A 104,229-nucleotide genomic window follows, 5' to 3' on the forward strand; every position below is an offset into this window, starting at 1 on the left:
CTGACAGTGACCCCACAAAGCCCAGGCACCTGCAGCATCCCCTGAATTACCTGTATTTTTCTAGGGAGTACTGAGGGAAGGAGGCGGTGGGAGCCATCTGACCTGACTTACTTCCCTGTGTCCTGCCATCCTGGTGATGGCACCCAAGACAACCAGTCCTGCTCCCCTCACCTCAGCCCTGCACAGAGACCCAAATGGGCCCTGAGACCCAAGGGCCCGCCTCCCGCACAATGCCTGCATGGGATCAGGAGGCAGGAAGCAGCTCATGGAGCTTTTTTCTGGTTGTTTTATTTGAAAACCCTCAGGTGTGTCCCCTCCCTCACCACACCCATCCCCCAACCCCCACCCCAGGACATGACGATGCCACACGCACACACAAAGCAGTGAGCTGCACATGGAACACGGGCCGTGCTCACGACAACATGAAAAAATATACATTATATATAAGACATCGGGGCCCCCACTCCCACTCCCACCCCCACCACCTAGCCATGACCAGGTCATGTAGAAAGGGGTAGGGGCTGTAGGACCTCAGGCAACGACAGGAGGGGAAAGAGGACAACGAAGGAACGAAAGTGGGTGGTAAAGAAGCAGGGGTCCCCAGAGTGCAATGGACAGAGAGGCGGGGGATCATAAGAGAAGCAGGAAGGCCCCGTGGAGGGAGCTGGGGGGAGGAAGGCCTCATGGACAGGAGGGTAGGGAAGGGCAGAGTAGAGGGTTCCTTCAGTCCCACCCCTGGCCCCTGCCACTGCTAACAGCCCCCACCCAATATAGAGCATGGCTAGTGGGGGGAGAGACAGAGACCCGGTGAGCTAGGGGAAGGCTGCTCTGGGGGGCAGAAAAGGCAGCCAGAGTCCCCCACACCAGGGGAGTTAGAGCCCAGAGGCATGGGAGCGAGGCGGCCTGGGGGGACCGGAGAGTCGACTCCAGTGGGAACCACGGGGGTTTAGAGATTGAAGGATGACTCGAGCTCTCTTCCTCTTGGTCTCTCTTCTCTTATAATGTCCTTCTCTTTCCCGGCAGTGCCTCTGTCTCACCTGGGCAGAATTTTCTCTCTCTCTCTGTTTGGGGAGGGGTGTAGGCCTTAGTAGCGGTGGGGGGGTGTCTCAATGATGCGTCTCTCGTCACTGCTGGGTGAGTCAGCGGCCTCCGAGTCACTGCTGTCCTCGTCTTCCTGCTGGCCACCGGCAGCCCCCGTCACACAGGCTTGTCGATTCTGGTAGGACTGGAGAAGGCAGCGGTGAAGGGGAGAGGGGCTCAGCGGCCTGACACACCCCAGAGCCTCTCTCCTTTGGGGCCACACTCCCTCAGTCTCCTCACCCCCACTCCATCCCACCTCCTCCCCTATCCAAAGCTTTCTCCTTTCTGCTCACAGGCTCTGCCCAAAGCTTTTTTCCCAGGGCCTGGCCGTTCCTTAGGGGTCTTCGCTGGGTATGCTGCAGCTGAATCTAGACCCTTTAGACCCCCCCACTCCTCAGGGACACTCACCTCCATGGGGTTCACGATAATGGTGAGTGCAGAGTCATCCCAGAAGAGGTCAGGGTCCTTGGGGTCAGTGGAGGCCCCTGGGGGCCCACCAGCCCCCGAGACACGGCGGTGAAGGGAGTGGATTCTCACCAGGCCCAGGATGACCATGAGCACCAGGAAGCCCACACACAACACAATGATGAGAGTCGCCGCACTGGGGACCACTGCAAGGAAAGGGTATGGTGAACAGACCCTGGTCAGGCCCACCTGAGGGGACTCAGCACAGGGAGCAGGAAAGGCAGCCCTGGGAAGGGGGTATCTCTGAATAAGAGAAGATAGGATCCATGATGCCCTAGAACAGGGGACTACCCTGTAGAAGTTGAAAGAAAAAAGAGCTGGAAAGAACCAGAGACCAGGAGAGAAGTGGTCGGCAGAGTGGCTGCTGCTAGGGCCAAAGGGACAGAGAGACAGAGGAAAGGAGGTGTGTAAAGGAGAGGCAAGGGCAGGGGGGGAAAAGGGGCTCCTGGCCCAATGCTGTCAAGAACAGCCTTATTCTCAGGAGGCAGAGGACAAGGTTTGGAAACTGCCCAGGTCATCCTCTCAGGACCACTTGGCCTGGGAATGAGCTGTGCAGTGCCCAATGGGAGAAGGAGAGGGGTAGCCACATGGGCTTAATGGTATGGGAGGAAAGAATGTCCAAGGCTGGGGACAGGTCTAAGGGGCAAGGAGCAGCCCCTTTACTTACCCACCTGAACTGGGCTCACTCCTACTTGGTGCCACCAGCCTTCTCGTTATGGGCTTAGAGCTCCTGGACATCCAGGGCTTCTGCTCCTCCCTAACCTCCCCCTGAGGTCTACCCCCCTTCCCTTTGGCCCTGTCATGCCTCTGGTCCTGCAGCCTCACTTTGAGGCCCAGGCGCAGGGGGGCATGGATGATGAAGGGCAGTGATACACTGAAGGGCATGTGGACTCTCACATGGACCCTAGAGCTGATGGCGGAAAAGCAGATGTGCATGCACAGGTACATGCCCAGGAAGACCGTGTGGGCACACAGCCGGACCAAGGTCACCACACTCTGCACCCGAGCCAGGCCTCTGATGACCCACACAGCCACCTGCACTAGCCACCTGGCAGCCTGCTCACATAGCAGGATCAATGGGATATTGCTGAGGGTCTCCAGTGAGGCAGAGAAGAGCCATAGGTGCAGTGTTACCCAGCTCCCTGCCAGCTGGGCACACCAGGCAACCCCCTGAAGGAAGATGTAGACAGCACAGAGGTGGACTATGAGGGCCACAGAGCGAGCCGCTGTGAGCACAGCCCTGCCCAACTTCTGCATGCACACAAACAGCCCTCGGAGAAGCAGGAGGAAGCAAAGCAGGAGAGCCCACAGCACCAGGGACAGCAGTTGGAGGCAGAGACCCCACACACGCACGCCCAGACCCAGGGCCCTCACAGGCAGCTGGGTGACCACACCCCACATGGCGCACACCCAGCCCGCTGTTTTTGCTCACAGCAACTCGCCCGACCATCGAGGCTCCATGAGGCCCAGACCCTGAGCAGTCCCGTTGCTGAGGGACTATTACATGCATGTGTCACACACACACATTATGTTCCAGGTAAGAGATATACCTCCCGGTCCAGAATTGACCCACAGCCTCTGAGACTCACATGTCAAGAGACAGAGCAGGGCGCAGAAAAGCACACAGCACGAAAGCCCACACACCCTGCTGCAGTCCCCTCCTCCCGACGGCCAGCACACGTATGCTGCCACCACACACACGCTGCCACATGCTCCAGGGCCAACCAGGTGTGTGCAGAATGCCCTGCCTAAGCAGGCACACTGGCCTCACACCTCCCTGAGGCCGCCCTGATGGCTCTCTGCCAAGTTGGCCCCTGTCCTGACCCGACCCACAGCCCACTTGGAGCCACTCTCCAGCTAGAGCTCACTCTGCCCAGCAGGGCAGGCAGTGTCCCTGGGCACTGGTTCCAGAGCAGAGACAGGCCTGGGTGGATCAGCATTTCGCAACTGCCTGAGGACAGGGGAGGGGGGGAAGAGGAATATAGAGATGACCTTTCTGCCCATCTGCAGGAAATAGTCCCTCCCAAGTCTCCACGTCAATGAGCAAGATGGGGGGATGACCCCATCAGCAGAATGCCCCTATAGCTAAGCCCAGGCTCTGGAAGGAGTGGATACCTCCCCTCAGAGTGGAGGCCACAGCAGGCAAACTTGCTCTAGGGCACAATGATAACAAGTCAAACCTTTTGGTTTGTGCCTTAATCAAATGCATTTGTTCCTCTGAGCCCCTGGCCTGGCAAAGGGAATCACAAGTTGATTGCCAGGACTAAGAAATGACCACAAGAAAGACAAAATGCAGACACTCTATCTGTAGGCCAATGAGCATGGTTCATTAGTTTAAAATGAGCCAGGAGCACGGCCCAGCATGGCTCAGTGGTTGAGTATCAACCTATGATCCAGGAGATCGCTGTTCGATTCCTGGTCAGGGCACACGTTTGGGCTGTGGGCTCAATCCCCAGCAAGAGGCGTGCAGGAGGCGCCAATCAGTGACTCTCTCATCATTGATGTTTCTCTCTCCCTCTCCCTCTCCCTGAAATCAATAAAAATATATTTAAAAATAAAAACAAAAATAAAATGAGCCAGGAGGCCAGGGAGATAGGAAGATTTTTAAATTAGCTACAAACAAAAATTCAAGAGTTTAAAAACTATAAGCAACCTTTCTTGCTGCATTACTTCTGGTCTTGAACAACCTCCATAGTCAGCGTGAAGAGGTGTTTTAAAAAACAGCCCATGTGAACTGGCTTCAATTGATGGTGAGGACACTGTGGAGAGACCTGTCCACAGCCCTGTATGGCCCCCTTTGTGAAGACCCTCAGGAGAAACTTCTTTCTGCCCTTGGTCTCAGGGCTTCTCCTGATATTCTGCTTGGCTCCTATACCGGGACTTTCACAGCTGCTCAGGTTCCCCTTTGCTTCAGCTCCAAGGAAGCTCAGAGTCCAAATTCTGACGCACTCTAGCAACCACAGTCCCTCGGAGTGGGTATCCTATGAACCGGCCTTATCTTACTCTCTTTCATCTTGGTCCTTTCCTCCACACTTCCTCTTTCTTTCTCTACCTTTATCCTATTACACTGTAGGTCTTTCTGCAAAGCCTTGTAGGAAACGAAGTAGAGAAATGGTTCCCAAACTTTGCTGCACATTGGAATCACCTAAAGACCTCTGAAAACCCTGATGTCCAGCTCCCACCCCCAGACATTGTGATTTAACTGGTATGGGGTGAAACCTAGGCACCAAATGTTTCTACAGCTCCCCAGGTGATTCTGATGTGCATTAACATTTTGGATGACTAGATAAATACTGTCTTCATCATTTTGTCTCCCCCTTCCCAGACAACCTTGTCCTCCCTAACCATAATAACCCTAAACCAACCACCCCCCCAATTTTCAAATCCTCATTCTCTCTCATGACCACACAAAATTCCTTCTATCCTTCAAGGTCCAAGTTCAAAATCTACGTGCACCACAAAACATTCCCTGACTGCCCCACTTCACACTGATTTGTGTTTTCTGATCACTTAGGAGCTTCAGAGAAATGAATCTCCTGTCCTTTTGGAGGAAATGGTGTCTCTTACTGCTTCTGCATGGCTAGAAGAATTTAAAATTGCAAAGCCATAGTTCTGTAACACCACTCTTGGGGCTGGGAGGGGTGGGGGAAGGACTGCCTTGAGGAGGTATATGAACCACATTTTATTAAGTGGATGTCTGAGTAAACTCAGGAGACATCAATCACAAATGACCCCAGTAAACTATGAACTCTGCACAATACTCAGGCCAAAATAAGGGGAAAAGCAAAAGCAGGTTGTCCTTCTTGGGTAGGATCTCAGAGCAAGTGTGGCTGGCCTGGGCATCAGCTCAGAACAGTGGATGGGGAGGTAAAGTGATGGCAACACTTACCCACCCTGGACCACCCCCAGGCAGCTGGGGGAATGAGTGAGGGGAGGAAGCTCTGGGGTAGTTAGAATGGGAATTCCCTCCCTTGGGACCTCATACCAGAGAAAACAAAGACAGAAAATTTCAACAGGCCCAGCAACAACGCCTACTGGGATCTACCTTGAGCCTAACCTGTGTAGCAAGACCCAGTATCCAATCCAGACAAGGTTGAGTAGGCTGATTCCCAGGGAAAGAACCTGAGAAAGAGCTAGGGAATCATGAAGATGTTGGCCCCAAGGGTCCACTGAACAAAAACAGGTTTAGTTCGCTCACATGTCTCTACCAACTAAAGACCAAGTGAGGCTTCTTGGAACCTTTGCAACTTGCTTATGCCTTATACTCCCCCTCACCTCTACTTCCATCTGCTCTGCCATAATGAGTCACAAGAAAACACTTAAAAAGGCTTCTGCAGAAGAAAGAACGGAGCCAGTCCCAGGGGAAAAGAAAGATAAAGGATAGTGTGGTAGTGGCCACTGCCAAGGGGAAAAAGGCAGACTGAGTAAGAAGCCCTGGGAAGCCCTTAGAAGTTTCCCCAATTGGGTGCAACTATAAAGTATTGAGGCTAATAATAGTTTTTTTTCAGCATCAAACAAAAATAGAGAGAGTATGAGGGGTTGGTTAGTGCACAGGCTCTGGAATTGCTGTCTGGATTTGAATCCTGGCTGTATCACTTTCTAGCTGAGTGACCTTAGATAAGGTACTCAACCTCTCTGGGCTTCCACTTCCCTACCTTTAAAGGGGATAATTCTAGTCCTATTTCATTTTTTGTTTGTAATGACTAACTGAGTTAATATGTGTAAAAACCCACAAGCGTGGGTCCTGGCACGCACTGATGTGTTTGCTATTCTTATTATTACCTGTATTGAAGTGAGGACTTTCAGGGTAGTGTTCAGTGACCACGTACTTCTTCCAAGAAAGTATTCTTGGAACTCCTTAAGAGCCTGTGATACACCTTTTGACTTTTTTTTCAAAAGTGACAAATCTGTATCCTTTCAGCATGGGTTTAATGTTTAAAAATGACATCCAGCGCCAACTCTGACAAAAGTGGATGCTGAAGTTGTGTAATATTGAACTGGGCCAAAAGCATGGTGTGTCCAAATAAAATAAATGCATCTCATAAATTGGCTTTGAAAGCAATCTAAAGAGGGATTCCAAAAGTCATTTTTAGCAACATCAGAATCATTTTGCAGTTTTTAGTAATGTGGGAAAAGACTCATTTTATAATATTTGGTATAAATCTCAGGTTACAAAATAATTGGATCCCAACTTTGTAAAAAGAAAAAAAAAAAATAGGTATAGAAAAAAAACTGGCACATAATATACCATATTAAAAATGGTTTCTTCTCTGTGATAGAATTATGGCTGAGTTTTCTTCTTTACACTTGGTAGTTTCTAGTTTTTCTACAATTAAGCAACTCAAACTGGGAATTAAAAAATTGCATCACTGGTGAAGTACCACAGTGGCCAGGGAACAAGATTGCTTTGAAGGGAAGCACTCCATCTGGATATTTTCATATTTGCATATTTTGTCTTAGAAATAGTCTTATGACTTTATAAATAGCACACAATTACATGTGTAATAGCACCAACTTTCCCCTGAGGGATAGGAACTGTATCCTATAATTCTTTTATATTCCTAATAATACTTTAGGACCATGCTAATACATAATAGGTACTTAATAATGCTTGATAACTTCACTACCAAGGATCCCTAAGTCCAGGGCTAATTTGATATTGCTGTGGGAAGGGCAGCAGGGACAACAAAGGCTTTGCCTAAACCCCACACTGACTTCATAATTCCAAGCATGAGTGTCCCTGCAGTGACACAAGGCTCATGTTCTTCTCATGGGAAAGTTAACGATCCAGGGGGATAAAGGGACTGGATACAGCCTTCAGGTACCACAAGGGAACAGAACCCACTGCTCCACCCTGTCCTCCCCTCCCCAGGGGTGGAGAGGGAGGACGTCTGTGCCCAGCCCAGGCCCCTTCCACCCGCCCACCCTGCACAGCCTTACGTACTGGAGTTTCGGTGGGAGCTGGCCAAGCTGTGCCCAGCCATCTCAGGAGGTGGCTGGTGACCACGGTGCAGGAACTGTTGGGAGCTGAGCACGTGGCTGGGGTGGGCAACCCGGTTCATGCTGTGCAGGACGTTGACCTGGGGAGGGAAGGCTTGGTGGGTACTCACTCTTCCCCAGGTGCAACTCCACCTCTCTAAAGCCTCTTAACCACTGCCCCACAGCTGATAGCTGCTGCTTCCCCACCCTCCACAGGGTCCAGGAGTCCTCCCTGCTGTAATTTCCATTCCCACCACCTGTTGGTTTCAGTCCACTGGTCCTGGCTCCTCAACAGCAGGATTGCGGGGGGAGGGGGGCGGTGCTGAGAAGAGATGGGGTAGTGAGCTGTGGAAGGAAGGAGACTCTCTGGGTACCTCCACGATGAATTCATTGCTGGAGTAACGACCATTCATTTCCGAGCAGGAAAGCCGGAATTTCCTGGCGTAGAGGGCAGCTCCGTGTCGCAGCCTATAACGAGCCTGCCTCAGGATCTCCTCATACACAGTGATGCTCTCCACCCCTGGAAGATGAGGAAGCGGCTCAGTGCAGGAGCCAGCGAAGAGGCCCAGGGTGGACTCTCTCCTACTCCCTCCAGCCTAGAGTGAGTTAGGCCAGCCCTTCAACAAGGGTGGCACCCGAGCTCTCAGAGGAAGAGATGCCCCCCTCGCCCCCCTCCTGGCTCTAATGGACTGTGATAGGCTGCATTTACTGATCTGCATTTCCTCTCTAACAGCTCTGTGGCTTCTGAGTAGGGGTGGCGAGAAGGAAATTAGGACCCCCTGCCATACATTAGGGAGGTGGCAAGCAGGAGAGAAACAGAGAGAGGAGGAAATACAGAAGTGATCAGGGAGGCTCTGGAAGGGAAGGGAAATAGGAAGGAACTGGTTATTCCCATCAGCTCCCATTCTCCCTTATGGAGGATCCTGCAGAGAAGAACAAGCTTCCTTTAGAAGTTCCCAAGTCATCACCACTAGTTAGATGACCTCCTAACTGAAAGCTATGCTGTGTACAGAAGATTAGTGAGGTGGAAGACACACAGGGTGGCCGGTATCACACAGCTAAAGGATTAGGAAACTAGTCAGGGAAGGCTCTGCCAAAGGAAGAGTGGAGGTGAGCCAGGCTGTCGAGAGGCAGGGAGAAAGGACCATTTGGAGCCTAACGCCTGGCACATCTCCTCTAGGGGCAATCTAGAAGCCAAAGGGTCTTCCAGGCTAGCAAGGTGTAAAATGTCACTTGGCCACATCCCTGGGCCTGGAAAAGGGACCCTCTGGATTTCTCAGTACTTGATCACGGAGAGGAGCACACACAGAAAAAGAGGACAGGCTCTCAGGCCCCACTGACCAGCAATGGTGAGGTAGGCAGATGTGTTGGTGAGCTCCAGCCCTCGCTGCTGCAAGGATGCCATGTCCAGGAGCAGGCTTTCCCGCTCCGGGTCTAGGTCATCCCCCACCAGAGAAATCTCACAGCCATCCAGGTTGTGCACGATCTCATCCGACATGCGTGTGTCTGTCACTGGATTGGAGAGAGTCAGGATCTGGATCAGAGCTGAAGGCCCACCCCATGGCCACTCTTCCTCCCCTTCCAAGGTCATTCTCCGAGAGCAGTCAGCAGCATCTCCAAGAACACCACTACCCAACAATTTCCGTATACCCCTGAGCCTCTTCCTGGCTCTCCTTCTTAATGGTAAGTGATTCTAGTCAAACAAATGCAGGACGAAGTTGCTGCTCACATCTAGCCCCAGATTTTCTCCTTTACTCTGGTGCTAGAAAGGGACCCTTCTTTGGATGATATCACTCCCTGAGGTTGTCCTTACCTGTGCCCTGCCAACTCTCATCCTTCTTGGCCTCCACCTGGTGAGAAATGGAGCAAGTGATTTGAAGATCTGGGAACAAAGCGACCCCCTCGGATCCCTCGAAGTCCACAGCTGGGCGGGCAAAGTGAGCAGTGCCACTCAACAGGATCTGGGGGGCATCAGGCTGGAGGACCACCACATAGCCCTCCACTTCGGGGATGGAGACGCAGGATTCTTCACTGAAGCATCTATATGAGAAACGGGGAGAGGCAGCCTGTGACCCCAAACCCTCTCCCTTATAATCTGTATTCTGTTTCATCCCTCTGGGCCTCCACCTCTACAGAGAGCACCCCATGTAAGGAGGGTGAAGAGAGGAAAGGGGGATAGTGTCTCTGCACCACCATCCTCACCACCCCCCAAGTGGCAAAGCTGAAGGCGGAGATACCGTCTCCCAGGAGGATGCCACTGTAGGAAAGATCAGGGACAGAAGGTCAGGCAACCCTAACCTAAGGGGGTGACCACATCATCAATGTCTTACCCCAAATTGTGGAACATCTAGCAAACTGTATTTTACAAGCTGAGCTTAAAAAAATGTATATACATATATACATAGTTCTTTATCCAGGAGATTTTTTTTAAGTGTGTTTAGTACAATACCTAGAAGATATATACCCCAAAATATTCAACCACATAAAGGGCCGGGGGCTTATCAAAAGACATTCTCCTTTTGATGAGTTTTCCACTCACTCTCTTTTAATATCAGAATAACACACCTTGGTAGGTGAATTAATCTGACTATCTGGGACCTGCATCCACCTTCCTATGAAGCCTCACTAATCTTGGTGCCGATAAAACCTCTCCCTAGAAAACTCAGCCAGGCTGAACCAACCAACAGCACAGCAGCACAGGAACATGCTCCCAGGATCCCCTAGCCCCATCCTAAGTTCATGAATAATAATTCTCACAGTACTTGCTAGTTTATGAAGCATTTTACCAATATTGCTTCATTTAACTTTATTTCAGTGCTCTAGAATAGAGATAAGAAAGCAAAGATTTTAGGTCAAGCATCTTGGCCACATAAGAAATACTTGTCCTAGTCAAGGCTTAAAGCATTCTCATTCCAGGTCCATGATCTTTCCACTAAACCACAGCCACCATTTGGGTTTGCACAACCAAATTTATTTATAAAGAAGTGTCCCCTTGGACAAGCAATCTTCATAAAGAAGTTGCTAATTCAGGGACAGGGCCTATGTTCCACATGCTTCTGCTAACTGAACTGATTTTGCTAAGAGGACCATTATTAGTGTGCCTGAGCATGCCAACTTGACTTCTGGAGCCAAAAGAGAGAAGGGTGGACCCAGCAGACACGATCAACTCAGAGCCCCTGAAGTGAATAATGCTCCTGTGCTACAAAGAGTGGGGCCTAAGACAACCTGCATGGTCATGCAGAGGGGCCCAGATCTTGGAAAACAGCCCAAGCTGACCCTGGGAGCACGTGCTCCAACAGACATTCCCACTTTGATGAGCAATCCAAAGGGACACGAAGGGGAACAGGAGGCTGGCCCCAACCTGAAAGTACCGATGATCTGGTTGAAAGATTAGATATGGTGCACAAACTTTAAAACAAGGGCAAACATGGCCACCATCACGCTAGTGGAACAAACAAAAAACCACGAGAATTCAGAGAGGGAGAGATTCCTGGCTATGATGGGAACAGGGCATTTGGCAAGGGAGAGGAGGAACAACCAAGAAAAGTAGCAAGTGAGCTAATCTTTCAAGGAAGAAGGATGACTCCACAGAAGGTGAGGGGTATACTCAGGGGGGTAGAGAAACATGAGGCAGGAAAGGCCAGGGCCAGATGGCTGAGGGCTTTGAGTGCAATTTTTGTGCAATGGGCAAAACAAAGCCCTTGATGTCTTCTTCATCAGAGACATGTGAGGATGAAAACTCTGATTTAGGATCACCAACCTAGCCTCAGGGCAAAGGGTGAACTGAAGTTAGAATACTAGAAATGAGTCAACTAGTTAGGAGGCTACTGCAGAAGCGAGAGGGAATGGGAGCCTGGGCTGGAGTTAACAGCAGAAATGGAAAAAGAAGAGACAGATTCCAGACAGCCAGCACAGAGGTAACCTTGCAACTGCTGGGGCATGGAGGGAAAAAACAGGGAGGCATCCAAGATGACTCAGAGGCTTCAGGTCCAGGTGATTGCAAGGACAGAGATGCCATTACAGAAATAGAGAATTCAGGTGGAAGGGCTAGTCTGGACATTGAAGTTCATTATCTCAGCTTTAGCTCAGCTTTTTGAGGTGCTGCAAGAACTTCTAGGTAAAGGTTATAGCAGGCTGGTAGAAATTCAAGAGCTATGGAGAAAGGACAAAGCTAGAGAAAAAAGTGGGGTAGCATCTGTTCTGGGATTAATGCCATGAGTAGATGGGCTTTCCAAGAAAGACATTAAAAAAAAAAAAAACCCTTAGGGAAAACCTGCAATGACTGAATAGTTGTATAAACCTGGCTTTAAATGGACAGAGGCCCAAGAACTGAACATTGGAAGTTAGGGAAGCCACATGGACTACGGCAAGGATATGCATCAGAGAAAGGGAGGTGCTGGTATGTATCTGCCTCTCCCTGTTTCACTCACTCACATATGCGTACACACACACACAACCTCTAAATTTTCTCCTACAACATCAAAGAGGTATTAGAGTAGCACTAACCAACCACATGGAAACCCTAGAAATGGAGAAATGAGAGTTCTCTCTCAACCTCAGAAAGAAAACAATAGGGCCCCTTTTCTGTACCAAATGACCAAAGTCAGTTCCCAGCCCTTGTATAAGCCTCTTCCCTGCGCAGGACAGAGGTAGGAAGGATTCAGATGAGCCCATCAGCAGAGGGTGTCAACTCCTCCCCCTGGGGAGACACTTGCAGAGCTCCACCCTAAGCTAAAAGACAGCCCTCCCTTCTGATTTCGTCCTTGGCCAACTGAGGTAGATTAAGCCCTTAACTGGATGAGAGTTCTCTAACAACTAGAGTTCTCACTGGAACATGGTGGGACACATCCTCAGCTCTGATCTGTGCTCACATGGCCTCATTTACCTGTGGCCTTCAGCTCCACACTGTGACCACACCAGGGACTAGCAGCCAGATTCCTCAAAGCCCTTGTCCCCACTTCCACTGCTCTAATTGTAAGGCCTGATAATTATACCCAGTAACTGTCTAGAGCTCAGAGCCCTCTATTCTCTAAATCTACTCCTCTTAAGATAGGGACAAGTCGGTATTTATCTTCATACAGCTTACAACGAAACTGAGGCAGAATAAAGAAGGGAATGCTTGCTCAAGAATTCTGACTCTTACATTGTGTAATCCACCCACTAGACGGCAGTATCTCTTAAAAACTTCCCTATAAACCATAAAAAAGGGTGAAAATTCCTTTATAATAAGAGCCAACATTTGCAGAATAGGCATTCTGCCAGGTGTTTGATCTAGATTATATCATTTAGCTATTATAACAATTCCATGACTTAGATTCTATTGTTATCCCTGCTTTTGCTCAATGAGAAAAAGCTAGTAATTAATAGACTCTGTGTCTGTAACTATTATGCTTTCATTACCTCTCAATTAATCTGTATTTTAAAATATACTTAAACCTTGAAGTAATGTATAATTTTTCTTTTAAAGAATTCAAAATCATTCACTTAGACTTCAAAGACCAGCAAACTTTTTCTATGAAAGGCCAGACAGTAAATATTTTCCATTTTTTGGCCATACAGTCTGTCCCAATTACTCAGTCCTGCCATCACAGTGGAAAAATAGCCGTAAACAATATGCAAATGAATGGGCATGGTTGTGTTCTAATAAAACATTATTTACAAAAACAGGCAGCAGGCCAGATTTGGCACTGGTGCCACAGGTTGTCAACTCCCAGACTTAGATCATCCAATCTGACCTTGCAAGAGCTTGATAAATCGAGATTAAAATAGGTAAAGCAACTAGAGCAATCTGCCCAATGTCTTTGAGGCAATTAGTATTGAATCAGAATTAATGTCGGCTCTCCCGGTTCCAAATCCAGTACCTTCTCTGTTCCACTTTACATATCAGCAGAGAGGCATGGAGAAGATTAAAACCCCCAAATGCTGGAAGCATGGCTCAGTGGAAAGAGTAATGAATCAGTTGAGAAATCAGTCTAGTCCAGGCTATCTCAACAGGGTAGGCCAAGTGTCCTCTCTGGGGACCCAATCTCCCCATCCATTGAGTGGGGGAGGTGTGCCTAGCCTAAGGTGGCATTCTGACAGCCAAAGGGTTCTGACAGTCTGTCTCTGCTCTGTGATTTGCCCGCCCACCCCACACTCACTTGACAGCAGTGGTGAGGCGCAGGGGCCTGACGCCAGGCGTGGCAAAGCGCAGAGTGTTCATGTAAGCCACATGCTGCAGGGCATGGTTGAAGGTCTCCACATCATCCCCCTCCAGGGTGAGCAGGGACTGCGAAGGGTTCACATGGACCTGGGCCCCAGACACAGACACAGCTGAGAGCAGGCCCAGGAGGCGAGAGAGGAAGGGAGCCGAGGTAGAGAGGTGGGACAAGGGCGTGGGACAGGGGGCATGCCTGGAAGGAGAGGGCTGGGGGAGGGGGCTATACCTTCATGCCTTTGCCCAGGCTCTCGAAATCCCGATAGTCCAGCCCCTCCCGACATGCATAGAGGCACTCGATGACCTCGCGGCTCTCCAGGTGGCCTGAGCGCACGCTGAAACCAGCCAGGTAGCCATGAAAGTAGTGGTGGATCGGCAAGGGGTCTCCTAGGGCAGGAACACAGGGGAGGGCAGGAAGTGAGAAGAAAGGAGCAATAGAACAAGGAAAGGGACTGAGATAAAGGGAAGAGAAAGAGCAGAAGGCTTGAGAAAGAAAAGGAAGAGGAGAAAGGTGGAAACTAAAAGAAGGAAAGGAGAGATGAGAGGGAAGTGAGGCTAAGTGGGAGACTGGAGAAGGCAGAGAGAGAAGACAGAATAAAACCAGGGGAGAGGAAGGGTGAAAAACAGAAGCAACAGAAATGAGAAAAGCTTCCAGGACAGGGGGGAAAAGGAAGGAGAGCAAGACCAAGGGAGGAAAGAGGAGGCACCACGGGGAAGAGGAGACTGCAGGAGAGGGCATCTTCGGTGGCATGCAAGGAGACCAGGGTGAATGTGTGTGAGCTTCACAGTTGCCCAGATCCTCCCTGCTGTGCAGCTGCCTCCTGTTTCACTTCATTCCCTAGGCAGGACGGGACACCCAGAATCCAGCCGAGCTCTATCCGGCCTTAACTCACCAAGGAAACCCTACCTTGCTATAGCTCTTGGAGGCTCTGCCCCCTGGTGGCGCAGGAAGCAGTAAGTGAATAACAGGGCTGGACGGGGTTGGGTGTGGAAAGGGAGCGCAGAACAGAAAGCTAAGGTGAGAACTCCAGCTCTCTGGTCTCTGGTTTTCACACACAGAGTACCTTGCGTGGTGTCCGTATTGTTGTCTCCTCCCTTTTCCTTCTCCTTGTTCTTCTCCTCTGGAGAAAAAAAATAAAATAAAAGGTGGCAGTGAGCTCAGAGTTGTAGGAACAGATTGACAGAGAGGAAGAAGAGGTCTTCCCTGCACTGGCCTGCCCTTGTAGGACTTGCTACTTCCCAGTCGAGTCCCAACCCTTCCTTTTTTTATTATTTATTCATTTTTATTGACTTGAGAGAGAGAGACAAAGGGAGAGAGAGAGAGATTTGTTGTTCCAATTATTTATGCATTCATTTGTTGTTTCTTGCACGTGCCCTGACAGGGGATCAAACCTGCAACCTTGGTGTATTGGGACAGTGCTCTAACCAACTGAGCTCCCCAGCTAGGGCCCCAAATCTTCTTTTGTCATGTCTTCATCTCTCAGGCCTCTGATATAGACAAACCCCCAAATATGTTGCTGAGGAAACACAAGGGCTGTGGTAAGATAGGCAGGCAGACAGACAGACACACACACACACACACACACATACACACACACACACTCCCAGAAAGGAAAAAAAAGGAAAGAAAGAGCTTAAAGTTGGAGGATGGATGACTCTCTGAAGGGTTACTGGCCTCCAACAGTAAAAATCATCATCACTGTGATGGAACAAAGTGGAAACTGGCTGAAGTGACAGAAAGATTCTGGTGATGCCTGAGAAGGAAATTCTTCCAAGTCAGAGGTGACGACCAGTTGAATAGGTGGGAGATATAGGGGTCTGTGGTGCCCACTGGAGAGCTTTCTGAGTCACCCTGCCCAACTGCAGGGAGGCACATGAAGTCAGGCTGCCCTTGCTCCTTCACCAATCTTAAGTCACTGGAGTCTCCAACCTTTAGTGTCTTCACTGAGAAGCTCAGGGACTTACCAGCCCAGCAGGCCCCAATCATGAGAGCAGGCTCCCTTCGGGGTGGGTGGATGAGACCATTGTCGTGGATAAGGGCAGGGTCAAAGGAGATGCCATCAGCATAGAGTGTGACCGTGGGGAACTCGAGGTTCAAAGCATAGTGGTGCCACTCATCATCGCAGACCTAGGGAAGTAGGGTAGGGGCAAGAACCCCCCAGTTACTTCATCTTCAGGGAACTAGCACAAGACCCTGACCCTTCTCCTAGGAATCAAGGGGCAGTCCCTCATATTCCCAGTTCTATCATCAGGGCTTTCTAGGGAATTATTGCCTACTCAGCTCAAAGAATAACATCCTCATGCAAAATCGATCAGGCAACCAACCTAATACCTAAAATTCCAATCTTCAAGTAAATCTTTAAAACTACAAACATTTCTAAGAGGAGTGACACACTATTTTGTAAATAAATTTTTCCCAAAAGAAATTATACTTGGAACATGCTGAGCTCTTTCCTACTTCAGGGCGTTTGCATCTGTTTTCCCCTCTGCCTAGAACACCCTCTCCTCACAGCTATTTCCCATCCTATAGAACTAAGCTTACATTCCACCTCAGTCAGGCCTTCCCCGAACATCCAATATCAGGTGAGTTCCCCAATCTCTGCTTTCCCCTGTTCTCTCCCTCAGTCCCTTACTTGTTCTTTCAGAGCATTTATCACAGTTTATCATTTTTATATGTCGGCTTACTTTCTGAAAACCTATCTTCAACAAAAATGTAAGCTTAATGAAGGCAAAGACTGTGTTCCATCTCATACTCCATTGTATCCCCAGAAAGTAGCAGAATGACAGGGCTTAAGTATTTGTTGAATAAATAAGGGTAAGTAAAAGAAAAATAGAAAGGAGTAATGTTACCAATATTGGCAACATGGCAGAAGATCAAGAAGTAGCGAATGGCAGGCTATCTCTTTAAGAGTGCCACAAAGAGCAGAAGCTTTTGTAGACAACCCTCAATTATCCAGTTTATGGATTTTCATTTCCCTATCTCTCTCTTCCACTTCCTGCCTTTTTTCAGCCATTTGCTTAATCAGCCACTCCACCAGGGCTTGCAAGAAAAACAGGAGATGGAAATCCATTAGTCCCCACGAGTCCTTGTGGTTAGCTTGGAGAATACAACTGTTTGCTTGAGAGAGGATTTTCCTTTTTTTTTTTTTGGTCCATTTTTATTTAGCCCTCATAATCACAGATAATAACCATGAGAATTAACATGTACAGAGTGCTTTTCAGCCTACAGCCATGAGCGGGATAATGCCATTTTGGTCAACAATCTACCATATATAGGGTGGTGGCCCAATAAAATTATAATTGAGCTAAAAAATTCCTATCACCTAGTGACATTGTAACTGTCATAACATCATAGTGCAAAACATTACTCGCATATTTGTGGTGATACTGCGGTAAAAATACCCACTACACCACCAGTCATACTGCACATACAATTACGTACAGTACATGATACTTGATAATGATAATACACAACTACGTTGCTGGTTTATGTATTTACTATGCTATACTTTTTATCATTATTTCAGAGTGCACTCTTTCTACATATATATTTTTTATTATTATTATTATTATTATTATTATTATTTTTAATCTTCACCTGAGGACATTTTTCCCATTGTTTTTCAGAGAGAGTGGAAGGAAAAGAGAGAGAGAAACATCGATGTGAGAGAGATACATCGATTGGTTACCTCCTGCATGAGCCCCAACCAGGGCCAGGGATCGAGACTGCCCTTGACCGGAATCAAACCCGGGACCCTTCAGTCCACAGGCCTGGTTCTAACCACTGAACCAAACTGGCCAGGGCTCTTTCTACTTATAAAAAAAGTGTGCTGTAAGAAAGTATGAACTGTTATGCCAGCAGCAGCCTCATACCTCATGTTTCCTATGTGTCTTGACTGCATCATTTTCTCTTGTGCTTATTTACCCTCATGTGGTTTTGCACAGTAACATGCTGTCCAGGCCTGCAGCCTAGGAGCAACGGGCTATCCCATACAGCCTAGGTGTGCGGTAGGCTATGCCTTCTAGGTTTCTGTAAGTGCACTCTGTGATGTTCACACCACAATGAAGTTGCCTGACAATGCATTTCTGAGAATGTATCCCTATTGTTAAGCAGGGATTACTGTATAAAGGTCCATTACATCATTTACTCCTACAGCAACCCTGGAATATAGAATTCTTATTATCCCCATTTAATAGGAAAATAAACTGAAGTTTAGACACATTAAATGAGTTTTCACAGCTAGTTAGCTCCCCTGGGAGGACTCAAACTCAATCTGTGTACCTCAGAATTGCTTATTTCTCAATTACTACATGCTAACTTCTTGAGAGTCAGAGATATATACTGTTAGGATCTAGATCAGAAAGAGACAACATAAAACAAGATGGTTGGTTGGGTCTGATGTTAGGAGTAATTTGTTTCCTATTTGCTTTTAATCCAGGAGTGCTTTCTACAGGAGACAAAGCCTTAGAAATAGAAAACAAGAGAGCCTGGGGGTATAATGATCAGGGACAGAAAATGGGGAATGAAAGAGGGGACAGAGGGCAACCAAAAATATTCCAACCCCGCCATAGGACCCTCCTCCCCTGAAAGTAAGTTGCATCCACCCATCTTTCTGGCACCGGCTCACCTGCTCTAGCTTCCAGAGGAACTTGACTGGGCGGGCACTCTCAAGCAGAGGCCAGTAGAGGAAGGCAATTCTGCAGCCATGGACCGTCAGTGAGTAGTGAGAGAAGCCGTCCTCTGAGGGGAGAGGATGGGGATGGGGGTCAAACATAGGGCTGGGACAAGAACAGGTTCAAGGCACCAGAAGGGAGATGACACTGGGTTCTCTTTATCTTCTCATGCACTCTCTCACTCCTGCATTCACTAGTCTCCCCCCACCCCAACACACACACACACACACACACACAGTCCAGTTCAGGTGATAACTAGAGCTTCTTAGGTACTCTGGCTGAGAGGGGACACCATCCAGCCTGCTCCCACCTAGATCATTATTGGTCCTTTGGTTAACACAAACATCACTGGTGACAATCCTTTTCAAGTCAAGAGATATGACCTCAGAGAATTGGCAGAAATGAAAGAGCAGATCAAGCTGAGCCCCACACTCGACCCCCAGAAGGATGTATCACTGCAGTCGAGGGAGGAGGTGTACTTAGTGATGAAGCCAACTAGCCCTTATAAGAGAAAAATGGGGTGGAGATGGAGGAGAAAGAGTGAGGCACACCACTACCCAGGCTTTTCCATCACAATGGAAGGGTTTTAATGGGAATAGATTCAGAGGGCAGTCTATTGGTGAGATGCAGGGGGACTGGGCAACTGCAAGTGAGAATGGCAATGAGCACTCCCACTGCACTCTGAGAGCAGTAGGACCTCAACTTGTTCATGCTGAGAGCAAATCAAACAATTTCAGGAAGTATCAAACCTACCACTGCCATCTTACAGGTGAAGAGAGAGGAAGTGACCCACTTATAGTCACAGACTGGACAGTGATAGAGCCAGGACAAGAAGCCAGTTTCCCCACTCTCAGACCAGTGCCCTGAGGAAGGCTCACCGTTCTGGACAGTGTTACACACGATGGTTTCCTCTTCCTTCTTGCCCTTGCTGGGAGTTACACCATGCTTCATCCAGAAGGACAGGGTAAAGTGGTCACTGAGGCTCTCTTGGGGCCCAGAGCTCAGCCCAGCTGTGCCACCCAGGGGCACCTGCACAGCTTGGGTGCCATTGAACCAGTAGATAAGGCTGCTGTCCTGGCTGTAGTGCACTGAGAGTCCTGCTGTCCAGTTGGCATTGGGGCCAGGCATGGGCAACAGATCCACCTCCCCAGTGGCAGCACCTGCAGGAGCCCCAGAAAGCACAAGTGTCGAAGTTGAGCAGCAGCAGATGGGGAAATGGGAAGCAGGCAGGGAAAGAGTGACCGATGAGAAAAGTCTCCTACAGTTCATCTCACCACCTCTTCTGGCTTTTCAAAGACAAGAGAGGGATAGACCTCGCTTTTAGGAATACCTCTCCAATGAACTCATTCTCCAGCTCTTCACCTCTCCCTATCATTGTTCCACAGTGTATCTGGTGACTATTTTGTGCTGTGATTATACCTCTTTGCCAATAACATATTTATTTGCTCTTCGGCCCACGGGTGCTAACTATATGCCACAACTCCTATGAATATATACACCTGTGGATGGACAAAAGACGATATGAAGCAGATTCTTAAGAGAGAGGTAGAGAAAGGTCGTGTAGAGGCTAGGTGGGAAGGGACAGGTCTAGGGTGTGGGGGGTGCACACCTACCACAGAGTTTTCTCAATGCCCGCTCGGAGTAGTTGTCTCGGTCGCAGCCCTTGGCCACATGGCTGGTCTGCAGCTCTATGGTGGCCTGAATATTCCAGAGAGGTTCATCACAGGTCTCCAAGCGGATCCCAGGGAACAAAGCCAAGCTCCCAGCCCCTGGTGCATATTCAATCCTTTTGTTCCAGCCTGCATGGGTAAGAGGGAAAGGGCAATGGAGAGAGGGAAGAGTAAGGCAGCCCCTCCTATCTATCCATTCTGCTCTTGCCAGTCCACTGACAGTCTCGGGCTTCTACAAAAATGGCCATCCAGGGTAAACAGCTACAAACCTGCACCCAAATATCCTTCCCCCTGACTCGTAGCCTAGCCCCCATGCCTGTCAGAAAAGACAAAAAGGGAGAGGAAGGTGAAAGATGATTCACAAGATGAGTCCCAGAGCAAGGCTCCTCACCTTGCCAGCTGGGTTTACAGGTGGGCTTCACCTGGATCTCCACCTGGGCGTCATCTGCTGCCCGCTTCTTCCCACAGTCATAAGCTGTTACGGTAAACTTGTAGAGCTTCTCACCGCTGTACTGCAGCTTCTCTGTGTTCTCAATGTTCCCTGGGGTGGGGGTGCAGGAGAACAGAGACGGTCAAAGCACTAGAAAAAGCCTAGGGAGATGGGGGATGGGGGGGCTCATGAGCTAATTGGGCAGCAGGAAGCTGGAAAGAAGGCACCTGGGGAAAAAGGCTCCACATCTGGGAAGGAGGGTGTGGAATGAGAATCTGAAGGGCAGAGAAGTGGAAAGCTCAGCCCTGGGGTGCCCTGAGAGATGTGGGCACACAAGGTGGGCAGAGGTTGGACTCACCATCATTGTCAATGAGGAAGGGGGTGTTGGGCGTGAGGATCTCATAGTAGCAGATCTGGCTGTACTGGGGAGAACAGTCACCGTCGATGGCTTCCACCCGTAGGATGCGGTCATACAGCTTCCCCTCAGTCACCGCAGCTCGGTACAGCCGCTCCACAAACACAGGGGCAAACTCATTCACATCATTGACCCGCACATGCACGGTCGCCCTGCACATGCCGGAGCGGGAGGAAGGGATAGGACGAGTCAGTCAGCCTCATACTGGAGACTCAGAGGCACAAGCAGGAATCCAGACAGGGAATCAGAGCAGGAGGGAAGCTGTCCCTAAGCCTGGGGCAGACGAGATGTCCATCCCCACCCCCCAGGACACCAGGCACCTCAAGAGGGCCTCCGAGGGAACTGGACTAAGGAAAGGATATATGATGTGAGAACAACCCCAGGTGACACTGACACTGGTTTTGATGGCTTCTGTACAGAATGCTATAGGTTGGGCTGCCAAGATAAGGGTAAGACAGGATTTTGCACCCAGTAGGTCATTCTTTCACAACAGTGAGATCCAATGGGATAATCAAGGAAGATGCAGAGTAAAAGCTAAGTTAAAAACCAACCATTGGAAAGGAAGTGGCATTTGTACAAAAGCCATAAGTCATCTGATATGAGTAGTAGACAGAATAAGAGTGCTGTCTTTTGTGAACATGTATACAATATGCATGTCAGCTGTGGCCCTTCTCTGCATAGGTCCCCACAAGGCAAGCAAAGCTCGGGCTAATCTTTTGTGCTCAGCCCTGCCCTTAGCCAAGATGCAGGCACCCAAGTCCCAGAGGCAAAGGTCCCATCTCCACATGGGAAACTGAGTTACAAAGAGCAGTTTCTCTCCAGTGCCTCTTAGTGGCCCAAACAGTTGTCTGTTCCCAATCTCCTCCCATTCCCAAATGAGAAGTTAGCTGTCCCAACTTCTTTCATGTGTAGTCAGCTCCTGCCCACCCTCCCCCAGAGCGCTGTGTGTTATAATGGTGTGAGTATAGTGCACACTGCAGATAGAACGGCGGGGCAGCAGGAAGGAATCTGGGAGTGTGCTGAGTGTGCTCCTCCCCTCCTTCCTTGTTCTCCTCATCATTGTAACCACCATGTATTGAGCCCTTTACCATCTGTCAGACACTGTGGTGCATGCTTTTTACACAAACCATCTCCTTTCACCTTCGAAGCAACCTAAAGAAGTAGCTGTCATCATTGTCCCCATTTTACAGATCAAGAAAAGCAGATCCAGAAAAGGCTGAGTAAGTTGCCCAAGGCCATTCAAGGCAGAGCCAGGATTAGATCCCACTAAGTTCTACTATATATTTATGTCTCCTGTCCCTAAACCCTATAAATAGAGAAGGGAAGGGTAGATAGTCAATGACTGCATGGATAGAGGATGGTGAGGGGCTTGGAAGGAGAAAGGAGGCCCTGCAGCAGGGCACAGGGGACAAGGGCTTCCTCACTTGTGGGACTTCTTGGTGTTGGCTCCATCAGGGCCCTCGCCACAGTCATAGGCCTGGATGGTGAAGGTGTGCTCCTTCTGGGCCTCGCAGTCCACTGGCTCCTTGGCCCGGATCAGCCCTTCTCCTGTTGCCTTGTCCAGGATCACAGCCTCAAAGGGCACCCCAGACCCATGGAGCCGGAAGCCACAGATCTCACCTGGCCGAGAAGGTAGGGAAGGATGAGGCTCCTGTACCACCCCTAGCATCTCCTTCCTGCCTCAGCCTCCCTGCCTTGGGTTCCCACTTCACCTCTCCTCCCAAACCCTTGTCCCTATTTGTGCACATAAAAGCAATAATTATCAAGTAAACAGCTCCAACACCAGCTTTCCTGAGCAACAACCTCTCAGAAGTACCAGGTCTGAGACCTGGCAAAATCTTGATGCTTTCAGCCCCTGCCTGCCCATATCCTCTTTGGTTGCCTTTATTCAACCACTAGCTTCAATGTAGCCCTTTCGGCTCCTTGAGCCGAATTTATTTTCTATTTTCCAAGGCTTCTTCCCCACTTTCTTATTGCTCTCCCTCCCAGGACCCCCACTCTCCTCCCCTGCCTTCTGCCCTCCCAACCACTTTTCTCTGTCCTGCCTGCCTCGCCATCCACCAACCCCAATTACCTGCATAGCGCAGGGGGGCATCCTTGTCCAAAGCGAAGAGTGGTGGGTTCAGCAGGACCGTGTTGTCGTTCTCCATGACGATGCCCTGGTATTCTGCCTCGATCCATGGCTTGTGCTTGTTGGCTGACCCCCCAGGAGAGGAGAGGAAGAACCTGTGAGCTGGCCCTCCACTCCCACACAACCCTCATTGACTCAAACTCACACTCCAGTATCACCACCCTTTCCACACCCTGCAGAAGCACCTGCTGGCAGGAAAAATGCGGACAAGAAATCAGCTATTAAAGGAGATAGAGGGCCTGAGGAAGGTCACAGCTTTCTCCTTTCTCAGGATAGAAAGTTTCCATGGCTACAGCCTGTCCCGAATAGAAGGGTCCCCTATCTTCCCTGGGAAACATGGTCAGAGGGCGGAGACTTTTCTTTAGGAATTTCAAGAGCTGGAGAATGGAGACTGGGAATTCAGGAAAGAGTGGTGGGCCATCAGAAGGCCCTGGGAAAGGGGAGGGCTAGATTAAGGGTAGAGATGAGAGTAGGCAAAGCAGATCTAGACGTTTCCTGAGATCCTCTCCACCACCACTACTACTACCCCATTTCAACCCTAATCCCTTTACTCTGCACTTCTCCCAGCCAAGCCCCAACCTAAGGCCATTCTCCCAGAGTAGAGGAAAGAAGAGAAGAGAGAGAAAAGAAAATATATAGGGCAGAGGGAGGGGGGTAGAGAGGGGCAGAGATAAGGCAGAGGAATCAATGCCAAATAACTGGACCCAGCAGAGCCAACATCCTAAGGGATTATCGAGCTGGCCTAGAAACACGACAGATCTCCTCCCCGCTTCTCACCCCCACAGCCAAGAGAACACACTCATAATCAACATATTTCTATGTCCCCCTACAAAGGCCACCAAACCTCACACTCCCTGAACCCCACTTTTTATACAGACTCATGACTTAGTCCCAATTCTTGTCTACTCCATCTTACTTCCATTCAACCACCAGCCAATTCTGGATGGATGTGGGATACACTCAGCCTGCAAATCTCCCCATCTTCTACCAGACTTAGCTCAACTGTGCCTCCTGACAGGACCAATTTCCCACTAGCCTGGTAAGAGACTATGGGGAAAGCACAGCATGTCCCCTTCCCTTCCTACATCACCTCCCAACCCCAACTTCCACTGACTGCTCTATCTAATCCTATCATGCCAACCCCCAGGCTCCTAAGCACACTCACGATGGCCCATCAGCGGGACATGGGCAGAGGAAGACATCATCCAAAAGGTTGTCACCAAAGGAAACTTGTCCCCAGAATGTCACGGTGAGCAAGAAATCCTGATTTCCATTTTTTCCTCCAACCCCACCCCAAAAAGCCTTCTGGTATCTGAATTTCTGCCCCTTTCTTTCTGGTGACCACCATCACCCCCTTCTCTAGTGGCAGCCACAAGATGGTGCTCAGAAAGCAGCACAGGAAGTAGCAGGAAGCTAAAAAGCCAGGCTGAGGTCAGAGACTGAGGATGGAGGGGAGGCCCGCAGCAAGGCAGCACTGGGCACCCTCCCCACAGCTCCCCCTGACCCTGCTCCTCTCCTCCTGGCCACTGACTCTCTCCTGGTGTGCATCTCCTCTCGCTCACTCCTAGGCTCCCTGTCTTTTCCTTCCTTGACTTCCTTTAGCTCCCCCACACACCCACTTCTGCCCTTTCCTGCCTTTCTCCACCTACCTGAGCCCTCTTCCCCCACCCCTGCCCTCCCTCCCCCCTCTTGGTCCCTCTGTCAGCCTCACCCAGCTGAATGTATCTGCTGTCTGCCAGAGAGGGCAGCTCTGGTAACCCACAGCCCAGCTGCATGCGGGCATAAGGGTACAGATGCAGAGGAACACGCCAAAACATACGTGCCCCGAATTGCTGAGCTGCGAGGAGCAGTTTCTCCCCAGGATGGATGGAGATGAACCAGATGGGTCTGCCACACGCCCTCAGTGCAGGCACGCCCCGGTGAAATGGGGAACCGCCCAGCCAGGTATATGGCCCCTCAGGGCAAGTCCTTCGGAGACCTGAGGTATCTCCAACAGGGAGAAATTGGGAGAGGGGGAGACAGACACCCCAGGATGGACCAGATGGGAAAAGACGGACCAGACAGGAGGATGTGCGAAGGAAAGGAGAAGGGACGGGTCCGAGAAAATGGGTGGGAGGGGGATGGTGGGAAGAACCGACACCTGTCACGGGCCAGAGAGCCCCACGGCTCCTGCCCCCCGCTACCGCGCATCATCCTGCCTGACACTCCGCTTTCAGCGCCCCTACCCCCCCCCCACCTCACTCACCTTTGTTACAGGAGCCGGGGGGCAGTAGGGAGGCCAGCAAGAGGGGCAGCAGCAGGCGGGCCATGGTGCGGCGCGGGGCGGGGCGGGGCCCGGCCACTGCTCTCCCCTGGGACCCTCAAGCCCGCTCACTGCACCTCGGGGGAGGGATGCAGGGGATCTCCCAGGAGGGAGGGAAGAGAGGGGGCCGCAGGGCAGAGACAGAGAGGGGCCTGCCGCCCGCACTAGCCCATAGAGCGGCCCTGCGCAGACCCCACCCTGGGCGGCTGAGGCGGGGGACTCGCGGCGGCTCCTCGCCCGCGCTCCAGCCCGGTGTCCTCGCTCTCTCGCCCTCTCATTCCCGCCCCATCCCCTCTACTGCAGGATGACGTAAGCACTGCCGGGTGAAGACGGATGGGGCCATGGACCAATCGGCTGGCTGGGAGGGCCAGGTGCTGCAGGGGGGAGGGAACCAGTAGGACTGGGGGGCTGGGGCGGGAGAATGCGTTAGGGCTCCCCCCCCCCATTGCAATTTGCGGGAGAAGGGGAACTGCGAGGGCTGGGAGGAAGCTGAAAAGCCGTAGAGGGGGTGGGAAATAAGACGGACCTTGGGAGAATCGAGAAGCTAAAGGCCCGGGGGTGGGGAAGGGAGACGTCAAAGGAGACCTGAGGGAGGCGAGGAGGAGCCGCAGCGGGGTCACCCCGCCCCCAGCTCTGCATTAACCTCTTTACACAGCCCATTCCGTCGGCAAGTCTTTGCTACGTGCCTCCTGGGAACTGTGAAGTCAAACCCACAGCCCGCACCCGAGAGGTCCTAGCATTTCGGTTCCCAGCCCCAGGTCTCTCTGAGGAAACCATGCGGCGGTCAGCAGGGCTGTGGAAAGGGGGCCGGGACTGAAGGAAAAGTGAGATGCGCGCGCGCACACACACATGCACACACGCACACACGCACACACGCACAGGCACACACGCACACACACGCGCGCGCACAAGCACACACACATGCACACACGCACGCACACACGCACACACGCACACACACACGCGCACACACACGCACACACACATGCACACACGCACGCACACACGCACACACACACGCACGCACACAGACATCTGTCGAGGCAGTTCATGGCCAGGTGTAATTTTTCCCACTGCCTACCCTCCCTGCCTCCCTCTCCCCGAATTTCCCACCTTAAACCATGATAAATCAGCCCAGTTGATTCTGAAGCCAGAGAAGTTGGTAGGTTTGAGAGGTGGGGGGGTGGAAGCGGGGCACAAAATAATTTAAGCACACACCCCCCCATGGGCTGTCCGAGGGCTGGGGGCTGGGGGTGATGGTATGTATCATCAATAACTCCAGAGGGAGAGGAAACATAAGCCAAAGTGTAAAATTCTCCAGAAGAGCCAGCCAAACTCCTCCCTCACCTTTGGCTCTAGACTTTGAACTCCATGCCTCAGGAGGCTGCTAACAGCCCCCCTGTGCTTGGGAAGAGCAGTTTCTCCACCTCCTTCCTAATGGCCTTATAGGACAAAGAGTCTGGAATGCAGCTCAGCGAAGCGGTCTGGAGTAGTTGTGGGGGCCAGCGCTGTAGGATTTTCTTCACTTTGGCTCTTGACCAGCTGGCTGTCCTCCTTCTTTCCCCACCTCTCCCCTCATGCTTTTCAGGATCCCTGACTCAGTCCTAGGATCCCAGAATATTGTTGGAACTCATCCCTGGGTGAGCCTGGAAGAGCCCACACTCCACACAGCAAGACTGCTCCCTCCTCGGGAACACCACCTCCCCAGGGCTCTGGAATGGTTCCCAAGCCTGCCAGAAATGGGCTGGAAGCCAAACTGACCTTTGGAAACCAGATCCTGCTCCAGGTTCCTTCCGCGGGAAAAGCCGAGGTCGAGCACAACTTGCCAAGTCCCTGCCCCTCCCTCAGGCAGCAAACACCACCACAAACTCATCATGAGGAGAGGGAGGAGGTCTGGTAGGAGCTCTTATTGCAGCAGGGCCCCAGCTCTATAAAAAGCCCGGGAAGCACACACTTCACACAAGCCTGTCTCTGTGTAGAGGTCTGCCTGGAGTCTCTCAGCCCTACCTGCCAGACAACACCCCTCGCTCCTCACCCTGTCTCCTATATTCTCCTGAGATCTTGATCTTCACCTTGGTCAACCTGGACAATGCCTCCCAACCTCACCGGCTACTACTGCTTCGTTTCACAGAAGAACATGGAGGACTACCTGCAAGCCCTAAGTAATGGCCTCAACCCTCCCAGATCCCTTTCATTCCTCTTTTTCCCTCTACCTTCCTGCCTTCCCATCCCATTTTAAGAAGGGGGAATGCTGGGGTTGGACCATGTGGGAAGGCTTAGGAGCTGGCATCTGTCTTGGGATCCATCTCTAGCCAGGGGTATTTCTAGGAGGGAGTAAATCCACAGTCCAGACCCAGCTGAGGGAAAACTCACAGCCTCAAGGGGCTGCTGCAGGTGGGGGAACCCCTGGCTCCCTGGCTAAAAGGACACCTGCTAAAAGATAACCCCCACAGACATCAACATGGCTCTGCGGAAGATAGCGCTGCTGCTCAAGCCAGACAAGGAGATTGACCACCAGGGCAATCACATGACAGTGAAGACCCTCAGCATCTTTCGCAACTACATTTTAGAATTTGAGGTGGGAGTTGAGTTTGAGGAAGACTTAAGGATGGTGGATGGACGAAAATGCCAGGTACCTTTCCTCAGGCTGAGGGGAGGGGATGTGGATGAGCAGGTAGGTGCCTCTTAACAATTCTGGGCAAAGCAAAGTGACTTCACTCAGCCAGAGCCAGGGGAAATGACTACAGCAGGCTGTGGAGTCCCCAGGATAACAGACTCCTGGTGCTCCCCACTCCCCCTCTCTCCCTGACAAGCTCTTATCACCAGCCAAAAGGACTAAAAGAGCAGGTAAGCCTCTGGCTCAATGAACAAACATTTGCTTACCCTCTAGCCTTTGGCCCCACTCATCACCACAGTCTTTTTTCCCTTCTCCTCTATAACCCCATTTTCCTGCATTTCTTTCTGCTTCATGTGTGTTCCTTTTGGTCTTCTCTGCAGACAGTAGTTCCCCTATAATCTCTTAAACTGGGGTTTTCCTCAGCATTTTGTTCTTGACTTTCTCTCTCTTACCTGTACACCATCCATGGGCCCAATCATCAACACCCTTGCTTTCAGCTACCCTCTATAGGCTGCCCTTGACATGTATTCTCCAGCCTGAGCTACCTCCTGAGCTACAGGGTGAAGTTTTTAACTGCCTGCAAAATGTTTACATCTGCATGTCCCAAGATTAAACCCAAAGTCATTATCTTCCTACCCCAACCTATTCCTGCTTTTCTATGTACTGTCTCTATTAATGGCAATAACTAGCAAGACCTGAGACTTAGGAGTAACAGTCAATATCTCATGTCCCCTCACTTCTGGGCTCCGAACACACACACACACACACACACACACACAAATGTGTCCACCACATTTAATTGGTCAAGAAGTCTTTATAACTTTTCTGTACTGTCCCATATAGTAGCTACTAGCCATATGTAGATATTAAACAATTGAAATATAACTAGTCCAAATTGAGATGTACTATTAACTGTAAAATACACACTGGGTTTTTAAGACAATAGAAAAAAATAATGTAAAACATCTCAGAAATTTTTATGTTGATTACATGCTAAAATTATAATATTTTGGATAATTTAGGTTAAATATATTATTGATATTAAATTTACTTTTTGCTTTTTACTTTTCTAATGTAGCTATTAGAACTCTTTCAATTATATTCGTGGCTTGCATTCCCATTATATTTCTACTGAACATGAAAGGCTATGAAAGGGCTCTCATAGCATTTCTCATGATCACCATCCTAATTCAGGCCTTCATTTCTCAACTGGTGTCCAAAATTAGCCCTCAATCAACCCTTCTCTAAACCACTGTGCATACTACAGTCACAAGGATCTATCTAACATATAAAAGTGACTATGTAACTCCCTTACTTAAACCCTTTCAATAATAATCTACTATACTCCAGATAAGGTCCATATGTTTCACACAGCACACTAGGGTCCTTCCCACATACACATTAGGTTACAGCCCCTCAGAACTATTTGCCCTCTTTCTTACCTCTATGCCATTACTCTCCTTGCCAGGAATTTCCCATTAGCTCCAATCTAATTAACTCCTTACTTCCTTGAAGATTTGGCTCTTCCCTCCTCACTCCCATCCTCAACAGTTTTGCCTGGTATCATGGATACCTATTTACTGCTCCATCTGATCAAGATTCAGTGCTCCCTGTTTAGCAAGGTCTATCTTATGAAAGGCCTCAATAAATATTGATTAGAATGCTCAGGTCCACCCAGCTCTAACTCTGGGGGCTTGATCCTTCATTCTCAGGGACACTTCAGCTGTCCTTGAAACTGAGAAAGAGGAGGAAAGAGATTCCCTGATGGAACTCTCAACCTTTCTCTCTTCTTTCCCAAAGGCCCCCAGGTTGACCAGAAGTATTCAGAGGACAAAGTCTCTGTTCTTCATCACCCATTCCCCAAATTCACCCAGGTTATCCTGTTCCATTCCTACTCTGCCCCACTGAAGACAGACTGTGGGCTCCCCTCAGTGGCCCTAAGGAGTGGGGGACAGGAGTCCTAAGTCAGAGCAGCCTTCTCACTCAGAATGAAGGGGCTGGAGCAAGACAGTATCTGCTGTGGTGTAAAAGGGGGCAGGCCAGCCAGAGGGAATGGGACTGCCCCTCAGTCTTCCTTTATTCCTGTCTTGCCTATAGACCATAGTAACCTGGGAGGAGGAGCAGCTGGTCTGTGTGCAGAAAGGGGAGGTGCCTAACCGAGGCTGGAGGCACTGGCTGGAAGGAGAGAATTTGTACCTGGTAAGCTGGGTGAGGTCTGGGAAAGGGGACCCAAATGAGCATGTCTGGGAGAGGGGTTTCCAGGGGTTGCCCAAATCAGATAAGTCTACTACTCCACCCCCTGCCCCCTCTCCAAAGAAGGCAGCCAAGGAAGGGAAACAAAAGCACTGGGGGTAGTAGAGAGAGGAAAAAATAGATTGGACAAGGTGGGTCCTAGCTACAAGTCAAATGAATGTCCATAAATCATAACTGGAGAGACTTCACCATTTCACATTCCCTGACCCAGCTACCTTCCTTCCTCTGGGGTGAAAAGTTGAGGGTCTGGAACAATGATACAATCCCTCATACATCAAATGCTCTAGTTGATGTATCCTGATGGATTAAATGGAGGTGAAGGACCTTGAGAAATCAGCTCCAACTGGCAAGAACTTTCTTTCTCCTAATCATTCCTACTCTCTCCCCAGGAACTAACTGCAAGGGATGCAGTGTGCAAGCAGGTCTTCAGGAAGGTCAAGTAGCAGAGGAGGAGCTGAGGGTCCCTGCAGATAGTGTCAGTCCTCAGACTTCTCTTGCTTGTGCCCCTTCAAGCCCAGATTGTCCCAAGTCATCAGTCCCTTTCTCAGGCCACTTACCCTCTCCCTGAGTCCCTCCTCACATTTCCCCATGTTAATCTATAACTTGCAGCCCCCAAGGCCAAAGTCCTTTTTTTCTCACACTCCACTGCCCAATAGTGACCTTATATCCAGTTCAAGGTCTGGCCTCCTGGGTGAAAGAAACAGGCAAAGGGGAGAGGGCTCTAGAGAATAACCAATCTCAGCTCTCTTTAGTTCATTTCGCCTCTTACTTTCCATCTAAAAGAGAATTAAGCCCAGCCGGGTATGGCTCAGCGGTTGAGCGTCGACCTAGGATCCAGCTGTTCAGGGTTCGATTCCTGGTCAGGGCACGTGCCCGGGTTGCGGGCTCGAGGCAGCTGATCAGTGACTCACTCATCATTGATGTTTCTAGCTTTCCCTCTCCTTTCCTCTCTCTGAAATCAATAAAGATATATAAGAAAAAATAATAATAAAAATAAAAATAAAAAAATAAAAGAGAATTAAGCTTTGAGTATTTGAGGGTTAGTGAAAACTCTATCCTAGTGGTTTTGAAAAACTGTGTGATGGGTTCAAGAATTTAAACAGGAACTAATGGTAGAGTCTTTTTGTCCATGTCTTTGTCCTTATTTTGGAAAAATGTTCAACAGAACCAGGCCCAAGGCATGGCCCCACCCACACAGAGTTCAGTTTACCAACATCTGTATGCATTCTGGCTATCCTTTTTTTTTACATATTGCATATATCAAGTTCAAGTTCAAGATGAGGTCAAACTGTCAAAATTAAAAATAGTGGTAGCTTCTGGGGAATGGGTATAGACTGGGAAGTAGCATCATGGAACCTTCTGGAAATGGCACCATGTGATTAAAAGTTGTGTGGGTATATAAATCTGTACAATCTCATCAAAGTGTGCATTAAGATGCATGCATACCAATGTATTTTTTATCTCAATAAAAATTAGTCATAAACCTTCTAATACAAACTACATTTGGTTATCTTATACTTTTATCCTACATGTTGGGGAAGGAGGTGACTGTGTAAGACCCTCTGTACAGTACTAGGGGAGGCTGAGAAGCTTCCAAATAGTGGCCTGGCCTCCATGTCTGCTTTGAGAAGGGCAGGCAGCAAGAAGGCCAGAAAAGACTGAAAAGGGAAGCACATGGAAGATACAAGGCCAAGGGCTAGAAAGATGAGGGTCATGGGGGTGTGAAGGCAACAGTAGGAAAAAGACCAACAGGCCTGGCTATAAAGACCCTCTGCTTAAAGGCCAGAAAGACTGGGAACTGAAGGTAAGGGGGAGAACTGAGAATAGCAAGGCCCTTCCCTTAGGGCCCTGGAATCACTACCCGGGAAAACAGCCCAGAAGGATAGGGCCTACTCAGGTTCAGGGCCAGCTCTAACCTCTGGCACCTCCCTACCTCCAGTGGCCTTGGTTCTTTCAGAATAAAAGTACTGTGGGACAAGAGTCAGAGAGAAGAGGGCTCAGTGTAGGGTGGGGACAGAGTCTGGCTGGGGTGGAGAGGGGTGATTGTTGGAAAGTCCCTGGCCTGTGCTCATTAAATGAACACTTCTGCCCACTTCTTCCTGCAATGGCTAGGCTCCCTACACATTCTGAACAGTCACTGGGGCTCTGGCAAAGAAGAACAAAGCTTGCAACACTGACCCTACCACACACCCTGGAATGCATTTGGAAAAGAGCAAGAAAAGAGCTCAGAGTGGAACTGAAGAGCTTATTCACTGCCCATCTCTGCAGATGACTCCAGCAAAGTGGGGAGTGGAGAACCCTCCTCTCAGACAAGCTGCCCAGCAGAAGCTCCAAGCGCTGCTGGGCCCTACCTTGTCCCTTTCCAAGGTAAAGAGAAGCTGAAGGACGATGCTCCATGTGTATTCACCCATTTGCCTAAGTCACCAGGTCAATGCAGTGTCCTAGCCACTCTGAGTTCACGGTGCACATCCAAGCCTCTCCGCACAGGACTATCCTCTGTGCTCTTTATGTCAGTTCAGTATCCCTCACTGGAGTCTTGCCAGAGGGCCTGATCCAGAAACTTGGAGGCCTCCATGGTGACTGGCAGGCCCAAGTGAAAGCAGCCTCAATCCCCCAAAACTCCTGTGACATGAGCATCCACACTGCAGGTCCACATCCTCCATTCAACCTCACCCCTCCAGGAGCAAGAGGCCTGAAGACTCCCAAGAAACACAAGCAACCAGAGGAGGACTGAGTAACCTCAGAGGCATTTACAAAGGGTGGGAGCCTGGACCTACTGACAATATGAGGAGCTTGGGCTGCTGTTTCCTTTATGGGCAGCAAGGGGCGCTTCTCACAACAGCAGGAGCCAAGTTGTCCTCTCTCCTCTGCCACCTTCTCAGATATTCCATTCCCACTAGACACACATACACACTCACTCACTCACACACACAAATTCCCAACCTGTATACTCACTCTGACAAGACCCCTACCCTCATTCAAATCAGGCTGCTCCATTCATCTTCAGATAGAAGAGATGGTCACTAGGGCTACCAACATGTGAGTAAAGAAAAGATAGGAGAGAAGGCAACAGCCATAGATGGATGGTTGGGTCCCAAGATAGGTCTCACCCCAGCCCTTCTAGGGGAACACAAAGCTGTGAATCCCAAAACTGACTTTGATTTTTCTTGACCAGAGTCTTAGATCCCAGGGAAATGATCAGGAATCCAAGATGTTTATTTCCATGTGAGATGGAATAACTGCACCCATCTAAGCCAGCCCTATGCCAGGCCCCTATCCCACTGCCACTCCACCTGGCTGAGATAGCACCATATGGTTACCAACAACCTTCTAACCTGAATGCCAAATGATCCTTTAGGTTAACCCAGATACCTCTGCTCACAAGAAACTGGCCAGCAGTGGACAGGAGGACAGGAACAGGTATGTGTCCTCTGAAGCAGAGGACTTCCAACTTCCCCCCACCATAACCCTCTCAATCATGACAGCACCCATGTCATCAGGGTCCCTGAGCACTGACCTAGAGCCACCCAAGGCCATGTCATGACTATGGACAGGTGAGGATGGAAAAGATCTTGCAGGGTACAGCAGGAGGTAAAAGGATGAGGGGGCCCAGTGGACAAATTAATGGGCTCTGTGTAGGTCTCTGATGTAGCCAACCTGGGTTTGTATGGCGAGCAGAAAGAAAGAAACAAAGATGGTAGCCAAGGCCACTGAGGCCAGAGGCACAAGCAATGGCCCTGCCTGGCCAGGGGCCAAAACCAGCACCTACCAGGTTCTCCTCCTCCTTTCTTAAATCCCAGTCCAGAAATTTTTTTTTTTTTAATATATCTTTATTGATTTCAGAGAGAGGATTTCCGAGTCCACAGAATGGCTCTGGCCTGGCTTTGTGGGCCCCTGTGCTGCACACTGAATATCAACGCTCACCAGAGGCCATTTAGATTCCAGGGCCATGAGATGAAGCTGACCTTCCAGACTCACCCTTCCAGCAACAACAATGGCACCTCCGTGGTCTCAAGGACTTCCTGACCCATCATCTATCTGGTAGCGAGCCTCCTGCCTCCCCCCACCTCACTAGTCCTCCCTACTGAGGATATGAATCAGGAGGCAGAGAGTCAACTTGTGTGTCAACTGCAGTTTTCCTTTGGCAAGAATGTATGTGACCCTCATGAGCCTGTCTTGCACACGTCTCTCCTATGTACAGTGTGTGGGGAGAGAGGTTTGTATTGTCGGTGTGGCCTCTTTATCCCCTGTTCCAGAAGACTGCTGAGAGCCAGCACCTTCCTCTCTTTGCTTCATGCATGTGACAATAGCTGTGGGTATTCATTGACTCAGGCAGGAGGGCAGGGCAGAGCTAAAAGCACTGCTTGAGGAGTCACTGTGATCTTGCACAAGTGATTTCACTCTGTGTGACTTTGTTTCCTCACAGGACTGGCCTGTTCTGCCTTGATGTCTGTGAACGATCTACTCTCTGGCCTTCCACTCCCACCCCCTCTTCTTCCCGGCTATTTTCAGAAAACTCTGGCTCCCTGTCCTTGACCCAGCTGTAAGAAAACTATTGTTGTGCTTAATAAAGCTTATCCTTTGAGCTCCCTGATGGAGATAGAGCCTCAACAGGAAAGAGACAGCTAGATCGCAGAGCACTCTCCTCCTCCTCCTGATGGCTCCCCTCACCAACGCTGCCGCTCACCTCCCCCTTTTCTTTCCCACTACTCCTTTTTTTTCTGAGTAGCACAGATGGGACAAGGGTGCAGCATTTTAATAAGGATGTATTAAAGTCTTGGCGGACACAAAGGGAACTAGAACAGAGTAATATATAAGTCGATTACCTGAAATACAAAAGCAACCTCACCTATAAACTCCTCGCAAAAGGAAGGGATGGTGCAGGACACAGCAGAACTGCCTTGCTATCAGCAAGCAAGGCACATTCACAGTATGTTTCAAGAGTCCTTTACTGAAGGACTTGACTTGAGGCTTGAAAGTCCACCCAAAACCCCAGGGCTGGGAGCTTTGGAACTGGAATCTCCAGCCTCTGTACTCCAGCCTCTGTACTTGGACAATCTGCTGGTGTGGAACCTGTCGTAGATTCTCGGGCTCACACTGTGTTTACCCTCTCTTAGGTTGGGAAGGGCTTCTCCTTCCTGCCCATCCCCTTTCCTTTTCCACAGCTTCTTGGTCCTTTCTAACCCTTTGCTATCCCACTAAAGCCCCACCTCCTCTTCTGTTTTGTCTCCTGTGGGTTGTTCTTTCATTTATGCAGTCCTGCTCCTTGATGGCCATGGGTGAAGGGGCCCTTCAGATCTTAAGGTGGAGGAGGAGACAGAGGGCCAGGGTCCCCAAGGGCACTGTGGCTTCAGGTTAACCCACCTGAAGTACAGCCCTACCTAGCAAAAATAACATCCTGCTAACTGATCTTCTGCATTTATTATACTAAAATAATACGTCTACCTCTGTGATAGCCAGCCTCTGAGATAGCCCCAGTGATCCCTGTTCCCTGGCAGTCCCATCCGTGTGTTGGCTCCTTCCACACTGTATCAGGGTTGGTGTGTGTGACCAATTGAATATGGCAGAGGTGATACTATGTCACCTCCAAGGTTAGGTTATAAAAGACATTTTAGATTTTCTATACAATGTTGTGCCTATAGCTGACAATACTGTACACTCAAAATTTGTTAAGAAGATAGATCTCATGTTAAGTGTTCTTACCAAAATAAAACAAAAATCTTTTTAAAAAGACATTTTGGTCTCAGCTGTGCTCTTTCTATCGTAGATTACTCTGAGGAAAGTCAGCTGCCATGTCATGAGGACACTCAAGTGTCCGATGAAGAGAGCCATGTGTCAAGGAACTGAGGCCTCCAGAGGGCAGCCCCCTTGGCCCCAGTCAAGCCTTCAGATGAGCACAGCCCTGACCTTGTGAAAGACCCTGACCCAAAACCAGCCAACTAAGCTCTTCTGATTTCCTCAGAAATTTTGTGAAATAATACATGTATTGTTTTAAAGTGCTAAGTGTGTGATTCATTACACAACAGACAATTAACACAGACAATAATACAAGCCCTTCAACCTTGAACTTCATCACATATGACCCTCATCCTAGGACCATAGCCTCAATTTTTGCCAAGCTGGCAAAAAAGTAAATAAATAAATAAGGAATGGGTGACTTAGTGGCAGTAAAACCCTGACCAGCCACAAAATGGTATGGCTCTACAGTAGTGTCAGGCCCTTCCATTCCATCCCTAAGCCCAGGCACCATCTGAGCACCCAGCACCAGGGGCCCACATCTCAGCGTCTGCCCCTCTAGAAGTCTAAAGAGTGATGTCCAGGGGTAGACAGGTGTCCTCTTTCCTTCCTCTTTAATATCTAATGAAGGCTGCAGGAAAACCTCCCTGGCCTGGAACCAAACCCCCCAATGGGTCCTTCCCCATGCAGGACAGCAGGTGGCAGCACCAACAGGAACTTCAATAAAAGCAAAGATAAAAATCCAAATTCTGAAAACATGTTTGGGCACTTCCTACACTCACACCCACGTAGTTCTGCTTCCTCTCCAACCTCCCCCCCCACATCACAACTTTGAAGACTGTCCCCTCTCCCTGCTTCTGCCCTCTGCCCCTTCTCAGTTAATGAGAAACAAAATTCAACCGAGGGGGAAAGTTGAGGCAGGATATCAGGTGTCTTCAGACATAAGCTCCCCAGGGTTAAAAGGATCCTGCCTGGTAGAAGGAAACAAGATGTTGGCGCAGGTAACAGCTGCACCCGCCGCCTCCCGCAACCACATCAAAATCACAACTAAAATACAGAACCACCGTCACTCAGAGCCTCCTGAAATCTGGCTGCACAGAAGCCCCACAACCAGCGAACTGAAGAAGCACCGAGACCAGTAGGAGGGACGGAGATGCGGGCGGATCGGGGCTGAATTGGAGAGGCGGCCGCGGGCCCACACCCGGTGCTGCGGGTTAAACCTGGGAGGGAATCTCGCTGGAGGAGGTTTCCCAGAGGAGAGAGGGGTCCCAGCCCCACAGCAGGCCCCCAGCCCAGGGCTCCAGGGCTAGGAAGAGACGTCCCCACAACTCCGGGCTGTGAAACCAGCGGGGACTGTCCCTGAGGGTCACGGAGGCTGCGGGAGCCCCAGCAGCTCCTCCTAAAGGGCCCGGCACGGACTCACTCGGACGCTCCCTCTGAGCCCAGCGCCGGGCAGCAGCCGGAAAGGACCCGGGACACTCGGGGAGGAACTAACCTGCCCGAGATCCACGCGAGAGGTGGAGGGGCAGCTTCCTCCCAGGCAGAAGGGCTGGCAGAGGCCATGGCTCCTTTGGCGAGTCCTCCCCCGCCCCCCCCCTCCTGCACAGACCCCAAACGCAGGTGCCATATTTGAATCGCCAGCACCTGACTCACCTCTGGCCCTGCCCCGTGATTCCCCGAGGCCCCGGCCCTCCCCACCTGCAGGTCATTTCCAGTGACTTTTCTGTGCAAGTGACCTCTTTAGCCTCATGCTTAAGACTTTCCTAAAATCTCTCAAACAAGCAGCAGCAGGCCCCATAGGACTTGATAAGTGGCCCCAAGCCTGGCACTAGCGGCAGTCTGCATTGGCTCATAGCTTGGCCTCTCCTGGACAACACCAAGCCCAGCACAAGTAGCAGCCAACTATGGTTTGCTGTGTAGCTCATGCTGGGTGGCCCTGGGCAAGGCACTGGCACAGGCTGACTTTGCACCTCCCGGGCGGCCCCAGAGACAGTGCACCTGGTGGTCAGACTCGACCACGCTGTATTACAACCTACCACATCCATAAGTGACACACTCAAGGGGCACACTTGGTGAACGCCAAAGCCCCACTGAAGTAAATCCTGCTCCATAGGGGTGTCTCCAGCACAGCAGTTCTCTGGCCGTAGTTGCAGCTGGTCCTCACAGCTGATTGGTCTGGGGATCAATTCCTCCCAGGGACGCCAACAGCAACCAAGGCTCAACTACAATAAGACAGTGCACACAGCCCACCCAGGGGAGCACCTGGAAGGCCCAGCTCAGATGACTGGGGAGGCTGAGCCACTGGACCCTACAGGACACCTACTACACAAAGCCACTCTACAAATTCCAGGAGACATAGCAGCTCTACCTCATACATAGAAAGAAACACCTGGGAGCAGCCAAAATGTGGAGGCAAAGAAACATGTCACAAAGGAAAGAACAGAAGAAATCTCCAGAAAAGGGACTAAATGAAATAGAACCAAGCAAGCTAACAGATACAGAGTTCAGAATTATGGTTATAAGGATGCACAAGCATATTATTACAAAAAACAACTGAGAAAATTGATGACATAATAAAGTACCAATTTGAAATGAAGGCTACACAAACTGAAAAATAATTTACAGGGAATCAACAGTAGAGTAGAGGATGCTAAGAATCAAATCAGCAATTTGGAACATGAGGAAACAAAAAACACCCAACCAGAAGAGCAAAAAGAAAAAAGAATCCACAAATATGAAGATAGTATAAGGAGCCCCTGGGATAACTTCAAGAGGTCCAACATTCGTATTATTGGGATGCCAGAAGTAAAAGAAAGAGAGGAAGAAATTGAAAACTTATTTGAAAAAAATGATTACAGAAAACTTCCCCTACCTGGAGAAAGAAATAGACTTAGAAGTCCAGGAAGCACAGAGGGTCCCAAACAAGAGGAACCCAAAGAGGCCCACAGCAAGACACATCATAATTAAAATGCCAAAGGTTAAAGACAAAGAGAGACTCTTAAAAGCAGCAAGAGAAAAGCAGTTAGTTACCTACAAGGGAGCACCCATACAACTGTCAGCTGATTTCTCAACAGAAACTTTGCAGGCCAAAGGAAGTGGCAAGAAATATCGAAAGTGATGAAAAACATGGAACTACAACCTAGATTGCTCTACCCAGCAAAGTTATCATTTAGAATTGAAGGTTAGATAAAGAGCTTCACAGATAAGAAAAAGCTAAAGGAGTTCATCACTACTAAACCAGCATTACAGGAGATATTGAAGGGTCTTCTTTAAGAAGAAGCTAATGAACAAAGAATCTGACGAACTAAATAGATCCAGAGACATTGACGTATGCAACAGATGATCATATTTCAGAGGAAAAAGGGAAGGGGGGTGGAGGGTGGGAAGAGATTAACCAAAGAAGTTATATGCATAACCCATGGACACAGTCAATAAAGGGGTGAAGGTCAGGGGAGGGGTTGGGAGTGAAGTGGAGGGGGTCAATTGGGGGGGGGGGGGATGGGACACCTGTAATACTTTTGACAATAAAGATAAATTTTTTAAAATAAAATAATAAAATAAATAAATCAAAGGATCCTGCCTGGTCTAAGTTTATATCTGAGAGCAAAAAGTTCTTCATTAATCACATGTGTTAAAGATGTCTCTGGAGCCAGGGTCTAAGCATCATCTTCAGGATCCATGACCTCATCCTTTTAATCTTGTCCATCTTAGAAGGGGCCATCTGGTCACAGTGATCATTTTAAATACATTTAGTTTATAATTATTAAAGTGATTTAATAACATTACAGTAATTTCACTAAACAGAGAAACATTTTTTAAATCACCCAAAGCCCTATACTCTAATGTAGTCATGCTTATTTTAGATTGTTCTCATGTTTTCTATTTTTTGTAAACATAGTGTACTTACAATTTTATAGACTGTTTCTTTTATTTCCTTTATTCAGTCCTCTTAATCTATATTTGGGGACCCATACATAGAGCAGATGTCGCATTGGTTCATTATGGGCTCACATTAGCTAAGGGAAAGGGGGACAAAACAGATGATTGCAGGACTAGAAATAACCAGCTGTCCTGGTTTGCCTGGGACTGGACCAGTGTTAGGATTGAAAGCCTCATGTCCCAGGAAACCCCTCCATCACAGATAAATGAGGACGATTTCTAATAGGTCACCCTTCTAGAAAAAAGTCCCCCAAATTAAACCAGTTTAGAGTTCAGAATTCCATTTTAATTTATCTATTGGCCTTTATACCTTTCTGCCTTTTTAAATTTTTTCTCTTTTAATGGTCACTCTAGGGCAGCTATTCTCAAACTTTATACTCTTAAATATTATCAAGAACCCCAAAGAGCTTCTGTCTATGTAGGTTGTATCTATTTTTATATTCACTGTATAAAAAATTAAAACAGAAATGTCAAACACAAGGATACATAAGCACATGTTCCATTAGTTGTGAAGGGACGATGTCATCATACCTCACGTAGCCTCTGGTCACTCCCTAGTACACTCATGAGAGAAAGAGAGAAAAAACACCAAATAACATCTTAGTATTATTATGAAAATAATTTTGGCCTCATAAGCCCCCTGGAAGGATCTCAGGGACCCCCAGCGCTTTCCAGACCACAAGTAGAAAACCATTGCTCTGTAAAGAGCTGCATCCTTCATTTTTGAGTCTTTTTAGACTTAATATTGGATGACAAAACTTGGTAACCATGTAAGTTCCCCCCATCCTTTATGCTACAGTTTCCATGTATATTACATCTACACATGTTATAAATTCAACAATACAATGTTATAATTTTTACTTTAAACCAGTATATGTATTTTAAAGACATTAAGAAAAAAAAATTATATATATATTTGTTGTTGTTAATCCTCACCTGAGGATATTTTTTTCCATTGAATTTTAGTGAGAGTGGATAGAAGGGAGGGAGGGAGAGAGAGAGAGAGAAACATCAATGTGAGAGAGATACATCAACTGGTTACCTCCTGCATGCTCCCCAACTGGGGCCAGGGATTGAACTCGTAACCCAGGTACATGTCCTTGTCCAGGAATGGAACCCGCGGCCCTTCTATGCACAGGCCAATGCTCTAACCAATGAGCAACACCGACCAGGGCAGAAAAAATATATATTTTATATTTACCTACAAATTTACCATTTCTCTTTATCCATCCAGCAGCTCTGTTCTTCCATCTGAATTCCTTTCCCTTCAGCCTGAAGAACTTTAGCGTCTCTCATAATGCAGGTCTGCTGATGACAAAGCCTCTAAGTTTTCTTTTTATCTGAAGATGGTTTTATTTCATCTTCATTCTTGAAGAATATTTTCGCTGAAAAAGCAACTCTGAGTTGATGATTTTTTTTTTTCAATGTTTTAAAGAAGCTGTTCCACTGCCTTCTCGTCTGTGTTGTGTTTGATGAGAAAGCAGTGGCATTGAAAATGTGGTTCTGCCCGGCCAGGTGTGGCTCAGCGGTTGAATATCGACCTAGGATCCAGGAGACTGAGGTTCAATTTACGGTCAGGGCACATGCCCAGGTTGCGAGCTCGACCCCCAGTTGGAGGCATGCAGGGGGCATTGATCAACTGATCAATGGCTCTCTCATCATTGGTGTTTGTATCTCTTTCTCTCCCTCTCCTGTCCTTTCTCTGAAATCAATAAAGATATATATATATTTTTAAATAAAATGTGGTTCTATGTTTGCTGTGTGTTCTTTTTCTCTGGGTGCCTTCCAGATTTTTATCTTTGGTTTTCGACAATGTGACTATGATGGACCTATGTGTGCTTTCTTGTTTATTTTCAATTCTGTTTTGAGTTTACTGAGCATCTTGAACCTGAAGATAAATGCCTTTTTCAACAGCTGGGAAATTTCCAACCATTATTTCTTTGAAATTTTTTTCTGCCTCATTCTCTTCTCGCCTTCTAGGACTCCAAGAACACACATATTAGAGTGTGTTTTTCATATTGTCCCACAGGACCCTGAGTTTCTGCTCATTTAAAAAAAAATTTATTTCCCTGTTCTTTCTAATTTATCTCTCTTCAAGGTCACTGACTCTTTCTTCTGCCAACTCCATTGTTCTATTAAGCCCCTCTGGCAATTTTTTAAATTTCATATATTGCATCTTTCAGTTCTAGAATTTACATTTGTTTCTTTTTTTAAAAAGTTTCTATTTCTCTGCTTATGTTCCTATCTTTTTTTTTAATATGAGCATATTTTTCTTTGCATCTTTATGTGCTAAAATTCTTGGGTACTGAAGCCAACATCTTGGTCACCTTGGGGGATGGGCTCTGTTGTCTTTTCTCTTGAGCATGTTTTGTGTTTTTCTGTTTCTTTATATTTGGAGTAATTTTGGATTGTATCCTGGACATGATGATTGATACATTATAAAGACTATGGATTCTGTGATGTTCCTTCAAATAGTACTGCCTTTTTTTTTTTTTTCAAGTGGGCAGTTAATTTGGCTTACCTGAAACTGCAAACTATCTTGAAATTAGCAATAGCTCAAATTTAAGTTACATTCTTTTAGTCTTAACTAGGCTTTCTGGAGTCTGCCCTGTGTACTCATTGTTCAGGGGAGCAATGGTAGAAATATCTGAGACACTCAAGTGGCTTCCAACCTGATTATGATCCAGGTATCACACAATGAGAGAACAGCCCACTTGTAGAGCTTGGAGCTCAGGGACGTGGTGCAGGCTCAGAGCTATAGCCCCCACAGCCAATCCCAGCACCCACCTTGTGCTGCCAGACAGATCAAGCTGAGCAAATGCCTTTTGTGATGATAAAATTAAGAAAAGAGCACTAACTCTCCCTCAGACCTGCTCCCCTCCCCAAGGTGTTCCTGGTCTCAGAAATAACAAGCCTCAGCTGGAGTAAAAACTGGCTCCAATATTTTGGTCATCCCTAAGCCAGACCTCAAGTGGTATCTACTCTAAAGATGTTTTTTAAAGTCATGTTGGTAATTACTGTATTTCCAGTAACTTTCTGTTCCTCCTGTCCCTGGAGCCTTTCCCAGCCACAGCCCTGTTGCCTCACCTGGGCCAAGCCCTCTCACTTGCTCTGGAGTGAGGGGACCTGACTCCTACTCACACATGAAAGACATAATGTGTCCCATATTACATTTGTTAACTTTTCTTTTGTACGTTTTAATCTTCTCAGACCTGCCCTTTGTTCCTTCTAAATCTTCTGTAATGAAATTCTGGTGCTTCGGTTTAAAAAGCAAGCCTCACAAATGCTAACAAAATAAATCTGAGGAAGACAGAATGTACTCCCTCAGCCTGGCGCTGCAGAAAATCAGGCATGATTCTGCTCATACAGTTGATTCTAATAAAATGGAGAATCAAAAACACTCAATCTCACTGGCATGAAAATATATAATCCTGTTCCATGTTATATTTGTATCATCTTTGGAGGGTAATTTATACAAAGGAATCTTTAAAAACATTCAGACTTCAGGGATGATTGCTATATGACCAGTGCTATATGACCATGTAGTCTATAAAACAGAAGTCTGCAAGTCTGGTTGGTCAATAACTTATTACTCTTAAAAAAATTTTTTAATTAACCTTTTACTTTTCAGTAAGCATGAATACTTGTGAGATTATTGTCTGTTAGACCAGAAGAGTACTTTTGGGATTCTCTTTTTCTCCTTTCAAGCATAAAGATAAAACCCCATTATTCTGTTTGATTTTTTTTTTTTTTTTGCCAAAGAATTTAAAAGTCTGCAATTATTTGAATTAACAGGAGGAATCCCTGCTCTCTGATCTACCAGGAAAGATAGGAGCCAGCCTTGTGGGAAGAGCTGGAAAAGGAAAGAGAAGAACAGAAAACAAACTGATAGTTGCCAGATGGGAGGGGGATGGGAGGGGGGAGGGGCAAAAAAGGCAAGAAAGAGATTAAGAAGTAAAAATTTCCAGTTATAAAAACAGTAAAGGGGACATAAAACACAGCATAAGGAATAGAGTCAGTAGTATTGTAATCACTATGGTGTCAGATGGGTATTAGGCTTATTGGAGGGATCACTTTGTAAGGAATATAAATATATAAATGTCTAATCACTATGTTTTACACCTGACACTAATATAATATTGTATGTCACCTGTAACTGAAAAATAAATTTTTTTAAAAAAAAGAAAAAGGAAAGAGAGGGAAGCAGTAAAACCCTGAGTTTAGTTAACTCAGGATTTGGAATTTGTCTGTGGCCGGCAGCACCCCTTCCCTGGGGTGATCATAAGGAAGACAGAGGCTCTGATCATGATATTTGGGGTCCTCTTCTCCACTGGGCCCCTGTTACTTGGAAGACAATGAAAATTCCTAAGCCCAATAAGAAACCACCTTCTCGAGCCAGAGGCTCCCCAGGAAGATGGAGCAATAAGATGCTCAGAGGAGAGGAAGCCGTCAGGGCTGAAGCTTGGATCAAGGAGCATAAAAGCAAGAGCACAAAGGCCTGGAGAAAGGGAGGAGAGTGATGGAGGTGAGGGACAGATGAAAGCAGGGTGACGAGAAGTAGGAGAATACACGTGCATGCACCCTGAGCAGAGATTACTTCATGGAATCTCAACAGAGATCCCCCCCCCCAAGCTTTCCCTTGGACTAGGATGGAAAAACGAGGCTCCAGGAAGGAGAGGACCCCGGGGAATGGAGCTTGGGGAGGAGCCTGGTCGTTCAGAATGGCCCAGAGAGAGCCCGGAAGGAGCTGCTTATTACTGTTACAGGAATATGAAATATACAGAAGTATAGCACTTTTTAGTATATTTTATATCTTTAAATGGTTCTCACTCTGTTATTAGATAGCTGTGTTACAACCATATGTGTTTTGTTGGAGGAGGCAGGGAGCATCCTGCAGGAAAAGAGAAAGAAGGAAAAATCAGGTCCGAAGAGTGGTAGCAGAAAAGTACTTAAAGTAACAGCAGGGCTGGATGAGGAGGGGTTAGAGGGTTGGGGTGGGGGAAAGAAGGAAGAAGCCAGCCAAGAGACTTTCTAGCCGTACGTTCAAGACTCAACCACACACGTTTCATGACCCTGTATATGGGCTTGGCGCCCTGTTAGCCATCGATGGTGGTGAGCCCAGGCCTACTAGATTTTGGGGGAGTGCCCTAAGGGTTCCCAGAGAGTCTCCTGAAAGAATTGGGTGAGGAGCCATTCTTAGCGTTTGGTAGCCTTGGTGACCCAAAGAATGGGGAGAGAAAGGGTAAGTAAAACTGTTTGACAACGCCACAGTGAGTTATGGCTGTGAGCCCCAGAGGTATGCAGAACTTCTAGACGAGGCTGGAGGGTGGGGTCCACACCCAGGACGTGACAACTGCCTGCCTCCCCACTCTTCTCTTTCCTTTCAGATCACAGCCCTAGGGTTGGGGGTTTCTCTGAGATGATTCTGTGGGCAACCTGGCTCTCCCTGGGCAGCCTCCTGGGCAGAAGGAGTTTGTGTCTTTGGGGAACAGGCTGCTTCTGACCTTTCACACAACTACCTACTTTGAGGACAGGACCACTGGCCTCCACAAGGACTTCCTGGCCCCCTATCAAGCCATGGGTGAGTGTCTCTCCTGGAGAGGGTGGCCTCTGTCCCCAGTCATGGCCCCTGATATCTGCCTAAAGAAGCTGGAGTCTAGGCCTAATCCCGGCCCTGTGCCAACCTGAACCTGCTGGATGAGCAGCTTCAGGGGTTGTGAGCAGGATGCAAAATTGAGGGCTCCAGCCATGTTTGGTGAGGAGGGAGAGGAGGAGACTCTCAAGTTCACGGTTCGCAAACTTCAGTTTCAATAAGAGGCAGGCTGGGAAAATAAATGAGTGGAAAGGTCAGGGAGGGAGAGGTATGTCCAACTAAAGGCCACAACCATAACTCACAAGGAGCCATCCTACTATTTACTGTTTTGTAAATAGTACAAGAGTCCAGAGCCAGTGCGCTACCACCTTTGATCTCTGAAGGCCAGCGTGGCTTTGGAGTTTTTCCTCTTAAATTATCATGGGTGAGCTATTCCCAAATTAGACAATAGGTGGCACTCAACCCAGAGATTTAGAAAAAGGAACAGCAGAATTACTTAACCCATTTCCAGTAACTGTTCCCTCCCACCCCTCATGGCCCTCTCCAGCCCCACCTCTTGTTCCCAGGCCTGGGCCAAGTCCTCTGGAAGGTCCCAGGTGGCCCATTCCAGATGCCTGCCCTCAGATATGGGGAATTCTCTCTGGGGAAGCCCCCACTCCACAAGCTGCCCAGGCGAGATGTGAGTGTGCCCTTGGAGAGTCCTGGAGGAGAGGACAAGGGTGGGGAGAAAGAGGGATGGGGAAAAGGGGGGTTGGGACCCAGGGGTGTATGTACACACACACACACACACACACACACACAGCCACTTAATGCAGAGGGGAATTAGGAGTTGCCCGTAGCTTCTAGCAGCCTTCCCTGTGGGTGGTTAGGCACAATGCTCTGAGCCAGGAAACTAACATATTTAACTGTCCCTCACTTGTACCACCATTTCTCCCTCAGACCCCAGGGTGGGGTTGGGATCTGCTGAAGCACAAAGTAGCCTCCCACTTTGTATGAGACTCTCCAGGAAGATAAGTAATGGCAGAAAACTCACCGTGGAGCTCAGGCTGAGTAGGATATTAAGGAACTGGGGCAGAGAGAGTCAATTGGGAACAGGCAGAGGTGCCAGGCCTCAAGGCCTGAGGCCACAGCTGCTAATGCCTTTGCCTTTGCCAGGTCTCTGTCCCTTAGCATCTCCTGCCCCACTCCTCATGACTCTACAGGCCTCAGGCCCCAGCTCTGTGGACTCATCTCGCCCTCACCCACTCACAGGTGGTGGCTGCTTCTCTGGGGAGTCCTCCAGGCTTGCCCCACGCAGGGCTCCGTGCTCTTGGCCCAGCAGCTACCCCAGCAGCTGACATCCCCAGGGTACCCAGAGCCATACCTCAAAGGCCAAGAGAGCACCACTGTCATCAAGGCCCCGGAGGGCTTTGCTGTGAAGCTCATCTTCCAGGACTTGGACCTGGAGCTGTCCCAGGACTGTGAGCAGGACTCTGTCACAGTGAGCTGGGGTCCTGGAGGGACTCTGGGGAGGGAGCCTCCTGGCCTGGAGCCAGGGCAGTGGGAGGTAGCAGTGCCCTGAATCTCGGAGGATGGATGAAGAGCCCAAGTCAGGGGCACAGGCTGGCTTACCTGGGAGGTGGGGGTCTGCTCAAGTGAACATCTCCACTAATAGCCCTGTAACCTGGCTGTGCTATCATCTTGGCCCCAAAGGGACACACATGCTGCCAATCCCTAGAATAAAGTGCAAGGACTCACACATCAGTCATTAAACACACCTTGAATACTTGCTCTGTCCTGGCAGGAAGCTGGGCATGAATAGTAACAAAAGATTCGGTGACCGTTTGAGTTTACCTGAGAGGAGCTATGGCAGAAGTTCGTAAGGTAAGGCCATTATTCAGAACAAGGACACTTAAAACAGAACCTTACCTAATTTTATTTATATCAAAATAATATATGCACATAGTTTTTGTTTTGTTTTTAAATCAGAGTTCTACAAGTCTTATAATGAAAAACAGTTGCCTCCAGCCTACTCCCCACCCCATTCTACCCTCCTGGGACAATTAGTTACAATTCATGTAGCTGTTTCATCTGGTATTTATTTTCGTATGTATCAATAACATCCTTACTCTGGTTTTGTTTGGGTTTTTTAAATACATATTATCCAGTCACTTTCAACTGTAGAACTAGCTTTATCTCAGATCTTCACCACCTACATTTCCCCTCCCCCCTTCTCCCAGTTTACCAATACTATCATTTTTAATTAAAACTAGAGTCATTATTTATACTATTATGACTTTAAAATATTCTCATCTGAGTCCATGGCATACAATAATTATAGTTTCTTTTTTCTCCAACTTTTGGTTTCCCAGGAGTCAATAATTACATGGAGTTTTTTGGAGTTTGGGGGTTGTTTTTGTTCTAATCTTTGGTTTGCTTACTTCTCTGTGACTAATCTCCCCAAACTCTTAGCCAGGAGAGTACATCTCCTCTCGACACATTCAAGCACAAATCTCAGTCTCTGAGTCCTCCTTTTTTTTTTTTTTTTTTAAAAATATATCTTTATTGATTTCAGAGAGAGGAAAGAAGAGGGAGACAGATAGAAACATCAATGATGAGAGAGTCATTGATCGAGCCTGCAACTGGGCATGTGCCCTGACCAGGAATGGAACCCCAATCGCCTGGATTCTAGGTCGACGCTCAACCACTGAGCCACGCCCGCCCGGGCTGAGTTCTCCTTTTTATTGGTGACATCCCACCTGCAGATATCTCAATGCTTTATTTCTTCAGTCTGAATTCTTTGCTCTCTAAGCCTTCACACTTCCCGGGAGTTCCCGTCTCCCTCATACTGGCAATTCCCTTTCCCTGTCCCGTGTTGGAACTGACTCCCATCATCATTCTCTTTCCTGGTTCACTCCCTCATTTTTGGAGGAGCACTTTCTCCTCCAGGAAAGGCATGTGGGAGTAAATTTTAGAGGATCTTACATAACCCTAAATGTCTTCTTTCTGCCCTCACAGTTGATGGGTTGCATTCTAGGTTGGAAGTCATTTTCTCTCAGAATTTTGATGGCATCGTCTTCCAGCTCTAGTGTTGTTAAGTCGGATAGCGCTATGATTCCTCATCCTTCAGTTTTTTTCTCTAGAGCTTTTGAAATATTTTATTACCAGTATTCCGAACTTTCGTTATGATGCGCCTTAAAGTGAGTTGCTTTTTACTCTTTGTACAGGGTTTTTTAAATCTAGAGACTCTTTTAATCTAGTCCTTCAATTCTAGGAATGTTCTTGTATTGTTTTTTAAATTATTTCCAGATGTCTGCTCTCTTTATTTTCTATTTCTGAAACTCCAGTAATGTAGCTGTTGTATGTTCTGGACTGATTCTCTAGTTTTATTATTCATTCTGTTCTGTTTTCCTCTCTTTGTCTTTTTGTTCCACTTTCTAGGAGATTTCCTCGTTTTAAATACCAACTTTAATGGGGTTTTTTCCTGTTGACATTTTTTTACAAATAAAAGGCTCATTCTTATTTTCTAAATGTGCCTTTTTATAGAATATTGTTCTTGTTTCATAGACAATACTCTTTTCCCTGTAATGGGATTATTTTTAAATGTTTCTTCTGTTCCCTGTATTATCTCTACTTCAAGTTCTTTTTCACTCTTCATTTGTTTTAGTCTCTGCTTTTCAAGTTAGAGACTCTCTGACAATGTCTGATAACCTTGGCTGTCCATTCATATTTAAGATTGAAGTTCTAGAATGATATTGGATGCTCTGTGTGGATAGCTAAAATTTCTGACATGATGAGTTTGAAAATGGGGCTATCAACAAGGTGACTTAGACCTGCTGTGGGGGCCCTCCCAAATGTCAGTATGCAGAAGTACTTTCTTTGGGGACAGCCAACCTCAGAGACGAATCCTCTGGTCTCCTGATCTGAGTTGCCAGCCTTCTGGTAAACAAGCCACGTCATCTCACTGTTTGATCTGTAGACTTTCACCTAATCCCTCAGTTTTCAGTTCTGGCCTCACTCCCTCTGTCAAGTGTCCCAGGGTCTCTGGCTCGCGCTCAGGTCTCCTGCCAGGGTGAGCCAGAGGGAGCTGCCCAGATGCACAGGGTGGGCAACGGGATCTAGGGTTCTGAGGTCTCCCTACATAGGCTTCTATTAGCCCCTCCCTCATGCCCATCCTCAGGGGTTCCCAGTTATCCTAATTTCTGTGATGAGAACCTGCTTGCTATGTGTTGACTTCCACCTCTGCAGAGTCAAGCTGTCCCTTTCCATCTCCATTCCACCTTCCAAGATGTTACTGACATCTCTCATCTGCTGTCATCTCCTCTCACTGTTTTGTCCTTGGTCATGTGTACCATTTCATCCCTTTGCTGTCATTTTAGTGGGAGTTGAGGTGGAAGAGGAGATAAATGCATGTGTTTATTGCTTCAGATTTCACTGGAAGCCAAGACTATGCTTTATTCAGTTCAGCCTATGTCTGTTGAGCACCTATGAAGAGCTCTGTTCTTCTTAGTCATGGACAATTTTCAGCCCAGCCTGATTCTTCCCTTGTCACTGAGGAAACTCAAGTTCAGGAATAAGATTATTTCCTCCCCCCTCCTGCCAGGGCAAGTTACACACACACACACACACACACACACACACACACACACACACAACTTAAATGCAGAATTCAACACACTGCAGTCTAGTTCATGTTTTACTTGTCAGTATCCTCAACCAGGCTATGGGCTCCTCAGTAGCAGAACCATGTCTTATTCACGTCTGTATCCCCAACACCTAGCAAGTGTCTTACATATAGAGCTTAATAACTGTTTGTCAAAGAAATAAATGAAAGAATGAACGAAAGCAAGCTTGCCAGATGTGTAGGACACACAACAGAATGAATTTTGAATGAAGAGGTGTTTAGTATCATCTTCACCACTGCTCCTCATGCACGTACTGGAAAGCTGGCATAGGACGTGATGCCTATGGGAAAGGAAACTAAGATCTGCGGTGGTTAAGCCACTGCCATGTCACACAGGGAGTTAGGAGCAAAGTCTGGAATTTAACCTGGGTCTTAGGACTCATGGCAATGTGTTCATTCTACTTTGCTAGTTGGACTCCTAAGTGATTCTATTTAACCAACAACTCAAGGTAAAAAGAAAGCTGGAGAATTTGACAACCAAGTAGAACAGTAAAGGGCAGTTTCAGAGAACAAAATGCTTCTTCCCCAAGAGATAGGACCCTTAAATATGGGGCTTAACTTTGTTGATGTTCTGAGGAAAAGAACAATATTGGGACATGCCCAAGCAAGGCATTTCAGATGATTGAGAAATTTTCTTCATGCCAAATTTTACCCAGTTAATGTGATCACAGTGAGACGGGCTGCATGGCCTCTTAAAGGAATTTGAGACTTTGGGAGAATGAGGGCATGAAGAGCTGGCAAGAACCCAGGATCTGGGTCAATATGAAAATCAGAAATGAAATGAAATAAATAGAAGATAATAAATAATAAATAAATATAAATAAATAAATAAATAAATAAATAAGCTGAGCAGTGAGCTGTGTGCCCAGAATAGAGATTAAACATGAAGCATGGGTCGGGGGAACTGCTTCCAAGGTGTCCTTCCTTGGGTTGGGGAACCCACAGAAAGGAATATGAGCAGAGGCGAGGCAGTCAAAAGGAGTTTGAAACAGAGACAACCTGCTTAAAGAACATATAAGTTAAGCAACAATAGCCAGCATGTCCATACTGTGTACATTTGTGTCCTAGACTCCCACACCTTGTGGGGCTTTATTTGCAGTTCATGGGGTAAGAGGAGGGACACTCCAAAAGAAGGAGAACAGGAAAGGCCAGGAACCCCAGCCAAGTGTTTGCAGAGGGTCTTATTGCGTCACAGACGTTGGCCCACAGGAAGTTACTTAAAGAAGCGGAAGGTGATGGGGTTGGAGGAAGCCGGATGGGAGGGACTTATGTCTGCACCTTCGTTGATTCAAAGCTGTGGTGCTATAGGCACCATGTTGAGCATGAGGGATTCAGTGGTCAGCAAAATAAATGTATTTCCTCCCTTCTTGGAATTTACAATCCGGTGGACTATTCCCAAAGAACTTCTTTTTTATTGATTTATTCTTAATTGTAATTGACCTATAGTATTATATTAGTTTCAGGTGTACAACATATTGACTCAGTATTTATATACCTTACAAAGTGATCACCGGAATAAGTCTAGTAACCATCTGTCACCAAGCATACTTATTATGATGTTATTGACTCTATTCCCAAGGAGCTTCTTGAAAGAAAGTAAATATGGTGGAGACTTTATGAGGTAATTATAGTGGGGCTAAAGAAATATGCAAGGGGGACGGCTCGCCAAAGGAGCCATGGCCTCTGCCGGCCCTTCTCCTGGGAGGAAGCCGCCCCTTCACCTCTCGCCCGGATCTCAGGCAGTTTCTTGGAGTCACAGAGCTCTCTGCATATTGTGAAGGCTACTGTCTCAAAAACATGATGGTCCTCATTGAAAACGAAGCTTTCAAGCAGCTCCTATATGACAAGAATGGCAAAGGGACGGGCCAGGACGTGCTCCAGGACTTACAGAGGACGTTGGCCATCAGGATTCAGTCCATCCACTTGTCATCTTCCAAAGGCTCTGTCGTATGAAATGCCCAGCGCAGGGACTGCTCCTCGGGGACTTTCCAGTTCTGCTGCACTGGCCCCACACAAACACACAAATTTCACTTGGCGTCTGCTTCTGGGCTGGGCCTTGGAGCTGCCTCTCCTGCCTCAGCTTCCCTTGAATAAGCAAAGTCAGCTCCCACGGGTTCCTATTGCAAAACAAAGGACATTCCACTGGTCTACAGATCAGAGCCCAGCTAGGTCCAGAGCTTGAAGGTCAACAAGGGGCAGCCAAGCTAACCCCACCCAAAAGCACCCCTGGGTAGCCGAGCATGTTTTGAGGGGACCACCGTCAGAAGGATGGATTGGGAACTAAAGATCATTTGGGTTCCAGCTGGGCAGCTGGAAAATCTAACTGCAGAGAATTGTGTTGCACATTAAGGACCGTAGTAGCTTCAGTTCAGCAAGAGTCAACCATGATCGCAGATTGGTGAGACTTACCAATAACGAAGAAATAATTTGACAAATTTTTAGGGGTGGGAACTTTTTAAAAAAACACATACACAGGGCATCCTGTAGTTTAAAATATATTTCTAAAAGCATAACAATTCGTTTTCAACTGAATTGTGTTTAGGGATCTGTGTTTTGAGATTTTTTTTTTTCCTTTAAAAAAACAGACACACAAAAGAACACCAGTAAGTCACAGGCCCACACTGTATAAACCTGCATCTGACAAGATATCACTGACATTCTATACAAGGTGAAATAATACTCCTGCCTTAGTGATCATGGTTACACAAAAGAGTTGCACTGCCAATAATTATCTCTCACTCAGTAGTCGAAAACAACCTGCATGCTAATTGTGGTTTTGGGGGGAGATTAAAATAGCCCCACATAAGAAAACATGCATTTGCATGGGCCGAACCTGTGAAATGTTATGTTTGTGCTTCATTTTTGCCAAGGTTAAAAAAAAAAAAAAAAGTTCCATCACATCCTGCTAAAGGTCCATTGGGTGAAATGAACATATCCATTTCTTTTCCTAATTATGAATGATTCTGGGATGCTTTCACAGAAATGTATTCATAGATGATGCTGAATGGGGGGTAGGGAAGCATGTCAGAGAACTTACTAGTAATCCCAGGGTTTTCTCTGTATTTGCAGAAGATGTTAATAGTTTGTTACTAGCCAGAGACTATGACTCCATTAGATTATTTTTCAAGATGAAACCTATATGATAGGACAGCTTCTTTCTGTATTCGGAGAGTGTACAGTATAGGGTTAAAAATTTTAAAAAATAATAAAAAGAAAGAAATATGCAAGGTATCTGGTCATGTCTGGAAAAAACTTGGGAATCAGTAATGGAACAGGAAGCTACTTGAGCAAGTTTCCACAGGCCACAGCTTCTTAGCCCCAGAGGTGTGCAGACCTGCTAGGTGGGGATGGAGCCCGTGCCCATGACATCACCCTGTGACTACCTGTGGTGCCGACTCATGCCACACCTGCCTCTCCTTTCAGATCACAGCCAGTGGGATGGATCCAAGCCGGCGCTATGGCCAGGTGGGCTCTCTGCTGGGCAGCCCTCCAGGTCAGAGGGAGTTTGTGTCCTCGGGTAACAGTTTGCAGCTGACTTTCCGTGCTCCTGCCTCCTCTAAGGACATGACAACGGGCCTCCACAAAGGCTTTCTGGTCCTCTACCAAGCCGTGAGTGAGTGTCCATCTTGGGGCACACTCTCTGCCCATAGCCCTGGCCTGGTATCTTGTGGAATCTTGAGTGACTATTAAGACTGGGGGTCAGGAACCCCTTTCCTGACCCCTCCTAGACTCTGCTGCTGAGCTGCCCAGGTAAAGGGCAGCCATTGCTCAGCTGTAGCAGTTGTTTCCATGCCGATTTACTGGCCCAGGGCTTGCAGATCATCTTTTTTTTCAAAAGAAGCTAAAAATCCATATTTTAAGTAAAGTTCCAGATTTTCAACTGGTGACTAAGAATTTTTTGAAAGATAATATGTGCATATGATAAAAATTTCAAAAAATATGGTAAAAAGTAAGTCTTCCTCTGACCTCTGGCCCTTAGTTCCTGGCTACCTGGTCCAGAAACAACTCTGTTCTCCATTCCCTGGGTGTTCTTCCAAAGACACATTGTGCCATTCAAATATAAGTGTGTGTGTGTGTTGCATACTATTCATAATGCTTCAAATTTGTCATTTTTCACTCAGTGATATATCTTAAAGATCATCCCATACACATGTAGCTAGCATTGCCTAGTTCTTTTAAATGACCATATAATATTCCTTTGATATGTCACAATGCATTCAACCAGTTCTTCACTGATAAATATTTCGCTGCCACAAACAGTACTGCTATGGATATCTTGTATATACATCTTGGAGCATGCATATGAGGGTAAATTCTTAGAAATGAAAGTGCTAGGTGAAAAATATTGCATTTTTAATTTTGATATTGCTAAATTTCCCCTCCAAAGAGATTTTGCTAATTTATACTCCCCCAATCATGTCTGAAAATGCCTGTTTCACCATATCCTACTTATCACAGTTATTTTCAAATCTTTTTAGTATTGACAATCTGTTCAGTGAAAAATAATTCAAATATAAAAAAAAAAACTAAAAAAAAAACATTGTACAGATCAAACTAAATATCGCCATGGGCCAGAATCAGTAACTGGGTTGCCAGTTTGCAATTCTGTTCTAGGTCCTAATGACCACTTTTTTCCTACAGGTATGAACCATAACCGGCCCATCGGCCATATTAGTGGGGGCTCTGAGGCCACACAGAAACCTGGAGACAACTCCTCCATGATCCAGAACCACTGCCAGGAGCCCTATTATCAGGCTGTGCCAGCAGGTGAGTCCCCACCTGCTGGGGAACCAGCTTCCATCTGCCTTACTCCCACCAAGAGACCTGTGTCACCTACTCTTTTAGCCCCACCTCTCAATTCTGAGCCTGTTTCTTTGCCTCACTTCATTTTTCTCCTCAGAGACACTCACCTGCCCAGCCCAGGGCCCTGGGAAAGAGACACAGGACAGGGAGGAGGTTCCTCACTGTGTGCCTGGTAAGTAGTGACTTGCCAGTGCTGTCACTGTGGCCACTTTCCAAACAATACTCGGCTGTATGTGGAGCCTGTGGAACAGGCTACAGGGGGTTAAAGGAAAGCCTTCGAGTGGAAAGAAGAGGTAAAGGCCAAAGGAGAGGAAGGTGAGGGGAAGCTGGAAGGCCCATAAAAGGAGAGGCAAGGAGCTCGCCTCTTATTCTTCAAAGATCAAGAGATAACTGAGAGAGCAAAAGCCTGAAGGAAGTTAATCAGATGGAAGTGAAGGAGCCAGAGTTGCAATAAGAGGAAACTCTTTCTTGGTATGGTATGCTTTAAGGTCACTCAGGCAGGCTCTCTGTCCCCAAAATATCTTCCTACCTAGATCCCACAGGGCCAAAAAGTTCACCTTTTTTTTTTTAGCTTTTTTACTGAGATAAAATTCACATACCATTTTACAGTGTAAAATTCAGTAATTTTTAGTGTATTTACAATGCTGTGCAACTATTACCACTAATTCTAAAACATTCCCATCATCCCCAAAAGAAACCCAATACCTCCAACTCTCTTCTCCCCCATCCCCTGTCAACCACTAATCTGCTTTCTGTCTCTATAGATTTGCCGATTCTGAACATTTCATATCAGTGGAATCATATAATACGTGGTCTTTTGTGTCTAGCTCCGTTCATTTAGCATAATGTGTTCAAGGTTCATCCTCCCTGTGGCATGTATCAGTACTTCATTCCTTTCATGACTGAATAGAATGCCACTGTATGGATATATCACATTTTGTTTATCCATTCATCAGTTGATGGACATTTGGGTTGTTCCCACTTTTTGCCCTTTATGGACAATGCAGCTGTGAGCATTCAGGTACGAGCTTCTACTTGAACATAGGTTTTCAGTTCTCTTGGGTATATATGTAGGAATGGAATTGCTGGGTCCTATCATAACTCTATGTTTAACTTTTTGAGGAACTGCCAAACTGTTTTCCACAGTGGTTGCACCAATTTGAATTCCCATCAGCAGTATATGAGGATTTAAGTCTACCATTTTTTAAACACATTTTTTTTTTAGTCAAACCATTGCCTTTCTAACCCAATCTGAATAAATTTCTCAGATTTTACTCCTGATCCACAGAAAGCTCTAAGGGCAGCCTGAAGTAGTGCTTTGGAGTGGATTGGCAGACAGTAGTAGTAGGACATATTAAAAATTAAGAAATAACACAGAAAACAGAGGCAAGAGGCACTGAAGGCAAACTCTGCTTGCTATATGTGCTTGCCCAGGGTGGTCCCACCAAGAATCTAAAAAAGCAGCTTAAAATAGCTAAGGAGGCAGGAGGAAAAGCACTTCATAGAAGTAGGTCTTTAATCAATGTGGCTTTGTCCATGCTGGTTTCTTACCCTTACCTTTCCTCTATCCCAGTCTGTGGACAGCCAGTCATCCCCATCGCCCAGAACCAGGAGGCCCAGGGTTCTTCCAAAGCTAAGCTGGGCAACTTCCCCTGGCAAGCCTTCACCAATATCTATGGCCGTGGAGGCGGGGCCCTGCTGGGCGACAGATGGATCCTCACTGCCGCCCACACCATCTATCCCAAGGACACCATCTTTCTCGGGAAGAAGAGGAGTGTGAACGTCTTCCTGGGCCACACAAACATAGATGAGATTATAAAACTGGGAAACCACCCTGTGCGCCGTGTGGTTGTGCACCCAGACTACCGTCAGAAAGAGTCCAACAACTTCAATGGGGACATTGCCCTCCTAGAACTCCAGCACAGTGTCCCCCTCGGCCCTAGCCTCCTCCCTGTCTGTCTGCCGGACAACGAGACCCTTTACCACAGTGGCCTGATGGGCTATGTCAGTGGGTTTGGTGTGGAGATGGGCTGGTTAACCACTGAGTTGAAATACTCAAGGCTGCCGGTTGCCCCGAGGGAAGCCTGCGAGGCCTGGCTTCAAGAGAAACAGAGGACTGAGGTGTTTTCTGACAATATGTTCTGTGTTGGGGATGAGTCAAGGCAGCAGAGTGTCTGCCAGGGAGACAGTGGTGGTGTTTATGTAGTATGGGATGATCGTGCCCATCACTGGGTGGCCACAGGCATCGTATCCTGGGGCATTGGGTGTGGCAAAGGGTACGGCTTTTACACCAAAGTGCTCAACTATGTGGACTGGATCAAGGGAGTGATGAGTGGAAAGGGCTGACCCTGGGCTCACTGAGCAATGGCACCACCACTGTGGAGGCCTCAGACAGAAGAGGCTTGAAAGTAAAGACTGAGCCTGTGGATGGAGAGGTGGGTGGGCAGGGAATCCCTATTCAAGTCACTAAGAGAGAACTCGTCCTCTACTCAAGGCTGACCCCATCCTAGATAGGAAGGGTGTCCCCCAGCCCCTCCTCCTCACCCTCTACCTTCCTGTGAGTTTGTGCTATGCCCAGGGAAGCCCTGTGCATCTCAGTAAGTTTCACTTTGAACTTGAACTTCATCTTCTGCTGACACAGCTTCATCTGTCCCTCCTGGGAGACAGCCAGCCTCTCATCCTCTTGTTCAAGTGGTGTATGGGGGAAGTGGTCTTAATTGCATTTCATCTCCAAAACATTCCAAAGCCCCTTTAATTGACCTTCAAATATTTAAACTGTCAGCAGCTCCACCTACCACAACTCCTAGCTGCAGTTACAGTAACAGCTTGGTTTTTGTCACGTCTTCTGTATACCAGGCACTTCACATATGTTATTTCATTGACTCCTCACACCAAGTTTGCAAAGGATGTGTTTTGACCCACATTTTTTTTTAGGTTTATAGATTTAAGTTTATTTTTACTCCTTTAAATGTTGTTGGAGTTTGTTTTTAGATGCAGTTTTTTATTAAATTTATTGGGGTAAAAAATGTATTGGGGTGACATTGGTCAATAAAATTGTCCTTTTCAAATGTACAATTCTATAAGACATCATCTGTATATTGCATTGTGTACTTACCACCCAAAGTCAAATCTCCTTTCATCACCATGTATCTGACCCCCTTTACCCTTTATTACCTCCCACCAACCCCCGTTCTCTCTGGTAACCACCACACTGTTGTCTGTGTCTATGAGTTTTCGTTTGTTTGTTTGCTCATTTGTTGCTTTCAGATTTATATCCCACATATGAGTGACATCATATGGTTCTTGACTTTTTCTGTCTGACTTATTTCACTTAGCATGATACCCTCAAGGTCCACCCAGGTTGCCGCAAATGGCAGTGTATCATCTTTTCTTATGGCTGAGTAGTAGTCCATTGTATATGTACCACAAGATATGGAAACAACCGAAGTGTCCCTTGATAGATGATTGGGTAAAGAAGATGTAGATGCAGGTTTTATTGGAATATGCTTGATCTTTTCAGGCTCACTTTTAAGCTTTGTTAGGAAATGTATGGATCAACCTTTCATCTAGGAACAACTGGACTCTATTACTGCAGGAATACTTTTCAAAGACTCAATGCAAGTCTTTTTCCATTCTCATGACCCACATTTTAAATGAGGGGATTGAAGTTCAGAGAGATAAAGTGACTTGCCCAAATGCCACAGCTGGTCCTAGACTGCCAAGGCCATATGCTTTCCAGTGCACCTTCACACCTCTCAGGGGGCATCAGGACCTGCTGTATCTCCCACTTCCCTTTCCCAGTCCCCTACATATTCTCACTCCCTGCAAATTCCTGCTTCATTGAGGAGGATGTCACCTGGCTCACACTTTCCTGGGGCCCCATCTCCTGGGCCCAGCCCTGGGCTGGATGTTCCCACAGACACCCCCAGTGCTGCAGGGCACCCAGGGCCATGCTCCACCTGACATGGTCAACTCTTTAATCTTTAGAAAGGACATCAGGTGGTTTAGAGTAAAAAGGGCAAATAAAATACACTTATTCAAATAGAACTAGAAAATAAATAAAACCGAGAAGAGAGCAAATGTGCTAGTTGTTGAAAATGAAGTTAGCGATATAGTTAAAGGTTAAATGGATCTTTAAAAAATAGGGGTCAAATGTGGTTACTTCTATTTTATAAGCCTGTACATAGTAGAAGAAACTATTAAAAGTACTCTAAAATATTCATCAAAGTTTCTTTTAAGTGGTGTAATTCTGTTTTGTTTTCCCCTGTTCTTCTCTACTTGCTAAATTTTATTTAATGAACATGTATGTTTTATTTTTTAATTTTTATTAATGAAAAAATGACATGAGCCTGGCTGGCATGGCTCAGCTGTTGAGCATCCACCTAGGATCCAGGAGACCGAGGTTCAGTTCCCAGCCAGGGCACATGCCTGGGTTGCGGGCTCCATCCCCAGTTGGGGGCGTGCAGGAGGCAGCTGATCAATGACTCTCTCATCATTGATGTTTCTATCTCTCTCTCCCTCTCCCTTCCTCTCTCTGAAATCAATAAATATATATATATTTTTAAATGACACGAGTTTCTCCCTACCAAGGCAAAAACATATACCTATATCTATATATCTCTATTTATATATCTAGATATAATTATAGATACATCCACAAAGGGAAACCTACCACTACTTTAAGGGAGAAAAATCTCCCCCCAGATTCAAACCCCAAGAGGAATGGACAATGTAGGAGACAATGTCTTCAAACACTGGTTTTAAAGCAAGTGCCTGAACAATCTGCATATGGCAGTTTCTTCTTTCCATTCTCATTATAAGTCAAGGGCATAAGTCAAGTGTGTAATTAAAGGTTATTTTGAGTGGTTGGGCAGAGTGGAGGTTGGGGTGGGATGGAGCTAATGAGGTCCAGGTTTGTCACTTTCCAGTCAGGTGCATACTACCAGGACAGAACTCAGAATCCGTAAGATGGGATAGGAGAGGTTCAGCTAAGACTTTCCTTCTGGGAACACCTCCTCCTTCCCAGTTTCCTCTGCCATCCTGCCCCCACCATGAACACACACACACACACACACACACACACACACACAAACACAAACACTGCTGTCAGGATGCTAATGTACAATTTGCTAGACCAGAATCTCCCTCTTTCTTGTCTCCTGATCTGTCCTTATTCTTCTGCCCTATCCTTTGTCCTTCCTGACCTGACAAGGCCATAGGTCATGTCATGGGTAATGCCACGGATCAGCCCTGCCATAGGATTCATTCCTCAGCTCTGACATATAAGCCTGCTGGAGAAGCCCTCCAGACCTTAGTTAATCTTGCATCTTCCATGTGCCAGCTCTCTAACTATATTCAGTGATGACTTTATAGCTGCCTAACAGGGAACTGCCCCATCTTCATGAGTCCTTGCAATCCATTGCCTAGGGAAGTGTCTGGCATCCTAGGTAGGTCGCCCATTAATGATGAATGAGTGAGTGGGTGCAGGGATAGAGGAATTAATCTAATACAGGAAACAATCAAGATACACTACAAAGGCCTCAGAGCTCAGAGGCCTGCTCTGCAGACCAGCTTCCCTGTGGAATACAGTGCCATAGGGCACTTGAGCCATGGAGAGTTGATGAAGAAAGGCTCACTCGAAGAGCAAGCCTTTAAAACAGGACACTGTGTCCTGGTGGACAAGAGAAACAAGAGCTTTCCTCCCTCCCAGGGATCTGGTTTCCTCTCAAGTCATTATTGGTCCACAGCCACTCTGTTCACCTAGCCATAGACAATCGTGACCCTCAGGGGATCAAACTCTTGACAAATGCTGAGGAAAAGAGACTGTCTCTACCACTCCACAGCTGCCCTTGCTTCTCTAGGAGCCAAGTTCATTGGCAGGCCTGAGTTCATTGAGGTGGAGAAGAAGAGTCTTAAAACAGACCCTAGTGCGGCTTTGGCGTCACCCTGACAGCCTGTTCTGTCTAAGTGTCATTCATGAGTGAAGTAAGCCACTCATGCAGGGCCCCAATGCAACCAAACTCCATTCTCCTCTTTCCACACCTTGACTGCCCTCCTCTGCCCCTGTCACATCCTGGGCATCAAAACCCTGGCCATTCCTGGACCAGGGCTGCTGGGCGACTAAAGGCAAGACCAACTGAGTTAGTGGAAAAGGGCAGTCCAGAAAAGAGTCCCCTCAACTGTGATTTCCACTGCACTTTGGGTTGGAGCCTTGTAAATACAGCAACAGTCCCGAGGAAAGTCTCTGAAAAAAGGGAGAATTCAGATCAGATTTAGAAAACAAGAAGTCTGGGCCCCCAACGAAGTTTTTCCTGTCCCTAAAAACTGACCCTTCCCCATGTAGGCCAGCAGGTGGCACCACCATCAGGGAATTCAAAAACAAAACTAAATTAAAGTGGGAACAGCTTTTTTTCAGTTTTGTTTATGCAAATGGTTCGTTCCCTACAACATCCCTCCGGGAAAGGCCTCCCTTCCCCCTCCACAGTCAGTCCCTCCCTCCCCTTCCCTCCTCTACATGACCGCTCTCTCCTTCTACACAGAGTGGATGAAGACGCTGTCAGGAGAGTGCAGGATCCAAAAACAGGACTTAAGAAATGTGAGTAAGGCTGATGGGGACCAAGGAGGGAGGGAGAAACCAGAGGGGAGAGCCCTGGGCATTCAGGGAGACAAGAACAGCCTCTGCTCCCGATATCCCTTATCTACTCCAGTGTGCACATGCATGCACACTCAAGCACATACTCCCCATCTCTCCCTTGAGGGCAAAACGAGACCTCAGACATGTAAGGTGATGCCACATCCCCTTCTTCTTCTCAGCTCGTAGCAGGAGAGTGCCAAAATGGGGGAACCCACTCTGCCCAGGAAGGGTGTCCTCTGTGTGGCACTCCCTACTCCACAGGCAGCTTCTCCCTGAGGTCTTTGCTGAGCCTTTGGGAGCCCTTTCAGAGAACCATGACTGGAAACCCTCACCCTCAATTAATTGGTCCCAAGCCAGCCCTGTTCCAGGAATGGGGGAGGGAGAGTAATGGGACAAGGCAGGGGAGAAAGATGGAGAGAGAGGTGAAGGCCGCATGATGACATCTGGACTGGACTCTGCCCGGGGGGGAGGAACGACCGTGCAGCAGCTGCAGAGACCAGCCTCCCTGCTCCACCCACACCCCCCTGGAACATCTGTGGGTCTAGAACGGGCAGAGAGGAAAATGCCCAGCGGTATGACCATCCCATCCCCCACCCCTGTCATTGCCCAAATAGCCCTCTGGATACTCCCTTTCTTTCTGGCAGGTGGCTTTTATACCTCCTGGTGTCAGTCCTGTTCTGCAGGCTGGGAGGCTCCATCCCCATCGCTCAGGAGCTCTATGGGGAGGTGACTTCCCCTCTGTACCCCAAGCCTTACCCCAACAACTTTGAGACCACAACTGTGATCACAGTTGCCACAGGATACAGGGTGAAGCTCGTCTTCTGGCAGTTTGACCTGGAGCCTTCTGAAGGCTGTTTCTATGACTATGTCAAGGTAGGAGGTCAGGTTGGGAGGGCAGAGGGAGAGCTGGGTGGCTCTGGAACCTGAGGATTTGTTCTCTAACCACTCTGGTTAGCACTCCCCATCTGTGGACACAGCCCCAACCCTATAACAGCTGATGGCAGAGTGGAGTTCTGGGAGTCAAGTGATGCCATGAATGGTGTCCACCAGTTTTAGAGGCCTTCATTGAGCACCGTGGGGGAGAAACACAGAGGAAGGAAGGTACAATCCCCGCTCTCAAGAAATTTACCATCTACAGGAGTCAGAAAACACTTCCCCAACTGTTTCCTTGCTGGGAGTCTTTGAGAAACAGCTGTGCCTCAGTTTCCCTGTTTCCATGAAGAACATCACCATGCCAGCTGCTTCATCAGGAACACAGGAACATGGGGAACAGAAATGTGTGTGGTGGTTGCTCAAGCATAGTCTTCAGGAAGGACAATGGACTCAGTCCCCTAACCACCATAATAACCAAGGGTACCCTCCCAGTCCCATCTTCCTACATCCAATAAAAATGAGATTCTAGATTCAGGATTCAAATAGAACCTACGCATGTTGAATTAATACCATTCCCAGGAGGCTGTGATAGAATAACATGAAAATGATACGCCTTCCTAGTCCAGAGGACTTGGGAGGTTTGCAGTGTTGAAGGGAGGGGTCTTGGCGGCAGGGATAGTGAGGAACAGGGTTAGGGAAAGGACACCTGCTTTTGACAAGTTCACAAATCATGAAGCAAGAAATAAGGGAAGCTGGGTGATGCTCGCTGATGCTAAGGGCCCGAGGCTCACATTCAGCTGTGTGTCAGGAGACCCAGCCAGATGTGAACAGTTTGAATGAGGTGAGGTCAAATAACAAGATAGAAATTAAGGTTCTGAGAATGAAGGAAAGAGAAAGGCTGGGTAGACACAACCAAGGCCCCAGTGGATCACAGGCATGGGAGAGGGTGGGAATGAAGAACGTGCTTGGGGAACATAAACAGGGAAGGGCCACAGGAGAAGGTGAAAAGGGTTAGCTGATGGGAGACTCAGGTGGACAAATGAAAGTCACCTGGGAAAGTCTGCAACGGCCAGAGCCCAGCGGGTGGAGACCATTCCAGAAGTGGAGCATTATTCTCCTTGGGACAAGAGAAGGAGGACCGTCACTGACTTTCCACATGGGACATGTCTCAACAGCCCTTCTTCCTACCCTTTGTCCTTCCTCCACCAGATCTCTGCTGATAAGAGAACCCTGGGGAGGTTCTGTGGGCAACAGGATTCTCCACTGGGCAACCCCCCAGGAAATACAGAATTTATATCTGAAGGAAACAAGATGCTACTGACCTTCCACACAGACTTCTCCAATGAGGAGAATGGCACCATGATGTTCTACAAAGGCTTCTTGGCCTACTACCAAGCTGTGGGTGAGTGGTTCCCGGGTTCCCTTTTTCGGGTCTCAGTCATATTGAATGGGGACTGGAAAGAGGGAATCTTGAATCCAAAGAAGCAGGAAGCCTGGCCTTCCTTCTTTTTCCCCTCAAAAGAGCTCTATCCAGAAAAGGCATGCCAACCTGGGCTCTGTCCCCATTGGGTAGTTCCCAGAAAGCATTAGAGAGGCCTGGGGTCCAGGTGGTTAGGAGCTGACTTGGTCTTATGGCCTCCGGTGAGAGACAGCTCTGAGCCCCACGCCACTACAGAAGTCCCCTGGCAGGAATTTAATCCTTCCTTCCGGAATCTCTTCCAGACGTTGATGAATGTGTTTCCCAGCAAAATGCAGTTAAGGAGGATTCCCAGCCCCAGTGCCAACACCTTTGTCACAACTATGTTGGCGGTTACTTCTGTTCCTGTCGTCCAGGCTATGAGCTTCAGAAGGATGGACATTCCTGCCAGGGTGAGGTTGGGTAGTGTGGGAGGGAGGCAGAGGCTGAACAAGGGCTTGCTGGGCCAGCCAGAGAGTCTCCTGGTGACCTCCTCCCGGCTCTGCTCTCACAGTTGAGTGCAGCAGTGAGCTGTACACAGAGCCAGCAGGCTACGTGTTCAGCATGGAGTACCCCCAGCCCTACCCCCCTGACCTGCGCTGCAACTACAGCATCCGAGTGGAGCGGGGCTACACCATCCACCTCAAGTTCCTGGAGCCTTTTGAAATTGATGACCACCAGCAAGTACACTGCCCCTATGACCAGCTACAGGTACAGCCATCCTATCCCCAGAGAGACCCCACCCTCTCCTTCCCAACCCCACTCAGTTCTTTTTATCCCTACTGCCTGCTGGATCCTCTGACCAATTGGAACAGGAGTGTCCAACATCACTCATGGGCTGTGCTAGCTCCTACGCAAAAGGAAGTGGGTCCTGGGGATCCCTTTTCCCCTCCAGTTGAAAACATACACAAAGCAAGATTACCACTACCACCCTGGCCCTATGGGAAGATGTCTGCATTGGAGAGATTACCCTCCCTCCTATTCCACCAGATCTATGCCAGTGGGAGGAACATCGGCGAGTTCTGTGGGAAGCAAAGACCCGCTGACCTTGACACCAACAGCAATGCTGTGGATCTGCTGTTCTTCACAGACGATTCGGGGGACAGCCGGGGCTGGAAGCTGCACTATACCACTTCAAGTAAGGTTGCCCGAGGGCCTCCTTCACTGGCCAGCAATGGGGCAGGATCAGGGAGGGAGAATGAAGGTAAGTGGCTCTGAGATAAATGTGCCCTCTGGTTTCCGCCACAGTCATCAAGTGCCCGCAGCCCAAAACCCTAGATGAGTTCACCATCATCCAGAACCTGCAGTCTCAGTACCAGTTCCGTGACTACTTCATTGCCACCTGCAAACAAGGCTACCAGCTCGTTGAGGTAAGAGCCCAGTGCTGAAAGAGAGAGAGCTGGCCCAGCATTCCAGGAGGAATTCAGATGGATGGACCCACAGCAGATTTAGGCTCAGCCCCAGGTGGAATCACAGATGTTAGAGCTGGAAAGGTCACCTGGTCTACCAGTTCTCAAATTTGACTGCACATTGGAAACTCTTAGAGTTTAAAAAATACTGACATCTGGGTCCCCTGCTAAAGACAGATTCTATTGGTCTGGAGTGCAGCCGGGACATCAGGATTACTTAAAACTACCCGGGTGATTCTAATGTACAACCAAGTTCAAGAACTACTGATCCAGTCTAATAACTCATTGTAGAATTAGGAACTGAAAAGTCAGGGGAGGAAGTGAAGTACCAGGAGTGACTCATTTGACATCATAATGATTTTGAACAGCAGGGACCTGGACCTAATCTTCCTCTTGCTCCAGGGCTTTTTTATGCACATGGGTGGTCTCAACCTGCGCCCACCATCCTGTCCTTCACAGACTCAAAAAAGAATGTGGTTTTATCCATTGACCAATCTCACAAAAGCTGGTAAACTAAAGTGCCATTTTGAAAAACATAGGCTTGGAGTTAGCCTTGGCCAGGGACCCGGGACTGCATACCCCATCTTTGTTCACTAGATCCACTTGGAAGGCCTAATCAGAATCAGAGAAGGGACCTTTGGTATGTCCTTAAGTAGTAGTTATTCATTCAACAAATATTTTAAGTGTTTTCTGAGTGTCAGGCAGGGTTCTAGATGCAAGAGGTACAGTAAAAAACAAACAAACATATTCATACAGCCTTCATGGAGCTTACATTTGACTGTTGCATCAAACTAAGTTAGCCAGGTGAACTTGCACTTTACTGCAGGATGCCTCCAGCTACATCATGAAGACCGGATGTCCTGGGTCCAGAAGACTGGACATACTCTTTGCTCTGGTTACAACCTCCCCTTTTCTACGCCACACCCACACTTACCTTGGCATTTATCATTCACAGAATTTATAGCAAGTCACACAGTATCTCACATTATTTCATTCAGACATCCTAGTTTTCATGCACATTCTCTTGCACTCTTTTCTAGGGCTAATACTCTAGGATGGTTGTTGGTCTTAATAAAATGCATTTTTATTGTCCAAACACTTTTCATTTCCAAGGCAACCATTTTCTTGCCTCTTCCCTGCTATCTGCTCAAGTGCAACAGCACTTAGCACATCAGCATTTCAAGCACCCTGAAAAGTGACTGGGCTGCACCAGTATTTCAGGAAAGACTCTAGCCCTCAAGAAAACTGCAATCTAGGAGAGATAAAGTGATGCAGGCGTAGTCCGGCAGGGAATTCCACAGGGAGAGCAACGTGATTCTACTTCAGGGAAGAGTCTTCTGTTTCAATGCAGAAAACACACAACCAGGCTTTGGTTTTTTGGTTGTTTTTTTTGTTTTGTTTTTAAATATATCTTGATTGACTTCAGAGGGAGAGAGAGAGATAGAAACATCAATGATGAGAGTCATTGATCGAGCCCACAACCCGGGCATGTGCCCTGACCAGGAATCAAACCCGGATCGCCTGGATCCTAGGTCGACGCTCAACCGCTGAGCCACGCCCGGCCGGGCCAGGCTTGTTATTTTTTAATTTGTGAGATTCAAAACTAATTTAAAATTGAGGGGAGCAGTGTTGGGGGCTGGGTAAAAAGAGTGAAGGGATTAAGAAGTACAAAATGGTAGTTATAAAATAGTCATGGGAATGTATAGTACATAGGGAATATGATCAATAGTACTGTAGTAACTAGGTATGGTGCCAGGTGGGTACTTGAATTATCAGGGGAATCACCTTGTAAATTATATAAGTGTCTAACAACTATGCTATACATCTGAAACTAATATAAATATCAACTATAATAGAAAATATTTTAAATTAAGTGAATAAATAAATAAAATTGTTGGGTTCAACTAGACCTCAGTGGAAACAGGCAAGAGTCTAGAGAGAGGATTATTGGGTCTGACAATTAGCCCTCTCCCCGACTTTCTCCTGTGTGACTCAGTGCTCCCATGTGTAATGCTGGTCTGAGAGGACTGGCTAAGGAGGATGAAAGAGCCACATCCACAGGGGCTGAGGTCTGAGATTTTGAGAGCTGTCTTTGCACTGCCTGCTATGTGGGAAAGGGCAGGAAGGGAGCTGCAGTGCCTCCTTGTAGTAATGGCACCTCTACATCTGTTCAAACAGGGCAACCAGGTGCTGCTTTCCTTCACAGCTGTCTGCCAGGATGATGGCACATGGCATCGTGCCATGCCCAGGTGCAGGAGTAAGTGACAACTCAGATGTGTCTGCCCCTAGGGATCTCCCACCCCTCTAGCTTTGGGGACCTACGCTGAGAAAGGAAGCGGGGGGTCTGGAAGTAAGCCTCTTCCCAAAAGACCCTCCCCTTGACTTGTTCTTTGAAGCCTATGGCCCATCTCAGGAACCAGGCAACCCTCATCTCAGCAGGATTGATGGTCTCTACCCAAAACTGATCTTTACTCCACCCAGTTCCCATCCATCCCAAATACCCACCACTGACCATATTTCTCTAAGTTTCTCAGCCTGTTCTGTGGGTAAACAACTCACATTTATTCCACTGACGTTCCAGCCATCATTATCAACTCTCATACAGCCTGTGTTCTCTCCCAGTCAAGGACTGTGGGAAGCCCCAAAGGATACGTAATGGGGCCTTCATGTATATCACCACAAAGAGCGTGAACACCTACCAGGCCCGTATCCAGTACTACTGCAATGAGCCATATTACAAGATGAAGACCAGAAGTGATAGCAGCAAGTCCGAGCAAGGTAGGGGCCCATGCAAATGGCAGTTTTTCCCCTCTATCGTCTCAAGACATCTTCTGAGATTTCTGCCAGTACCCTAGGGAATATATAATAAGGTATCTGCCCAATACACTGGCTTCAGGGCCTTAAAGTACAGTGCACTGTACTTTAGTAGTGTTGAAGAAGGAAGCACCTGAGTGACAAAGAAAGACTTGAATCTCATAAATAGTCAGCTTTCTCTCACCACCATCACCATGACTACCCTCTTCACCAACACTGCCCCACCCCCATCCCCCCACACACCGCCACCTTCACCTCCACCTCCACCACCATCACCACCACCACCACCATCATTACAACCATCACCATTATCACAACCATCACCACCCCCACCCCCACCTCCACCACTATCATCACCACCATACCACCACTACTACCATCACTACCATCACCACCAATACCAATAACAAGACACCACCATCACTACCAACACCACCACACAATCACCACCATTACCACCACCACTACCACTACAGCTATATCAGTGGGACCTCCCCCAGCATTCTCCCTACATACCCCTCAGGCTGATCTGTTGTGATAGTCTGCATTTAGGCTTGCTGAATGACTCTCAAATTCATCTATGGGTATCTTTAAAACTTTCTTTAAATGAAAGAAATCACATACTTTCTGGTTTGAAACAGGCAAAAAAAAAGGAAAATTCTTATACATGGTATTATTTAAGAGCTGGGCTTTGAAGTCAGGCAACCCTTACTTTGCATCTTAGTTCTGGAACTTAGAAGTCCTTTGACCTTGTGTAAATTATGTAAATTCAGTTTCCTCATTCTATAGAATGAGAGTAATAATGCATGCCTGCAAGTGTCACTGTGGTACTTAAATGAGATAATGCTGATAAAGTGCTTAGCAACAAGCTGTGGTGCATTGTCAGCAATCCAAAATGTAGCTACCATGGCTATCTACAACCCGCTATGAAGAAACCAAGACACCTAGTCACTGGTAAGATCTAGATACACTCCTCCCAGTTTTTGTGTCTTCTTTCACAAATAGGAATCACATCAAACATATAGTTAAGTATTCTAATATTTTCACGTAACATTAGAACAAAAATATATGTATGAAACCTCGTCACACTTTCGATGCTCCACTCATATGTTTGAACCTTGTCCTTGATTCTTGCTTATGCTGGTTCCAGTTCTCCCCTGCCTCTGCCCAACACACTCAGTGCTCATTGACCTCTGCCACGTGGTTTCCCTGCCCACCACCTCCAACCTGATCATAGTCCCTTCTCCCCCAAGGGATATATACCTGCACAGCCCAGGGCATTTGGAAGAATGAAGAGGAAGGAGAGAAGATTCCTCGGTGTTTGCCAGGTGAGTGGAAACCCTCTGGAGACATACTTGCTGACTTTTGCAACCCTGTAGGGCACCAGAAAAAGCATGCGCGAAGAATGGAGGCAAATCGAGTGGAGAGACACTCCAGCTTGAAGTTAAAAATAGACATGAGGAATAAGAGAAAAAGAGAGATGTCCCAGGAGAAAGGGAGAGAGATGCAGAGAACTGGACGCAGTCCTGACATACCAGCGTTTTCACTGAGCAGACAGGAAATCAGGATTAAAAACAGCGACAACAACCAAAAATAAACAAAAAAACAGGAAGAAATAAACAAGAACAAGGAGAACAGGCTGACCATAGGCCAGAGATGGAGCTGTTGGGATGGGAGGAGAGTGAGGAAAGGGCCCAGAGCTAATAAGAGGGGGTGAAAGGGGACTGACTGACTGACCACAGGAGGAAAGAGGGGTGGGCCTGGAGCTGACTTATCCCTGCCTTCACTGTCTCTCTTCTCCAGTGTGTGGGAAACCCATCCACCCTGTGGAAGAGAAGCAGCGCATCATTGGAGGGCAAGAAGCCAAGATGGGCAACTTCCCCTGGCAGGTGTTCACCAACATCTATGGGAGAGGGGGTGGAGCCCTGCTGGGCGACCGCTGGATCCTCACAGCTGCCCACACCCTCTTCCCCAAGGAGTACAGCTCGCAAGCCAATGCCAGCATAGATGTGTTCATGGGCCACGTAAGCGTGGAAGAGATCACAAAACTAGCAAACCACCCTGTCCGCAGGGTCCACATCCACCCAGACTACCACCAGGAAGAGTCCCACAACTTTGAGGGGGACATTGCCCTCCTGGAACTGGAAAATAGTGTCACCCTAGGCCCCAACCTCCTGCCCATCTGCCTCCCTGACAACGAGACCTTCTATGAGAGGGGACTCATGGGCTATGTCAGTGGATTCGGGATAAGGGAAGATAGGCTTGCTCATAATCTCAGATTTGTCCGTCTGCCCATGGCTCAACGAGAGCTATGTGAGAAGTGGCTCCGGGATAAAAACAGGAAAGACGTGTTCTCTGAAAACATGTTCTGTGCTGGGGACCCGACTCAAAAGCAGGATGCCTGTCAGGGGGACAGTGGAGGGGTCTATGCAGTGAAGGATGCGGACGACCGCTGGGTGGCCACGGGCATAGTGTCCTGGGGCATCGGGTGTAGCAGGGGGTACGGATTCTACACCAAATTACTCAACTACGTGGACTGGATCAAGAAAGAGATGGAGGGAGAGGGCTGAGCCCACAATTCACTAGTTCAGAATCCAGAGTGTGTAAAAAAGAGTTATTTGACTAGTTGTTGATAACCACTAAGAATCCATATTAAAATCACTGATGCAGAAAAACACTGTGTGAAATAAATTCTCTTTTCTATAATCCCATCCACATTCTTCATCTGTAACAACCCAAAGGTCACCTTTCTTTCCTCCAAGGATTGCAGAATACACAATCTCTAGTTACCACTGTCCTCTTCCATTGTTTATACCTTTGGGTAACTGTGTAAGGCTCTTTCCAAATAAAATTTTATGAGAAATTCCAGTGTGTAAAATGAGTTAAACACCATATTTAATCAATATAAACATATTTAGTAAAGTCATATTTTAAATATTTTAGGATGGCAATAAGAGTAACTAAGTTTATGCACATATTTACAATTATAGTTGTAGATCATTTATTTCTGTATTTTGTTTTAATGTTACAATATGAAGAAAATTCTGATTTTCCCACATGCATAGTTGTAAATATAACAGCTTTTTTAACAGCTCGCCTTCTAATTTCTATATATTAGTTAAGAGAGGAGTGGTGTGAAATTTTTGTTTCCAAGTTGAATCATTAACAATATTTCTAAATAACTTATGTTCCTTAAGACACATTTAAAGTCAGAGAAGGACCCAAAATTTGAGATAAGCATTGTAAGTATTTATAATTGAACAATATCATGATGCTATTGCACAGCTGACTCTCCTGGACTTGTCTGAATAACTTTACATGAGCTGATACACACAGGCCTGAATTTAAGAAGACCAGTGCAGAGTTAAAACTTTCTGAAGTCCCCTGGCCAGGTAGCTCTGTTGGTTAGGGCATCATCCTGATACCCTGGTCAGGGCACATACAAGAAGCAACCAATGACCCTGGCTGGTGTGGCTCAGTTGGTTGGAGCGTCATCCCATGCACCAAAGAGTCACAGTGGTTCAATTCCCAGTCAGAGCACATACCCAGATTGCGAGCTCGATCCCTGGAAGGGGAGTGTACAAGAGGCAACCTGTCGATGTTTCTCTTTCTCTCTCTCCCTTTCCCTTTCTCTCTCTCTAAAATCAATAGAAATATATCCTCTGGTGAGGATAAATAAGTGAAATAACAAACATGTTTCTCTCAGTCTCTCAAATCAATAAATTCATATTAAAAGAAAAAAACCTTCCCAAGTAATGACAAATTTTTAAGTCCAGATGCAGGTCCACAATTCCTTATCTGACCCTCAGGGCCAAGTGCTCTCCAATATTCAAGATTTTACATATTTTGGAAATGTAATATACCATTATGCAAGGTCCCCAGCAAGGTCTAGGGAAGTATCCTATAATAAAACAGATAAACAATTCTTCTGAAAAGCATTTGAATATCCACGTTTATGCAATTAAGACTCTAAATTGCAACCATTGATTCAGGTCAGGTTTTGCCACTAACTAAAATAAGTTTTGGGGCCAAACTTATTGAAACACTTTCAGTTTTTAAGAGCACTTTAGATTTCAGGATTGTGGATTTCAGAAGTGTGGACTTGCATAGGCAGAACTGACAGGAAAACTTTTCATATATTCTATGAAAAAGCATACACAAGTGGTATGCAATACATTTGAGGAGCGTATGTTGATTGCACTTTTTTTAATGGTTAGGAATGTTTTCAGAAGTGAAGCACCTCCAGGATTCTAATGAACGTGGGAATGGAGTGGGTGGAGGAGATGGTGGTGGTAAAAACTAAAACTAAAACTAAAAAATTGAACTATATTTTGTCTAAAGTTCCTGGCAAATTTAAGATTCTAAGACCCTTGTCTTTATTGTGATCATCAAAGGTGACCCAGGAGAGTCCAATGACTTCTCGGACCTTCTTGTTTCCCACTCCCCTCCCCCAAAATCATGTGCATCTTACCCTTCAAGTGCACTGGAGTAGAAAAATAAAGACAAAACCAGTGCCTTATGAACAGACAATTAACAGAAAAGAAAATAAAAATTACTTTTTGGAGTTTAACCTAACTCATAAGAAAAATATTTAAATTATGATACCACCTCTCTACCTATAAGATTGGCAAAGATAATACACCATGTTGGTGAAGACATAGAGAAAAGAGTCACTTGTATGATGCTTTTTGGAAAGTAAATTGGTACAAACTCAATAGAGAGTAATTTGGTAACATATATTCCAAATTACAAATGCACTTACCTTTCACCCAGCAATTCCACTTCTAGGAATTTTTCCCACAGATATTCTCACATATGGGATAAATGACAAAAGTACGAAGATAGTGTTGTAGCATTGTTTAAAATAGCAAAGTATTAGAATCCTGAATTCTGAAAAGTCTGGTACCAAAGTTTTGAGTAAATTATGGAATAGTCATATAATGAAATACAATGTAGCCAACCAAGCTCCAAGATAGATAAATGAAAAAAGAAGCAGAACTGTGTGTATAACATATTACTATTTGTATTAAAAAGAGGAGTGGATATATATTGCTTTTGTATGTGTAAAATATCACTGGAAGGATATACAAGAAATGAGGGTGGTCTCTGGGGGAGGACAGGAATGAGAAGAAAAGTTATCACTATGTATTCTTGTGATCTTTCCACTTTTTCAGCCATGTAGATGTTTTATCTAGTCAAAGATAAAGAGATGGAGATCTATTAAAATATTTTTAATTTTAAAATATTTAAAGGAGTAGCCTTATTGAGAAGACTGACATTTAACAAAGATTGAAGGAATTTAGATATTCAGAGATCTAAGGGGAAAGCATTCCAGGAAACAGGAACAGCCAGTGCAAAGGCCCTAAGGCAAAAACATGCTTGATCCATTAAGAAATTGCAAAGACAGCCAGTGCAGAGTAACATGAAAGGCTCATTCTGGCTGCTGAAATGAGGTCAGACTATGTGTGAAAAAGGGAATAAAGGAGGCCAATCAGGAGGCAATTATAGTAATCCAGGTAAGAAGTAATGGTAGCTCAGACCTGGTGGCAGCAGTGTAGGTGATGCAAAGTGATAAAATTATGGATCAAATTTGAAGGAAGAGCCAAAATATTTCCAGATAAAGTAAATATTGCAGGAAGAGTAATGAGAAAAAGAGAGAAGCCAACAAGACGAGCAGGTTTGATGAAGAACATGAGGAGTTCCATTTTGATATGATGAGTTTCAGATGCATATTAGATTAGCTCCAAGATGGAATAACAGGGATCAGATTTACCACCACCACCCCAAAACAGACAAACAAGGGCAACAAACAGCAAAAACAGCAAATACATGAAACAACAGTTTTAAAGACATTGGACATTGGACTGTAGGTAACAAAGGACAATGATTCCTCAGAGACTGAACCCTACAGTTGCCCCAACATGCTGCCTTGAGAGGGTTTCCAAGCTGAGGTGCTGAAAGGAGAAACCCAGGTAGGGCTCAGTTGACTCTCTGAGCTGAGGAGACAGAGTCAAAAGTGCAGGGAGACCAAGGCCACTAGAGCTCACAAGACTATTAGAGAGGAGAAAACTATACCAGAGAACCCCAGAGAGCTGCAGAAGATTCCTACAAGTATTCTTCCAAGTGTAAGGAAATTACTCAAGGATAGGGGGATAAAAAGGCACATGAGAAGGTTAGAGTGAATAGTCCCCAGTGATCACCAGGGCTGGGGACAGTGCCTGATCCTATCAGCCAGACTGGAAAACCTCAGAATTAATGGGGCAATGGATAAAGGCATGCAGAAGGGTCTTGCTTCAGTAGTAGGTAATAATTCGCCCCAGATTAAACACTGCTCTAGTACCATCTAACAAATGTTCAAAGCAAGACCCAAAAAGACCAAACTCTTTCCAAGTAACTTAACTGAGTCCCAGAACAACACTCAAGAATATTTATAGAATTACAAAAATATCCAGCACCCAAAAAATAAAATTCACAAAGTCTGGCAACCAATCGAAGAATATGAAGCGCACAAAGAAGCAGGAAAATATAATCCATAATGAGAAAAATCCATCAAAACCCAACTGACATAAATGTAAGAATTAGCAGACTAGGACATAGAAACAATTGTTATAACTGTATTCTGTGTGTTCAAAAGGTTAAATAAGTGTCTATTAGACACCAAACAAGAAATGCTGAATAGGCTGTCTGATGCATAAATCTGGAGTTGAGGGAAGAGGTCTGAGCTAAAAACGTAAATTTCACAGTCATTGGTAGGTATATCAATGAATGTTTAAAGCCACAAACTTAAATGAGGCCATCAAGGCAGTGAAGTTGAAACGAAAAGGGACCAAGACCCATGTCCTGACACAGGCCAGCATAAAGTCTGGAAGAATAGGAAAAATCAGCAAAGGAGTTTCAGGAATAGTGACTGTTATGAAATGAATGTTTGCGTCCCATCAAAATGTATATGTTGACATTCTAACTCCCAACCTAAGGGTATTTGGAGGTGGGGCCTTTGGGAAATAATTAGGTTTAATTAGGTGGGCCTCTCATGATGAGGTTAGTGTCCTTATAAGAAGAGGAAGGTCTCTCTCCACACAAATGCACCAAGGAAAGTCCACATGAACAAACTGAGGTAGCTGTCTGCAAGCCAGGAAGAGGGACCTCACCAAGAACCAAATCTGCTGGCACCTTGATCTTAGACTTCTCAGCTACCTGAACTGTGAGAAGTAAATGGAGTAAATATTGCAGGGAGAGGGAGGAGAAAGCCCTCATGGTATTTTGTTACAAGCCACCCAGCCTATGGTATTTTGTTACAGCCGTCTGAGCTGACTAAGACAAGGACCACTTGGATAGGAGGAAAACCTGGACAGTTTAGAATTTCAGAAGCCAAAAAAGAAATTGCATCAAGCTGAAGGAGTGATCAATTGATCATCTTGACAAATGCTGCTTGTAAGTCAAGATGAAGACCAAGGATCACTCCTTAGAGCAATGTCAAAATCGTTGGTGATCCAGAAAAGCACAGTTTGGTGGAATGATGGGGGCAAAGCCAGATTGGAGTTGGAGAAAGAGTGAAAAAGAGGAACTGGAGACAGTGTAATCAATTATTTTAAGGAATTTGTTGCAAAAGGGAACAAAGAAATAGGGCAAACTGTTGGAGGAACTGGAGTGAAAAGGAATTTTTTTTAAGGCCAGAGAAATAACAGCATGCTATATGCTGTTGGGAATTACATAATAGAGAGGGGAAATAATTTTGGTGGGTGGAAGTAGGGGAGATGGAATGCAGGTGGAATCTGAGAGCCAACACTCTAATCACTGAGCCAAACTGGCTAGGGCTAAGGCACTAGTTTTAATTTTAAATACTGTATTCCGCCTGGCATCCAAATAGACTGTTTTTCCCCCTTTATGTTTAGTGTGAAAACAAATTATTCCTTTTGTCTTCAATGCTTGGGACTGACTGAAATATTTTTGGCATAATATTCTCAGGTTTTTTCTGGGTATCCATCTATTCATGGATAAATTGAAAACGTTTCTTGATCTTTCTTGGACAGAAAGCAAGAAGAAACTAAGGTTTCCAACAGGAAAAAAATAGAAAATGAAAACTCCCAGTTCTGGTGGTGTGGCTCAATTGGCTGGGTGTCCTCCTGTGCACTGGAGAGTTGCTGGTTTGATTCACTGGTTGGGGGCACATGCCCAGGCTGCAGGCTCAATTCCTGGCACAGGGCCTGTGGGAGGCAGCCAATTGATGTTTCACTCTCACATTGATGTTTCTCTCTTTCTCCCTCTCCTTTCCTCTCTCTCTAAAAAAATCAATTTAAAAAAATCTTTTTAAAATATTCACAGAAGCTGGAGAGAAAAGCAAAAAAGTGCCTACATACATAGTGAGGGGGGAAAACTCAGGACAAAAGAAAAAGAATCCTGAGATCACTGGAGGTGAATGTCCCAAAGAAGCCCCAAAGAAGAGAGTTTGGGCTTCTCATGAAACCAAGCAGAGGTGGTAAATGTGGGGAAGGGCTGAACCCATGAGGTGGACAGAGATACCCTGAGAGACGTTTTGGAAAACATTAATTGCCTAAGTTGGACCTAGGTGAACTCTACGTCACTCGGGGGGGGGGGGGGGGGGGGGCGGGGCGGGGAGGTCGAGCGGGGAGGTCATTACTTGTGACGATTTTTTTTTAATTTATCTTTATTGTTGGAAGTATTACAGATATCACCCCTTTCCCCTCCCCCATTGATTCCCTCCACCTCGCATCTGCACACCCCACTTATGACACAATTTATTGTAGAGTTCTTTTGTGCAGCAATTTATGAAGTTGTTTTAATTTGTCTCAGGTGGCTCTGAGCCCCTTTTAATCTCCTTCCCTGGTCCTTGGCTGTTCGTTTTCCTTTTGGCATCCTGAGCTGTCCTCACTGTCACCTTTCATCCTTTGGTGTGAATAGATATAAATGAACTAATCAGGCTACCTATATCTAAAGGTTGAAGGACTTTTACTACATGTTAATGACATTTCAATCACCAGGCAGAAATGGGAGGGATCACTTGAGAGTGGGGCCTTAAATTTCTCCTGGGTCCCTGGAAATTGTACCACGTCTCTGTTCCTATACTTTCAATAACAATAGTAATTTTTGTTGCATTATATAAGACTGACTGAAATTGTGTTGGGAAGAAAAAGGGGTAGAAATTGTGATTCTAAGATCACAGTCATGAAGAACGATCCTGCCCTCTGGCTATGGATGTTAAGGTACCAGAGGACATCTCCCCAGTATAGCTCACAATGTGCCTGACACTGCCTTGAGCCTGTTGCATGTATTATCTCCTTTAACTCTTAAATATTTGTATGAGATTGTATGAGATACTATTGTATGAGATTTGTATGAGATACTGTTACTACCCCCTTTTTAAAGACAAAGAAACTGAGGCTCAAAGAGGTTGAGTAACTTGCCAAGGTAACATGGGTAGAAAGTGATCAGTCAGTTTGATTACTGCACCCAACTACAGCTCTCTCAATTGGTGGCTGCATTTTTCTTCCACAGCCTCCATTCCACTGGGCCCGGCAGGGTGTGACTGACTTTCTTGGTCCTTGTTGTCATGTACAGACCATTCTCTCCTTCTCTCAACCCCTCAGTTTTAAAGCTCATGTCATCAGACTGTATCATCTGCATCTACTCATTGTGATAGTAATCTCCTGGAACCTGGTTTGTTTCACTCATTTTTCAGTGACCTTGGCTCCTGGTTCACTGTCATTTTAACGCTCTTCCAGGGTTAGATTCCAGCCAAGGGCACGTACCTTGGTTGCAGGTTTGATCTCCTGCCCCGGCCGGGCCTATGTGAGATGCAATCAATTGATGTGTCTCTCTCACATCGATGTTTCTCTCCCTCCTGCCTCTCTCTCTCTCAATCTCACCTTACCCTTCTACTCTCTCTGAAAAAGCAATGGAAAAAATACCCTCAGTGAGGATTAAAAACAACAACAACAACAAAGTAGTGCCTTACTAGCAGTTGGTATTTTATGTTTTTGGCATTCCCCTATAATAAAACAAGAGAATTGTAAAACAGAAACTGCAGCCCCAGGAAACAAGACCCATAGGGGACTCTCTCTTCAAATTTATGCTCTCCACTTTGGGATCTCTCAGCTGTGCTTTCTGTTGCCACAACTTCATCTGTTCCCCATCAACTATCTAGTTGCTCCCTTTCTCTGGCTTAAGGGGCACACCCAAAATCCAATTCCCTTGACCTCTTAACACAACTGAGGAAAGTCTGGACCTTTCAAATATGAAAGGATGGTGAATTTGTGAAATTCTTCTAGTCCCTTCTGAACTAGTTCAGTTTTAACTGGGTTCCTTCCCATCAAGTCCTCTTGGTCTCCCTGGCATGAGGAGCTGATCCATCAGTCCATTCTCTGTGACAATTCACCTGTTTTAAAAAGGTAAATCCTTTCCTGAATTTCAGATGCAGCAGACTCACGTTGTTCCCTAGTGACTTGCAAGGCAGTATAATTGATTCCCTTTAAGCCACAATGAATGATTTTCTATGCCTTGGTGGTGAGCTCTTCCCAGCTCTGAAATTTCTGATGGTGATTCACTTAAAAACCCTCCCTGCCATTCACCCAGGGAAATGATACTGGGGTAGAGTTAACCATGCAAAAACCACACCCATTCCACTGAACAACACAGCTGTAATGAGGGAATTCTTTTACCAATACCTCAGCCTATCAGCAAGAACAAAACCCAAATAGACAAGATTCTCTCTAGCAGGGGCGGACCTCTTATTTCAGTTGCTTGTCAGATTCTATTATCCAGTTATAAAAAAGAAGGCAATTTTCTACATCATGAACATGTTTCTTAATCTTAATATTTTTCCAATTCTTTTTTTCTCTAGAGGAATTCCCCTCTTCTCACCCAAAATACTGTAGTCCAGGGTACAAAGTCAATTCCATTGTACATGTACTGGCAGGAAGGCGGGGGAAGGGCATTCAACTTACACAGTTAAGAAATAATGTGAATGGCTTTTAGCTGCTTGTTTGACTTGACACAATCTTTCCAAAAGTTCCCTATTATAATTCCCCTTTGGTCCTTCAGATTCAAGTCATTATTTCATCATGTGTTAACCTCCAGTCTAAGTTCAATTGTTGAATTTAGCCTTTTTGCTCTATGGAAGATCAAAGTTCTTTTTTTTTGATGGGCCCCAAATATGCCCCTTTTAGCTTCTGGCAAAAACTGCTCTCTTAAAAGCCGTGCATCACATTAAACAGACCAGAGTCCTCCAGAATTCTTACAGTCTAGAGCTTTCATAAGACACCCTGTTAGGGCAACCGCCACCCTAAAACAGCTCTCCTAACCTCAGTTTAAGAAATACGAGTCTCTATTGTATGGTTTTTTTTCATCACTAATCATTTTGAAGGCAGAAGGAATTTTGTGGGATTTTTTTTCCCATTCCCTTGAAAAAAAATAGAAGGGAGAATCTTTGGGTTTATTCTTTGGGGGGCTTTGCTATAACTTCTTGGTGCAGAATTCAATTCAGAGATGACATTGCTACTTGACTGACCAATTGACCAAAACCACCAGGAAAACAGATAAGAGCATGCTGAATTTCTTTTCTTTTTCTTTTTTATTAAATCATAATATTGTATTACACAATAAGCACTAAAGAAAAATTAATTTTCAGACATATTGAAACAATTCATACCTCAAATTTTTATACTTAAACAGCCAATTCTAACTGTTGTTATGTAGACTCTCGATGAGGTTAAGGTACATTTAATGAGTTTCAAAAGCAGAATATGGTACCTTGTGTTGATGATGTTGATACTAACCCATAATATTCAGTAAATTTCCATTGGAAGAGAGGAGAAAAGCTGAATTCCCCATTTTCATGACAATTAAATATTAGCTGCTATAAATATATATACAGTATATTTATGTATAGGTACATATATATATGCTGCTAGATGCCTGAATTTCCATGACACAACATCCCTCTCATCACACTCTCCTTCTATGGTGCTGAGCTCTTGATGTGGAATAAGAGAAGTCAGCCAGAACTGGGTTATAAACCTGCTTTATTACAAGAAGATAGTAGACATTGAGAATGATAAAATAAGTAGAACTTTGAACAGACGACAGGAAAACAAAAAAATCAAGGGTACGCCCAACAATAAGTTTCAGAGTCAGAACTGTAACACCAGTTGGTCATCAGGAAAGGGGATTCCCTGTGGAATAGTGTAAGATAGAAGTGCCCCTCCCCTGTTGCTATCCACAGATTTAGACCACACTGTATGACCAACACAGTGTTATGATCAAACACTACCTCCAGCCATACCTACAACCTAAGTGCTATTTAAATCATAGTTCTATGTCTTCTCTCAGTCATGGTGAAATAATGGGAATATTGTGAGGAACAGAAAGCAACAGATTGGTCCTAAGCCAAGAAGCTGGTAGAATATGTGTGGATTAGTCCACACTGGGGGTACTATTTTCCTGCATAGTCTTCATTATCCAGTCAATGTAGTTCTTCACTCGTGTATAGATCCCATAGGTCCCACACTGCGGGCCCCAGGACACCAAGCCAGCTACATAGAATTTGGGGTTCTTTTCATTGGGGTCCTGTAGAGCAAGGGCCCCACCACTATCCCCTTCACAGCTATCAACACCTCTCTCTCCTCCAGCACAGATCATGTTATCGGTGAAAACATAGTTATTTATAGCCTCTGCCGGATATTTTGTCTTCACCTCCCGGCACTTGGATAAAGGAGCAATGGGTAACTTTGCCCCTCTGAGTTTTATAACATGATCTCTCTGGTTTGTTCTGCCCCAGCCTGAGATCATTCCCAGGTCTCCCACTGAGGGGTTGTATTCTGAGGAGCTGCCTGGCAAGCAGATAAGGGAGACAGTGGGTCCCATTTTCACTGGGTCTTTAAGCCGTACCAGCGCAATGTCATTGTCATAATTCTTCCGTGTTTCCGGGTTATCCAGGACATGCCAATCAGGATGAATAATCACACGCTCAGCAATGAGCATCTGGCCATTTTTCAGTTGATCGTAAGCCAGTGAGGTAGACCCAACATACATCACCGGGTTCCGGTTTTTCTCCACGACATGGGCAGCTGTCAGCACCCAGTACTCATCAATGAGAGCCCCACCAGCCCGTGGATCTGAAAAGAAGACTTGCCAGGGGAAATTTTGAATCTCTGCCAAAGATCCTCCGAATATCCTCTGTTTTCCTACAAAGGGCTCACTGGGAATGCCACAGACTAGGAAGAAACAAAAACAAGGTTGGGAGGGAGCAGGAGAGAGATTGCTGGCCTCCCACAAGTCCCCCAACCATTTAAAAACCTGCCTGGCTTCAGAGTTCTCTAGCACAGTATAGCCAACCCTATATCTGGTCAGCCATCTCAGTGCCCGACTCATTCTGAACATAGCTAAGGACCAAACATTCCATGTTGCCAATTCTGTAAGCAGGCTATGGGAGAGACTGAGTAAACCGAGGTAGTGTGTGAACTACTACTGCTTCACACTGTGGACAGCTTGACCCACAGCCTCACAGACTTCACCCCAGGCGCAGCAGATAGTGCCCATCTTGGAGCCAGGCTGGTAAATTCTTTCCTCATATAGATAGTGGGGGAGACAAGCATTCTACCTTTGTCTGATGCCTGAATCAAACACTTATCACCTTCTTTATTGAAGCCCTAATTAATTACAACTGAGTCCATCCTAAGGATTCATGGAAGTAGGGAAAAGAGAAAGTTCTCTTCTTTCATCTCATTCCCCATTGACTGGTTCTAGGTTTGATCGCTTTGCTATTACCCAGTATAACTAAAAATGAATTTTATTTCAGATAAAGTTGGCTTACCAAAATCTTTCACTACTCAGCCTGAATGTACTCTGAGTTGAGCATAACAGGCTTAGGACTCAGACCTGGGTTCAAAGCCCACCCCTACCCCTTACTAACTTTGTGAACTTGCACTTAATTCATTCATCTGTAAAATGGGACTAATAATACCTACCTCATAGGACTGTTACAAGGACTTGGATGAGATAATATATGCAATTAATTAGCTCAAGCCATAGCTCTCAGTAACACTGTTGTTACTACTGGGATCACTATTATCTTGGCTTTGCCTGAGAGCCTTCTTCTACTCAACTCTGATCTGTCTGCAACCCCTCATTTTTTTTATTGTCTACACCTCACTGAGCTAAACTCAGGTAGTATCAGACTGTTAAGTCTTTTCCCAAGAGGATTACAGCTACTTTCAGAAGGTGACCCCACTCACCTGCACTGGTGGCTACGGTTTCTACCCAAACCTTAGCCCTGATTACCTGGAACACATGTTGGCAGCTCTGTGCCCAGCAACTCATTCACCCAGCTCCCATTTCCAGCACAGCGATACTCCTCTGGAATAGCACAAGAGACACAGGACACACTCACCACCACATCTACCTTCTATTCCCCCCTTTCATTCAGAGCCTCAGCTTCTCTGGGATTTGAGGAAGCGATTAGATCAAATAAATTAGAAAAGAATCTTGAGAACATCTTCCAAACAATTTCTCTGACCTCTACCCTGCCTAGAGAGGAAAAGGAACAGTCTCCAAAGCAGAAGGAAGAGGGTTATGGTAGAGACTGGGAAAGTACTTCAAAAGGAAAAAGAAAATTAATTAATTAAATTAAAAGCAATGAAGTGGGCCCAGCAGGGTATGGCTCAGCAGTTGAGCATCAACCTAGGATCCAGGAGATCACAGTTCAATTCCCGGTCAGGGCACATGCCCAGGTTGTGGGCTTGATCCCCAGTCAGGGGGGTGCAGGAGGCAGCTGATCAGTGTCGGCTCTCTCATCATTGATGTTTCAACTCTCTCTCTCCCTCTCCCTTCCTATCTCTGAAATCAATAAAGATATATTTTTTAAAAATAAAAATAAAAGCAATGAAGTAAGACATATTATATCTCATCTAGTCCTTCCTCTAGCACTACCATGGCCTTTCCATCAAGAAAGCCAGTCACCATAGCATGGTGACTGAAGCTGGAAGCATTACTCATGTAGGTTCCACATTAAATAATTGGTCAAACACTGGATAAACACATGAAAATGGATATTGTAGGGGTAATTCCTGCCTAGTCATGAAGCTGAACTGGACGACCTCTATGATTCACTATGAATGATCCTATGGAAACTACCCTGCCCCATATGAAAACTGTATCATTAGAATAAGCCAAGAGGATGAACAGAGTCTGTCTCATCTCCTTCATTTCTCTCCAAACTCTCTCCATCCCAAACGACTGTGCTATTCACCCCCTAACACTCTCACCCTTTCCCTCTCTTTTCTCTAGTCAGAGAAACCTACCACTTTCTTCATTTTGCATGTAGAAATATGGCTCCTCACAAGTGTAACGAACAACAGAACCAAATGAAGTATCTTCTGGTTCTTCGACTCTACCATGCTGAATGGGATCAGGAGAGCCACAGTCCACAGCTACGAGAGGAAGGCAGAAGAGTGATGGTCAGGATAGACATTCTTCCCAGGAAGTCATTGGTCATTAGACCCGTCCCATGTTCCCAGCCATGTCCCTCATTCCTTCCCTACTCCCACATCCATAGGTACACCTGGAATGATTCTTCATACCAGCCACTCTGTAGTCATGCCCTCCAATTTGCATCACCCACTCCTGCCAATTCAGATAGCCCCTTGAAAGCTACAAGGAAGAACCTGGTTCATAGAAGCCCCCGCAGAAGCCAGGAACGGTCCCAGGTGGTGCTATTAACTCTACCAAGCCTCTTTTTTTTTTTCTTTTTTTTTTTGAAAGAAACCTGCCAGCCTGGCCTGGGACCAGACCAAGGTTGGGACTTCATGACTGGCTTCCCTTCAAAAACCCAACCCACTCTCAAAAGCCTAAAAGAAAACCATACATTTTAATCTTGATGTTCTGATCTTTCCATTCCTTTTGGGAGGGAAAAAAAATAAGTCCCATATTAAAGAGATACATACGTTGACACTGCAATTTTGAATTACTCCACTTTCCATTACTTTGACAAGTAGAATAGAAATACGTCAAGCTACCACTTCCCTAGAGAAAGACAGACATCACCATTAATTTATAAGGAGGGATATGGGGAATTAAAATCAAAAAATTGAATCAATCTCTGGCCTTGAATCAAAGAGAAATCCTCACCACAGAAACCTTAGAGACATCTTAGCAGAATGACCCAAAGCACCCAAGAGTTGGGACTAAAAGACAAGTTTGCCCCAGCATATCAGATCCCCTTCCCCAGGAGGACTGTGGGCACAGAAAGAATGCCAGGCTGGCCAAGGAGCTCCCTGACCCACAAGGAAGGATTAAGATCCTGAGCTGTTCTGTTTATGGAAAAGGTGTTACACCTTGCTCAAACAAGAACACTCCGTAAGCAATATGACAATTCCAGTATGCTCATCCTCACCTAGGAGTTAGGAAAAAGGCTCTAACAGTACTTTACCTGTACAACTTCGAATCCCTCCAGACACATTATCTTCACCACATCTTTGAACACATATTTTTCCTTCTGAGGCTCCCAAACAGAATTGGCAGTGACTTCTTTAGGACAGGGGGTTGCTTGGGAAGGACAGGAAAAATAATTCACCAAATAGGTGGGTAATCTCTGTCCTATTTGCATCATTCTCACACTTTGTAAAATCCTTCAGTCATCCTCAATCCTGATTCCTAACATTCCACTACGGGGATGTCTAAAGGCATTACCAACTAACCACCCCCAAGTTGCCTGCACTCACAGGTCCAGTTGAAGTGTTCCTAGCCGTTGAGGCATTTCTAGCAACCACTGACAGGTTTAGATCTGGCTGAGGAAGGGGAGTAATCAGGATACTCCTCCACACAACAATCTACCTGTTTTGATTTTTACATTGTCCAGGGACTTTGCTACAACTAACCAAAGAACAACTTTTAGATGACTCACGATCTCCATGATAACGAAGTTTCCAGCCCCTTTGTTGCCCTGTTTGGTCAGTTTGGAAGATGATATCAAGAGCATTACTCTTGGTCTCAATATTTAGTGGCCCAGGGAATCCATTTCCACAGTAAGGACCAAACTTCTGGTCTCCTGCAACAAACTGAAAAGACACAAAATGATGAAACCTGAAGAGAGAAAGAACTAAAAGAAAGAGGTAAAACAGGGAGGGTAAAAGGAAGGGAAGTAAATAAAAATAATATAAAATAAAACTAAGTAGGGGAAGAAAGGGCAGAAGGAAAGATCATTTGTCTTCAAGAAGAAATTTCTCTGTGAGTTGGGAGAAAAATTAATCATCCATCACGCACAACTAAACTGTCAGCACAGTTGCCCTTTGAATCAGCTGGTTCCACATCAAAATCTTCTCTTTTCACAGTAACCACCACTTGGAAACCTTCCTCCAACAGGATCTGATATTCACACCTTGAGTTCTCTGGGTATGGATTGGGATAATTGGGACTTGTGATCTCCCCAATCAGTTCAGTGAATACATCCCCACTGCAATTGACTAAGAGATAAAAAGAGAAAGGGAAAATCAACATAGGCTCAAGCAAAGAAGTCCTTTCCTTATTCTATGACTCCTCTTATAAACTGACAGTCCCTGGCTGGAGCCCATGCACAGCAATTACACACCCAATACATATTAGTAGAGATACCCCATGCCTATTGGATTTCCATCACATTGCTTATGACAGAACCTTTCATAGTTATGAACAGTCACAGGTAGACTCTTCACAGGCATCTATCTCTCATCTCCAGTTAATTAACTTGACCCTGTAACCTTGTCTTCCTCCACTCTTGCGGCCCCCCTCTCAGCGAAGAATAGGTGTCAAATTAAGACTGAAGCTAATCAAAATTAGAAGGCCTCAAGGCTTACTGAAGCCTCAAGCCATTCCAAATCCCAGGGACCATGCCCCCATCTCTATACCAAACTCACCTCCACAATTTTTCATATCATCATGGAGGAAGTATTCTGGGGGGCAGGAGCAGAAGTAACCACCAATGAAGTTGTTGCAGAAGTGGCTACAGGGGACATCTGCAAAGTCTGTGCACTCATTTACATCTACAAAAGTAGAAAAAGATTGAGGTCAAGGGCAAAGACCTAGCAGGAAGAATGAAGTTAAACCCAAAACTACAAGGGCAAGAAAAAGTAAGAAAGGCTTGTTGCTTAAAGACCTTCCTCAAATCACACTTCAGGATGGTGTTATTCTATATTGCTCTCCTGAAATGTGATTCCAGAGTTGTGCCTTAACATTGTACAGCTATAAGGGAGCTCTCACTGCCAGAGACCCTTGACCTGTCTCACAAACAGAGCATTTCAGCTCCAAAGAAAACACTCTGCAAGCTAAACATGATGATATGTCTTCTGTAGAGACAAACAATTAGTACATTTATTACTCTGTATAACGTTGGCACTTCCGTTGAATCTAATCCATAGTTTGACTTTATGAGATGTTCTAACTTTACTTTAGGTATAGAAAAAGCACACAGAATTTGAAGGTTTGTTTGCCATACATTGAATGACTTTGAATACCATACATTCCTTGTGTGAATGTTGGCAAGTTATTTAACTTTTCTAGTCCTCACTTTCATTATCTTTAAATGGAGACAATAATACCTACCTGGAAGAGTTGAAGTGAAGATTAAATTAATATAGATAAAATTCCTAATACAGAGTGCCCACTTCATAATGGCTCTCAATAAATTACTGTTTATTATCTATTGTTAACATTATCATCATTACCACTAAGATACGATCACGTGTTTGAATTTCATAAAGGCAACTCATAGAGGGATCAAAGTTAAGTCAACACTTCATAAAAGTTATAAAGAGAATCCTTAGTTACTGCATTGCTCAATATCTATCCTGCTGCTAATCTTTTAACTGGACTGACAAGTCAATAGAGAAGAGTGATCCTTACCTTCGGCAACATAGTATGCAGCAAACCCAGTGAAACGCTCTTCATTGGAGAAGTCTGACTTAAAGATCACCTGGAGTTTATTGTATGGGACTCGGAACTCTTCTACAACTGGGGAGTTGGGATTCTTGCTGGATCTCCGTCCACAGATTTTCCCTTCTTCAATGTCTCCTGACATTATCTAAGAGAAAAGTCAAAAAGAAGTTATGAAAGGGTGATATTTTGATACAGAGGTGAGAGAGAAAAGAACAGAGAGAGAAGAGCACATACCAGCTTAGGACTATTTGACTCTAGTTCACCATATGCCTGTGTCATGCCCTCTTACACCTCATTTGACAACCCCCTCCCCAGCCCTATCCCGTATGTGCATACCTGCACTGAGTCATATGCACAGTTCTCTGACAGCTCTATGTCCAGATGGGTGAAGTAGAGATGGATTCCATGCCCTTCAGGAACTTCTATATCCCAAGATTTCTCCACCTCATTGGGGTATGCCTGAGGATAGTTAGGGGACAGGATCTCCCCATACATAGTAGGCTCAGCATAAACCCATGCCAAAAGGGAAAATAGGACAATGCACCTGGGGGGGAAAAAATAAAAGGCATGTGAAGAGGTGGGTGACACAGGTACAGCAGACTAGTGCAGAGCTGCAGCATTTGTCGCAGGGAGAAGTGCAACAGTGTGTGGAGGAGAATCTTAGGTTGGAACAAAGCAAAAAGACATAGACCAAACCAAAACCCAGGCTTCAGCGATGAGCTATTTTCTAGAGAAAACAAAGAGAATGGAGTCCATGCACATCTCTGTAGATTCGTGGTCACTTACCACATCGTTGGCAATTTGTCCATCCCTGGTGAGCAGCACGTGTCTTGGACCTGGCTCTCCACACCCCTGGACTTTGGAGCTAAAGGGGTGGCAGGCCTGGCTGTATTTGTCTAACAAACACAGGTACCTGCTTTGGTGGTAGAGGGTCACCTGCATTCAGTGTCACCTTCATAAGAACACAGAGGTTAAACAGAGCCATATCACTAATCATCACCATATGGCACCTACCTTCCCATACCCTCCCTAGTTCAACATCAGTTCATTTTCTAGACTAAAACTAAATCCTATCCCTCTCCCATTGCTTCTCTAGACGGTATCCCAGTTTTTTCCCAAAAGAATGAGTACTTTCTCCCAGTTTTCTTCCTCCTGTGTTCTCCTGCTCACCCTCACCCCCAGTCCTCACCCGCACTCTATCAGTCTCTCCCCTGCCCTCACAGAACAATACCCCGATTTCCACCACATTTTCAAGAGTCTTTTCCCATCATGACCATTCATCTAGGACATTTTCTCCCTCCTCTTTTGACAGTGATCTCCCTATCACTTCAAACGGGCTCTCTTTACTGTTTATTATCGCATGCATTTCTGTTGATGCTTCCAGTGAGCACTGATGGAGAAACGAGCTTCTCTCACTAGAGTAAGGCAGTGACCTTGGGAGAAGTGCTCTGAGACAGGGCTGGGTGGGGAAGGAGGAAGGGGCAGCTGGATGACAAGAAACATAAAAGGAAAAGAAAGGTATTCCCTCAATTTTCTATATTAACTTTTCAGAGGTCCCCCCCCTTCACTAAAAAGACAAGATATCTTCCCACAGTTCCTAAAAAAGTTTTAGAAAATGTAACCCCTGAAAACAGTGCTAGGCAGTGGGGTGACGTGAGGGTAGGTGAGGTTAACCTAAGAGAAATAGGTTGCCTATATTTTGCCTTCTTTTTATTCTGCTCTTTCCAGCCCTCCATCTTTTGCCCAAAACCTTCGTATGTGAAGTTTTCTGCCTTTCTTTTTTCCTCCATCAAAGCTCTGCTCTTTGTTTTTAAGGTTTTACCTTCAGAAGCTGATGGGAGCAAGTGGGTCAGTCCCCTCTCTTGCCAGTGGGCATGCTGGGCGACCCTGCCGGTTACGGGGCCTGGACGCTCCCTCTGCAGGAACCTCTGCCGGCCTCCCTGTCCTGGTCCTGCTGATATGATTCTCTACCCCAGTGTGCATGTCTGAAATTCCCTGATCTAAACAAGAGGGGGCTGGGAGACCAGGGCCTAGGGAAAGGGTAACTCAGCTTCTATCTTGGAGCTCCCTCTGCTTTTGAAACAAAAACTGCATACCTCTCTTAGGCCTGAGATTCCTCTATCCAGGGCTACAGAGGGAGAAAGGAGGAATGGGGAATTTCACCGATTGCCTAATGTTCTTTTTCAGCCAAGGGGTGTGTTACAGAGTTTTCGGGGAAGTCAGGTGATTTGTGGGAGAAGGAGGGGATTAATACTGGGGTAGGGGGTGGAGGCCAAACCCAGAAAGCCCAACCCTCCAGTCATGTATGAATCATGAATTAAGGGAAAATAGTTATCAGTAATGCAGGTCTTCTCTGCCTTTAGAGCATATTTAATGGTTGGATAATGACATACCCAGACCCAAGCTGGTGTGGGACGGTGCTTTTTCTTCTTCCTAAAATTTCCTCCATATCTCCAAACATCTAAATTCTATTCACCAATCAAGCCCCAGTTCAGACACAATCCAGAATCTCTTATCCATAACCCTTGAGTACAGATATGTTTCGAAATCCAAAATTTTAAGATTTTTAGAAAAACAGTGCAGTACATGGACCCAGTATTAGGTAACACTTCTTCCTCTCCCTCCCCTCAAGGGGCCGGGATAACACACCATTATTAAACATTAATAGTTCTGCAGCTAAACACGTTGATCTTCATATTAAGTGGAATAACTAAAATTATAATTTAGTTATAATTATATATTTATAAGTTACTTATAAATTATGTACAAAAAAAAAGAACTTTGTTTTCAGAGCCTTTTGGAATTGAGAATTGCAGATAAGGAACTAAGGGGTGTTGGGCCAGTACAGCATCGCCACAAAGCTTTCCAGATCTCCCAGCTCTCCTTTATGTCCCTTATCACTTTTATCCCTATCTTAGTGACTGCATTCCAATGACTCTACAACTTCATCAACTGAAGATGCTCCTTTATTTTACATACCACTAGGAATAAAAAAGATGTCGATTAAACTATAGTATACCATTGATTATATGATGCATCTTGATTTCAGAAGTGTTAAAATGTGGGGGGAAATCATGAGCCTTGGACTCCATGAAGCATGGCGTTTGTGCACATATATTACTTCTGGTTGACTCAGCATTGGGCCTGGAGTCAGAGGGCAGGTCCAAGTCCTATCTCTGACACTCACCCATGGTGAGACTTTGGGCTCATAACCTAACTCCTCAATGTCTTCAGTTATAAAATAAAGATAATATCATTTCTGCCTACCTTACATAGCTGTCAAGAAGGATCTAATGAAACAATGAGAGTAAAAGGGCTTTGCAAACTATGATGCCAAATAAATGTAAACGTTAAAAGGAAAAGAATTATGAGCCAATTAGGTCTCTGAGGGCAGGGTCTGGGTCTGAGTCATCTTTGAATTCCCACCATGTCTAGCAGTGTCATTCATATAATAGATGGACAGGTGATCATTTGTCGTTCCTATGGCTGCCCAGCATTTGAATGTCTTTACCACATTTGGGGACTTCCTCATCAAGAGTCTGGGGAACAAAGCCTACCACCCAGGAGAGAAGATGTAAGTGTAGGAAGTATATCCCTCACCACTCCAGCAGCTCTGGAGCAGCCCATGCACTTATGCTTTATTCATCAGATAAATCTGCCTAGACTTTGAACCCAGAGGCAGTGATGCTGAAAAGCAGGCACTATAGAACCTCTGGGCACAGCGGTGGCTGCAGCAAGATGGAATAGGAGGTTGTGCTTGCAAGCAGCACCCAGCATCCAGCCCCAGTGAACAAACGTCGCAAGCTGAAGTGTCTAGGACATGGCACAGGCAATGGCCACAGAGCGGCCATTGTTCCTGCTGTGACGCTTCCACGCTTGGCTCCCCAGCTCTTGGCATTTCTGTGAGTAATCCAGGGTCCCTTTAATAAATTCCTCTTCTGCTAAAATCTACGGGAGTTGGTTTCTGTTGCTTACAACTAAGAACAATGGATGAGTACCTGAGAAATGACTGATTGAATGAGCTTAGGTGAATACAGATCATTTACTAATTATTTTTAGCTGTGTGGCTTAAGAAGTTACTTAACTTCTCTGAGCTCCAGCTTCATCGAGGGTAAAATGAGAATAATATCACCTGCCTCGGACACAGCTATCATTGCCAGGGCCTGTTGTGACCATGATTTAGTGAGATGATGTATGCCAAGCATTCAGCATATATTTGGTACTCAGAAAGCCCTTAATAAATAAACAACAAATTCATCTCCAAATACCAACAGTAGCAGTAGCAGCATCATTCTCCCCAAGAGCTTCAGAGCATGCTTCAGTATACAGTGAGAAAAAAGAGAGCATCTTACCAAATTGTCCAGGATTCCTCCTCCTTTTACTTCTGAATTCAACACTTGTGAGAAAAGTTTGTGATTCTCTTACCCTCATGTGTTGTTTGTCTTCTTTCCTTCAATTTTTCCATCCAAGTAAAATATTTTATTTTCCTCTCTAAAGCTCAAGGAGACAACAAATCACACATGTAATGGCATCTCCCGGCCTCCACTTCCTTTCCCAGTTAGCAAGAACTCAAGCCAAAACCTCTAACAATGTGTGTAAAAGAACTGAGACCTCAACCAAGATTGGAAGTTGGAGGGCCTGTAGGGGGAGCTCTCACACCAGAATTCCTTTTTTTTTTCTTTCTTTTTTTTTTTTTAATGTGCCTTTACTGATTTCAAAGGAAGAGAGAAAAAGAGAAACATAGAAACATCAGTGATGATAGAGTCATTGATCGGCTGCCTCCTGCATACCCCCTTACTAGAGATCGAGCCCACAACCTGGGCATTTTGCCCTGACCAGGAATTGAACCGAGATCTCCTGGATCATAGGTCGATGCTCAACAGTTGAGCCACACTGGCCAGCAGGAAAAATTCTTTATAACAGTCCTCCTAACTTCTCTTCCCCTCTATAAAAAAATTTCCTCTTCTTTGTTCTAGTGAACTTGTACATGACTTGCCATGGCTGCATGTTCCCAGTTGCAATTCTCTTTTTCCCAAATAAACCCTTTTTGTTGGAGGAATATCTAGCTGACTTTGAGTTCAACTTTAAGTGACAGCCTTAAAGAGCAGAGCCCATGTGACATAATCTGCTCAGTAGTGTGGGGATTTATAAAAACAATAGTGTCACCCTTGGGGTCATCTGAACCCCAGCTGATGTGATATGCTGACATACAAAACAGAAATTAGAACCGTATGTGTTCATATTAAATGTAACTAACATACATGTACCTGGGATAATTGGACATTTCAGAAAATAATCACTAGTGTTGCACAGAGTCATGACGATCATATTCACAGTGTTAGGGTCTCTGAGGGGGCAGAATAACAGCTCCTCTCTTCCTGCTCCAAGTTCTAGAGAAACTGAGAAATAAAACAAAGCAGCAAATAGAGGCCAATATGTTCTCTTTAATAGCAATAAAGGTCAAGATAGAGGAAGTAGCCACATGTAAAAGCCAAAAAGTGGTTAATTGAACGCCAGAATTAAACAGAATTACCTTTCTAGATACGGGCAACACTAGGCCAGGAGAGACCTGCCCACATAGAGAACAAACACTTCCTGTAGACAGCTCACATCTGCAAGGACGAAGGGCCAAGACGAGGGAGACATGCCCAGTTACTTTTCCCATTTCCCAGCCAGCTAAGTCACTCTACCTCCTCAGGGCAAACTCAGTGACGAAATGGAGAGTGACCAGGACAGTCATATCACAGAGCTCTCTCCATCAGGAAAGATTTCTCAAAGGTGGTAAAAACATTTCCCTCCTAATACTCCCAAGGTCTTTCTTCTTTAACCTGTTAGGTTTGACAAGTGAGCATATAATCAACCAGGAATGTGGCTGTGCAGCTGGGGAGCGATCAGGAATCTAACCAGGGCAGTCTGTCCACCCAACTACAACCACAGTTCCTCTTGTTTCCTCCAATGCCACTGGTCCCAGAAGCCCCAGTAAGTGTATCACCTTAAAACTCACCCAGTAATTGTTTGAGAATTTTTCACTCTCATGCCTGTGAACAAGTCACATGAATTCAAAGTCAGACTTTCCAATTTCCTCCGAGGCCCTGAATGTAGAATGGAATTTGCCAAGTTAGCACTCCCTACCTTAACCAGGCACTCACAAATGAAAGCTAGAATCTCCCTAGTGCTCTGTAGCACATGGGGAACTCAGGCTTCCTTGCAGGAGGTAGTCCTATAAAAAAATATTGGGAGCAAGGAGGAGAATCCCACCCCAACAACATACTGTGTACCTAGATTATTATCAAAGACACTAGCTATAAACAATGCTTGCCAAATACCAATTCATTTATTGTTCAGTAAAGTTAGAGTGATAGTTTATTGATCTACTTTTTTTGATGTAGAAAAATCATAAGAAAAAAAAGTATAGCTGTATCAGAAGAAGTAACGTGAATGTAGGGAGGAAAATAAAAGAAAGTAAGTGTGGGAAAGGAACAGTAATTACTATAGTTTGAATGTTAGTGTCCTCCCCAGATTCACATGTTAGAATTCTAACACCCAATGTGAGGTGTTAGAAGGTGGGGCCTTTGGGAAATGATTAGGTCAAGAGGGTGGCACCCACATGAACAGGATTAGTGCTCTTATAAAAGAGGCCCCACAGAGCCCTTCTGCCCCGTGAGAATACTAGAGCTCTGTGACCAGGAAGAGAGGCCTCATCTGACCATGCTCACACCCTGATCTCAGGCTGCCAGTGTCCAGAACTGTGAGGAACACATTTCTGTTGTTTGTAAGCTACCCAGTCTATGGTATTTTATTATAGCAACCCAAATGGACAAAGACAGTAACAAAGTAAAGCCAATTTGGGGGACTATTTTTCCCCATCCCAAACTGCATAATTAAATGTAAATGTACTATGGCTTATAAAGTACAAAGCACTATTTTAGGTGCTATGTGGGATGCAAAAATGATAGGGCCAGAGTCATTGTAAGAGGCAGAAGAAGTTAAGCGACATGACGAAATAACAAAGGGCTTGGGAATTAAAAGGAGATATTGCATCTGGCTAAGGAGAAATCAGAAGGGCTCTGTGGAAGAAATGAGATTTTTGAAATGGGATTTGAATGGCTAACATTTCAATAGTGGTCTTACTCTGCCTTCCCTTTCTCTGTTAACGACCCTACCATTTTCTCAGCCACCTAGGTTCAAAAGCTGAATTATCTTTCATTCTTCCCCTTCTCTGCCCCCAATCGTCCCTGAAACTGCTTGATTCTTCCAATGTCTTTCACATCTACTCCTCCAAGTCAGAGCTTCGTTACATTTCATCTGGATAGACTGACTTCAAACTTCTCCCCTTCCTCCTCTATCATCCCTAAATCTATCCCGCAAACTGAAAAATTAATCTCCCTTAATAACAACTTTAATTACATTTTTAAACCTTTAATGTCTCTCCTTTGTCTTCAGAGTTAGATGAGAAAGGTAATTCCTCCAAATATTTTACTCCTCCCAAACAAAACATCCTTTCCCCAATGAGAGCTTACTGAAACCTCCAGTGCTACTATGCTACTTTATTCATTCATCCAACAGACACCTATTGAATGCCTACTGTGTGCTGGGGGTCCAAATCCAAATAAGAACCCCCAGTACCCTCCAGGAACTTACTTTCTCTACAGGGGAGGTAGACAAAATTATGCAAAAGTCCTATGATAGCAGTCATAGTGGTTTTTAAATATATCTTTATTGATTTCAGAGAGAGGAAAGGAGAGGGAGAGAGAGAGATAGAAACATCAATGATGAGAGTCATTGATTGAGCCCGCAACCCGGGCATGTGCCCTGACCAGGAATCGAACCCCGATCGCCTGGATCCCAGGTCGACGCTCAACTGCTGAGCCACGCCCGGCTGGGCTCATAGTGGTTTTTAAACATGCCAAAATTCTTTGACATTCCTGTGTCCCCACCCCACCCAATGTGCCTGAGGGCTCGTCACTGCTGCAACGAAAGGGAATATGGTGAAAGTGACTTCCAAAGCTAGGTCAGGAAAGATCGTCCCGCACCCAACCGGTCCACATGGCACACTCACTCTCAGAGCCCAGCTGCCATGCTGCAGGGAAGCGCCAACCGCAGGGACAGGCCGCACTAGGTGTCCTGGCTGAGCCTATGAGGTCGCAGCTGTCAATGAGCAACAACCTCAGCACCAGGTCTGCAAGTGAGGAAGCTTTAGAGATGACTCCAGCCCCATCTGACCACAACAGCATGACACCCTCCCCAAGGGAGAACTGCGTAGCTGAGGCCATGAATGCCCAGAGCCATAAGAGATAATAAAGGAAAAAAATGAATGTCACTGTTTAAGTCAGCAAGTTTTAGAGCGATTTCATTATTCAGACACAGGTAACTGGAACAGCAGTAAAAATAGGATGTTACAGGAGTGCACGGAGAGTATTCTTATCCCAGATTTGGGTGGGGGAAGAGACCAGGGAGATTTCCTGGGGAAAATAACTCCTGAGTTCTGCCAGCATCTCTAAGCCAGGTCCACCCATCCTCAGAGAATGCCCATTGCTCATGATTTCCACAGGAAGCTGAGCAGCCTTCCCCACTACCCAACCCAATATGTAGCCTCCCTCTCCAGTAAAATACTCAGGTGTGAGACTCTGGTCTTGAGCTCAAATACACACTTCGCGCCATCTCACACTCTGCAACTCTCTAGGAAGAACTGTGATGTTTTTGGAAATATATTGTCTGAGTTAGAGCACTTTAAGATTACTTTATAGGAAGCCCCATTTCCTGCTAAATTTCCTAAAGCTCTATAAGTTGCATTCATATTTTCTTTCCTTTTGAAAATCCTGCCAGGCTCCCTACATCAGCCCAAGGCATCTCTGCAACTTCAGCTTCTTCATAGCTAACTAGTATCCTCAAAACTGCAATGATCCCTAAGCCTCCATTTCCATTTCCAAACACCCATGTTGCAGATAAAGTAGCCCCTCAGTATCCACAGGGGATTGGTTCCAGGACCCCTCACAGATTACAAAATCCACGGGTGCTCCTTATATGAAATGGCACAGTATTTGCACATAGCTTATTCACATTCTCCCGTATACTTTAAATCATCTCTAGATTACTTATGACACCTAATACAGTGTAAATGCTATGTAAATAGTTGTTAGATTGTATTGTTTAGGGATCACCTTTCTGGAATTTTTTTTTAATATTTTCAATCCACAGATGTGGAACCCGCAGATACAGAGGACTAACTGTATATATAGTAGCAGGACATGTGAAGTTTTAGCCGAGCCTCTGTGTTAATTGGATAGGCTAATGCAATAACAAATAAATATTTTAAATATTTTAGTTTAAACACAGTGGAAATTTAGGTGTGGTACACATAATTTCTACTCATATCCATTGGCTGGAACTCAACGACAAGGTCACACCTAACTGCAGGGTATGTGCCTAGAAAAATGAGGAAATAGGATTTGGTGAGCAGCTAGCAATCTCTACCACAACCCCCAAATATAACCCATGTTTCCCCAAGTTGTGGATACAAATGGGGTCCCATTAACATTTCTCTGACTCTCCCCTCTACCCACTTACACAGGATCTCCAGCTCCACACTCATAAACAGTGTTGCCTATTACCTGGCAACTTCCTCACTGTACTGTGGGAAATGTAACATCTCCTGGAAGGAACCTCCTGCTATTACAAGAAGCCCAATAAAGGCTAAAATTGCACGGTAATATAAGTGAGGAAAGTAATGTAAAGAGAAGAAAACACTTTCTTCTGTCTGGTTACTCCTTTTAGGAGTACCAAGGCAGTGTGTTTAGAGAGTTTTCTGTGACATAATTCCTGCCTTTTTTTACATATAGCTGCCTGGATCCAGATATGAATTCATCAGGGCTGAGGCAAAAAAACAACTTGAGTGACATGCACTGGATGGTAATAAGAATTCAGTCTGTCAGTCAGTCAATAAATACTTATTATCTGCTATGTGCCAGGCTCTTCTAAGCTCTGCGTGAACAGTGTAAACAAAATGGACACAGTCCTCGCCTCACTGCAGTCCAGTGTGGGACAATCTCACGTCAACTCTGACCCTGAGGTTTTGTTACTGGATTGAGCATTCTTCTTCCATTTGGCTGAGTTCTTGCCCAGGAAGTTCTTCGTGAAAATAAATTATTGATACGCCCACCTCAGCCATTCCTCAGAGGGCCAGATATATATGAGTCAGGGTGGGACCACCACCTTCAGTCTCTGGCTACATAGGTGAAGCCATCAGAAAGGATGGGGCTACTGAGAGAAAACATGTCAAAGCAGAGGCTCTAAAGTAAAGGACTGTGGCCAAACCTGGCCAGCAAATATGTTTGATTTGGCTTATATAGTATTGGCCTACACAGCATTTATTATTATTATTATTATCATTATTATTATTATTATTATTATTATTATTATTATTATTTGAGAGAGAGAAGGAAGGGAGAGAGAGAGAAACATCGATCAGTTGCCTCCACACGTGCCCCAACAGGGATCGAACCCACAACCTGGGTATGTGCCTTGACTGGGAATCGAACCCACCACCTCTTGGTATATGGGACCACGCTCCAACCAACTCAGCCACATCGGCCAGGACCTACACAACATTTTTTTTTAATTTTAATTAGTTGTCAGCATTAAAAAACAGAGTACACACACACGCATTCATATTCCTAGCTTCTTTTGAAGAAAATAGAATTCTAGCCTGCAGTACCACGTAAGGCATACTCTATAAAGTTTTCCATAGTCTCTACTAATCCCTATTGTCCCTGACTCTGAAGACAGTACTCAGTAGTCATTTGTCACTGTACTTTTCTTAGAGAAATAGTTAAAGGAACTACATTTATAGCTCTGTATTTATCAAAAGTGAGAAAAAAAAAAAAAAACACAAGTTCACAGGATTAAGAAAACTGGGAGCAAACCTATTTCTTTACAGAAATAAAGAATATTCCACCCTAGCAGGTTTGGCTCAGTGGTTAGAGTGTGAGCCCACAGACTGAAGGGTCCGGGGTTCAATTCCAGCCAAGGGCACATACCTCGGGTGCAGGCTCAATCCCTGGCCCTGGTCAGGGTTCGTGCAGGAGGCAGCCAATCGATGTGTCTCTCTCATATTAATGTTTCTCTCTCTCTCCCCCTCCCATTCTCTCTGAAAAGTAATGGAAAAAATGTCCTTGGGTGAGTATTAAAAAATATATATATTCCTACCAAATTATTATGAAAAATGTTCTTATTGAAGATACCATTATGAAAAGAAAAATGTGACCCACTTCACTTTTTCACATTACCTTCCTGGCCTCTGTAAGTCCTGAAGTAGAGTGGGGAGTCTCATATAAAATGGGGGTTGAGGATGTGGTATAAGAAATATATATATATATATATATAGCCTTTGCCCTTAATCCCAGGTAAAAAGCTCTTAAAACCCTTAGAATTAAGAGTGTCTTTTGTCATTCATAAGGGATTCCCATTGATCTTATGCTAATGAAGTGATGGGGTAAGACCCTTGGATAGCCTCCGGATGGGGCTGATCACCAGAAAGACCAAATGATTAGAGAGCTGAAACTTTTAGTCCCTCTCACTGACTTTTGGGGGGGGGGGCGGGGAGGATGGGCCTTGAAATTAAAGCTCTATAAAAATTCTTGATCCCTGGCTTGTGTGGCTCAGTTGGTTGGAGAGTCATCCTGTACAACAAAAGGTGGCAGGTTCGATTCCCAGTCTGGGTACATCTGGGAGGCAGCCAATTGATGTTTTTCTCTCACACTGATGTTTTTTCTCTCTCTCTCATCTTTCCACTCTCTAAAATCGGGTTTTTTTTAAAAAGTTTAAAAATTCTTCAACAGAAACTTCCAGGTGGGTGAACATGTGGAGGTGCTGTTAGAGTGTCCTCAGAGAGGGCATGGAAGCTCCACCCCTTTTCCACCTGCCTTGCCCTATGCATCTCTTTCATCTGGCTGTTCCTGAGTTATATTCTTTTATAATAAACCAGTAATCTTGTAAGAAAAAACAACAACTCTTGGACATGGAGATTTGATGACTTCTGGGTTGGTGAACATATCCACATTTGGGAGGGTGGTGCACCCCAGTTACAAGGGGACAGAAGCTCCTGTGCTCAGGGCTCTTCCAGATCTTGCTCTCTATACCTCTTCATCTGGCTGGTCATCTGTATCCTTTGTAATATCCTTCATAATAAACCTGTAAATGCAAGTAAATGTTTCTCTGAGTTCTGTGAACTTCTCTAGCAAATTAATCAAATCCAAGAAGGGGCTGTGGGAGCCTCCGATTTATAGCCAGCTGGTCAGAAGCACAAATAACAATCTGGAAATGCAATTAGTGTCTGTTAAAGAACAAAAATTCAACCAAATAGATTTAAAGATCTAATTGGTTTTATTGAATCAGCAGCATTCCGTCTAGTAAGTAGAAAGGTGCTCTGAGGAGTTATACAAAATGAAAGACTTTTATAAGCAGAAACAGGGCAGAACAAGAAAGTTAAAAGAATGGATTATTTCAGACAAAGTCATCTTCCCTTAGGGGAAGGCAGGGGGTCTTATCAAGCAGATTGCCCGACCTGTCTTGGTTTAATGTGGAAGAAGGGATTCAAAGGCTTAGGGAGATTGAAATGTTAGAGTGGATTTGTCATTTAAGACTTATTCGCCCACACTGGGAGGGTCCAGAAGACATCTTTCACCACTACTGAGAGAAATACATTTGTGAGGGTAGCCCAGCATCCTTGAAGAGCTCTGTGATGGTTCTTCTCTATAGGCCAGACCTTACCACGGGAGCTGCCATCACTGAATTGGGAAACATAATTGCAATGGGAATAATTGGATCCTGGGGTGGCAGAGGCCAAGTGACAGCATTCAAACACCAAAGACAAGGTGGGTATGGTTGCCATAATAGACAGCAAAGTCAAAGCAGCAATCACTAGATTTTTATAAGCAGAAAAGTTTTAGGTCAAGTGAACAAATGTCTAACTTGAATCATAAAAACAGAGTCATGGCCCCTCAGTCAATTCCCAGACTTGAGCCAGAACCCTTGAATGAAAGAAAGACGAGGGCCCCTTAAGGAAGAACCCAGGGACACTGTCAAAAAATCATACTGTTAATCTTTCCCCTAGCCTTCCCCAAAGAGAAGTTACCTACATCCTTTTACCAGGTAATTGTGTATTGGGGAAAAAGAAATAATCAGATTTGCCAGGACTACTTGACACTAGCTCTGAACTGACACTAATTCCAGGAGACCCAAACATCACTGTGGGCTCACAGAAGTCAGGTAATCAAGGGAGTTTTAGTCCAGATCCCTCACATAATAAGCCCAGCAGGGTCTCCAAACCCATCCTGTGGTTATTTCCCCAGTTCCAAATGCATACTTGGAATAAATACACTAAGTGGCTGGCAGAATGCCCACATTGGCTCCCTAACCTATGGAGTGAGTGCTATGGTGCTGAAAGGCCAGGTGGGAGCCACCAAAATTGCCTCTACCTGGGTAAACCAAAAGCAATACCCAATTCCTAGAGGGAATGCAGGGTTTAGTGCCACTCACCATCAAGGACTTGAAAGATGCAGGGGTGATTATTTCCACCACATCTGCATTCAACTCACCTATTTGGCCTGTGCAGAAGACAGATGTATCTTGAAGAATGACAGTAGATTATTGTAAGCATAACCAGGTGGAGACCCCAGTTGTAGTTGCTATACCAGCTTTGCTTTCATAGCTTGAGCAAATAAACATATCCTCTAATGGAAAAATTCAGCTTTTTTTCTTCCCATGTAAGGAAAAATTCAGTTCTTCCCTACTGTGTCTTTCTTTCCTGTGAGTCTCCTTTACTACCCACACAAAACATTTCACTTCTGGTCACCAAATGTGTGGAGGTTTTTCCCCACACCAAGCAATTTTCTATGACGTCAACTGGGTGTCTTACAATTCAACTGAATTCTGACACTATCTACTCAGAGATAGCGTCAGATTCCACAGGTTAAGTTCAGTCTTACAGGACTGCACTCACCCCACTTCAGATGCCAGTCGAAAGCCCAGATTGTCACCTGAGCTTCTGACGACCAGGCTATAGTTTGGAGGTTCTAATGACCCCCTCCTTGGGTTCAATTTAGTTTGCTAGACAAGTTATAGTTTACTGGTTTATTAGAAAAGAACATGATATTCAGTTGAACATCCAGATGGTAGGGATGAGTAGGGCAAGGTACAAAAGGGAACAGAGAGCTTCCATGCCCTCTCTAGGCATGTGACTCTCCCAGCACCTCCACATGTTCACCAAGCTGGAAGCTCTCCAAATCCCATACTATTGAGATTTTTATGGAGGCTTCATCACATAGGCATGACGGATCATTAACCCTATTTTCAGCCCTCTCCCTTCTCAAGAGATAGGGGACAAGGGTGAAAATTCCAAGCTTCTAATCATGATTTGTTCCTTCCGGTTACCAGCCCCTATTCAGGAGCCTCCCAGAGTCACCTCATTAGAACAAAAGACACGTCTATCCCATAGAATAGAAATTATCAGGGAACACACACATAACATAGCAGTGTGTGGTGTATGTCTGTGTGAGTAGTATATGTATTTGTTGTCTAGTGTATGTGTGCGTATACTGGATAGCAATGTGTTTCTCACAGAAGATCCCAGTTAATTTTTTTTTAAATAAGAAGTTTGGAGTCACAGCCCTAGAGAAACTCTCACTGTTGCTTAAAGGAGACTGTTCATTGAAGCAATATTTGTAATAAAATAAATACATAAATAAATAGAAAATGATCCAAGTATCCCTCAACATGATCATGAAAAACTAATTGTGGTCTAATCAGACAATACAATGTTATGTCACAGTTAAATTGAGTGGGTTAGACCTACCTGTGAAAGAATGAACACAGTATATCTCAATAAAGATGTTAAGGCCCTAGCCAGTTTGCTCAGTGGTTAGAGCATTGCCCCAAGGACTGAAGGGTCCCAAGTTCAATTCCAGCCAAGGGCACGTACCTCGGTTGCAGGCTCGGTCCCCAGCCCTGATCGGGGCACATGTGGGAAGCAACCAATCAACTTGTCTCTCTCACACCGATGTTTCTCTCTCTCTTGCCCTTCTACTCTCTCTGAAAAAGCAGTGGAAAAAATATCGAGTGAGGAGTAAAAAAATAAATAAAAATAAAGATGTTAAGCATAAAAACAAGTTGCAAAATGATACACTCACTAATACCATTGATATAAAGTTTAAAAGCATGCAAAACTATATATTGTTTCTGGATATCCACCATATGTGAATTATAAAAGTGAACATGGGATTGGTAAATACAAAGTCTGCAAAATGGTGACCTTTGAGAAGGGAAGGAGGAAATGCCACAGAGAAGGGCTATACCAGGCTCTTCAACAGTATATGTGCTGTTTGTTTCTTAACCTGGGGGAAGTTATATTAGTCTCTACTTTTCTGAATATTTCATATTTTTAAATTATTGCAGACAAAAAGGGAGAGGAAGGTGGAATTTTACAGACTTAGGTTTAAATTTTGTCTCTACCACTTACTGGGAAAGGAATTTGGGGAGTTCCTTAATTTCTCCAAGCCTCTATGTCTACAAGAGGACATCATAATAATAAATATCCTATTTCACAGTCAAATTAAGTGAAATAATATGGATAAATGATTTACAAAGTGCAAAGTGCTATAGAATTATAAGCTGTAATTGTATGAGAATGCTCCACAAATTATAGTTATTACAAAAAACTCTTAATGTTCCTCTGCTACATACTCTCATAGAACCTTGTTCCTTTCCTTCAAATACTTACCTTCAGTAAGTGGCTCAGCGGTTGAGCATCAACCTAGGACCCAGGAGATTGTGGTTCGATTCCCGGTCAGGGCACATGCCCAGGCCGCGGGCTCCGTCCCCGGCCGGGGCGTTCAGGAGGCAGCCGATCAATGACTCTCTCATCATTGATGTTTCTGTCTCTCTCTCCCCCTCTCCCTTCCTCTCTCTGAAATCAATAAAGATTTTTTTTTAAAATACTTACCTTCACTTGCAATTACACCCACATTAGTGCTATTGTGTGACTGTGTATCATCCCCGCTCCATAGCTTTGAGTTCATCATTATATTCCCCAGAGCCCAGCACAGCTCCTGGCACATGCTAAGTGCTCAACAGATTTTTGTGTGATTTTTTTTTCTTTTTTATTGAATTTATTGGGTTACATCAGTTAATAAAATTATATAGGTTTCAGGTGTACAATTCTATAACACATTAGCTGTATATTATATTGTGTGTTCCCACCCGAGTCGTCTCCTTCCATCACCACTTACCCCCATATAACCCTCTCCTACACCCCCCGCCCTCCTTTCCCCCTGGTAACCAGCACTGCTGTTGTCTGTGTCCGTCAGCTTTTTGTCGTTGTTTTTGCTTAATTCTTTCACCTGTTTTACCCAGCCCGGAAGCCTCCCGCCCCTCTGACAGCTGTCCATCAGTTCTCCATCAGTGAGTCTGCTTCTATTTGTTAGTTAATTTTGCTCGTTCGATTCCTCGTAGGAGTGAACTCACAGGGTACTTGCCTCCCTCTGACCGGCTTCCTTCACACAGCAGCGCTCTCCAGGTCCCTCCACGCCGCCCCAAGGGTGAGCCGGGCGCCTGGGCTGCTTCCCAGCCGTGGCTGTTGTAAATAACGCCGCAGTGAACACAGGGGTATACATATCCTTTCGAATTAGTGTTTAGGGCTTCTCCGGATATATTCCCAGAAGCGGAACCACTGGGTCGTAAGGCAGGTAGCTCCATTTTTAATTTTTTGAGGCACCTCCGTGCAGCTTTCCACAGGGGCCGCGCCGGCAGTGCGCGCGGGTCCCGTCTCCACACCCGCGCGCGCACTGTTAGTGTGATCTAAACACTGCGAGCCTTCAGGAAGTAAGGCTGAGGAGCAGGGTGGGGAAAGAACTTTTGTTTTGTAAATTCCTCTACTGCTTGAACTTTTATCGTAAACCTGTATTACTTAGTGACAAAAGTTTAATTTTTAATGAAAATAATAACGATTAAATCAGCCTCTCTTAATTTCATCGCCTCTGGGGGAAGGGAAGGTTTTAATATGGGAAATGACATGAAAGGGCATGCATGAGATAAAAGGAGCAGGCAAACAGCGTTCTGGGGCGCCGGGCTCTCCCGAGACCCTTCGGGACTGCGGGCGGCGCGTCTAACGGTTTAAGAACGG

The 104,229-nt window shown here is 45.9% G+C and overlaps 5 protein-coding genes across 9 annotated transcripts; 3 read left to right on the forward strand and 2 right to left on the reverse strand.

Annotated features, from left to right (window-relative positions):
• Nucleotides 1-258: 258 nt before the first annotated feature.
• On the reverse strand, nucleotides 259-25,643 carry CLSTN3 (calsyntenin 3). Its single transcript, XM_081128192.1, has 18 exons — nucleotides 25,286-25,643; nucleotides 22,984-23,106; nucleotides 22,334-22,529; nucleotides 20,853-21,061; nucleotides 20,456-20,605; nucleotides 20,008-20,193; nucleotides 19,273-19,554; nucleotides 18,349-18,461; nucleotides 15,686-15,848; nucleotides 14,785-14,841; nucleotides 13,950-14,107; nucleotides 13,665-13,813; nucleotides 9,338-9,564; nucleotides 8,866-9,036; nucleotides 7,899-8,044; nucleotides 7,490-7,625; nucleotides 1,489-1,691; nucleotides 259-1,225 (listed from the first exon to the last, which is right to left on the reverse strand). The coding sequence occupies exons 1-18, from the start codon at nucleotides 25,347-25,349 to the stop codon at nucleotides 1,085-1,087; spliced, it is 2,874 nt and encodes a 957-aa protein (XP_080984318.1). The 5' UTR covers nucleotides 25,350-25,643; the 3' UTR covers nucleotides 259-1,084.
• A 1,496-nt stretch (nucleotides 25,644-27,139) lies between these two features.
• RBP5 (retinol binding protein 5) lies at nucleotides 27,140-31,185 on the forward strand. 2 transcript variants are annotated; one of them, XM_081128193.1, is made up of 4 exons: nucleotides 27,140-27,504; nucleotides 27,796-27,974; nucleotides 30,057-30,158; nucleotides 30,602-31,185. In XM_081128193.1, the coding sequence occupies exons 1-4, from the start codon at nucleotides 27,432-27,434 to the stop codon at nucleotides 30,653-30,655; spliced, it is 408 nt and encodes a 135-aa protein (XP_080984319.1). In that variant the 5' UTR covers nucleotides 27,140-27,431; the 3' UTR covers nucleotides 30,656-31,185. The 2 variants fall into 2 exon arrangements, with proteins under 2 accessions (XP_080984319.1, XP_080984320.1); XM_081128194.1 differs by having other exon boundaries at nucleotides 27,341-27,504; nucleotides 27,796-27,920.
• Nucleotides 31,186-46,063: 14,878 nt separating this feature from the next.
• Nucleotides 46,064-59,066, forward strand: C1RL (complement C1r subcomponent like). Of its 3 annotated transcripts, XM_081130147.1 has the most exons (6): nucleotides 46,064-46,159; nucleotides 46,732-46,960; nucleotides 53,567-53,756; nucleotides 54,785-54,910; nucleotides 55,044-55,118; nucleotides 56,520-59,066. In XM_081130147.1, the coding sequence occupies exons 1-6, from the start codon at nucleotides 46,107-46,109 to the stop codon at nucleotides 57,290-57,292; spliced, it is 1,446 nt and encodes a 481-aa protein (XP_080986273.1). In that variant the 5' UTR covers nucleotides 46,064-46,106; the 3' UTR covers nucleotides 57,293-59,066. The 3 variants fall into 3 exon arrangements, with proteins under 3 accessions (XP_080986273.1, XP_080986274.1, XP_080986275.1); XM_081130148.1 differs by lacking the exon at nucleotides 46,732-46,960; XM_081130149.1 differs by lacking the exons at nucleotides 46,064-46,159; nucleotides 46,732-46,960 and adding an exon at nucleotides 47,285-47,343.
• A 2,287-nt stretch (nucleotides 59,067-61,353) lies between these two features.
• On the forward strand, nucleotides 61,354-70,809 carry C1R (complement C1r). The gene is made up of 11 exons (XM_081125754.1): nucleotides 61,354-61,541; nucleotides 62,225-62,453; nucleotides 63,663-63,855; nucleotides 64,176-64,322; nucleotides 64,424-64,620; nucleotides 64,900-65,047; nucleotides 65,158-65,279; nucleotides 67,497-67,575; nucleotides 67,941-68,096; nucleotides 69,386-69,460; nucleotides 69,936-70,809. Coding segments are annotated over exons 1-11 (2,115 nt in total). The 5' UTR covers nucleotides 61,354-61,539; the 3' UTR covers nucleotides 70,703-70,809.
• Nucleotides 70,810-80,153: 9,344 nt separating this feature from the next.
• On the reverse strand, nucleotides 80,154-89,196 carry C1S (complement C1s). 2 transcript variants are annotated; one of them, XM_081128320.1, is made up of 12 exons: nucleotides 89,150-89,196; nucleotides 87,840-88,005; nucleotides 87,390-87,597; nucleotides 87,021-87,198; nucleotides 86,036-86,161; nucleotides 85,407-85,606; nucleotides 85,048-85,201; nucleotides 84,574-84,689; nucleotides 84,089-84,167; nucleotides 83,447-83,575; nucleotides 82,428-82,502; nucleotides 80,154-81,361 (listed from the first exon to the last, which is right to left on the reverse strand). In XM_081128320.1, exons 2-12 carry the CDS (start codon nucleotides 87,860-87,862, stop codon nucleotides 80,562-80,564), a joined length of 2,088 nt encoding a protein of 695 aa, XP_080984446.1. In that variant the 5' UTR covers nucleotides 87,863-88,005; nucleotides 89,150-89,196; the 3' UTR covers nucleotides 80,154-80,561. The 2 variants fall into 2 exon arrangements, with proteins under 2 accessions (XP_080984446.1, XP_080984445.1); XM_081128319.1 differs by lacking the exon at nucleotides 89,150-89,196 and adding an exon at nucleotides 88,876-89,055.
• Nucleotides 89,197-104,229: the final 15,033 nt, after the last annotated feature.

This window comes from Miniopterus schreibersii, assembly GCF_964146895.1.
Source record: "Miniopterus schreibersii genome assembly, chromosome: 2".
NCBI lineage: Eukaryota > Metazoa > Chordata > Mammalia > Chiroptera > Miniopteridae > Miniopterus > Miniopterus schreibersii.

Coding starts and splice junctions, on each gene's coding strand:
- RBP5 (XM_081128193.1), top strand. CDS start 27,432: ATGCCTCCCAACCTCACCGGCTACTACTGCTTCGTTTCACAGAAGAAC. Junction 27,505..27,795: donor GGACTACCTGCAAGCCCTAA/GTAATGGCCTCA, acceptor TAACCCCCACAG/ACATCAACATGGCTCTGCGG. Junction 27,975..30,056: donor TGGATGGACGAAAATGCCAG/GTACCTTTCCTC, acceptor TCTTGCCTATAG/ACCATAGTAACCTGGGAGGA.
- C1S (XM_081128320.1), bottom strand. CDS start 87,862: ATGGACAAATTGCCAACGATGTG. Junction 83,576..84,088: donor TTCAAAATTGCAGTGTCAAC/GTATGTATCTCT, acceptor TTCCTCTCGTAG/CTGTGGACTGTGGCTCTCCT. Junction 81,362..82,427: donor GCTGCCAACATGTGTTCCAG/GTAATCAGGGCT, acceptor GTTTCTTCCTAG/TCTGTGGCATTCCCAGTGAG.
- C1RL (XM_081130147.1), top strand. CDS start 46,107: ATGGGGAATTCTCTCTGGGGAAGCCCCCACTCCACAAGCTGCCCAGGC. Junction 46,160..46,731: donor ACAAGCTGCCCAGGCGAGAT/GTGAGTGTGCCC, acceptor ACCCACTCACAG/GTGGTGGCTGCTTCTCTGGG. Junction 53,757..54,784: donor GGTCCTCTACCAAGCCGTGA/GTGAGTGTCCAT, acceptor TTTTTCCTACAG/GTATGAACCATAACCGGCCC.
- C1R (XM_081125754.1), top strand. Junction 62,454..63,662: donor GTTTCTATGACTATGTCAAG/GTAGGAGGTCAG, acceptor TTCCTCCACCAG/ATCTCTGCTGATAAGAGAAC. Junction 63,856..64,175: donor GGCCTACTACCAAGCTGTGG/GTGAGTGGTTCC, acceptor AATCTCTTCCAG/ACGTTGATGAATGTGTTTCC.
- CLSTN3 (XM_081128192.1), bottom strand. CDS start 25,349: ATGGCCCGCCTGCTGCTGCCCCTCTTGCTGGCCTCCCTACTGCCCCCC. Junction 15,849..18,348: donor TCCTCTGGAAGCTAGAGCAG/GTGAGCCGGTGC, acceptor CTACTTCCCTAG/GTCTGCGATGATGAGTGGCA. Junction 9,565..13,664: donor CGCCTCACCACTGCTGTCAA/GTGAGTGTGGGG, acceptor TTTCTCATATAG/ATGCTTCAGTGAAGAATCCT.